This window comes from Rhineura floridana, chromosome 3 (assembly GCF_030035675.1).
Source record: "Rhineura floridana isolate rRhiFlo1 chromosome 3, rRhiFlo1.hap2, whole genome shotgun sequence".
Classification (NCBI taxonomy): Eukaryota; Metazoa; Chordata; class Lepidosauria; order Squamata; family Rhineuridae; genus Rhineura; species Rhineura floridana.
Window position 1 is genome coordinate 195,859,409 of NC_084482.1, and position 103,830 is coordinate 195,963,238.

A 103,830-nucleotide genomic window follows, 5' to 3' on the forward strand; every position below is an offset into this window, starting at 1 on the left:
TACCATATTTACACTATAAGCAGGAACATCACATTTTCCCACCCTTAAAACAACAGCAAAGTATTATACCTGCTCTAGGATTAATACGATGCGTTAACAATAAAAAACAAGTCTCTTTGGGGAAAATGTCTTTTTGCACCCACGTCTGGGTCACGTCACTGCAGTCCCGGCCACCTGCCTTGAAAGTCCATCGGCCAATACATTGTCCTTGCCTTTTATGAACTGGAAGTCCACCTGGTAATCTTGTAGAGCCCAGGACCACCTCTGCAGCATAGTGTTATGATTTTTCATAGTCTGTAACCATAACAATGCTCGATGATCCGTCGTCACTGTAAATCTTCGTCCCCACACGTATGGGCGCAACTTGCTCAGTCCCCACACGACCGCTAGGCTCTCCTTTTGGACCAACGAATAATTCTTCTCCCTCGATGTCAGCTTGCGACTAAGATACGCCACTGGATGTCTGGTGCCTCCTCTCTCTTGTAGCAAGACGACTCCCAGCGCTAGGTCCAACGCATCCGTAGCCATGATGAATGGTTGCTCGTAATCTGGTGCTATTAATACAGGCCCTTGGCACAAGGCTTGCTTCAGAAGGTCAAAAGCCTTTTGACATTCATCTGTCCACACCACATGCTCAGCACACTTTTTCCTTGTTAGCTCATGCAAGGGGGTTGCGATTTCCCCAAAATCTTTTACAAATTTACGGTAAAAAACAGCCACACCTAAAAATGCCCTAACTTGTTTCTTAGTTAAGGGGATGGGCCACGATTGTATTGCCTCAACTTTGCTCCATAAGGGGGTTATTTTCCCACTCCCCACCTTATGTCCTAAATAGATCACTTCATTCAACCCAAACTGGCATTTTTTGGCTTTTATTGTTAGCCCTGCTTTCTTAAATGCCTCTAATACTGCTGTCAGGTGTTGGACATGCTCAGGCACCGACTTGCTGAAAATGGCCACATCATCTATATAGGCCACTGCGAAATCTGACATGCCTCGCAACACAGTATTAATTAGTCTCTGAAAAGAACTTGGTGAGTTCCTTAGTCCCATGGGTAAAGTCACAAACTCATATAACCCATCTGGTGTACTGAAGGCAGTTTTGGCTCTGGATTGCTCGTCTAATTCCATCTGCCAAAATCCTTTACACAGATCTATCGTAGAGATAATGGTTGCTGCTCCCAATAGCTCTAACATTGCGTCCAACCTAGGCATAGGATACGCATCTGGGACAGTAATTTTATTGATTAAACAATAATCAATACAAAACCTTGTGGTTCCATCTTTGTTCGGAACCAGTACAATACTTGAGGCCCAGGGACTGATGGATTCCCTGATCACTCCTAGTTCCAACATGTCTTCAACTTCCTTTCTAATTTCATTCAAAACTTTCCCATTCACACGTTACGGAACAGATCTGATTGGGGCATGATTTCCAGTATCAATTGAATGTCTGGCTATACTGGTTCGGCCAGGTTTATTGCTGAAGAGATCCCCATAATTTTGTAAAACTCTTAGAATCTCTTTCTTGACTTCTTCCTTCACCTCCGACCATTCCAATTGATCTACCCCTCCTTTTGCTTTGCTTTCCTGTACCAAATCTGGAAGTTCAGGCCCACTTCCCTCAGGGAATAAGGTAACTTGCAACACCTTTGCATCCCTGGTGTGATAAGGTTTCAACATATTTACATGAACCACTTTATGCTTTTTTAATTGGTCTGTGGTTATCACATATGTCACTGTGTCAAGCTTTTCCCTTATGGTATATGGTCCCTCCCAGTTGGCCTGTAATTTATCGTGTTTCCTGGGTATGAATGCCATAACCATATCTCCCACATCATACACACGTTCTCTGGCTGTTCTGTCACACCGGTAACTTAGCTTCTGCTGAGCTTGACTTAAATTCTTTTGCACAACTTCCATCATTGATGCTAATTTGTTGCGGAAGTCTAATACAAAATTGACTACAGATGTTTTGTACTCTCCCAGGGTCCCTTCCCATGAATTTTTTAACAGTTCCAAACGTCCCCTCACTTTTCTAGCAAACATCAGTTCAAAGGGTGAGAAGTCTGTTGACTCCTGAGGGACTTCTCTGTGTGCAAATAAGAACCACCCCAAATGTTCATCCCAGTCTTGTGGGTGATCTTGAACATAACTTCTTATCATGCCCTTCAGAACCCCATTGAATCTCTCAGTTAACCCATTAGTTGCTGGATGGTAAGTAGTTGTCTTTAAATGTTTTAGACCACAACACTTCCACATACATTGCATCACTTCTTCCATGAATACACTGCCTTGATCCGTCAACACTTCATGAGGGAAACCCAGTCTCATAAAGATTTTTAATAAAGCCTCTGCCACTACAGGGGCTTCCACAGATCTTAGTGCTTCAGCGTCTGGGTATCTGGTGGCAAATCCACCACCACCAATAGATATTTCTTGCCATGCCTTGTGGGTTTGGAAAAAGGGCCCACCAAACCTATTCCCACTCCATAAAAGGGTTGTCCTATTATAGGAAGGGGCTTCAATGGTGCTTTTGTCTTTACTCCACTTTTCCCCACCTTTTGGCATATGTCACAAGATAAACAATATTGTTTTACGTCTTTAGAAATATTTGGCCAATAATAGTGTGCAGCCAATCTTATCTTGGTCTTCTTTATTCCAAGATGCCCTGCACATGGGACATCATGGGCTACCTCTAGCAATCTGGCTCTGTATTTGCTAGGTACCATCAATTGTTTCACTGGTTCACATTCATTCTCTCAGCAGGCATCCACAGTCTATATAAAATCCCATTCTCACACACAATTTGATTCTTCAGATTGTCAGTAAAGGGAATCTTTTGTGTAAGGGCTTGGTCCTTCATTTGCTTCAAACTTGCATCCTTATCCAGCTCTTCCCTGAACTGCTCTGCCTCTTCACTAGAGACCATTCGATACAGTTTGTCTCTTTTAGCAGGCCTGCCAGGGGTTGCTATGGCAACCTTAGGCTCGATAACAGGTTCCACCCTGTTTTCTTCAGCCTCTGTTAACATGGTTTCTGTTGCTTTGCCAAGTTGTTGTCTGGTCACCACATATTTTTCCTTGTGCCCCCATAACATCTCTTCCCAGTATCACTGGTTCTTGTTGTTGGGCATTAATACCTACTTTACATATTTCCTCCTTTCCTCTCCACTTTAATTTTATCAGGGCCATGGGTATGCTTTCTGGTTCACCCCTCACTCCTTGGATTGTCACCGTTTCCTGAGGTAATATTTCCTCAGATTTTATCAAATCTGGCCTCAGTAACGTCTGAGCGGCACCAGTATCAAGCAATGCCCAATAATTTGCCCCTTGCACACTCACTTCTTCCCTCAGACTCGAATCAAAGTCTTTTACATTTGTCCAGTTTATCTGGCAGAACTGAATCTTCTTCGTTTCTAACTCCCTTGGTTCTGTTTTCACTGCCCTTCCCTGAACAGGATTACCAATGGGGTTGGCAACCTCACATTGAAAACGTAGGTGCCCCATTCTACCACATTTATAACATAATTTCTCCTCCATTTTAGGGTACACAGATCCACTCTGGGGTGTCCTGTGCCCTTCAGACTTTATTGGAGGACTCACTCGCTGTGGTACCGCATCCTTTCTGTCACCATTATATGGTCTGGGTTTAAACTCTCTTGATGTTTTCCCCACCCAGCCAGTTCTATTGGAGGCAAAGTGAACTGCCAACTCTGCGGCCTCTTGAACAGATGTAGGGGAACGGTCTTTGACAAGGAGCCTTATTTCTGGTGGTAACTGATGGTATAATTGATCCAGTATCATGAGGCTTTTCACCTCTTCCACTGACTGAGCTTTGGCACTTCCCATCCACTTTCCAAATATGTCCATCAATTTTGCTCCCAGTTCAACAAAAGACCTCCCTGCTTGGATCTGAGGTGTTGAGGTAAATCTGTGGGTCTTGTCCAGGATCAAGCACCGCAAAATCTTTTGGTGTAACCTTTATTTTGGTTTCATTTCAGTCCTTTCTTGTTTCATCAAAATGAAACTTCTCTCTTTCAGATTTTAACTTTTCCACCTGTATCTCAGCATCCAATGCTCGTTGCTTCTCCCTCTCCTCAAACCCCATTCTCATCCTTTCAGTATCCATTCTCATTCTCTCAATTTCCGACTCCCGCTGTTTTTCCTTCTCTACACCTTCCATCCTCAATCTCTCAGTTTCCAACTTTAACTTCTCTCTCAAATACTCTATATAAGCGAGATTGCTTGAGTACCCTTCTGGGTTCTCTTCTCTGACAGGTTGTTCTTGTTGAACAGATGCGAATGCTATCAATGCTACTCGCAATTCATCTACCCCTTTACCCTCGTGAGGTAAATTGAATGTTATGCACTTCTCCACCAGCTCCTCTCTTTTCATCTGTATATATTCAGTCATGTTTTTAGGAGTTCACTTGCACTTTGCCACACACTCTTTGCCAGTCACTCTCACAAGTAATCTTTATTTGTTATTTCTTTTAGCCACACCACTTTTAGGGACTCTCTAGGGTTCGAATCCCACCGCTACAGCCACATGTGACGTCCTTCCCTGGTTCACCCTGTCAGGTTCCCACCTGCTTGTGGCTACTGCCTTTCATTAGGCACCACCAGGGATACCACCAGTCCGGACCGTCCTTTATATGGTTTCTCACTCCGCTCTAGCACAGATCTCACTAGATCCCCCTGCTAGGCAGCACCACCAGTCACGTCCTATAACCAATACTCCCAGAGACTTTGCCTGAGTCTCTCTCTAGCTGGTTACTTTTGTGACTGCGTGCTTATGCTGTTCCCAACCCCCTTGTATCTTTATAGATAACGCATACAACTCTGGGTTGCTCTGGATACTTGACTTGTTATTATTCCTCCCTTCACCGCTGCCACCATTACATACTGTTTCTGTTCAGACTTGGTAATTACCTTGCCCTCCCTTCTGGTATGTATATCCCCCAGCCAAGGATCAGGCCTTTGGTAAACCAAATAAGTATTTATTAAATATCAGAAATAACAAGATTAGTTTTAAAATGTTTCACAAGCGTATGGTTTCATCTATTCCTGTTTTGTACTTGACTTATTATTAATCAGAACTCCAACTCCCTCTTTCTCCACACACCTGACCTCCACCCTCAAACACCTCTTTCTCCACACTCCCAACATCCACCCAGATTCAACTGTCATTCTTCCATTTATACTCCCAGCCATTCAAACGCTCAGCCAATTATCCAGCATTCTACTGCTCATGTACTCCCCCCTCCTCTTTCACTCCACTTACCATATGTCTTCTATATAAACAGCACTTACCATATTTACACTATAAGCAGGAACATCACATTCTTTCCAATTCTTTCTTCTTTCCCTGCTATAATATTGTTAGAGATTAGACTCCATAAATGATAGCCAAGAATTTAAAACATTTAATTTAACAGTGAGTTTCAATTTTCAATTGTGGCAAATGTTCCTCCAAAGCTTATCTCAATGAACAGCTCAGTAAAGGACAGCAAACTTTGTGGTGGACCTTTGACAGTCTGCCCATCACTGCTGACCTTTAGCACATGAGCCTAATGGGCTTGAGCAACTCTTGGTAAGGCCGAACAGTGAACTGAGTGTGAAGCAGTGACCTGGAATGTGTCCCATAATCCTCTGCAAAAGACAGAATCCTTGGCAAACAGACTGATGCGGTAAGTGTTCCCTTAAGTTTGAAGCCACTGACTTATTAGAACTGAGATACACACAAGTGGGACCTACAACAAAACACTGCAGTGTGGAATACTCTAGTTCAGAATGCCAGCCATGTCCTCTTACAGGATATGCCACTCCATTTCTCCCTACCCATCCCCTCTCCATTTTAAGTTCCCACCTCATTAATCAGCATTATGTGGCCAATGAATACATCCAGTCCTTTTTGAGAACCAAGAGTAGGGATGTTGAATAATCAACAGGGGAACACACTGACTGACCGAGATGAAATAAAAGGAAGATGGAAGCAATGCACTGAAGAACTCTATAAAAGAGATGCCAGGATGACATTCATTCATGGAGGAACCATATGATGAAGAACCAGAAATTTTAGAATGTGAGGTAAAAGCTGCTCTTAAAATACTTGGAAGAAACAAATCACCAGGAACAGATGGCATACCAATAGAGTTGCTACAAGCTACTGAGACTGAATCTGTCCAAATTTTGACAAATATCTGTCAGGAAATATGGAAAACTAAACAATGGCCCACAGACTGAAAGCGTTCCATATACATCCCAATTCCAAAGAAAGGGGATCCCAGAGAATGCAGTAATCATCGAACTATTGCCTTAATATCCCATGCAAGTAAAGTAATGCTCAAGATTATACAACAAAAGCTCTTGCCATATCTGGAGCGAGAAATGCCAGAGGTCCAAGCTGGATTTAGAAAGGGAAGAGGCACCAGAGATCATAACGCAAACATACCTTGAATAATGGAACGGAGCAAGGAATTTCAGAAGAAAATCACCCTGCGCTTTATAGATTCCAGCAAAGCCTTTGACTGTGTAGATCATGAAAAGCTATGGAATGCTTTAAAAGAAATGGGGGTGCCACGGCATCTGATTGTCCTGATGCGCAACCTATACTCTGGACAAGAGGCTACTGTAAGGACAGTATATGGAGAAGCCGATCAGTTCCCCCATCAGAAAGGGTGTGAGACGGGTATATTTTATAACCCTATATGTTTAATCTGTACGCAGAAAATATATGGAAAGTGGGATTGGACCAAGATGAAGGAGATGTGAAAATTGGAGGGAGAAATATCAATAATTTAAGATATGCAGACGACACCATACTACTAGCAGAAACCAGTAATTGAAACAAATGCCGATGAAAGTTAAAGAGGAAAGCACAAAAGCAGGACTACAGCTGAACGTCAAAAAGACTAAAGTAATGACAACAATATTTATGTAACTTTAAAGTTGACAATGAGGACATTGAACTTGTCAAGGATTATCAGTACCTCGGCAAAGTCATTAACTAAAATGGAGACAATAGTCAAGAAATTAGAAGAAGGCTAGGATTAGGGAGGGCTGCTATGAGAGAACTCAAGTCCCCCAAGGATCGGTATTGGGACCTGTACTTTTCAACTTGTTCATTAATGACCTAGAATTAGGAGTGAGCAGTGAAGTGGCCAAGTTTGCTGACGACACTAAATTGTTCAGGGTTGTTAAAACAAAAAGGGATTGCGAAGAGCTCCAAAAAGACCTCTCCAAACTGAGTGAATGGGCGGAAAAATGGCAAATGCAATTCAATATAAACAAGTGTAAAATTATGCATATTGGAGCAAAAAATCTTAATTTCACATATATGCTCATGGGGTCTGAACTGGCGGTGACCGACCAGGAGAGAGACCTCGGGGTTGTAGTGGACAGCACGATGAAAATGTTGACCCAGTGTGCGGCAGCTGTGAAAAAGGCAAATTCCATGCTAGCGATAATTAGGAAAGGGATTGAAAATAAAACAGCCGATATCATAATGCCGTTGTATAAATCTATGGTGCGGCCGCATTTGGAATACTGTGTACAGTTCTGGTCGCCTCATCTCAAAAAGGATATTATAGAGTTGGAAAAGGTTCAGAAGAGGGCAACCAGAATGATCAAGGGGATGGAGCGACTCCCTTACGAGGAAAGGTTACAGCATTTGGGGCTTTTTAGTTTAGAGAAAAGGCGGGTCAGAGGAGACATGATAGAAGTGTATAAAATTATGCATGGCATTGAGAAAGTGGATAGAGAAAAGTTCTTCTCCCTCTCTCATAATACTAGAACTCATGGACATTCAAAGAAGCTGAATGTTGGAAGATTCAGGACAGACAAAAGGAAGTACTTCTTTACTCAGCGCATAGTTAAACTATGGAATTTGCTCCCACAAGATGCAGTAATGGCCACCAGCTTGGATGGCTTTAAAAGAAGATTAGACAAATTCATGGAGGACAGGGCTATCAATGGCTACTAGCCATGATGGCTGTGCTCTGCCGCCCTAGTCAGAGGCAGCATGCTTCTGAAAACCAGTTGCCGGAAGCCTCAGGAGGGGAGAGTGTTCTTGCACTCGGGTCCTGCTTGCGGGCTTTCCCCAGGCACCTGGTTGGCCACTGTGAGAACAGGATGCTGGACTAGATGGGCCACTGGCCTGATCCAGCAGGCTCTTCTTATGTTCTTATGTTTAACTAGAAAAGGTCCTCAAATGCAAAGATGTATCACTGAACACTAAAGTCAGGATCATTGTGACCATGGTATTCCTGATCTCTATGTATGGATGTGAAAGTTGGACAGTGAAAAAGGCAGATACGAGAAAAATCAACTCATTTGAAATGTGTTGGAGAACTTTGCGCATACCATAGACTGCAAAAAAGACAAATAATTGGGTGTTAGAACAAATTAACCCAGAACTGTCACTAGAAGCTAAAATGATGAAACTGAGGTTATCTTACTTTGGACACATCATGAGAAGACATGGTTTACTAGAATAGACCATAATGCTGGGAAAAACAGAAAGGAGTAGAAAAAGAGGAAGGCCAAACAAGAGATGGATTGATTCCATAAAGCCACAGACCTGAACTTACAAGATCTGAACAGGGTGGTTCATGACTGATGCTCTTGGAGGTCACTGATTCATAGGGTCGCCATAAGTCATAATCGACTTGAAGGCACATAACAAAACATTTTCTTACTTCTGCCAATTTTGGGGTTCTCCCATGTCTACTGAGAACTCCCCTCTTTTGTGCATGGATGCCATTTTGCCCACAAGGATCCACACTCAGAATGAGTTTGCTATTAGTATACAGCCCAAGCAGGGTCCTGCAACAAAACACGGTGGAGAGGGAGTGCCATTCCCAGTGTTCGAGTTCTCTGTTCTCAACGTCTGTCAGCAATCTGTGCCCAGCGAGCATTCTCAATCCTCATGGGCTGCTTTTACTCTACTCCAAGACAATTTGTTTTGGGGGGTATGAGTAGGGAGGATGGACACATGTATGCCTAATATGAGGTTTCTCCACTGAGCAGCACCCATTCTGCTCCTGGGGACATTTAAAAATGGGTTCTCATTGCAAACCAGGAAATAATCCGATGAGACAGTAAGGGGGTTCTCTGTCCTTTTTACATATGTGTGTGTCTTTTTTTACCATAAGAGCCTTGCATGATCAGGCCAAAGGTTCATCTAGTCCAGCATCCTGTCCTCAGTAGTTAAGCAGATGGCCTATACGGCAGGACCCAAATGCAACACCTCTCTTCTCCAGGCATGTTTTTTCTCTCAGCAAGCATTCATTAGCACTGTGTCTTCATTGGACTGCTTCTCTCTCCCCCCCCCAGCCTTTAGGGTCCCCCCCTACAATTTTTTTGTAACTAAGCCTTGGGCTTACCCCACTTTTGCCAACACCTCCTTAGGTGTGGATTTGGGCTCACTGGGTGACCTTGGGCCACTCACTGCCTCTCCGCCTCAGAGGACTGCAATGGTAAACCACCTCTGAATACCACTTATCATGAAAACCCTATTCATGGGGTCACCATAAGTTGGAATTGACTTGAAGGCAGTACATTTACATTTTAGAAATAGAGTAAATTCTGCTTATAACTGAATTCCCCACGACATAACAACTTCTGCTTTAGATATGAGATGTTAGGGACATGGCATTTAGGCCCAATATACCAGATCACACAGTTCAAGCAGCTGCCTCTAAGCTTCTGGTCTAGAGATGTGTAAAACTGGTTTATGGAAGCAGCCAAGTCCCACTGCTTCACGTTTTTCAAAGGACAACCAAGACATTGTCTTTCTAACAGCGATGAAAGCACACAGAATGTTTTTTGTGGGGTGGGAGGGAAAGCCCATCTAGCTCAAATTAGGCAGCTGAGTTCACCGAAAAGTTTGGCAAGCACATGGTAACTTGAGCAGCACCTTCTTCATAGTGGCAAGAATGCAGGGAAAGCCCAAGATGTTTTGTTGGCTGAGGTGGAACATAAATAGTTACCAGCACTACCCCAAAACTCATAGAAGTCAAGGCCAGTCAAGCTGCTTTGGTATGAGAGGCAGAAAATCCCACATGTGCCTCTATTCCCTGGCACTAAATAGCTAATAATTTGCTGCCCTTTCATGTTACCCAAGATATGCCCCTCAGCCTGCATCATGATGCAAGATCACCACAAAGCAATACACACCAACAGCACCTTCCTCCTTGAACAGGTGTCAAATGAAATGTGTATTGAAATGGGGGGGGATAATGATAGGAGGTAGCAGAGAACATCCCTTGTCACAACATTTTCCATATTTCTAATTCTTCAATTGCTTGGGCTCCTCTGACTTCAATCCCTCATTTCAGACTCCTGCACTGACATCCCACTGAGTTTCCAAGACAGTAGGTCAGGTATGGATAACCTTTGGCCCTCCAGATGTTTCTATAACTCCCATAATCCCCAGGCATTGCCATGCTTGCTAGACCTGATGGAAATTGTAGTTCCACAACAACTGAAAGCCCTACAGTAGCTGATCATCGCTCACATCTATATATCCGCTTCGTTCCTGACTCTTTAGGCCCAGCCTCTTAAGCACAGCAATTCTAACCTATTTCCTTAACTGTTTGGCAACTGCTAGGCACACAAATAGATTTTAGAAGATAGCAGAAATTAAGATGATTAACTGAAGTCAACATCTGTTGATTGGCAACATCACTGATGCTATCCTAAAGCAGGAGGGGAAAGGCTCCATGAGGTGAATGGTTGCCAGACACCCCCCCAAAATAGTTCCTCTTTGTTCAGTTAAATAGCATATCTCCTACTCACGTCAGAAAAAAATAGTTCAGAAGAAGGCAGAGAAGAAAAGTGGATTGCAGAGGTATTAGACACCATTAATAAATACTTCTGCAAGGCTGCTGTCTTCCTCTGCCTGTTCAGAGAAGAAAACTATATGGCATGTTGAGTAAGAAGAAGAAAGGAAAAAGCAATAGCTACAAGGATGACTAAACTGTGGACAGTATATTAACTAAAACCTGGTAGGAGCAAATGGTCTCCTGCATTTCAAAACAACACACATACACACGGTATAATTAGCATTTTTTTTAATAGGGGTCTCTTATGAGAAATGGCATGCGTACAATTCAGAGTGCCAACAGCACATTATAAAACTTAAGAGACCAAATTATGAGTCTTTTGTTTTAAAGAACACCACCACAACCACCATGCTTCTCCCATACGAGAGGCGACAGGAAATATTGAATACTGTAGCAAAGAAATGGGAAAGGGAGTGACAAGGAAATCAGATGTCTTTTTTTATCTTGTTTTTGGCTTTTAAATGCATTGTTTCAAATGTTCCCACAATTTGTGAGTGAGGTAAGGTCTGGAACAAAAGGGACAAATACATTCCAAACATATGGAGGAAGGTGCCGATTTAATATTCTGCATCGTTAGTTTTAGAGGAGATGTAGATATTCTAGAGTAGCTTTTCCCAACCTTGGGTCCCCAAATTATGTTGGACCACAATGCACTTCATCCCCAGCCAGCATGGCCAATGGTCAGGGATGATGGGAGTTGTAGCCCAACATCATCTGGGGGCCCAAGGTTGGGGAAGGCTTTTCTAGAACCCCAAAGGAACATCCTGAATTTTCAGATGAGGAAAAGACATGCATTCAAATATCCCCATCCCTGACAATAAATCTCCAACACACACCGATTTTGTAAACCAATTTTGGTTTTGAAACTCTAACTTTGTTTCTCTGTCCATGTGGCTCATGAGAAGAAGTCAGCATCTAGAATGACCTAGTGATGGTAGGAGGCCTAAAGAGGAATCCAATTCAGGAGACATTCCTAAATGACTCTTCCAGATCAATAGCATCCTTCCTGCTCACTCTAAAACTTCCCATGGGCCTGCTAACTAATGTTTTCTAGTAAAATAGGCACAACCCAACCACAGGCCTAGTTAACACAGAAGAGCACAACACACCCTAAAAACTGTTTCTGGACTGTACACTTCAGAACAGAAGAATGCTTCTTCCATAGAAGAAATTATGGCCAGCTTAGCCTTCTCCCTGGGAATTGTTGAACGCAGGGAAATTCAACAACACAACTGTCGTTTGCACCTCATCAATGCAGATCAGCCTTCCCAAGCCTGGTGCCCTCCAGATGCGTTGGACTACAACTTCTATCAGACCTAGACAGAATAGTTATGCTGTCTTGGGCTGATGGTAGTCCAAAACATCTGGAGAGCACCAGGCTAGGGAAGGTAGTGGTAAATTATTCTTGAAGGGGATGGGGAAGAGAGAGAACATGCCTGGATTCCAATTTCCTCCTAGTTTACCATACAAGAGCCACAATGGAGATTAGCAAGAAGGTTCCAGCAAGCTAGATTTAAAAAAAAAATCCCTATTAATACTTCCAGAAGCACCTTTTACCCTGGCAATGTGGTGAGTAGTAATTTAAAATCATGTTTAAAATAAAAACTAGACACTGAAGAACCTTGATAAAACTTGAGTTCCACTGAGAAGTCCTGCCTCCCTGATTTAAAAAGCAAAAAAGACAAGAATTAGGCCCTTCCCTTCCTAAAGGCTTCCTAGTTAGAAATATTAAGAAGCAGAAAGCGGCCAGGGGACAACCTCCCTTATTAAGGCTTAGGAGGGAGAAGCTTGTTTAAAAAAGACTCTTCAGCTTGAATGCATTGGATGGCCCATGACTGCAGAGCCAGATGTGCCAGGGACAAAGGCGTCCCCTTCACGGAATGGGGGGAGATAAAGGGCAGCGAACGCAGCTCCATTGTAGCCCTGGTGTTGTGGGGCCAGCTGGTGGTGGGCAGGACTGAGCCCAGGGGGCGGAGCTTGGCGTGAGCTATGAGTAAAGGGTGGCGGTAGGCCAGAGCCATCATATTCTTCCCGAGGGCTCGCTCCTAAGTTGCGTCTGCCCTTCTGACGACGATTGCAGAACCAGACACGGACAACCTACAAGGGTGTGGGCAAAACAGAAAGACATAAGTTACTGCCAAACCAACTCCCTCCATCTCAACACACACATGCCCACTCGCCATTTTATGCCTTACATTTCCCATCTACCCAGATAATATTGCAAACCCTTCTCTTGGACACTACACCAGTGGCAGATGAAAAGCACAAATTGGCCCTGTTTCTTTGAACTCCCACAATGGGTGGCCTCAGAAAGGCATACTCCTCAGCCTTAGCGCCCGTCTCTAAAGTGGGAATTCTGGGACTTGTATCAAGCATTTTGCATGTTAAATTTGGGAGCTGCTAATAATTTGAGGAGCGATGTAAAAAAATGACATTTTCATAAACAATTCCTAAACAATACAAACCTATTATGTATTAAATTCATATGTTCACATTCCCACTCTCTCTCAAGTGGGGGAACCCCAAGATTTGCAGAAACATATCCTGTACAAACCCAAATACTGCATGTGAAGCTAATGGGGTCTGGATTAGTTGCAACAATCCAGGAATACTCAGGGGAGGGATGTCAAGTTTGCTTGTATTCCTCTACCCCTCCCATCACTTTTTCCTTTTGCGTTATGCCTTTTTTGATAGTGGCTGTGTTGTTTTTATTGATTTGTAAGCTATTCTGGGAGCTTTTACAGATGAGAGTTGACATATAAATGCTTTGAATGAATGAATGAATGAGCATTCACATAAGAGGGACACGATGGAGGTTTATATATTATAAACTGCTTGGAATGAGTCATAAATATTACACCCTCCAAATACTAGAGATGGGGTTCAACCTATGAGATTGGCTGACAGTAGTTTCAGGACTGACAAATGGAATTATTTGCACAACCTTGTGGAATACAATCAAAATGGTGGCGGTGACCAGCTTTGTAAGCCATCATGGCTAAATGGAATCTTTAGATAAAGAGTATTTATATACCTCTGAATACCAGACACTGAAGACAAACATTGTGTGGGGAGGCTTCATGAGCATCTCAAGAGGCATTGGACTGGTTAGCGTTAGAACACTAGACCAGCATTACCCCTCTAGTGGCCATCAGCCCAGGGCAGCATGACAAATAGACAGGGATGGTAGGAGTTGGGAGACCAAAACATCTGGAGGGCACCAGGTTAGGGAAAGTCATGCTACACCTTTGGACTCATCCTATAAAGACAATTTATACAGGCAGGTTGCAACAATTTCAGAGCCAGAAGCATGAATTCAGTTTTCAGTACTTAATCTGGAAGTGATAATTAACTATCTGCTAACATTCATAGCCACAGGAGAATCAAACTATCTATAGCAGAGGTCTCCAAAGTGTGGTCAGCAGACCTTTGGTGGTCCATGAGCTGAATGTAGGTGGTCCACAGCGGCAACTCTACAGACCAGCAGAGCTACATGTGCATGAGGAATGTGGGTGTGGGACGGCAGAAGCAGGAACAGCTCTGTTGTTCTTAGAACCTAGCAGTCCTCCCAGAAGGTGAGCAGAATGGGGAGAGGCTCTAACTTCCTCAGAGGAATAAAGCCACAGCTGGCGGCAAGATAGGGGAAGGTCCAATGTGCGGAAAGAAGCTGACAAGGCATTTGAAAGGAGTGGAGAGTCAACACATAGGAAAGAAGGAAGCTGCAAGCAAGACGGGAAGAAGGGAAGAAAAAGTGCATGCAAGAGAAAGAGTGCGACTAAGAGTGGGAGTTGTCAGTTTATAAAAAACGTTAGTAGTAAACTTCTAAAGATGGATTTGTAGTTGAGTCATTAAGGGGCCTGCCAAGGCCCCCAGCGATTTTTCAAGTGGTCTGTGGGCAAAAACAGTTTGGGAACCACTGCTCTATAGTACATATAGTTTTACCATATAAAATGGCATGGTCACTTGATCATTCAAAAGCACACCATTCACCCCCCTCAAAAAAGTGGTTCACTGCAACAATGTGAAGCCCATCATGTGAAGATGTCAAACCTAGCTCATTTTGAGGGCAGAAGCTTTGCTGTCAGCAGTAGCGATGTGGCAGACACTTGGGAAGGTGGAGAAAGATGGGGGGGTCACTCACATCCCTCTCCAGGCTGAGGTCATCAGCAATCTGCCCGATCTCCTCCACGTTGGGCTTGGGGCAGCGCAGAAAATAAGACTCGAGTGTGCCCCGCACGCTGTTCTCAATGCTGGTACGTTTGCGTTTCCGAGCCTGGATCATGGCCGACTCCATGGAGCAGAGCTGCTGCACAAGGGAGAGCCGTATTTGGTGACGCTGCTTGGAGACCATAACCCACCCTACCATAAAATGACTGGGCACACTCTTCCATGCTCCTCCTGTATGCGCTCACTGACAAGAGCCACAAGGAGGCACTAGAAGCTCAATCACTCTCACACATTCTCCCAACGTATCAGGAGCCATTGTCTCAAATAACTCCAAAGTATATTCTCCAAGTTTGCCATTGATCTAGCCAACCAACATCACTACACCTCCCTGATCAACACCCATTCCAACAACCCCTGCAGCTCTCCTCTAGCTTTGATGTTCCACTAAAACCTTTTCCCGCCACTCCTCATCTTTCCCCCCAGGAACTTCCCTCCTTCAAAACTGAAGCTATTTGCCTCAGTCTCTCCATCTTCTTCACAGTTTCTGACTCTTCCTCCCCACACATCTGCTCCAGTTCCCTAATCCTTGTTCTCCTTCTAGCATCTCTTGATGCGATGGTCACTCTAACCCCTTCATATGCCCCCCTTTGACCCTATTCCCTTCTTACTCCCAATTACCGCCCCTCCACTATCATCCCTTCTACTTCCTCAAATCATCTCAAACGTGCCGCCGCTGTCTCCCCATTCCCTCAGATCCCCTCTCCCCGCTTCATCACTCTTCAAATTCTGAAATACTGGTCGGTCGGTCAGTCTTGCTACTACTTTTTTCCTGCAATCACTTTGAGTATGCTGGTCACTTGCTCCATCTTTATTTTCCCCTCCCCTCAATTCCATTCATCGCCCCCTACAATCTGGCTTCCATCCTCACTCTGCACTGGCTAAGGTCACAGTCATCTCACTGCCAAATTCAAAGATTCCAAGAATCTGTTCCCACATCTCACCTGCATCTGATTCAGTTGGTCGCTGTCTTACATGACTCCCTCCATGCCTTGGGTTTCTATAACTCTGCTCTTAGCGGATCCTCCTGCTACCTGTCAGAATGTCTTCTTCCACTTTCCCATTGAGAGAAGCTCCTCTTCTGCTTTTCTCTTTGACTCTGTTTTTGGTCTCCTTGCTATTCCTTCTCCATGTTCTCTTCTTGGGCCATCTTATCAAATCCCATCACCTATACCACTCAACCATACCCCCGGACTTCATCTCTGATCAGTTCCCTCATTTCTACCTGCCTTTCTAATATGGGCACTTGGGTGTGCCATCTGAACTGCAAGGAAGGCCTACCACAAAATGCTGCAGTTCATGTTCACTATTCTTGTCAAAACAGCCATGCCCTCCCCCATGGTATTCCATTCTCCATTCCCACGTTGGTTTTCTGTTTTCACACTCTCACCCCAGTCAATATTCTGTGGCCACTGAGCATGTTCAGTGAAGAGAGAAAACAATTCTCCCTCTCTCGTAACACCACAACTCTAGGCCATCCAATGAAGCTGAACATTGGAAGATTCAGGACAGACAAAAAGAAAGTACTTCTTCATGCAGGGCATAGTGAAACTATGGAATTTGCTCCAACAAGAGGCAGTGATGGCCACCAACTTGGATGTCTTTAAGAGAGGCCTATAGAAATACATGGATGATAAGGCTACTAGCCATGATGGCTATGCTCTCCCTGCACAGTCAAAGGCAGTATGCCTTTGTATACTAGGTGGTGGGAATCACAAGTGGGGAGAGTGGCACTTGCACTCAGGTCCTGCTTGTGGGCTTCCCATGGGGGCATGTGGTTGGCCACTGTGAGAACAGGATGCTGAACTAGATGGGCCACTGGCCTGATCCAGCAGGGCTCTTCTTCTGTTCTCAGTCCCCACTGGGCTGCTTTCGTAGTTGTTATCCTCCCCACTGCCTGTCTTCCCCACTCCCCAGTTTGTTGTTTTTTCCCTTTAAAAGGATTATACTTCTGCAAACCATGAGGATCCCCCAAACCTGTCTCATGTCCTCCTTATGGATGATGACATTCTGAGACATAAGGACCAGTGCTCAGAATTGGAGTCACTATTACTGTAAGATTAATAATTTGCCTTGAGTTTGAAAGTTGGGATATAAATGCCAAAATAAGATTTCCAAATTCAAAACTATTTTCTCCCAGCCTTCCTTTTTGAGCCTCCTCCACATCTGATGACATAATCACTATTCCCTTTGTTGATCAGTCTTGACTTCGTCTTCTCTCTCCATAACACCACACACTGTTACCAAATTGTACCCCTTCTTCTTGTGCAACACTGCAAGACTATATATACACACACACCCCTTGCAGCTAGAACTCTGATCAATGCTGCAGCCATCCTGAACTGAAGCAGGCCCCTTCTCCGTGGAGTTCCATGCTCAGACCTCAGTCCTCTGACCAGAACTCCATTCCAAAATTACTCACCTCTTCCATAACTCCACAACACACCTTTTCAGCTTCATCACTGGCTTCCCATCCCTGTCCATATCAACATAGGCTCCTTGCCTTCACTTCCCAATGTTTACCCACAACCTTGCTCCCACCCTTTCTTTTGGTCCTGCGCATGATCTTCACACCAACTCTACTATCCTTAGCTGACCAACTCCATACTTTGTTGGCTGCCCCCTGAACATTAAACTGCCCACTAAAAATATGGTGTCCCCTCTCCTCCCCACCCCTTCAAATCTCTCCTTGAAACCTACCTTTTCCTCATAGCCTTTGACATAGCCTTTTGACATAGCCTATTCCCAACTGCAACAAAACTTTATATAGCGTCTGCTCACACTGTTCCCCAGCTAACCTAATCTTCTCCCTCTGAAGTTACCACCACTCTCTATTTTTTGTTGCAGCATTTGTGCAATTGTCATTTCATTATTTTGATTTTGCTGAATTTGGTTTTAACCTGTATATCACTTTGACAGTCTCATTATTAAAGGTCTGCTTATAAATGTAATAAATGGATAAAAAAAATAATGTTTCAGATTGTAATCTCTTTTAGGCAGCAGAATAGACCAACCCATGTTACAGAGGCCTAACTGGCCTCTACTAGAAGTCAGGCACTTAGCGTTGCCAGGCCCATGCTGTGGAATTCTCTTCCAGCAGATTCAGCAGGCATCCTCAGTTGTGACTTTCAGTTGTCTCTTGAAGACTTTATGCCTAGCAGCCTATGCAGTTCGAAATTATATTGAGTAGCCATCCATTTCTGTGTTGCTTTTAAAGACTTTTTATGTTGCGGTACACCACCCTGATTTTTGCGAGAGGGCAGTATATAAATACTTCTTCCCCTCCGTCTCCTCCCCCCTGCATCCCCCCAATCTGATTGGGAACTTTCCCTACTCTTCAGAGCAGATTTTGGGACAGCAGGGGGAGGAAGGCAGACGTCCTATTGACCCACGGAACTTGCTCCGCGTGTGTAATGATTGAGTTGGATTCAAGACTGAACTCTTTGGGGCAGAGGCACATCTAAGTTGCCTATGCACCTTTGTACAGCACCGTGTAGGATGGCAATGCCTTAATAACTATTTAGCATCCTGAAAGAAGACTTCTCTGCAGTCACAGGGACCTGCCATCCATTCCCATCCTGGGGGCTCACCTCCTGCAAGTTCTCGTTGGTATCAGCCTCTTCCAGCCAGCGCTGGAGGAGGGGCTTCAGTTTGCACATATTCTTGAAGCTGAGCTGCAAGGCTTCAAAGCGGCAGATTGTGGTCTGGCTGAACATCTTCCCTGCAAGAGGGAGAAAAGGAAGGCAAAAATTAGGTTAGGGTTTGGGAGAGGAATGTGGCAGGTGGGTTAGAAAGCAGAAGTGGGTAGGAGACAAGAGTAAGTAACTTCAGTTCAACAAAATCATGAAGAGCATTGCCTAGAATCAGATCACATGGGATGTTGTTAATTTTGCAATCTTAAATTTATTCCGAACACTTTAATTATTGCTGTAAACCACTTTGGTTGATATATTGCCTGAAAAGCAATTTACAAAATTAGATACATAATTGAAGTAGTAATAATATCACTGGCTGAGAGAATGTGACTGAACTGTTTTTAATGATAATGAATGTTACTGATGTACTTGCTGCCTTGGGCTCCTTTGGGAGGAAGGGTGGGATATAAATTGAATAAATAAATTTTAAATAAAATAAGCTTGACTAAGCATTATTCAAATAATTTTAAACAACTAGGGTGACAACATTTAACTGATTAATTGGTTAGATCAGTTGATCAAAACACTAAGGCTGCAGTTCTATACACACACTTACTGAACTCAATGGAACTTACTTTTAAGTAGACATATATATGATTGCACTACATATAAATAATTATTAGTATTATACAGCCACAAGAATCCAGCATGAATTTTTCACATTCCGCCATGTTAAATTGAAAATATAGTCCATGCCATTCTGCTGCTTCCCATAAGCTCATTTCAAAACAAAATCTTACAAAACTTACAGTCCTGAACTCAAAAAATGCTAGCTTAACAACCCTCTAAGTTTTCATGGCGATACACAAAACAGAGAGAATTTAGAGTTCAAAGTGTAAAACAAGAAGAAGAAAATCCAGACCCCTGTTGGACTTTTTTCTGTCAGCAGTCTCATAATTTGTTGAAATTAATTAAAAATCAGCCATGTACAGAGTACCTATAATCTTAATACTAACAGTGCCCCATACTCTGACAGTCATCTTCCTCAATTTAAAAGTTAAAAAAATGCATGGCTGATTTTTAATTTAAGAAATTTAACATTGGAGCCTATGATAGCACAGGCATGCTCAGTAAGAACCAACTGTCAGCGTTCTAAAAGCCAGACTCACAGCTGTTTGGCTTGGTGAATCAGGTGGCCACACCCACCCCAGACATTTATTCCACTTTAAACAGTCATGGCTTCCCCCAAAGAATCCTAGGAAGTGTAGTTTATCAGGGCCGGCGTAACACGGTAAGCAAGGTAGGCATGGCAGGAGGGTGCAATGCTTGAGGGGTGCCGGAGGCGGGGCGCTTGTTCATCTGCCAGCTCTGCAAGCATGCAGCGCCCCTGGCACTTGGAGAGGAGAGGAGGCTTCGCTTTGCTGCTGCCGCCGCAGACTCCACACCTGCTTCACTCCTGGGGGGGGGGGGGGAGAGAGAAAATGTCGCCCGAGACACCTGTTGGGATTTTGCATTCCGAAGCCAAGGAAAAGTATCCCCAGCGTGCAATGAAGCGAGAGTTTGAGGTGGGTGTCCACTCCGTTGAGGTTGCGCCTGCAGGGGCGCCAGGGAGGGAAAAGAATGCTCAAGAGGGAGGGGGAGATGTGTGTTGCTGTCTGTGCCCCGCGAGGCATTCAAGGCCAGGCCTGCAAGATACCCTGGCTATCCACTTGCTAAGGAAGGTGCCTCTGAGCATGTGCAGTGGGCCCTCTACCCTGAATAGCTGTAACCTGTTTCCCCACAGACGTAAGATTAAGGAGCAAGAGTTTCTGGAAGTGGTTGGTGTCTCTCTGGCTGAGGACATGGGAAATGGCAGCCTGTCCAAAAGTGTTGTTCCTGGCTGACTTGCTCAGTGGTGCTGTGAAGGGCCTTGCCTATGTTCAGAGGCACCCTGTTAATTTCGCTGGTCTTCCTTGCGCAAAGGATCCTGTTGAGTGGCCTGTCGCAGGTGGTGTGATACTTTTGGAAGTGGGGTGCACAGGAGGGACTCTAGCGCCAATGACTGGGGTGATGGGAGTTCTAGTTCAGCAACACTTGGAGGGCCAAAGGTTCCCCACACTGAATGTAGAGGAAGGAAAGAAGACGGAGAGCTCTCCCCAAAGCTTTGTGGAATGCAGGCAGGTTGCACAGAAGAATTTTGAGCATCTGGGCTGTAACCGCCCTGCAAATCTAAATAGTATTCAGACATTGTTTTAGAAACCCGTATTTGGAAATACAGTATAGCACTATCAGTGTGTAGTGCACTGGGCAGAATAGCATAAGCCTGAAAGATTTTTCCTCTGCTGAGTGAGGCTTATAAGAATATCTTTGCAACTTTAAACTGGGATGCGTGAGTGGAAAAGGATGGCTGTTGGTTTTGGGAGAGGAAACAGGTGTTGCTTTTGCTGTGTTGAGAAGGCACCCTTGGAAGGATGGATCTGGCAGTCTCTTTTGAATATAGTCACATTTTATTTTATATATATTTTTAAAAATGTAAACCCTGCCCCATGGCTTCTGCATGGCTTGAAATATTACAACAATCATGAGTTGACAAAACAGCGGCAAATCACTAAACTCCAACCATCTGTTGGCATATAACACAGACCAGTTACTCAGATCACTCAAAAAGTCTGTCAAAAAAGCGAAAGGGTTGTATCTAGCTAAGTTCTACCTGGAGTAGAGCCCTTAAAATTGACAGACCTATATTAGTTGTGCCCATTAATTTCAATGAGTATATTTTTGTAGGACTAGTGTAGTGTAGTGGTTAGAGTGTTGGACTACGACCTGGGAGATCAGGGTTCGAATCCCCACACAGCCACAAAGCTCACTGGGTGACCTTGGGCCAATCACTGCCTCTCAGCCTCAGAGGAAGGCAATGGTAAACTCCTCTGAATACTGCTTACCATGAAAACCCTATTCGTAGGGTCGCCGTAAGTCGGAATCAATTTGAAGGCAGTCCATTTCCATTGTTGGATGCAAACTGAAGTCATCAGCTGGCATTGAAAACTTAACAACATCGGTGCCAACTGGATCTTTAGGGGCAGGGGCAGCGTAAAATGGTAAGCAAGGTAAGCATAGCAGGAGGGCGCAATGCTTGAGGGGTGCCAAAGGCGCCCCTAAACCTGGAAATCTTTTTTAAAACGTCCAGAACAATTAATAATAATTTACTAACATTTGAATTGAAAAATGAACAATTTTTTTTTATAAAAGGTAAGGGCGCCAATTTATAATTTTCAGGGGGGCACTGAACACACTAGCCCCAGCCCTGTAGTTTATGAAGGGTGCTGAGAGTTGTTAAGAGACCTTTATTTCCCTGACAGCTCCAGTGGCCAGAGGGGTTTAACAGTCAGCCCTTTTTCTAGTGACTGTAGCTCTGTGAGGGGATAGGGCATCTCCCATTGAACTCAATCCCATTGAACTCAATAAGCATGCTATAGTCCTATAGAAGGAAATGGTTCTTCTAAGATGATGCCTACTAAGGCTGTGTACACACCATACGTTTAAAGCACATGACTTCCTCCAGAGAATCCTGGAAACTGTAGTTTGTTAAAAGTGCTGGGAATTGTATCTCTGGGAGGTGTACCCAGGATTCTTTGGGGGAAGTCATGTGTTTTACATGTATGGTATGTACAAAGCCTAAGTCACATGGATGCATAATCTAAACAGGAGTGGGGAACCTGTGGTCTTCCAAATGTTGCTGGACTACAACTCCCATCAGTCCCAGCCACTGGAGTCTAACAACATATAGAGGTTTTCCCACACTGATCTGAAGAACGAATGGTTCTTACTTCAGAACCATCATTTTACTCATATGTAAATCTAATAAACTAACTTTTATTTGATCAATCAAACAGGATTCCTTTCAATTGACTGACAGCTGTTAACATCGGCACTTAGCATTTAAATAGCATTTTTAGAGTATTCATTGCACTTCACAGACATTATCTTGTTGCATCTCTCAGATGAAGCATCAAGAGCAAGGTAACTGTGATTTGTTTAAGGCAACCAATGAGGTTATGACAGAGGCGAGGACCTCCCGGTTTCATAACTCAGACTCTTAGCCATGCCACAGCACATCTTCTACCCCAAAATACAATTCAAGCTTAGTCGACTTTTCAAACTCAAATTAAGGACTGAGATTTTTTTTCAAGGGGAGATGGATTTTTGAAAATTAGTTTTAAGGACTACTGAAACAACTAAACCTTACTTAATATTTTTACAGATTTTTGCAAACATTGTAGCATATACCTTTAAAAAAAAGTGTTCAGAGGCAAGGGTAAACTAGTTCCACAATGGAGCTGTAAACAGTACTTGTGAGCATCTTCCAAGTAATTTTATTATCGACTCTACTGAGCTTTATATTTCTTATAGTATATGATGAGCAGGAAGAAAACATTTTAGTATATCAAGACAAGAATTTGTCAATCTGATGTTGCAAACGGATTAAAGTTAGGAAAGCATACATTCAAAGCAGTTTTGATTTAGGTCAATTTGCTGAAGAATACTTCAGACACCTATACCCAGAAGTACATATCTCCAATCCTTTTCCCACAAAAAAGGGAGGGGGGAAAGACAAGGAGTAGGATCTTATACTTTGCTTTATCTCCACTCCCCTACACAAACAAGACCAAAGATTGAATTAAGACTTCAGCCGACAGAGACCCTCTTTACATGATCACAGCTCATGAGGCAAAGCTTATCATTACTCCCTCACCTAATGAGAAAAAACAAACCTCCATGCGCCTCTTCAATAAAAAAACATTAGGCAGAGTGAGGCTGCCGCTTCAGTTAACTGATTTTAAGTGTCATGAAAGGGCAATAAGTTGTTATTCGGTTTATTATTGGTGTATTTGTACTGCTAGGGAGAAGAAAAAGGCCTAGGATTTTCTGCTCAGTGCTAAAATAACTTGGGACAGCACTGGATAATATGCACCTTGACTTCAGGCAGAGGGGAGAAGCGATTTGCTGCTCCACCTCAACCAACAAAATATCTTTGGCCAGACCTATTAAGTACTTCCACAAAAAAACACATCCCATTTCTGGAGACATAGAACAAGTTTCAAGTTGCTTCCAGACCTTTGTGGTATTATTATTTATTAATAATAGGTAACACCCACCATACAGCAGGCCCAGGGCCAGTCCCACATCTGCCTGAGTAAAACCCAGCGAGATCCTTTTGTGCTTCAGCACCTTGGCAAACTCTTCCAGTTCCTCCGAGGTAACAGGATCCTAGGGAAAGCAGAAAGAAAGATGGGCTTACAATAAGACCTCTTTTACTTCTTTAACAGAAACTTTGGTACCAGGATAGGAATAACATGGAAAGAACAGGGATAGGTTCCTACACCACAAAAAAAGAAGAGCAGTTCAACAAATTTCAGCAAACTTTTTATTCAGAAGTAACAATACGCGTGTCTGAAATGGAACAACCAGGTCAGGTAAGCCTTACATACAGACCATTTAAAGGCTTATTCCAAAATCCATCCAGGGATGCCTGCCTTGCCTTTTATCATGTAGCATCTTGCTATCGCAGGCAGGCAAGGGGCAACCACCACTCTGTGCTTAGTCCTGGTCTCTCTCTCTCCCCCCCCTCCCATCCTCCCCTACACTTGAGCAGATGTGTCTGCAGTAAACAGTACTTCCAGGGCACCCAAAGCACTGCTTACTGTGGAGGCGCCTGCACCACCTGGCCAGGAGCACCATTCCAGCCACGTGTGAGAGAGCTGCCTGCAGCAGCCACAATCCAATAGACAAGGAGCTACATTTTGACTGGTATATATGAACCTAAGAACAGCTGGCTGGATCAGGCCAATGGACCATCTAGTCCAGCATCCTGTTCTCACACTGGCCAATCAGATGCTTTTCAAGAAATAAAATAAGTCTAAATATATCTATTTCCAAGACACTTCTCAGTAATGATACCACAATCCACATCGCTGGAGTGCTATGGAATCATTTCTTGGTAGCTGGACCAGCTTTTCCACAGAAACAGACCAAAGCGCCCCTTCAGATATTGGATGTGTGTCTGAGAACACTTCCCAGGGTCTTCTGCAACATGCAGATAGTGTGACCAATGTGAGAAAGGATTCCCCCAAGGGTTCCTTTACTACAATTATTTTTGGGACACTAATGAGATCTTTCTCAGTCTAGTCTAATCAAGCAAAATTCATCTACAGTTTTTGATGTCTTCATCTTTGATAAGGAAAAGCAAACAAACTCACATCCTGAGCAAATACCAGAGAAATCCAAACACTACTGTTGTTTTGTTTTTAACTAAAAGGAGCTGATCTTCTCAGCCTTGGGCCAAATCGTCACCATTACATTGGCTATTAACCCAACTGGAATCAAATGATTGGTTGAGTGTGTCCTGATTGGATGGCCCATCACAGCTGATCACATCTTTCTCTAAACACACACACACACACACACACACACACACACGTGTGATGAGAACACAGGAAAACTCTATTGCAATTACATTGTTTACTTGTTTTAAAATCTTGCTTCTGAAAAGGAAAGAAAAAAGCCATAGTTGGGCAATACCTTTATTTAGACTAACAAAAGATGGCACAAAATAGGGCACTTTTAAGTGACACAAAGCCAGAAGGTGGAGAGGATGGGAAAAATACAAAAATAAGACTGGATGTTGTAGTGGTAAGACCAGCTTATAGATTCCAGATGGATACTGAAGGTTGGATAAGGCTGCTGTTTGGCCAGGCTTATTGAAAGAAATTATATGAACAGTTCAGGAATAGCTTTGCCTTCCAGTACTGTATTTGGGGGGGGGGGTATCCGTAGGCATAGGCTGCTTTCACACATGGGGCTAATAGCGCTAGTTTAATGGATTAAAAAGGTAGCGCTTCTGTCTCGATTTTTAAAACCCCTTTCACACTGCAATGCCTCTTGCGATAAGGAACAGTATTTTTTCAGCCGATATAGCGGCATTTCACGCAACTGTCTTTCACACAGCTTGTTTTCGTCCCTCACCCATGCACACTGTTTGCCACTGTATAGGAGGTCTAAGATCTTGTCCCGTCACCATGCAAGCCCTCTCCCTTTAGGATCTGACTTTTTAAATTGTTTTAGTTGTATCAAGACGTGTGTGAAATGCTGCTGCTATCTGTGCTGATGCCGGAATACCAGTACAACGTTCGTCAGGCAAAAAAACAACCTGCGCAACTAAAGGGCGGGAACGCACTGCATGCTGGGATGCCTATCACGTGAGCGGCAGCAGCTAGTGAAACACTTCCGCAATCTTCTGCGTTCCCAGCCTTGCTAATGGATTATTTCTGGTATCATTTATTGTGGAAATATGCTTGCGCTATACTAGCACTACATTCCACCAGAATTCCGGAGCTACCCACTATGTCGTGTGAAAGCTCAAATATAATGCGCAAATTACCAGGTAAGAAATCGTCAGAATAATGGAATAAAGTGCAGTGTGAAAGCACCCAAAGTGAGGCAGCTGTCTCAAACACTTGATTCTGGGTGCCTTGAGAAGACCGGAAATTGTTAACTTTAAAATTTATTTTATTGTATTCTTATTATCACAGAGACCCTGGCATTTGTGAGGTTTTCTCCCTCAGGTGCCCAAGTAACTTGGCCAGCCTTGGCTATTAGGCTCTCCACAAGTCAAGGCACAACGTGCTGTCCCACTTCAAGCAGCAAATGTCTTGAACCAGCCCAAGGAACAACAGAACAATCTGAGATGCTTCAGTGCTCAACTAGGAATGGAAAAATCCAGGGGAACTTAACATCTGATACCATACAACAGCTCTTCTTCCAAGCTGAGTTCACTCCGAAATCCTTAAGATGAAGGAATAAACCTTACTGTCTAAAAGCAGTGTGCAGATTAATTGAGCCCAAGTGCTACAAGGGTTCAATAACGCTTGGTAGTGCTGGCACAAAACATTCTGCCACAAAATGTTACTGCTGTTCACAAATGCTTAAGATGCAAGAGCAGTAGCCTTCAAACTTTTCAGAACTGAGACTCACCTTTAGCATGAACATGTATTATGGGACCCACTTTTTTTAGCCAAACATGTATATGGTGAATTAGGCTGCAATTCAAATACATGTTTACTCAAAAGTAAGCTCCACTGGGTTCAACGGGACTTACTTCCAGGTAAGTGTGTATTGGATTACAGCCTAAGTAACTAGAGTAATCCACCTTAGGTCAGCCTATGACCTAATTCTGGGTCCTGATCCACCAGCTCAAGACCAATGTGTTAAAGCACGCTTTGAAAAGCAAATTCCTACATCTTCCCTTTTTGCAAGGGAGTATGGGGAAATAATTGAAAGCAGTTTTACCCGATTCTTCAGCCAAAAGACTCTCAGAGCAGCTTGCAAAAGGTCAGTAAAAACTTACAGTCTAAAAGGAAAAAAGAGAAGCGATTTCTCCTCAGCCTGGAGAGAGAACAGAAAGCAAAAGGTGTCCTCACTGATGGAGCAGCACAGATTCCGTAAAGTTAAATCATTTCATTGCTGAAGTTACTCCCAAGACTTGAAAAGGTGCAAATTCTCCCTTAAGTGATGCAGTGTTCTTCATGGGGGCTCTTATGGGGGGGGGGACCTACCAGTATGTTAAAATCTTCAGTAGGAGGCATTCTGTGGGTGCTCCCCGCAATCTGAGGAAAGAGAGAAGGCCTTTTCAGTGGTGGCATCCCTGTTTATTAATCCTCTCCTCACAGAGATCTACCTCACACCTATTTTACCACCAGTCAAATACCTTTTTATTTCTACAGGCCTTTAAACTTCAGATGTATCCTTGCCAATTGTTTTACATGGCTAAGATCTTGTTGCCTTTTAAATATTTTGCATTTAATTATTCTTATCTATACTTTAATAGTAGGTTTGTATTTTATGTAAGCTGCCCTGATCATTTCTACTGAAGGGCAGTACAGAAATTTCTCTAACAAACCATTTTCACCCTTCAGGAAGTGCTACAGGGAAGCAAGTCACACATTTAAGACTTGTCCTAAAATTTCAGAATTCAGTATGTTTTCAACAGTTAACTGTTAATAACTGTAGAAAACTGTAGAAAAGAATGATCCCAGCTACTGTTGTATTAATTGAAAAGTTGACTGAAAGCTACAATCCTGAGGACAGCCTGAAAGGTTGAAGGGAAGGAACGGTTGAAGGAACTTGGCATGTTCAGTCTGGTGAAGAGAAGGCTGGGGGGTGACATGATTGCACTCTAAGTACCTGAAGGGCTGTCACATAAAGGAGGGTAGAGATTTGTTCTCTGCTGCCCCAGAGGGTAGGACTAGGTCTAATGGTTTTAAGTTGCAGGAGCGTAGATTCAGATTGGACATTAGAAGGAACTTCTTGACAGTAAGGGCGGTTCAGCAATGGAACCGACTGCCTAGGGAGGCGGTGGGATCCCCTTCGCTGGATGTCTTCAAGCAGAGTCTGGACAGCTATCTGCGGGAGATGCTCTAGCTGTGGATTTTCTGCTGTGAGCAGGGGGTTGGACTCGATGGCCTACAAGGCCCCTTCCAACTCTATGATTCTATGATTCTAAAACACCCACTTATTGCCACACAGGGTTATGACATCATGGTTTAGCATCCCCCTCCGCGCGCCCCCCCTCTGCAGCTACCACTGAAAGAGTTTGCAGCTACTGGACTGGGGGGTTCAAGCATACAGACATGTGCAACACTAAGTAGTACACACTCTGGAATCTAGGCAGTAATAATTGGGAATTGTGCCTAAGACTATCCAGTCTCCACTATTCCATTTCTGGGCAAGGTACTGGAGCATGTTGTGGTGTCTCAGCTACAGGGGTTTCTGCATGAGACAGATTATGGATCCCATTTCAATCTGGCTTTAGGACAGGCTATGGGACGGAGACGGTTTTGGTTCCCTTGGTGGATAACCTATGCCAGGACCTGGACAAGGGAAGTGTGTCCCTGTTGGTTCTGCTGGACCTCTCAGCGGTTTCCAATACCATCTACTGTGGTACCCTTCTGGACCTTCTCTAACAGGGATAGGACTTGGCGGCACTTTTTACGGTGGCTCCATTCCTTTCTGAAGGGGTAAGCCCAGAAGGTGGTACTGGGAGATTCTTGTTTGACTCCTTGGCTATTGGCCTGTGGAATCCCTCAGGGTTCCATTCTGGCCACCATGCTATTTAACATATACATGAAACCACTGAGAGAGGTTGTCTGGAGTTATGGGGTCTGGTGCTTCCAGTATGCTGACGACACCTAACTCTTTTTCTCCTTTGCACCTAAATCCATGGAAGGTGTTTCGGTTCTAAACCAGGGTCTGTCATCAGTAATGGATTGGATTAGAGTTAAACAAATTAAAGCTTAATCCACACAAGACAGAGATGCTCCTGGTGAGTTGAAAGGCAGATCAGGGAATAGGGATTCAACCTGGGCTGGACATGGTTACACTCCCGTGGAAGACACAGGTCCACAGTTTGAGTGTGCTCCTGGACTCAGCCCTGAGCCTGGGTGCTCAGTTTTCAGCAGCGACCATGATTGCATTTGCACAGTTAAAACTAGTGCACCAGCTGCACCCATTCCTGGAGATATCTGATCTGGCCATAGTGACCCATGCCTTAGTCACTTCCCGTTTGGATTACTGTAACACATTCTACCTGGGGTTGCCTTTGAAGAATGTTCGGAAACTTTAGCTGGTCCAAAGAGCTGCAGCCAGACTGTTAAATGGTGCTGGTTACAGGGAGCACATGACTCCTTTGTTACAACCGCTCCACTGGCTACCAGTCTGTTTCTGACCACAACCAAGCTATTTATAACTTATAAGGCCCTATACAGCTTGGGTCCAGGCTATCTGAAGGAGTGTATCTTCCTGTATGAGCCTGTCTGAGCTCTGAGATCATTGGGGAGGCCCTTCTCTCAGGTCCAACACACTCACAGGCACATTTGGTGCAAACACAGCAGAGGGCCTTCCCAGTGGCTGCTCCCAGACTCTGGAAGTCCCTCCCTAGGGAGGTTAGGCTGACACCCTCCCTGCTGTCCCTCCATTGGCAGGTGAAAACTTTGCTATTCCAACAGGCTTTTGGCAACTGACTTCAAGGGCTTTATTAGCGTGCTGTTTTACCTATTCTTTTTATTGATATGTTTTAAAAGTCTTAATTCTATAGATTGTTTGATTACATTTTAATAACTTTCTGTATGTTTTCACTGATATGTTTTTATCCCCATTTGTTTTAAAATTTGTAAGCCACCTTGAGTCCCAGTTCTGCAGAAAAGGCAGAATGAATAAATTAATAAAATAATAGTAAACGTAAGGGAAAGAAGAAGACGCTAAAAGCCTTTTCTTCATCACCATCAACTGCAGCTTCTAGGGTAGATGACACCTCAATTTTTAAATGTGGGGCAGGAGAGGGGGGAGGGAATGAAAGCACACACTGCCACAACTCTCACTGGTACCATTTTTTAGCCTGAACTGAAGTGCCCTAAGATGAGGATTGTGATCCCTCCTCTCAACTCCTGAAACAGCTAGGCAAGTGAAAAGAGCTTCAATATACGCTCCTGTCTTTTTCACATACCCACCAATCCGCCATTTCCCTCTAAAGCAAAGGAAACTATCAAGGCCCCAAAGAGGCATACATATCTTTTCACTCAAGATCTATCAGTTGCTCTGGATGCTGTTCTCTGCCTTCTGCTCTTCACCATTCTAACACACACCTGGCTGCTAAACTGCAGTCCCTACAGCAGGGATAGCCAGCACAGTATCCTCAGTTCCCATCAGCTCCAGCCAGCATGGCGGCTAACCAGCAGGGACAATGCAAGCTGTAGTCCAAAATATCTGGAGCGCACCACTTTGGCTACCCTTGCCCTAGAGAGTGGTATTTGGAAAGAGGGTTCCTTCAGGGCCCAATCTCCCATCCAGATAACGGCTGCAAGTTTTTCCATTGTCAAAGGCCTGGTGTGCCAAAGCCAGATTTTTATTCAAAGACGGATCTAGAATGACAGGAAATACGGGGGAGTCCAGCTTAGTAACAGAGGTATGGCACTTCCATTTTCCATCCACCTAGCACAGTTCAACTTTCTTATTTTAAAACGCCTGAGAGGATTTTGGGACCCAGCAAGTGACAGCAGGCCTATCAAAAAAGGCAAAAGAAAAGAGTGAAAAACCCAGCTAAAAAGGTCTAGATAAATCAGTAAAGGATGCTACATAGTCTGGTAGAGAAGAACCACAAAGGCATAATCCTGCCACCCAAACTGAGCTTTCAGTGAGCAACGTTTCCAGGCAAACTTTGCAAAGCAACTACTCTTGTTCTTCTCCCTGGTGAGTATGCAATTGATGTGATTATGGAAATGACACTGAATTCTGAGGGACCGACATGGGATTCTGAGCATTAGAAGGAATGTCAGTGCTCCCCCTTCAGAAACAGCAACAGTAGATACAAAGGGCCTTTTGTGTTCTGCCCTCCACCCCCTCTCCACCCCCCTCCACTGCTTCAGGGATTGTTCTTTGGGCAAAGAAATAGATACTGGATGGGCTCAAGTGCAGCTATCTCTGGGCAGGGTTCAGCTTCTCTTGTAGATAACATTAAAGGAATGGATGTTAAGCAACGCTTCTAGAAACTCAAAATCACACCTTTATCCTTTTTTTAAAATACCGGTATAAAATAACCTCTAGAGCAGGCCAGCTAGTTAACAGCTGCATAGCAGAGGCCCTCAGATCTCCTGGAGATCACAGGAGAAGATTTTAGCATAACAGTCAAGTGTACCTCCAATACTGTCTCAACATAAGGTTACGTCAAGCTTGAGCCTTTTAAAAGCAGGCTGGCATGCAAAACTTTTTCTGTACATCTTATTATATCTTAACTATTTCTAGCTGAACTTTTACAGAAACATGTTATGAACGGCATTTATACAGGCCCCCAAATAGCCTTGTTTTCTAGGCAGCTCACAAACATAAAATATATTTATTAAAAGACAATATAAAGTTGTCAGCAGAAAGAGATAAATCAGTTTCATAGCATGTCTAACAACAACATATAAACAGTGGGTTACAGTTCAAAGAAGATACCAGGAAAGCTTCTCTTTTCCACAACCGGGATACCACTACCCCTGAAGGCCCTCACTCAAGGCCAACCCAGCTTTCCATAGTTGTGTCAGAATTCAAAGCCAGTCTCTCAGGCCATGATACATAGGCTAGAACTAGCTCATAATCCATCAAGCCTTGCAACTAGGGTTGCCAGGTTCAATCCCTGAGACTGATCCTGTATCTTTAGGAGAAAAGAAAGTCAGCCAAGTGCAGGTGTTCTTGCAACCCTGTAATGGGAAAAACCACAAGGTGGAATTCTCCCTTCTCCCTGCACAACTTTTAAAGATACAGAAGACCTCTTGGAGGCCGGGCCTGGCAACCAAGAGGGCTTCTGTATCTTTAAAAGTTGTGGAGGGGGAAGGGAGAATTCCACCTTGTGGTTTTTCCTATTACAGGGTTGCCAGAACACCTGCACTTGTCTAACTTTCTCTTCTCCTAAAGATACAGGATCAGTCTCAGGGATTGAACCTGGCAACCCTACTTGCAACTGAGGTGAGGAAGACAACATTCTTGGTTTCTAGTTCAGCATCCAACCTAGTAGGCCTCAGTTCCAACTCAAGGCAACTGAGGCAAATAAGAATTAACCCTCTCTCATGAACACACCAAACATTGCTGTCTTCATATCTCCAACCCAGGGAGTTTGTATGCTTTTAAATACCTAAGAAGTGGCACAAGTTTGTATAGGCCCCACATCACCACTCAAAAACTGACAAGTTCTCTCACTTCAAGTATTTGGGGTAGGGGGTACATCACACAAAAGAATTGTAGCTGCTAGCAAGGACCATCATGATTTTGCTACAACCACTCTGTCTTTTTTTGGGAGGTGGGGAGAACCACAGTTCTCTCAAAAACAAAAACAAAAAGGAAGTTTGAGGGATTGCATTTTGGGAAAATTAAGAGGCTGGCCACAATCATGGCCACCAGAGGCCCATGAGACACCACTCTGCTGAGGCCTCCCTCAACAGTGGTACCAGTCTTGAGTGGGTAAGTTAAAAATAAAAAATAAAAACCGTGTCACCTACTAGGAGGGTCATCTCATTTTGTGGAGAAGTAACGTCTTAAGGCATAGCTTGTGAAGCCAGAAAATAACTTTTGTCTTTGCTACTACCTTTTTATCGGGCTGGGAACACTGCTGCCCACTCACAGCAATACTAAAAATCTTGGGTTTCTAATTCCACCCCTCCATGGGCAGCTCTGGAAGAGAAAAAAAAAGTCTGAAGGATGGGAATGTGTGGTCCTCCAGGTGTTTATTTAAGACATTTAATTACCAACAAAAAGCAATCATAATGCCAAAATACAATTTAAAAATCAGAAGAATCAGAAGAATATGAAGATCAAATAAAGAACATTTTTCAGGCTTTAAACTTAGTTGATAGAGAACCAGAAGAACTATGGATTTAGAAACCTTATCAGGGAAGAATACAAAAAGACAATACCTCTAGTTAAAAGCAGAGAAAGACCTCAATGGATGACTGAAGAACCTCTTAAAATGGTTAAAGAAAGAGGGAAAGCAAAAGCAAAAGGAGAGAAAAACACGGTCAGAACCCTAAATGTAATAATACACCGACTAGTACATAGGGACAAAGAAAACCATTGCAATAGTTATTGTATAGAAATAGAAGAGGACAACAAAAAAGGTAGAATAAGAGCCCTATTCCAAAAGATTACAGATATTAAAGGGAAATTTAAGCCAAGAGTAGTGAAGTGGAATAGTCAACAGGGGAATGCACTGACTGACTGAGATGAAATAAAAGGAAGATGGAAGCAATACACTGAAGAACTGTATAAAAGAGATGCCAGGATGACAGATTCATTCCCAGAGGAACCATATGATGAAGAACCAGAAATTTTAGAATGTGAGGTGAAAGCTGCTCTTAAAATACTTGGAAGAAACAAATCACCAGGAACAAATGGCATACCAGTAGAGTTGCTACAAGTTACTGAGACTAAATCTGCCCAAACTTTGACAAAAAGTTGTCAACAAATATGGAAAACTAAACAATGGCCCACAGACTGGAAGCATTCCATATATATCCCAATTCCAAAGAAAAGGAATGCAGTAATTATTGAACTATTGGCTTAATATCCCATGCAAGTAAAGTAATGCTCAAGATTCTACAACAAAGGCTCTTACAATATATGGAGTGAGAAATGCCAGACGTCCAAGCTGGATTTAGAAAAGAGGTACTAGAGATTATATTGCAAGCACACGTTGGATAATGGAACGGACCAAGGAGTTTCAGAAGAAAATCTCCCTGCGCTTTATATATTACAGCAAAGCCTTTGATTGTGTAGATCATGAAAAACTATGAAATGCTTTAAAAGAAATGGGGGTGCCATAGCATCCGATTGTCCTGATGCGCAACCTATACTCTGGACAAGAGGCTTAAGGACAGAATATGGAGAAACCGATTGGTTCCCCATCAGAAAGGGTGTGAGACAGGGGTGTATTTTATCACCCTATTTGTTTAATCTATACACAGAATATACGATACAGAAAGCGGGATTGGACCAAGATGAAGGAGGTGTGAAAACTGGAAAGAGAAATATCAATAATTTGAGATATGCAGACGATACCATACTACTAGCAGAAACCAGTAATGATTTGAAACTAATGCTGTTGAAAGTTAGAGGAAAGCACAAAAGCAGGACTACAGCTGACCGTCAAGAAGACTAAAGTAATGACGACAGAAGATTTATGTAACTTTAAAGTTGACAATGAGAACATTGAACTTGTCAAGGATTATCAATACGTGGCACAATCAAGAAATTAGAAGGCGGCTAGAACTAGGGAGGGCAGCTATGAGAGAACTAGAAAAGGTTCTCAAATCCAAAGATGTATCACTGAACACTAAAGTTGGGATCATTCAGACCATGGTATTCCCTATCTCTATGTGTAGATGTAAAAGTTGGACAGTGAAAAAAGTGGATAAGAAAAAAACAACTAATTTGAAATGTGGTGTTAGAGGAGAGCTTTGCAGATACCATGGACCGCGAAAAAGACCAATAATTGGGTGTTTGAACAAAGTAAACCAGAACTATTACTAGAAGCTAAAATGATGAAACTGGGGTTATCATAATCTGGACACATAATGAGAAGACATGATTCATTAGAAAAGACAATAATGCTGGGGAAAACAGAAGGGAGTAGAAAAACAGGAAGACCAAACAAAAGATGGATTGATTCCATAAAGTAAGACACAGACCTGAACTTACAATCTGAACAGGGTTGTTTATAATAGATGCTATTGGAGGTTGCCGATTCGTAGGGTAGCCATAAATCGTAATCGACTTGAGGGCATATAACAACAACATATGCCACTTAATCATTTGCATTTCTAAGTGGTGTTAAGACTACCATTCCAGTCATCCCTAGTCAGCACAGCCAATGTTTAGAGATGATGGGAGTTGTAAAAATGGAAATGGACTGCCTTCAACTCGATCCCTGACTTATGGCTACCCTATGAATAGGGTTTTCATGGTAAGCGGTATTCAGAGGGGGTTTACCATTGCCTCCCTCTGAGGTTAGTCCTCCCCAGCTGGCCAGGGTCTGCTCAGCTTGCCACAGCTGCACAAGCCAGCCCCTTCCTTGTCGCAACTGCCAGCGGGGGGGGGGGGGACAACTGGGCTCCTTGGGACTATGCAGCTTGCCCACGGCATACAACTTAATCATTTGCATTTCTAAGTGGTGTTAAGACTACCACTCCAGTCATCCCTAGTCAGCACAGCCAATGTTTAGAGATGATGGGAGTTGTAGTCTACCAAAATTCCCCATCCCTGGTCTAAAGGAAGAAGTCAGGCAGACAGCACAAGAATGGCACTTGAGCAATGGATTGGTAAGAGAATGGGGAAGGGGGGGAGATTTTTCTCCAAATTGCAGAAGAAGTGGTAGAATCCAGAGGCAACCATAGTGCCTCAGGAAACGATGTGAAAGTTTTCCAAAAGATGCTCAGTCTGCTGTTCCACATAAAACTTGTTTCAAAATCATTTATTCTTGGTAGCTTGTCTGCCTGTAGTTTGATCCCCATTGTCCTCTTTTGTGCCAAGGTAGCTATCTGACAGTCCTTCGCATTTGAAAAGACCATTCCAACAAAGTCTTTGTAGTCAGATTGCCTTTTCTTTAAGGTTTTTCCCCCTGGAATGCTTGGAAGACAAATCATCAACCTGTGGTTTATGTTTTAGTAGAAACTTAAAATCAGAGTCAGGGGCCAAGTATGGGGGGAGAGGAAGAAAAAAGGGTACATGGTACTTAGACATATGGGTCAGGGATGGGAGAAGAGGAAAGCCCAGGCTGTAACACCATTATCATGAGGGGGGAAACTGAGGATCTGTAATAGTCAATGCTTGAGGATTTTTATGGAAACTTGTATTCCCATACTTTTTGTCTACAAAAATGTGTGCTTCTACAATTAAACTAGGACATGTAGTTTGACAAATACTTGCACACCTGTGATATGGTCACTCAACAACTAACAGCCCAAGTTCCTTGTATATACAGCGGGGGGGGGGGAGAGAGAGCTGATACAAACGCACCATAATAATCAGCGATGTTGATCCCAAGGACAACAGGAGCCAGTGCTACTGATCTTTATTTTTACATTTATACCCAACTTTCCTCCAAGGAGCTTATAGTGGTATACATGGTTCTTCCCCTCCCCATTTTATCCTCAAAACAACCCTGTGAAGTAGGTCAGGCTAAGCAAATAGCCCAAGCCACCCAGTGAACTTCATATCCGAATGGGAATTTGAACCCTAATCTCCCGGGTCCTAGTCCAACACTCTTCAACACTGGCAGGCCTAAAATATGTGAGTAAGTATCTAGCTCGCTCTCACTTATGCAGAGTCACCATATTGCCATGTCTGGTTAGAAATACAAAATCAGGCAACCTTGTGAAACACTGCAAGTGAAATGCTACATCTGAAGGAAAAATAGTATTTAAGCCTTCTTTTGGTGAAAGAATGAACTACTCCACTTACCTTAATAAATGAGATTTACAAAGAAAAAACTGCAGGTAGTTTTGAGTGAAGTGTGCATAGCACTGCAGATTTTTGCACACCAATAATGACTGTGGCAGAAACTGAAGGAAGTTTTAGCAAGTGAGCACTCATTAAAAAACCTGAAGGCTTTTTTGCTATGGGGCAAGAATTGTTAAGCTACCTAGTTATTTTGTCAATCAAGTGTGAATTTACAAGAGAAACTGACTTTCAAGAGAATTCTGGAAAAAGCCCAGAAAAAAATTAAGCTTTAGTTGGTCTGTTTATAAAAACGTTTGCAGCTATATTGGTCCATTAGAATGTTTAAAAAACCAATAAAAACAGAGCAACAAGTTTATTAAGATCAACAAAAAGCTGATGACCAAAACAGCCAATCGAGCTCTGTAGGACTCTTCTTTGGACTGGATGTTTTGTTAAAAATAGTAAAAGTGTGGGGGGAGATGTTTAGGAGGATGGTTAAAAAGCTCTAATGCAGGCCATGGTATAATTTAGGAAATGTAGCAAATCTAATTTCAGAATTAAAACAGAAATTTATTTTATAACTCATTAAATTATAAACTAGGATGAGGGAAGCCCATTTGTATGGGGGGAGTGGCTTCCAAAATTATTCTTGGGACTTGATCAGTGTCAATTCAGTATCAATAGCCAACTCCCTTGTAAAGCCATAATTTCATGGCAGTGAATTCCATAAATTAGTTATACATTGTGGGAAGCAGATGGATTCCCTCATTGAGCAGGGGGTTGGACTCAATGGCCTTATGGACCCCTTCCAACTCTACTATTCTATTATTCCTTTTTGGAGGATAAGGCTACCAATGGCTGCTAGCCATGATGGCTATGTCCCACTTCTACTGTTGGAGGGAGCTTGCCTCTGAATATTAGTTGCTGGGAATCACAAGGGTGCTGTTGCATTCAAGTTCTACTTGTGGGCTTCTCATAGGCATCTGGTTGGCCACCGTGAAGATCCAGCAGGGCTCTTTATGTTTCATTTCCACTGCCAATCAATTGTGCTGGGTGACCAGAATTCTTGTGTCATGGAAGAAAAATCCCTCCCCCACCTTCACCATATTTAGTTTTATAAACTACTGGTCTGTACCGTCTTTACCATTCAGTAAGAGCAACTGAGAATATTTTGCTTAGTTCCTCACCTAGAAATTTAGAAAAGCCATCCCAAGATCTGAACAACTTTCGCCCAGTCTCAAATTTGCCATTCTTAGGCAAGGCGACTGAGCGGGTGGTGGCAAAACAGTTGCAAGCGCACTTGGAGGAAGCGGATTATCTGGATCCATTTCAATCGGGCTTCAGGCCTGGACATGGGACTGAAACAGCCTTGGTCACCTTGGTAGATGATATGAGGAGGGCGTGGGATAGGGGCGAATGCACCTTCCTTGTCCTCCTTGATCTCTCAGCGGCTTTCGATACCGTTGACCACGTTATCCTCCTGGACCGCCTGAAGAGGTTAGGCATGGGGGGCACTGTATTGCAGTGGTTCCATTCCTTCCTCTCTGGTAGGTACCAAAGAGTGGCATTGGAGGATGAGGTTTCGGATCCTTGGCCTCTCACTTGTGGGGTGCCATAGGGTTCCATCCTCTCCCCAATGCTGTTCAACATCTATATAAAGCCGCTGGGGGCAATCATCAGGAGATTTGGGCTGCAATGTCATCAGTATGCGGATGACACACAGCTCTATCTCTCATTTAAATCTTCACCGAGGTTGGCTGTAGAAACCCTGTCCAAGTGCCTGGAGTCGGTGAGTGGCTGGATGAGAAGGAATAAGCTGAAGCTGAACCCTGACAAAACCGAGGTACTGTTTGTGGGAGACAAGGGAAGGCTGGGGGATGTGGACCTGGTGCTCAATGGGGTACATTTGCCCCTGAAAGACCAGGTCCGCAGCCTGGGGGTCATTCTTGACTCCCAGCTGACCATGGAGGCTCAAGGCTCAAGGCTCGGCTGTGAGCCGGGCGGCGCAGTATCAACTCCATCTGATACGGAGGCTGCACCCCTACCTTCCCAACCATCTTCTCCCACTGGTAGTACATGCCCTGGTCACCTCTCGCCTAGACTACTGTAATGTGCTCTACGTGGGGTTACCCTTGAAAATGGTCCGGAAGCTGCAACTGGTACAGAATGCGGCGGCTCGTCTGATTAAAGGCAGCCGCCGGCAAGATCACATCACTCCAGTGCTGAAGGAGTTGCACTGGCTACCGGTTGTTTACCGGGCCCAATTCAAGGTGTTGGTTTTGACCTTTAAAACCCTATACGGTTTTAGCCCAGTCTATCTGAAGGAGCGCCTCCAGCATCGTCAGGGATGCCACTCAACAAGATCAGCCTCAGAAGACCTTCTCTCGATCCCACCGGTTAAAACAGCTAGACTGGTGAGGACTAGAGAGAGGGCTTTTTCAATAGTGGCCCCCACCCTGTGGAACTCTCTCCCAAATGATCTCCGCCATGCCGCTTCTATGATGAGCTTCCGCCAGGCCTTGAAGACCTGGCTCTTCAGGCAGGCTTTTGGGGTGGGTTAGGTTTCTTACTGTTATGGTTTTAAATTTTAATGTTTTAATGTATTGTTTTATCTTGTACGTCGCCCAGAGTGGCTGGACAACCAGCCAGATGGGTGACTAATAAATTAAATAAATAATAATAAATAATAATCATCCCTCACCTCAAGTAAGAGATGGAGCACTTGTGCTAAAATAAATTTAATACTCATTAAAATTGCACTAGTTTTTTTGCAGCCACATCAAAGGCTTCTTCAGGAGGAAAGAAAGGATATAAATTCAATAAATAATAACAATACTGCTGACTCGCATTCAGTTTACATCATAGACTATTTTTTTATTAAAGTATTTATAAGCCACATTTCTAAAAAAAGTACATCAAGGCAGCTTACAATACACAAAAACATAAAGTTAAAAACAATAATATTAAATAATATAATATAATTAATAAAAATATTGAAGACTATTAGGTCCAGGCCTCAGCACCCCAGTCAAAACCTCCTGCCAGTCTTATGCGGAACTTTTAAAGAGCAATCTTTGACTACAGTTTTTCTGTCATATGAATCCACTTGACAATGATACAATCCAGCCCAAATTCAACAGTTTGCTAACCATAATGTCATGGGAAATTCTGTCAACTGCTTTACTGAAATCAAGATAAATTACATCCAACAGCCATCCCCACAATCCAATCAAAACCTAGTGGGTGCCAGCATGGATATGTCAAGAATAAATCCGGCCAGACTAAATCACTCTATTGTTATCAAGATGCTTCTAATATCTTGTAGCATCTTCCCTGGTATTGAAGTTAAACTAAACAGGTCTCTAGTTTCATGGATCTCACCCACTTTAAAGATTAGACAATATTTACCTGCCTCCAGTACTATAGCATCTCATCTGTTCTAAAGATGTCACAGTAACATGGTTTTCTCTGGCCACCAACTCCAACAAGATTCAGCAGGCTCTATTCAATGTCCCCCAGTATTTGTACGTATGATGGTGGTAGTAGCAGTCTGATGAAACCATAAACTCATCCATACCCTCAATTAGTTTCTTCGCTCTTAAAGAACATTTGGGGGCAATGGAGGATTCCTAAGTACAGGAATTGTTCACAACACTGTTCTTCAAGCTTGGGTTCCCAGATGTTGTTGAATTACAACTCCCATCTTTCCTGGCAGTTGGCCAAGCTGGCTGAGGATGATGCGAGTTGTAGTCTAACCATATCTGGAGCCCTAAGGTTGAAGAAAATTGGCTTACATGATATCTCCATGTGGCTTCAACACACACACCCATACATACATACACTGATCCCACTACTTTCATCTGGACACTCCTCTCCACCGCCCCTAAAATGCTTGCTTCTCATCCACTGTGGGCAGCTAGTCACTTGTTCTGCTCTGCTGTTCTTTCCCCCCACCTCACCCCTGTTCAGAATCCCTAAGAGAAACTAGAAATCCTAAGAAGCTGGTGGTAGAACTCAAAGCCAGCCTGAAAGCCATGCCTCTTAGCCTAGAAACCATTTCCCTTAATACTGATATGCAAAGTGTGGACCAGAGCGAAGGAGGAAAATTCTGTACACACTCATAGAAAATAACATTCTGCACCTGCTCCTAAGTACTCTCTTCCTAATTGGCAACACAAAATCCATGAATATCCTAGTAGGGGGAGCAGGTTCCATAGCTAGGGAATCATGCGCTGTAACTCAATAGATTCACATCTGCTCCACATAGCTAAAAACACACCGATTGTGAGCTTTTCCAGAACAAACTTAGGTTAAGAGGATTGCTTTCGGTCCATCCTACAACAGAAATATAACAATGTATAGATCCTTTTTAAAAATGATGATCAGAAAGCTAGAAAAGGTACAGAAAAGGGGAATTGCATCTGATTAAGTAGACAGTTGTACCATAATTAATTTGATTGTCTTTAAAGTGCTACAGGACTCATATGTATTGCTACAACAAACCAACATGGAAGGGATTGCAGCATTTTTCCAAGAAGATTAAGGTGTCTGAAGCTTCTCAGTTAAGAAAAAGATGGAAGAAGTGTGACAAGAATATAACAAATGGCAAGGAAAAATTCCTGCTGGGAAGAAGGGTGGGATATAAATCAAATAATAAATAATAAAATAAATAAATAATTGGAAGAGACCATGTTTATTTTCGATTTATCCTCTCACAACACTTAGACCTCTAGGTCACTCTATAAAATTGAATGGACTGACAAAAAGAAAGTACTTCATATGAATCATTGTTACCTTTTGGAATTTCCCACTGCAGGACATGGGGAACAGCTACGGGCTTAGGGAACGTTGCAAGGGGGAATTAGATTAACTTAACGAGGATATAGCTATTAACCATGAGACCTAAGCAGAACCTCTATGTACAGGAGTAACCTATCACTGGATACCAGTTGCTGGGAACAAACAACAAGGGTTGCTGGCTTCCTGCCCTGCTTGTCTGCTTCCTAAAACCACCTACCTAGTTACTGTTGGCAAAAAAGACACTTAACTACATAGAAGAGCCCTGCTGGATCAGGTCTATGTAATAAATTCTAGAAGTAGTAGCAGGGAAAATTCAAAGCTTAATTTCTAAAAAGAAAACACTGGAGTTCAGACCTACCCAGGACCACCACATCTAGAAACCCTAGACAGAGACTCAAAAATACAGAACACGTCATCATCATGCCCCATCCGTGCAATTAAGCATAGCCCAGCCACCAAGTCACTTGAACTAGAGAGCAGATCAACCAGACTAGAGTTTTCAGACCTCTACCATAACAGTTCAAATCCCTGCAAAGCCCTAAGCTTAAAAGATGGTCTTGAGCAAGTTATTGAAATCTCAGCCCCAGTTTAGCTCTCTGCTAGTAGTTGCAAAAATGAATAGAGGTAGTTACTATCAAGGACTTTGCTCCTTTAAGACTGATATCGATCTGTGGCTTTAACACCAAACCGGGATTTTTCTCTCCTTTACCCCACTACCTGAAAATAAGAGAGATTCCCTTACTAACTGATATACTATGTGAACTAAGGGGTACCTGATTAAGTTAACGGACAAGACAAACCCAGCATAATGGAAACAAACATACATGCACATCTATCGCACCACTTACTTATTTCTCTAATTTTCACATTTCACATTGACAAACCACAGCCGACGATTTGAAGAAGGATTTGAAGTTGGATTCTATCCACAATACTACACTGGCTCCCTATGACTCTACAGAGTTCTTAATCGAAGCAAGCAAAGATTTAATCTAGAAGCCTATCCAAAGCCAATAGCATTTTCAACAGCATATCACAAACAGATCCAATTCATCATAGATTTTGTGCATGTATACCACAGAGGTGACATCTTCACTACATTCTCAGAGGATAGGAACATTTAGTGGCCATTAACTGTCACTAAATGAGAAAAAAAAGTTGAACTTGTCAAGGATTATCAATATCTTGGCACAATCATTAACCAACATGGAGTCAATAGTCAAGAAATCAGAAGAAGGCTAGGACTGGGGAGGGCAGCTGTGAGAGAACTAGGAAAGGTCCTCAAATGTAAAGATGTATCACTGAACACTAAAGTCAGGATCATTCAGACCATGGTATTTCCGATCTCTGTGTATGGATGTGAAAGTTGGACAGTGAAAAAAGCGGATAAGGGAAAAATCAACTCATTTGAAATGTGGTGTTGTAGACGTTCTTTGTGGATACCATGGATTGCAAAAAAGACAAATAATTGAGTGTTAGAACAAATTAAACCAGAACTATCACTAGAAGCTAAAATGATGAAACTGAGGATATACTTTGGACACATAATGAGAAGACATGATTCATTAGAAAAGACAATGATTTTTGGGAAAAACAGAAGGGAGTAGATAAAGAGGAAGGCCAAACAAGAGATGGCTTGATTCCATAAAGGAAGCCACAGACCTGAACTTACAAGATCTGAACAGGGTGGTTCATGACAGATGCTCTTGGAGGTCACTAATTCAAAGGGTCACCATAAGTTGTAGTCAACTTGGAGGCACATAACAAAAGTTACAAAATATTCCATTATAGTGGCCACTTGTAGGAGCAGGCTACTGTTACACTCTTTTGAGGAGCCTCAAGCATTTGAATAGACCCTGCCTGGGACAACTGGGTTAGGGACACAGCTCAGTGGCAGAGGATCTGTTTGCATGCAGAAGGCCCCAAGTTCAATCCCAGACATCGGACTAATAGGGCTGGGGGAGACCCGCATCTGACATCCTTACCTCATCTCCACTACCACCATCTTCCTTGACTTCTCCACAGGCCGCCTGCCCACCTGGACTGCTGCTACCATCACTGCTGGGACTGATGTCAGCACTGCCCATCTCCTCAACCTGGCTAGCTGGACTGCTGGAAGAATGAGGCTCACTGCCAGGTGAGGCAGCCTCCCTGCTATCACCAGGTGCGTTGCAGGCAGAGGTGGTAGGTGCAAGGCATCCTCCTGTCCAGGAGTGTGCATAGGAGGGCCCTGGCTGGTCAAAGTCAGGCTCCACCTTGATGTCAGGCTTTGGGCCTTGGCAGGGCTCCCCAGACTGAGGGATCCCATAAGGCCCCATCACAACCCCAGGGTGGTGACTCCAGGCATCCCCACCTGCAGGAAAAGTGTACCAAGTTCGGGGAGCTTCTCCACCAGGGTGGGACTCCATCATCCCTCCCTGGGGTCCATAATCAGGCTTGAACCCAAATCCCTGTCCAAAGGCTGCCCCGTTAAAGGCTTCAGGCAAGAAGCCTCCTGTAGCTTCATGGTGAGGGGCAGCAGGGAGATTGGTGAGGTGGAGGCCTTGGACAGGGAAAGGATATGGGCGACCTAATTCTCGGCCCAAGTGGCCAGCCATGGTTGACTTATTTTCAAAGAGTGATGTTAAAACCTCAAATGTCCAGCAGGAAGTATAGCTCTCCCTTCTAATTTGGAGACAGTCAACGGTACCTGAGAAAGAGGTGGGGAACTTAACTACTTCTCAAAACTGATGTAGTGATGCTAACCGAGGCACGATCCACACAGCCAAAAAAACCCCGCAGGCCCTAAATCTTTCTTCGCCACCACCCAAAGGTTCACCAAACCGAACTTCTCTTTTCTTCAGTTCTTGCAACCACTAAGAGGATCTTGCCACCAGCGACTCTAAACCGAAGCCAACTTTAGTACTACTCACAGTTCACAGTCGATTCTGTTTGGGATGAGAAAAGGGTGCGGGGGGGGGGTTATGATGGCAAAAAGCGGAGCCAGCTGACCAGCAGCTAGTTAAAAAGTGAGTAGGAGACACGCTGCATCCAGGATAAGAAGCGCCAGATTCTCACTACTGCAGGTTTCTTTTAAAAAAAAAAGTGAGGGGAGAAGAAATCCAAGTCAGCGGGGATAGAAAAGCCCAAGGAAAAGGCAAATGCAAGGTGGGGTGTGCAGAAAAGATGCCGAAAATATATTTAGTTGTATTCAAGGCGATATGGAAGAGCCTGCGAAGTTTCCCGGCTGAGAGATACCAGCCAGAAGTCAAGCAACCGAGTCCCAATAGCACCAAGTAATATGCGAGGCCCGCTCCTCCAGCAAAGGAAGAAGGAAAGCGCCTCCTCACACGCTCAAAGGGTTGGTGGCTTTGGAGCCATCCTAAAAACTAAGCCGCCCTCTGGTTTAAAGAGCCCCGTCGTGACCACTCCTCTTCTCCAGGTATTGGCCAAAGGGGGGAGGGAAGAGAGTAGAGACATTCAGGCCCCCACCCGCTCCACCTCTTGGGACAGAGAACCAGCTTCTCCCTCCTCCCTGCTCGTAGTTTCAAAGGGCCAGTACCACCACCAATGCCATGGCCCAACAGCTCAGCGGGCTGAAGTACCTGCCATTCTGCAGCCCATAGGGCCCATTCAGGCCTAGACAATAGAGCTCGGGCCTACCCTGGGGGAGGAAAAAGAGACTGGAGATTGTGGTGTGTGATGGCTGAGTGGGAGGGGAGAGGATTTGGGCGAGCGATGGAGTGCTTCAAAGCCAAAGGGGAAATGAGGGAGGAGATCAGAAGCCTGGCAAGAGGGAGCCAGGATGCCCTGGGTGGATGGGAAGGAGCGGGTGGGCTAGGTGCCAGCAAGCACATTTGGGGTTCCTGGGAGGTGAAGGGGAGCTGTTGGTTAGGGGTACAGAGGGCTGCATTTCTGAGTTATCTAGGAAGGGAGTGGATATTAATTCATTATGAGCAAGGGTCAACAGTATTCAGCAGTACTTAGCTTTGCTTTGAGTGTTCAGCACTCCTTTGTTTATCTTAGAAATGCCATCATTTCTTGGTCCTGTGGGAACAATGGTTGCCCCCTTTTCTTTCTTTCTGGCAGAGCCCTGTAGTTGCTGACTAGCAGGCAGATGTTCAACAGGTAAAAAGATGTCCATCTAGCTTGGGAGTGGGGAGCCTGTGACCTTCCTGATGATGCTGGTCCAAAAGTCCCATCCTCTCTAACTATTGGCCCTGCTGGCTGGGGCTGGTAGGAGCTGGAGTCCCAACAACCATCTGGAAGGCCACAGGTGCCCCTGATCTGGCTACACCTCCACTCTGGGGAAAAGGCTGCACCTATTTGGTGCCTGTCTGTCATGTAGCTGTTAAAGACACAGAAAAGCCTACCAGGAAAAAAAAGTGGCCAACCTATGTAGAAGGATAGTACAGTACAGGAGTAGGGGAGCAAATGCCAGGACACTTAGGTTCATTGAGAAGGAAGTGGTGCCTACAGGCCAGAGGTGGGGACACCAGGACAAAGCAAACTTCTTTAGTAATTTATGTATTTGAAGAGGTCAAGGCAGTATGCATGGTTTTCCCCATTTTATCCTTTTAATGATCCTATGGGGTAGCTTAGGCTAACAAATATGGATTGGCTCAGGGTCAGCCAGCGAGCTTCATGGCTGAGTGGGGATTTGAATCTTGGGCTTCTCAGGCCTAGCCCAACATTCTTAAGTGCTACACAGATGAGAGCTAGCTAGAACTATATATCAAATTTAACAGCCTTTATTTTATATGATTTATTTCCCTTAGGTACAAAATAAAATAGAAGATTAAAACGATAAATCATTTAAAAATGTCTACATCCTTAAATATTATACAATAAAGAATAGGATAAAATAATTACCCTTTTAACACGGTAATACACAACTTGCTGAATACAGCCAGGTTGTCTGAGAAATCCCATGTATTCTGCAGCTAAGATTTAAATTTTAAATCGTCGTCAGCCTATCCATTTTTGCTAAAGCTTCAGGTCTGTATTGATTCCAATGTGGATAAATGGGCTACATTGGTCTCCAATGGATTACATCTTCATTTTCATGAATATTAATAACAGTAATCTTATTCAAGAGCATTGTCCTTCACATTTTCAGCAGGCAAATTTTCTGTTCTCCATGCTTTTGCTAACAACTAGCGTGCCAGTGGCTATGGTGCAGTCCTATACATGCCTACTCAGAATTAGTCATTGAGTTAAATGAGGTGTACAGAATTGCAGCCTTAGTCTTTAGTGGATGTCTTTGGGATTGGATTGCATTACATTTCCCTTTCAAAATGGAGCCCAATGCAACTAGCAACAACATGCCAAAACAAATTCAATAATATCAAAAACAACAAATCAAACAATAAGAAAAAAAAGCTAACAAATGAATCAGTAACTCAAACAGTTTAGTACTCAAGGGGGGATTCGATTCAGCTCAATAAATAAGAGTACAAAATTCATAAACTTTAAATCAACAAATTCCTACAGTACACACATTTCTGCTGCATTTGTGAAGTCCAATCTTATGTATATTTACTCAGAAGTAACTCCAACTGAGATCAGTAACACTGAAGCTACAATCCTAAATTCATTTACCTGGGAGTGAATTCAGTGGAGCTTACTTCTGAGTAGATAAGGTTAAATTTGCAGCCTGAGTTCATTTCAGTGAATATGATCTTGCTTATAATGTTGAAATAGAGGAAATGTAATTTTCTAAAAAGGTGATGGGGGTGAGAGTAGACATGATAGAGGTTTATCAAATTATGCATGGGTGTGAAAACATTGGACAGAAGTAATTTTCTGTGTCCCATAATATTGGTGCTTGGGGTCTTGTTTCCAAACAACTCCTATAGAAAGAAATATTTACAGGTCAGTCCTATGCATGCAAGCTCAGAAATAGTTTAGATATAAAAACCCCATGGGATTTACTTTTTAGTGGATGTACTTGATTACACTGTTTCATCTCATTGCACTGTTACTCTCTGTTATTCTTTGTCCCTGTGATCACAACACATATATCAAATGTTCCATGAAGTCTAAACTAGGTAGTTTGTTGGTGTTGTACAAACTGTTGTACTATGTTTCTTCCCAACTTTGGGTGCAGTTTCTCCCCATTTTCTTCTAAAAACGTTTTGTAAAAGGTTCAACTCAGCAGTAGTAAAGTTGGTTGGACAACTAAAAGTCATGTAGCACAGTCCTACACGTATTTACTCGGAAGTATGTCCTACTGTATTTGGTGGGGCTTGCTCCTGGGTAAGTGTGCATGGGATCACAGTCTTAGAGATGATTCACACAACTGTAACAAGTTCTAGCTGCACTGTGAGTTACACTAAGGCTGAGGATATGGAAGCCTAATCCAGGAATTAGCCTCTGAATCTGAGACTAAAGCAATAGCGTAGTGGCAAATTCAGAAGTGCAGGGTCTCTTCATGTTAGTCACAGCCATGCCCCCCTTTTTTGCTTCTGGGTTAAGAATGAGACCTTTTTTAAACCTTCTCCCAGGTATCCCTAGGAGCCAATCAGCATGAAAGGGGAGTGTTTTAGCTGCTGAGAAGAGTCTTCTCAGTGGCTGACTCGCCTCTTTTCATTCTGATTGGCTCCAATCAGCAGGAAAGGACACATAAGCATGTTAGAAGACTTTTCTCAGTGACTAATGCACTCCCATTTCATGCTGATTATCTCATAAGATGCTAGAGATTAGGGACCCTGCTGAGACCCTGCTCTGAAAAAAGTAAAGAGTCTAAGGCCACCCCCCAAGACCCGGGATGACTACACCCCTGGAAAGATAAGTATGAATCTCTGAGCATGTATAGAGTATCTTAGCCCTTATTGTTCAGCAGCTACACCTTTCTTCGTTTATCTGGGTTTAGGGAATGTCCACATTACCAGATGTGACCACTAAACCAGCCTGAACCCTGGCATGTCTCCTTTGATATCCCACCCTTCCTCCAAGGAGCTTGGAACAGTGTACAATCGGGGGTTACTCCCATTTTTATTCTCATAACAACCCTGTGAGGTAAGTTAGGCTAATGGAGTAGCTGGCACTGGGATATTTATAGAAGGGCAAGTCAACAAATAAATAAATAAAATGTTAGAAATAGGTACAATAATGCTGGGAAAAACAGAAGGGAGTAGAAAAAGAGGAAGACCAAACAAGAGATGGATTGATTCCATAAAGGAAGCCACAGACCTGAACTTGCAAGATCTGAACAGGGTGGTTTATAACAGATGCTCTTGGAGGTCGTTGATTCATAGGGTCACCGTAAGTCCAAATTGACTTGAAGGCACATAACACACACACATTATATTATATCTTTCTGCACTGCAAAGTGGATATTTGTTTGCTTCTCACTTTTGAATACCACCCTTGCCTCTGTGAAACTCAGATCAGCATTTTGTCCTCACAGCCAGTGTGGTAGATTAGGCTGAGTATTAGTGAGAGCTTTACGGCTGAGGAGGGATTTGAATCCAGGGCTCACTACTCTACTGTAACCACAACTACACTCTCTCCCATTACACCCCTGCTGGTTTTTTTAAACTGCTCAACAAGGTAACTTTTTCCATCACTGATTTGTGACATGTCATCAAGGTGTAATGAACTCGCTACCTGTTCTCCTCTGGATTTTAGACATATTAACAACTGACCCCCAATTCTGGCAAAAAAACAAGAACCTCCCTCTCTTTCCTGGCTCTGGCCATAAATTAATATACCAGTATGCAATGCATTATTGTATCTCTAAAATGGTTTATTTTATTTATTTATTTATTTATTTATTATTTTATTTATACCCCGCCCTTCCTTCCAGCAGGAGCCCAGGGCAGTTTAGAGTTAATATGGTTTAGAACAGGGATGGGGAACCACAGGTCCAGGTGCCAAATGTGATAGATCTTTCTATCTGGTCCTTGGGACTCTCCCCAGACCATATACTATCCCAAGCCACAACCCTCCCCAGCCCCACTTTGCACCCTCCTAGAGTGTTTTCGCCTTGCTGGAAAGTGTCCTTGATCATTCTTCCATGTCTGGATGGAGGGTAGAGAGAGATGTGCAGGTATGTAGCCTACTCTACAAAGGTAATTCACCTTAATTGCCCACGTTTGCCTCTGGCCCTGCCCAGCACAGAGATGTGGCCCCTGGAAGATTCCCCAGAAGGGAATGTGGCCCTCAGGCTAACAAGGGTTCCCCAGCCTTGGTGTAGAATGTGTAATACTGACAGAGGCCCTGTTTCACATTTCCGGAGAAGAAAGATTTCATTAAGGGTTGGGAGCAAGATTCACAGCACCATTCATCTACCTGATTTATTTTTTATTTTTATTTTATTTTTTAAAAATTCTGTACTGCTCTTTGAGGGTAGTTTACAAAAAACTGCTTTGGCTGTATTTAAGATTCACAGAAGAAACCTGCATACATCTACTCAGAAGAAAGTCTTACTGAGTTCTATAGACAAGGGGTGAGGATCCTGTGATCCTTCAGGTGCTGTCAAACTCCTACTCCCATAAGGTAGCCCAATCCTATCAATGTTTTACTCAGAAACAAGTCTTATTTCGTTTCATGGTTTCTAGTAAGCATGCATATAATTGGTGCTCATCAGGAAAACTCTTCTGGTCTGCTAATGTCTCCAGAAAGAATCCCACAAACTAGTATATATGAAAGACACAGTAGAAATGATTACAGCTGCAGTTCTATATACACTTACCTGGGACTAAGTCCCAATGAACTTAGAGGGACTTGCTTCAAAAAAGACATGGGTAGGATTATGGTGTAAATCTTATATATCAAGGATTCAGCTTCCTGCGCCTGTTGCTGTGGATTGTTTGCTGTTGTGGTTATCTGCCTTCAAGTGGATTACGACTTACAGTGACCCTATGAATCAGCGATCTCCAATAGCATGTGTTATATACCACCCTGCTCAGATCTTGTAAGCTCAGGTCTGTGGCTTCCTTTATGGAATCAATCCATCTCTTGTTTGGTCTTCCTCTTTTTCTACTCCCTTCTGTTTTTCCCAGCATTATTGTCTTTTCTAGTGAATCATGTCTTCTCATTATGTGTCCAAAGTAAGTGTGTATGTAATTCATGCACACGTATGAAAATGAATGAAAGCACATTTTTATTAATCCTTTTATAGTATAATGTATTTGTATTTATGTTTTTGAATGTGTTGTAAGCCACATGGAGAACTTGGGTAACAAGTGACTAAGAAGTCTAATAAATCATCATAATCAAATTTAGCATTCATGGGTTTTTTAAAAAAAAAATGTTTTTGTTCCAGAAGAATACCTGTCTATGAATCAACTTATAATACTGATCTATTGGATTATCTACTGCAAAGGGGACAGGATCTGTGGCCCACTAGAAGCTGTTGGAGCCGATGGGGACTTGATCATCCCTGACCATTAGCCATGCTGGCTGGAGATGATGGTAGCTGAAGTCCAAGAACATCTGGAGGGCCCTTGGTTTACTGTATGGATAAGGGTCTGTTTTTAGTCCTTATTCCTGTTCCTTCCACCACTATGGCTGGAAATCATTGGAAGTTGTTAAATCCTTCCCAGAGGGCTCCAGAATTCTTATCTTAAGCAGTACCTCCCCAGACATACCAGGACTGCCTTGCTGGCGTTTAGTGCTCATCAAGGCCTATAAAGGGGAACAAAACTCAACTGATGGCCAAGAGATAAAACCACAGGAGTCAAGTTCTCTCCCTCCCCTCTCCGCCCCTCCCTCCCCTTGGCCCTAGAGGTGTCAATGCTGTGGAACCAGGACAATGTATCAAAGGGCCTTCAGTCCCTATTATCTTGCAAAGTGAGCTGTCAAGTTATCAATGGCTCTTGCCAAAGCTTTGATAGCTCTCCTGTTGGGTTGGTTTCCTGAACTCCTTATTCTCTCTGGTCTATGAGGGTTGCAGCCCCCCCACTGCCCACCTCCAAAAGGACCCATCGGCTTTCCTCCAACAATGAGGCATTCACACCTCCCTACAGTGTAAACAATCTCTTCCATCCCCTGCATTGGTGGAAATCAAGGTCATCTGTTTCCCCAACCAGAGCACATGTACATAGACCACTACCCAAACCCTACTGTACCTAGTTAACAAATAAAGTATCTGTTTGGTCTGTTTTTAATGTGAGCTGGTGCAGAATAGCACCTAAGTGACTGAGCTACAACATCAGAAAAATCCCCAATTCAAATCTCATTTCTGCCATGAACTCACTTAAATGGCCGTTCTCTCAGCCTTGGTCTTCCCATCTTCAACATGAGGGAATAATAATTATGAACTAACTTTACAGCAAAAAGAAAGGTAGCCATGTTGGTCCATAAGAAAAATTCCAAAAATCTTTATTGGGTTAACCAAAATGTCACAAAATTGTATACAGTATGCAGGTGAACATACTAAGTGTGTTTGCTGCATACTTCTTTGTAATATTTTGGTTGATCTAAAATAGGTATTGCCTTAATGTGGATTTTTTGGGGGGGGTGTTCTACTTTACAAGGTTGTTGTAAGGATTATAATTAGCTAATGCATGGGAAACACTTTATAAACAGTTGAAACAGTTGCTTTGATTTGGATTCCTGCATTGAGCAGGGGGTTGGACTCGATGGCCTTATAGGCCCCTTCCAGCTCTACTATTCTATGATTCTATGAAAGCACTGTGTCGTTGATCTTGTTTGTTGTTGTTCAGGTCACCAGTACGTACAGTAATTGTGCTTATGCTACATTTAGCCTTACATGTCAGCTATACTAGTTTGGATATTTATTTATTTAAAATATTTCTATCCCGCCCTTCTAGTCTATAATACAGCACTCAGGGTGGCTTACAATAAAATTGAACACGTACATAATAAAATTGTACACAATAAAAATCACAAAAACATTAAAATAAATTAAAATATATAAAATGCAATTAAAGTACATAAAAGTATATATATACATATACATACACACATATGCATATATAGGGAGTGGTACTGAAGGGACTACTGAGGTAAAAATTAACATAGAAGGCATAAAATCAGTGTCAGGCTCTACTTTCAGTCCCTCAATCTCGGATATCACAATGTATGTGCCTTTCTCAATTGCATTAATTTTGACATTCTAAAAAAATGTTTGTATGAAGATGGAGCAAGTTGTTAAATTACAAGCATAGGCTGCAGAGACGAGGAGGGGGAGTTGCTGTGGTCTACAGAACTTCCATTTCTGTTGCCAAGAAACCACTCTGTCTTGGAGCTGGCTGTGAAGGCCTGCATCTGGTGTTGGGCCAAGGAGACAGGAAACTAGGGTTGCTGCTGGTGTACCGTCCACCCTGCTGAGCTGGCAGAGCCCAGAACGATAGTGCTGGGTGATTTCAATGTCCATGCTGAGGCTGCCCCTAGTGTTCCGACTCGGGACTTTATGGCCTCCATGACGACCATGGGGCTGTCTCAAGTTGTCACTGGCCGGACACATGGAGCAGGGCACACCCTTGACTTGGTTTTTGTTCCAGATGGAAGAAGGGGTGATCTGGCGATGGGGGGTGGATGTCACCCCATTGTCGTGGTCAGACCACTTCCTAGTGAAGTTTAGACTTGTAGCTCAGATCCTTCCCTGCAGGGGTGGTGGACAGATTAAGATAGTCTGCCCCTGGAAACTAATGGAATCCACAGGATTCCTGAATGCCCTGGGGGAGTTCCCAGTAGATAGAGCAGGTGACCCTGTTGAAGCCCTTGTCACGCTGTGGAACAGCGAGGCACGTTGGACTCTTGACACAGTTGCCCCCAAGTTCCCTCTATGTCATTGTGGAGCCTGGTTTGCACCTTGGTACACCTGTGAGCTAAGGGCAATGAAACAGGCTGGAAAACGGCTAGAGCACAAGTGGCGAAAGATATGCTGTAAGGCTGATTGGGCATGAGTAAAACATCATAACTGTGCCTACTGTGTGGTGGTGAGGGTGGCGAAGAAGGCCCATTTCTCTGCCCCCATCGCATCCTCAAGTAGCCATCCGGTGGAGCTTTTCCATATTGTCAGGGGTCTGTTGACATCAACTCCAGGAAATGGAGTTTTGGACCCTTCGGAGGCCCACTGTGAATTGTTTGCAAGGCACTTTGAGGGTAAAGTTGCTCGCCTCCATAGCAGTCTTGATGCCTCATCCACATCTACTGTAGTCCCCAATGAGGTGTCCAGTGCAACGTCTGCTGCAACTTCTTGGGAACGGTTTCAGTTGATGCAGCCTGATGACGTGGACAAGGTGCTTGCGATGATGCGGCCAGCATCGTGTTCTCTCGACCCTTGCCCTTCTCGACTTATTAAAGCCTGCCGAGGGGGTTTGACTGAGTGGATCCAGAGTGTGGTCAGTGCATGCTTGCAGGAGGGAGTAGTTGCAGCCGCCTTGAAAAAGGCAGTGATCCAACTGCTCCTGAAAAAGCCCACTCTGGACCCATTGGTCTGCGACAATTACTGACCGGTCGCAAATACCCCCTTGTTAGGGAAAGCGATTGAGAGTGTTGTGGCGCAGCAATGGCAAGTACTCTTGGATGAAACAGATTATCTTGACCCATCCCAGTCTGGGTTCAGGCCTGGGTATGGGACTGAATTGGCTTTGATCGCCCTGATGCATGACCTCTATCAGGAGAAGGACAGGGGGAGTATGCCTCTGTTACTCTTACTTGATCTCTCAGCGGCTTTTGATACCATTTACCATGGTATCCTTCTGGGCCGACTTGCTGAGATGGGTATCGGAGGCACTGTTTTATGGTAGTTCCAATCCTATCTCCAGGATCGTTTTCAGAGAATAGCATTGGGTGACTATCTTTTGGCCCCCTGGGGTGTGCAGTGTGCAGTGGGGTGCCACAGGATACCATCTTGTCCCCCATGCTGTTTAATATCTATATGTAGCCCTTGGGAGTGGTCATCAGGAGATTTGGAGCAAGTTGTCAGCAGGACGCTGATGATACCCAGCTCTATTTCTCTGTAACATCTGAATTGGGAGAGGCCATGCAAGCCCTGGACCACTGCCTGGACTTGGTGGTGGGCTGGATGAGGGCCAATAAACTGAGTCTGAATCCTAGCAAGACAGAGGCGCTGTGAGTTGGTGGTTCCCGAGTTCAGATAACTGGTCAGTTGCCTGCTTTGGATGGGGTCATACTCCCTCTGAAAGAGCAGGTCCATAGTCTGGAGGTGTTCCTCGATTCATCTTTGTCACTAGAGGCCCAGGTGACCTCAGTGGCTAGGAGTGCCTTTTACCAGCTTCAGCTGGTAAGACAGCTGCGGCTGTTTCTGGACTGGGATAGCCTGGCCACTGTTGTCCATGTACTGGTAACGTCCGGACTGGATTCCTGTAATGCGGTCTATGTGGGGCTGCCCTTGAGGTTGGTCTGGAAGCTGCAGCTGGTGCAAAATGCAGTGTCTAGACTGCTCACTGTGGCAGGGTATCGCCAACATGTCACCCCGCTGCTGAAAGAATTGCACTGGCTGCCCATTTGCTACCGGGCCAAGTTCAAGGTTCTAGTTTTGGTGTACAAAGCCCTATACAGCTCTGGACCAAGATACCTGAAAGACCGTCTTACCCCTTATATACCCAGTCGATCACTGCGTTCTGCAGGTGAGGGCCTCCTGCAGATACCATCTTATCAGGAGGTCTGTTCCACACAACCATAGGAAACGGACCTTTAGTGTGGTGGCAGCTACCCTGTGGAACTCCCTACCCTTAAATATTAGACAGGCGCCATCTCTGTCATCTTTTTGGCGCCTATTGAAGACTTTCCTCTTTCAACAAGCCTTTTAAGTTGAGTCCTTATCCCAGTCTGCTTCTGTGTTGGAATTGCTTTTTAATATGCTTTTAAACCTTTTAAAAAAAATGTTTTTAACCTTTTTTAAAAAAAATCTTCAAAGCTTTTTAAAAGATTTTTAAAGTTGTTTTGTTTTAATGTATTTTAATGTCTGTTTTTATGATGTTTTAAAGTGTTTTTAGTGCTTTTGTTTGCTGCCCTGGGCTCCTGCTGGGAGGAAGGGTGGGATATAAATCAAATAATAAAATAAATAATAAAATAATAAATACAATGAGTAAGGATGAATTTACGACATCAGAATGTGGAAATGGCCCTCTGGGGTTGAAAGGAGAATGGGTGTGTGTCACATCTTTTATGTTTTCATTTATTCAGAAATGTATATCCAGCCCTTGTAATGCAAATGCTTTCCTTGTACTGTGCAAGATAGAGGGCTGCTATACATGTTTATCCATGGTGGCTTATCTGGGTGGGGTGTTTCCACCTACTCCACCGACCCCTGCCTTTGGAAGCCTTGTAAGAAGATGCTGCAGGAGTGGGTCTGCAAATGACATCATGGATGGGGTGTTTCTTGGAGCAATGTTGAAACTGTCTAATTCCCTTTTATTTTTGCTATATTGCCAGGAGTAATGTTGCCTGCTAACAGATGTAATGTCATTATACATTATATACCCAGTCAGTCACTGCACTCTACAGGTGAGGGCCTCCTGCAGATACCATCTTATCAAGAGGTCTGTTCCTCACAACATAAGAAGCGGACTTTGAGTGTAGAGTGGCACATATGCTTTGGAGTTCTGTCCCCTTAAATAGCCGTTGGATAATGGAACCGAGCAAGGAATTTCAGAAGAAAATCACCCTGCACTTTATAGATTACAGCAAAGTCTCTGACTGTGTAGATCATGGAAAACTATGGAATACTTTAAAAGAAATGGGGGTGCCACAGCACCTGATTGTCCTGATGTGCAACCTATACTCTGGACAGGAGGCTACTGTAAGGACAGAATATGGAGAAACCGATTGGTTCCCCATTGGAAAGGGTGTGAGGCGAGCGTATTTTATCACCCTATTTGTTTAATCTATATGCAGAACATATCATATAGAAAGCAGAATTGGACCAAGAGGAAGGAGATGTGAAAATTGGAGAAATATCAATAATTTAAGATATGCAGACAATACCATACTACTAGCAGAAACCAGTAATGATTTGAAACGAATGCTGATGAAAGTTAAAGAGGAAAGCACAAAAGCTGAACGTCAAAAAGACTAAAGTAATGTCAACAGAAAATTTATGTAACTTTATAGTTGACAATGAGGACATTGAACTTGTCAAGGATTATCAATACCTTGGGACAGTCATTAACCAAAATGGAGACAATAGTCAAGAAATCAGAAAAAGGCTAGGACTGGGTAGGGCAGCTGTGAGAGAACTAGAAAAGGTCCTCAAATGCAAAGATGTATCACTGAACACTAAAGTCAGGATCATTCAGACCATGGTATTCCTGACCTCTATGTATGGATGTGAAAGTTGGACAGTGAAAAAAGCAGATAAGAGAAAAATCCACTCATTTGAAATGTGGTGTTAGAGGAGAGCTTTGCGGATACCATGGACTGCAAAAAAGACAAATAATTGGGTGTCAGAACAAATTAAACCAGAACTATCACTAGTAGCTAAAATGATGAAACTGAGGTTATAATAGTTTGGACACATCCTGAGAAGGCATGATTCATTAGAAAAGACAATGATGCTTGGAAAAACAGAAGGGAATAGAAAAAGAGGAAGGCCAAACAAGAGATGGCTTGATTCCATAAAGGAAGCCACAGACCTGAACTTACAAGATCTGAACAGGGTGGTTCATGACAGAGGTTCTTGGCGGTCGCTGATTCATGGGGTCACCATAAGTTGTAGTCAACTTGGAGGCACATAACAACAACAACAAATATTAGACAGGCACCATCTCTGTTATCTTTTTGGCGCCTACTGAAGACCTTCCTCTTTCAGCAAGCCTTTTAAGTAGAGACCTTATCCCAGTCTGCATCTGTGTTGGAATTGCTTTTCAAGATGTTTTTTAAGCTTTCTTTTTAAATGATGTTTTTAATAATACTGTGTTTTAATGTGTTTTTAAATATGTTTTGTTTTAATGTGTTTTAAAGTCTTTTAAATATGTTTTAGAGTGTTTTTTAGTGTTTCTGTTTACCTCCCTGGGCTCCTTCTGGGAGGAAGGGTGGGATATAAACTTAATAAACAAAATATTTATAGTATTGAAAACAGTTTTGTGTTTGCTATGACATTTGCTGTTATGTTATGTTTTTTATTTTTGTTATTATGCAATTGTTTTTGTAATTGCTGTTCACTTTGTTGTAAGCCAGTTTTTGTGGAAAGGAGGCACACAAATAAAATGATGATGAAGACTTGCTTGTCTGGCTTGCTCCAGGCCATTAGAACATCATGCTAAGTTGTAATGTAACATTGCCTGAAAGACTGTTGACTAGGCCCCAAGGTTCAAATCCCCACTCAGCTGTGCAGCTCCCACTGGGTGACCATGAGCTAGTCACAATCTCTCAGCCTAATCTGCCACACAGGGATGCTGTGAGGAAAAAATGGAAAGGGAGGAGAAGCATGTACACCATCTAGAGCTCCTTGGAGGAAAGGTGGGATGTCAGTATAATAGTAAAAATAATAAAACTGATGTATGCATCTAACACACATTCAAACCTTTGGTCAATGAGTGCATCCCTCACTGCACCATTCAAACAAAGGAGCACTCAGTCAGCTCATGATAAGGTATATGAGAAGTGCCCTACTGGATCAGACCAAAGGCCCATTTATTTCACCATTCTGTTCCCAACAGTAGCCAGCTACTGTGGGTGCTCATGTGCAAAACCTGAAGATGACCTGCTGCCTTCTCCTGTTGTCTGGGTCCAGCATGCGGTGTTTGGAGACACTTTATTGTCTGTTCAGGATCCACCCAACCATTGGTAATATAACAGATTTATTAAACCCTGCAGCAGGTTATCTCCTAATGCAAGGGAAGAGAGGGAGGGACCAGTGTGGAGTCTGGACTGTATTTAAGCACCAATTCATAGTTAACTCACTGTGCCTCAATACAATACAGGTACACTGCCTCTATTATAGAGGCTCAATTTAGCTATCACGTTCCTTAAACGAGGTGGCAAAGCTCCCTCCTCCTCCCTTCTAAGCACCTGCCCACCATCATTTCATGAGCAGTTGCTTCCCCTTTTAATTTTTCCCTTCCAGTTAATTTTGGAGCCGCTTGCTTTCTCAAGCAGGGCAGCATACAACTCCCTTGAATCTTTCTTTCTTGGAAGCCTTGTTCATTCTACTGTGTTGGCTTTAGAGAAGGACTCTTCTATTGACATTTCACTGGATTATAATTCTGACATAGACTCTCATCCATGAAAGCTTATTCCAGGGATAGTTGTCCTCATGCCTTCCATATGTTATTGGACTACAGCTCCCATCAGCTCTAACCAACATGGCCAAATGGTCGTGGATAAAGTAGTTCAATATCTGGAGGGCACGAGCCAACATAGCTGATGGTAAGGGATGATGGGAATTGTAGTCCAACAGCATTTGGGCAGCTGCAACTTCCTCACTCCTGCGCTAGATACACCTCCTGCACCTTTAACAGTTATGTGCAGAAAGGTAAATGTTGGGAAAGGGCAGTTTCCATCCATAAGAGAATCCCCTCTTCTACTCAGCTATTAAAAGTGCAGGAGATCAGCTCACATTTGCATCTGAATACCTTAGGAGTAAGTAAGGAGACAGAAAAAGGTTGAAAACACCCCTAGAAATTAGAGCGCTGTTCAGATGTTTGTCTGAATGTGCCTAGAGAGTGAAGTGAGATTACACTCCCTTGCACCTACTCCCTATGCATGTTGAGCGGCAAGTCTGTGGTCACGTAAGCTCTTTCAGACCTCCTACTGCAAGTGCGCACAATCCCATTCCCCCACCCTTCTATGTTTGTTCAGGCAGAGCTATCATTTCTTGTGCCACCAATTTACTTGCTTGTAGAGCAGGTGCAAGGTACAGGTGGTCCTATTTATGCAGTAACCAAAGAGTCCGAGTCTGTTGCTAATGTCTCTGTGTCTGCTGCACTCATAGCAGAGTTCAGAATTTAACAGCAGGCCACCCTCTTCCTTAAAATGTCCCACTATTGGGGTTGTGGAGGGTTTCTACCTTTTTTTACCAGCCCCTGCTCCTGTGCCTTTAATAACAGACATTGGCAGGTGATCCAGCTTCACTTGCTGATCAAGTTGCTGTTAAAGGCACAGGAGCAGGAGCTGGTTAAAAAAGTTGGCAGCCCTAACACTTTTGATGGGGCATTTTAATCGAAGGCTGTAGCTCAGCGGATAGAGTACACAATTTGCATGCGAAGGATTCCAGGTCCCATACCAGGCATCCCCAGACAGGGCTGGTAAAGACTCCTTTCTGAAACCCTGGAGGCGCTACAGACAGTACTGAGCTAAATGGATTGAGTTAACCATGGTTTAAGCTTAGTAATGGACTGATGACCAGGCTCAGTGTAAGGCAGCTTCCTCAAGGCACAAGAGGCCAAGCTGGGTTTCTTTCTATCAGTTGGCAATCCTTAAAACAGCTCTGGAGAACGTTTGGCCCTCCAGTTTTGTTGTTGAACTACAACTCCCATCATCCCAGGCCATTGGCCATGCTTGCTGGGGCTGATGGGAGTTGTAGTTCAGCCTCATCTGGAGGATGTGCGGATAGACAGACATGTCCCTCATTTGCATTTCTCGTTGGCCCACCCAAATAATTTATTAACAATCTGGGGAGGAGCAATGGAAAGGGAAGAAAGGGGCTGGAGGAAGAAGGGGAAGATCATGGCTTCAAAGACAAGTGCTACAGTTACGCACACACAAACCTTTTTCCCCCCTAGCAAGGCTCTCAAGCTTTTAATAGCTGCAATAACAAGCAGAAATCAACAAGAATTTCATGGAAGCCATTCATAGAGGGAACCAATGGCAACTCTTAAAAGGGTTTTTTTTGTCATTTTTGCCTGTCTCCCTTCTGCCCCCTACAGGAGGATGTAAGAAACGTTGCAGACATTCCCAACCTTACCTGGGGGCATGCATTGCTGGGAATGTTACCCAGAGACAGTGATTTGCAGAGGGTTTTGATGCATACTTATAAGCACCCATACTAAATAAAGGCCAAGAGTGCCTGAGGCAGAATTCAGTTTCTCCTAACACTCACCAAACTTGGTTGATGTATATCAGACACAGGAAACACCGCTGATGTGTACTAAGTGGCATGGGTAAATGTGTGTCTGGGTGCTTGTGTGTGTGCATGTGCTCCTCCTCCTAAAGAAAGCGTGCCCTCAACATTTCACATCTGAAAAAAGGCATGCTTGTAATATCACCAATCCTAAGGACTGCTGTCCAACCCTGCCCCCCTTACATACTGCTGAAGGCTCTACTCCAAGACTCGTATTCTGTATCCATGCATTCTGCAATAACCTGCTCCCCAATTATTTAAAAGCAAAGCTTGGGCCAAGACATTTTTTAAATAATAGTTGTATGTCTAAAAGGACACTCAGTCCTAGCTTGTGGACCCCAAGTAGACACAAACAGACATATAAAATGTAATCAGTGAACCAAGAACACAAATTCAGATTGGAAGCCACTGAAACACTGACTAGAGGAATGACATTTTAGTGAAACTGAATAGAAACAGTAGAACATAGGGGCACATTACACAATAATTCTAAGGGTTATTTCAAACCACCAGGCTTTCTGAAAATACTTCTTAACAAAATATCTCTCTTTGTACGCTGTAATGTCTAGTTCGCTGATCTTTGCTCTTTTTTCCCCATAAGAATTTTACTACAGCAAGGTGTGTATCATAAGCAGCAGTTTTTAATTTTAATGTACTTTTTAATTCATGTATTTACTGGTGGGTGGGCAAGCTAGTAAGAATTTTTCTGGTAGTAAATTATGTAAATGTATTTGCAAGGCTGTATTCACTCCCTGTTTGTTCTGTTTTAGTTTGAACCACTTTTGCCTCAATCCAAATGTCAATGCACGCTATTTGAATATAAAAATGGATACCCAGTAACAATTCCTTTAAAAATACCCTGGATCAAACTCATGGTTTGTTTCCCCCAAGCAAACCACAAGCGGTACAAACAAGAACAAACACTGAGGCCAGGTTTGGATATAACACTAAGCCGGTTTAGTCCCAGGTATTGCAGCAGTACCAAGACTGGGAGAAGAGCTCAGCAGCTGCTGTCTTTGCTGTGGGAACCCAAATGTTTGCACTAAGTCAGGCCAGTCTGTTATCTCAGCAGATGCAGCATGCACAGTGACAGTCTATGTACTGCATGGTTAGTGTTCATGTACATATATTTGTAGAGATCAGGACTAAACATCCCTCATCCCCACCCCGCAGATATTTACCCTAATGTTGCTGAGGGGGGAGAGGTCAAATCTGTCCAGTAATGTTTGTGTAACAAAATTTTGATAAGGTATCCCCGCAAAGTGGAAGAAAAAAATGATGTGTGAAAAAATAATGAAGAGTCTTGTGGCACCTTGAAGACTAACAAATTTATTATGGTAAAAGCTTTTGTGGACTAGAGAGCCCACTTCATGAGGTACCAGAAAAGAGGAACAGGAGAAGCATATGAGAAGGTTGTACCCTGAGGCTGGGTTTTCTCCTTTATAGAGATGTGTATTGTTATATTGTGAGAAATGTGGGTGTTATCTTGTAAACTGCTCTGGGAGCCTCTTTTCCCCCATCTTTTTTTTGCTGAAGAGGAGGACAAAAAGACTTCAAACAAATAAATGTGTTGTGGGTGTTTGAAAATTTGAGGGTGCTTCCTTAACTATGCAGATTACTATTTTTGACATGGCCTCTTAGGATAGGTTTAGACCTGGTTCACACATTTCAGTAAGTCAAATGATGGCTTACTGCAAAGGAGCAAGCATGCTGGTAAATCATGTGTGTGTGTGTGTGTGTGGCTGCTTCACACCTCCCCCATTCCTCTTTCTGCTGCTATGCTATTGGGAGTTAACCATGGTTTAAGCTTAGTATTACATCTGAACCTAGGCTTGTTGTTTGTCTCTTTCCAAACCACCAGCTGTAAGCAAAGTTTGCTCTTGGTTTACCACTCATGGGAGAAACGAACCATGACCCTGGGTTCAAACGTAACATTAAACCATGGTTTAGCCCCTGATAGCACAGCAACAGCAGAAACAGAGAAGGAGCAAAGTGGCTGTGACATTTCCTCCCTGTGCCCCATAGCTTGGTTTACCAGGATGTGCAAACAGGGCCTTAGTCTACATTAACTTTCCATTCTCTTTGTTAGTACTTGTTAGCTATGGCAAAGTAGGAATCAGAAGAAGGTGTGCTTTGGAAGTCAGAGAAAGGCAAGGGGCTTCACAGGTAATTCAGCTGATGTACCAATGTGTTTATAATGCATCAATTTCCTGCTGAGCCTCACCATTTGTCTGTATGAAATGAATGTGCCTAGAACATATGCAGAGGATGACAGGCAGTGTTGAGCAGCAAGCCGTATTTTGAGAAGTTTGCCTGCCATAACTGATCTAGCTTCCAAAGCCAATTCCCCTGAAGACTGTTTGGAAACCACTGATACGTCATATTTTACAGTACTTGATTATTGTCATGCAATAAGATTTAATATTTGGCAGTATTTGGTAACTGAAAGTCAGGATTCTAGAAAGCCATAATCCATTTTTGGTCTTTCAGTGGACTAGCACATTAGAGGCCACTGTAGGAAGCATTTAAGCTATATACCAGTATGGATGGTGCCCTCACCAGACCCAGCTAGCACGGATTGGAGTTGTAGTCCAAAAATCTAGAGCAGTGATTCTCAAACGGTGTGCCCAGGCACACTGGTGCGCCCTAAGAGGTGGCTAGGTGTGCCTCAAATATTATGAAAGTATATTTTAAAAATGAGAAGAAACCCATTTGTATAGGGTAAGTAATAGTTTTCTATAGTTTATTTTTATTCATAGTTTAAAATATATTAAAATATTTTTAATTTTGTACATGAAGTGCGCCAGAAATTTTTTATATGTTTTACAGTGCGCCGCGAACCAAAAAAGCTTGAGAACCACTGATCTAGAGGGCACCAGGCTGGGGAAGGCTGACCAAGACTCCAGAAGCTAGAGCAGGTGTGGGGAAACTTTGGCCTTCCAGATGCTGCTGAACTACAACTCCCATCAGCCCCAGTAAACATGGCCAATGGCCAGGGATGATGGGAGTTGTAGTTCAGCAGCTGTAGTTTGGAGGGTCAAAGGTTCCCCACACCGGATCAAAGGCACACACAACAAAGAGCCTGATCTGTGAGCTGGAAACCTTTTGTTCAGATCCATGAAATCACTGGATGCTCTTAGGCAAGCTCCTTTCTCTGCTTCTGCCTTTGGGAAGCCACATCTGTAAAATGGGGATAATAATGCTGGACTGCATTGGAGGATTGTTGTAAAGGTTACCAAGAGGATGTACAAAGCTGAAGTGTTTTCAGTACCAAAGAAAAAGGGCTGCATAGAAATACTATGCATTGTTATTAGTTGTCAACACAACACCCTGCCAGTCCATTCTCCCTCAACCCACTCACCCAACCCAAGACCAAGCTGCCACAAACAGAGAGCAGCTGTGAACAAGCATCATTGTGGCAAGGTGGCTATGAGAGGCTCAAGCAAATGAGCCAAATCAAGTGCTGCAGAGAAAGTAATTGAACAACACATTTGACTGAGGCACATATACAGTACTATTATATACAGTGCATGGAGTGCAGCCCATGTGTGCTTCTGGCACACTGACAGCCCCAAGACTAGAATGTGGGAGATGCACGAGCAAGAGGCAATTCCAAGTCTTATATGGTGGGGGAAGGGAGTGCCATGCAAGCGTCTTACATGTGCAGATTCCACATAATAGACAGACATGGAATTAGATAGTTGTATAAACATGGGGGCGTACATGCACATACAGGGGAAACAGCTTGAATCTAGAATTCTGTAGCCCATATAGAGATGAGATCTAAGGAAAATTGGGGAATGGCATTTTCAGCAGTTGTACCACAGCTAGGGAATGGTCTCTCAATGAACATACACCAGATGACTTCTCCATATAGCCTTAGCTGTCAAAACCTAGTTTCTTTCACTTTTAATTTGTCCCATTGGTATGCTTGGCAGTTATCACGATTCTGATGCTGTTGCTTTAGGTTCCACTGAATGCAATATTTTAATACTGTACATCACTTTGGGTTGTGTAAAGAAAAAGCAATTATTACATTCTATAAAGAAATGAAATGAAGTCCATGGCCCATTTCAGCTGTCATTATATAGTCAGACATAACAACTGCTTGGAGAGGCATGCAAACTGCTTTTTGTATGAAAAGATGCATGCAGCCAATTTAACAGGGCCCAGATGGCCCAGATGTGAGTATTACATATCTAAGTGCACATCTACCCACATCAGCTATGCCCAAGGAAGGCTGCTTCTTCCTACAGAAGAGCATGTAAATACCAATGGAAATACACACCTGCATGCGCTTATGCAATGCATCCATATCAGATATGCATGAGAAAGGCTGCTTCTGGCCGCAGAGCTTTTCCTAGCTGAATTGGATAGGGTAAATACTTCTAGTTAGAGAACTGATAGAATCAATTAAAAAGGGATTTCTAACAAAGACAGAAATGCGAGGGACTCTAGATGTTGATCTGAAGCTGATATACAATTTAAAAAAAGAAATAGATCCTAATGACCAGCGTTCCCCTTTTAAACCATCTCCAGAAGATTAGCGTGGAATAATGGGGTGGTGGTGATAAAGGCAGTTCATCATACCTATGCTGTCTTCCCTCAAAGGAACAAGATAGACAAACCGCAACTAACGCGTGTAGGGCCTTTTGTGAATTTGAATCATCCCTATATTAATCCAGGAGAGGGAAATGTAGGCGAGAAAAGAAAAGAGAGAATGCAGTTAGGGAGGGCATCGATGTAGGGTGGAGGTATCGAAGAGAGGGTTGTGGATCTCCATCTCTCCACTCTGCAGAAAGAGAAGAGAAAAGGTTAATCAAAGCATTCTTAGAAAGGAAGATTTCCTGTGGCCAATCTACACAGCAGCCAGAGAATCAGAGGATGTATTTCCCCCCATGAATTAAACCACTTCAGGTTGCAGGTAGAGGAACTGTATGTTTGAATGTGCCGGTGTGAAAATGAAAAAAATCTCCTTACACGTATAAACACTAGCAGGATGAAAGGTTTGAGGTAAGGATTTTCCCTGACCCGCTAATTTCCGATGTGCATTTTCCCTTCATAAGAGATTGAGAATATCCACAGATGTAAAAAGGTTTCAGTTGATGATGTGGACAAGGTGCTTGCGATAATGCAGCCAGCAATATGTCCTCTCAATCCTTGCTCTTCTTGGCTTATTAAAGCTTGCCAAGCGGGTTTGACTGAGTGGATCCAGGGTGTGGTCAACGCATCATTATGGGAGGGAGTGGTTCCAGCCACCCTGAAAAAGGTGGTGATCCGACCGCTCCTGAAAAAGCCCACTCTGGACCCATTGGTTTGCAACAACTACTGCCTGGTCGCAAATGCCCCCTTTTTAGGGAAGGTGATTGAGAGGGTTGTCACGCAGCAGTGGCAAGTACTCTTGGATGAAACAGATTATCTTGACCCATCCCAGTCTGGGTTCAGGCCTGGTTATGGGACTGAATTGGCCTTGGTCGCCCTGATGGATGACCTTTATTGAGAGAAGGACAGGGGGAGTGTGCCTCTGTTACTCTTACTTGATCTCTCAGCGGCTTTTGATACCATTGACTATGGTATCCTGGGGTGACTTGGTGAGATGGGTATTGGAGGCATTGTTTTACGGTGGTTCCAATCCCATCTCCAAGGTCGTTTTCAGAGAATAGCATTGGGTGACTGTCTTTCAGCATCCTGGCAGTTGTGCTAGGGGCTGCCGCAGGGTACCATCTTGTCCCCCATGCTGTTTAACATCTGTATGAAGCCCTTGGGAGCAGTCATCAGGAGCTTTGGGGCGAGGTGTCAGCAGTATGCAGATGATACCCAGTTCTATTCCTCTGTAACATCTGAATCGGGAGAGGCCGTGCAAGCCCTGGACCGCTGCCTGTACTCAGTGGTGGGCTGGATGAGGGCCAATAAACTGAGTCTGAATCCTAGCAAGACAGAGGCGCTGTGAGTTGGTGGTTCCCGAGTTCAGATAACTGGTCAGTTGCCTGCTTTGGATGGGGTCATACTCCCTCTGAAAGAGCAGGTCCATAGTCTGGGGTGCTCCTCAATTCATCTTTGTCGCTAGAGGCCCAGGTGACCTCAGTGGCTAGGAGTGCCTTTTACCAGCTTCGGCTGGTAAGACACCTGCGGCTGTTTCTGGACCAGGATAGCCTGACCACTGTTGTCCATGCACTGGTAACCTCCAGGCTGGATTACTGTAATGTGCTCTGTGTGGAGCTACCCTTGCAGTTGGTCCGGAAGCTGCAGCTGGTGCAAAATGCCCACTGTGGCAGGGTATTGCCAACATGTCACTCCGCTGCTGATAGAATCGCACTGGCTACGTATTACCTACCGGACTAAATTCAAGGTTCTAGTTTTTGTGTGCAAAGCTCTATACAGCTTGGGACCAGTATTATTATTATTATTATTGTCTTGATTTTTACCCCGCCCTTTTTCCAAAATTGGAACTCAAGGCGGCTTACAGATAAAAGTGGATACATATAGTAAAAACATACAAACATCTGCATTAAGCTAAAATTAAACTGTTTGCAACATTAAAACATTAACACACACTCAAGATACTTAAAAACAATTTAAAAATAGTGCAATAATTTAAAAATACCCGAAAGACCGTCTTATCCCTTATATACCCTGTCGATCACCGCACTCTGCAGGTGAGGGCCTCCTGCAGATACCATCTTATCAGGAGGTCCGTTCCACACAACATAGGAAATGGACCTTTAGTGTAGTGGCACCTACCATGTGGAATTCCCTCCCCTTAAATATTAGACAGGCGCCATCTCTGTTATCTTTTCGGTGCCTACTGAAGACCTTCCTCTTTCAACAAGTCTTTTAAGTTGGGACCTTATCCCAGTCTGCATTGGAATTTATTTATTTATTTATTTATTTATTGCACTTGTATATCGCCCCATAGCCGAATCTCTCTGGGCGGTTTACAGCAATCAAAAACATTAAAACAAATATACAATTTAAAACACATATTTTAAAAACAATTTAAAACACAATTTTAAAATTTAAAACAAAATAAAAACAATTTAAAACAAATGCTAAAATGCCTGGGAGAAGAGGAAAGTCTTGACCTGGCGCCGAAAAGATAACAGTGTTGGCACCAGGCGCACCTCGTCATAACAATCATTCCATAATTTGGGAGCCACCACTGAGAAGGCCCTCTCCCTTGTTGCCATCCTCCGAGCTTCCCTTGGAGTAGGCACCCGGAGGAGGGCCTTTGATGTTGAGCGTAGTGTACGGGTGGGTTCGTATCGGAAGAGGCGTTCCATCAGGTTTTGTGGTCCCAAGCCGTGTAAGGCTTTATAGGTCAAAACCAGCACCTTGAATCGAGCTCGGAAACATACAGGCAGCTAATGCAAGCGGGCCAGAATCAGTTTTATATGTTCGGACAGTCTGGTCCCTGTTACCAATCTGGCTGCTGCATTTTGCACAAGCTGCAGTTTCTGCTTTTTAATTTGTTTTTAAACCTTTTTTTAAAAAAGATGTTTTTAAACCTTTTTAAAAATGTTTTTAAAGATGTTTTGTTTTAATATATTTTAAAGTCTGTTTTTATGATGTTTTAAAGTGTTTTTAGTGCTTTTGTTTGCCGATCTGAGTTCCTACTAGGAGGAAGGGCAGGATATAAATAAAATAATAAATAAATTCCCTGCCAGCAGTCTGAATGGTACAGTCCAAGGAAAATTTCTCCATGTGATTCTGCTGCATGTCTAGATTGGTTCTTACTCAGCCCTGTCTCTGCTATATAGTATCCCCAAGCAGACCAGTAGCCAGTTAAAGAAAAGAGTGAGGACAACTTGTCTTGCCAACCTGAAGGCTCTATCTGATCTGTAGCCTTAAAGAACTCAGGACTAGTGATATCTATGTGCAGCAACAACCCTGCCAGCCCAGTGCTCCAACACATCTGTCATAGTTGTTCAGAGGAGTAGCCAGAACTAGCAACAAGAACCACACTTTAGAATCACAGAAGAGTAGAGTTGGAAGGGGCCCATAAGGCCATCACGTCCAACCCCCAGCTCAATGCAGGAATCCAAAGTAAAACATACCCAACAGATTGCTGTCCAGCTGCCTCTTGAATGCCTCCAGTGTTGGAGAGCCAACCACCTCCCTAGGTAATTGGTTTCATTGTAATACCACTAACAGTTGGGAGGTTTTCCTGATATTCTGTCAAAATCTGGCGTCCTGTAACTTGAGCCCATTATTCTATGTCCTGCACTCTAGTATGATTGAGAAGATATCCTGGCTCTCCTCTGTGTGACAACCTTTCAAGTACTTGAAGAGTGCTATCATATCTCCCCTCAGTCTTCTCTTTTCAAGGCTAAACATGCCCAGTTCTCAATTCTTTCTGTCTCTCCTCACAGGGTCTTGTTTCAAGTTCACTAATCGTCCTTGTTGCCCTCTTCTGAACCTCTTCCAATTTGTCTGTATCCTCCTTAAATTGCAGTGTCCAGAACTGGAGTTCAAATCCCCAGTCAGCCATGAAGCTCACCAGGTGGCTGAGTGAATTACACATACATACTCTCTTCCTTGTCCTCTCTCTCTCTCTCTCTCTGACTAACCTACCTTACAGGATTGTTGTTAGGATAAAATGGGGAAACCATGTGTGCCACCTTGAAACCCGTGGAGGAAAAGCAGGATATAAGTGTAAATAGTGTTTAAGGTGTTGGACTACGACCTGGGAGACCAGAGTTCAAATCCCCACATAGCCATGAAGCTCACTGGGTGACCTTGGGCCAGTCACTGCCTCTCAGCCTCATGAAAACCCTATTCATAGGGTCACCATAAGTCGGAATCGACTTGAAGGCAGTACATTTACATTTAAATAAATATATATTTCCCCTTTGGTCCAGATCTAGTATCAGGGGTTGGCATCACTGGGCATGTGCAAAGGCCCACACCCCAGCGCCAAACCCCAAAACCCCCTGGCCCACTTGCTCCTCCAACTTGCTGTTACTGCCTTTTCACATGGCCTCTCTAAGCAATTGAGCAGAGAGAAGAATAACACTGCATCTTCAGGTGGTGAAGAGATTTTTACATGAAGACCCTGGAGTAATATTAGGACCCTCAGAGGCCTGCTGTGACAAATTTGCAAGGCATTTGGAGGATAATGTTGCGCATATTCGCTCTGACCTTGATGCTAGCATTTGTACAATATCTCTGAAGGTATCTAATACAAAGTCTAGTCTGTGTTTATGGGATCCATTTCAGTTGATCTGGCCTGAGGATGTAGAGAAGGTGCTTGGAGGTGTTTGGGTGACAGCTTGATCTTTCTTGCGCTTTCTCCATCTTGACTAATTACATCTAGCCAAAAGGGATTGGCTAGGTGGTTCCAGAAGGTAATAAATGCCTCTTTGAGAGAGGGAGTGGTCCTGGCCACCTTGAAAGAGGCAGTTGTGCAGCCACTCCTTAAGAAACCTTCTCTGAATTCAGAAGATTATAACAACAATCATCCAGTCGCAAAAATCCCCTTTTGGGGTGAAATGCTCAGGAAGATTGTGGCTGTCTAGCTGCAGGTGCTTTTGGAAGAGAAAAGATTAGTTAGACCCATACAATCCAGGTTCAGGCCATGGGGTGGCACTGGAATAGTCTTTACTGCCCTCATGGATGACCTCTGTCATTGGGAGAAAGATGGAAAATGTGTCCCCATTGGGTTTTTTTAAAAATCTCATATCAGAGACTTTTGAGACCACCAAACATGATATCCTACTGGATCTCTTATGTGGGTTGGGGCAGGGAAGCACAGTGATATACTGATGCTACTCCTACCTACAGGATCAGTTTCAGAAAGTAGCTTTGGGGGTTACTCCTCAATTTTATTTCACTTATGCTGTGGAATTCTGTAAGGTTTCATGTTATCCCCGTGCTCTTTAACATCTGTATTGGGGGAGAGAAGCCTGTGGCCCTCCAGATGTTGTTGGAGTCCAACTCCCATCAGCCCCAGCTAGCATGGCCAATGGACAGGGGTGATGGGAGTTGTTTTCCAAAAACACCGTAAGGCCACAGGCTCTCCAATCCTCATCTATGTGAAGTAAAGCGTAATCAGGATGCTGATGGCACTCAACTGTCAGGTGAGGCTGTGCAGCTGCTGGATTGATGTCTAGATTCAATAAACTGAAACTGAATTCTGACAACATAGAGGCACTGAGGGTAGGTTGCTCTCATGTCCGGGAGATTGGCATTCAATTAGTTCTGGATGGGATCATGCTCCCCTTGAAAGAGCAGGTACAGAGGTTGAGGATATTTCTTGACCCAGCTTCAGATATCTCAAGTAAGCAAGCCAAGCCACACACTACAGTCCAAAGAAGTTGATCTGGTCCCCTTAAATACAGTGTATGAAATTTAACCATATAAACCAGCCTTCGCCAGCCTGCTCTCCAGCTGTTTTGGACTACAACTCTCATCATTCCAGTCATGGCTCGGGCTCATGAGAGTTGTAGTCCAAAACAGCTGGAAGGCACCAGTTTGGCGAAAGATGATATGAACCAGCCTTTCCCAACTAGTGGGCCACCAGATGTTGTTGGACCACAATTCCCATCTTTCCTGACCATTGGCAATGCTGGCTGAGGCTGATGGGAGTTGTGGTCCAACAACATCTAGTGGCCCACTAGTTGGGAAAGGCTGATACAAACTATTCGATATTATGATCACTTAGGTCAGTGTTTCTCAAACTGTTCCACAGCAAAGCAGTCCAAGGGGCTCTGCAAAGAAAAAAGTTGTAGTGATGGACAAGAACACAAAAGATACGATTTCCAATGAGCTGCAGTCATGGGGATCAAGTGCACAACTCAGTCAACTGTCCGCGGCATCCCTTCCCCTTCCTTCCTTCCCTCATTGTGCTTTCCAAGGGTCAAATTTCAGTAATGGCAAGCTGCAGTGGCGGCTTTGCCTTGGCCAGATCCTTTAAAGTTTGGACTAAACCCCAGAGTGGATTCCACTGCCCACTGACATGGAGCTTCCACTGGCTGGTTGCTTACCTGGCTGGCTTCCCAAAGCCATGTGGCTGTTTACTGCGGGGGAGTGGCATGCTCCCCCTCTTGGTAACCCGGCAGGGCAGCAGTGTGTGACTTTGGGAAGCCAGGTAAGCAACGGCCTATGCCCACCCCACCCCACCCCACCCATGGGCCACATGTGCTGTTCAAGCACTTGTCAGCAGAATTCTTCATCCCCCTCCTGTTAGCACTTTCCAATGAGCTGCAGCCAGTGGCAAGGGTTAAATATACTGTTCCTTTAAGGCTGATGGAAAGGAAGGAACCTCTCTCTCTGATAAGAGTCCAAGCCTGAGAACAAAACAAAGGCTTTCCCCAACAGAGAGGATCCACAGCAAAGTTTTTCAACAACTCAAAAATTGCTTCTCTTAAAAGTTACCACTCTGGCTGGCTCTGCCACTATTTGCAATGTCATACCCCGTCTTTTAAAAAAAACTATTTAAAAAGATTTTACTGCAAGGGTTCCTCTGAAGGTTTGTGTAATGTGAACTTCAGCCATGTGCAAAATGTTTGAGAACCACTGACTAAGATGAATTCTTCCATCACCCTCCCCATAATATGACAGCTAAGTCATATTATGGTGCTGAACATACAACTTACCTTCATCAGCAGGCACAGGAGGGTTAGGGCCACAAGAGTTCTGATTCATTATCCTTATAGACAGATTTTTTAAAATTTTCACCTTTTTTGTGGAAAGGCATAAGAGTTTTTGAGAGAGGGGCTCACACATCAGTGCCAACACACAAACATGCCTCACGCAAAACTACACAAGAAGGTGCCTTGTACTGAGTCAGACCATTGGTCCATCTAGTCTAGTACTGGCAACACTGTCCCTCTCCCAGCCCTACTTGGGGATGCCAAGAAGTGAACCTGGGGCCATTTGCCTGCATGCTCTGCTACCAAGCTACAGCCCTTGCCACACATACCAGTGCCAGTCCAGGACACTCGTACACGGTGTAATCTCCATTTTCAGTCTCTGACTCTGTGGAGAGCTGCTCTGTAGGTTTCGGGGATTCTCTGCTGAAGGAGAAGACAACAGTGTGAGATGAAGGACCTCAGAAGATGCAACCCCATAGATTCCAATCTCCTTCCAAAAACACCCCCACCCCAACTCCTGCATTTACTCTGAATGTCTAGACCAACTACCGCCACCTCCCTAAAATGTACACCACTCTCCCCTTCCATCACTATTCATCCCCAAACCATGGGGAGAGGCTAAAGATGAAGGCAGAAATTGGTGTTTGAATGGTGTACAAGACGTTTAAAAATGTTGTTCATAGAAAGTTGGGCATTTGGTCTCTTCTTCAAAAGAAGCAAGATTTATTTATTCATAGGCTGTGCTATAACACAACTCTTTTATAATCAAAGGATAGCTGGTCATCTATGTCAGGGATGCTGTAATAGTGGGTTTCCTACATCAACGGGTTTGAACTAGATCAGGATGGGGAACCTGTGGTCTCCCAGATGTTGTTGGACTCCAACCCCCATCAGCCCTAGACAGCACAGCCAACGGTGTGGGATGATGGGAGTAGCAGTCCAGTAACATCTGGAGAGCCACAGGTTCTCCACTCCTGGACTTGATGACCTTTAAGGTTTCTTGCAAATTCCAGCTCTTTGATTCTATGGAGAAGGTCTCTGAGCTGCTCACAACACAAAGTAAAATATGCAAAAATACAATAACCAAATAAAAACCAAATAAAGGTGTGTGTGAAAGAGAGAAGAATAAAAACCAGCGAAGTTAAAACAGGGTTAAAAGCTACAACATAATTTAAAAGGCCCAGGAGAAAAAGGACTTAGCCTGATGTTGAAAAGACATTAGAGCAGCCTTCTCTAATCTGATCCCCATTTTGGATTGCAACTTCCCTCAGCCCCAGACAGCAAGACTGTGTTGTAGTCCAAAACATCTAGAGGATACTAAATTGGGGAAGGCAGGTCTACTCTGACAGGCAGTTGCTCTCAAGGGTCTAAGGCTGAAGCCTTTCACCAGAGATCTTTTAGCGTGAACTGCCAAGGACTGAGCCTGTGACCAAACATGTCCTGTGTGGCACTGACCTATGGCTCCTTCCCTACTAATGGTTGCTTCACACACAGAGATCTGGAAAACAGCACTTACTCTTCACTGGTGAGAAGTTTCTTCTGATGTTGATAGTGGTGGACTTGGCAAGATTGAGCTAGTCGAGAGTCCATGTACTAAGGGGGACCAGAGAGAACATAAGACCAACCTTGCTGGACCAGACCACAGGCATCCTGTTTCCCACAACAGCCAATCCCATGCCTCTGGGAAGCCCACAGCACACTGCCTCTGGTACTGGAGGTAATATATAGCTATCATGGCAGTGAGTTAGTTAGCAGCCATCACCTCATCCTTTGGCAGCAAATTCTATAGTTTAACTGAGTGTGGGGTGAAGAATTACACCTTTTTGTTTATCTGGAACCTCCCACCATTCAGCTTAATTGGATTACCCCAATGGGCTTGAGAATTATGATCTAACGATTGTCAGGGGTTTCCCAGCACTAACCCCCCCCCCCAACTAAGCATCAGCCAATGCCAAAGTCACATACTGCGCTGGGCTGATGGTATCGGTACTGGTTCCCCCGAGAGGCTGTGTATGCCATCTTCTGAGCCAAATGTACCTCTTTCTGTAGCCTGGAAATTAATCAGAGGATTTTTTTAAAAACAGATAACAAAACACCTCACCTTCTATCTGAATTTTGCACTTGTCTGCGGCACCACCAGCAGAAGCTCTTATGAACAGCCTCGCTGCAAAGTTGCTGATTCACCAATGTTTTAAATCTGAGGAGGCCACATTCCTTCCGTGAGCAGGTATGTGTGTGTGGGATACATTTCAATTGCAGTATATGACCTTTTTGAGACCAGATCAGCATAAGATGGTTAATAGAGTGCTATTGAGCATGTGCACAGTGAAAGATAAGGGCAGTATCTTTCACAGGGAAAAAAATTAAGAGTTCCAAATATGGTGTGATCCTCCCTGCCCCCTGACATGGTGTAATGGCTAGAGTGTTATCCTTTGACTAGGAAGACCATGAAGGTTACAGCATGACCTTGGGGCCAGTTACTGTCTCTCAGCTTAATCTACCTCACAGGGTCCTTGTTAGGATAAAATGGCGTGCAGGAGACAATGTATGCAACCCTGAGCTCCTTGTAGGAAGGATGGAGAATAAATATAATAAATAAAAATACTAGGAATTGTAGATCAAAAGGAAAGGTAATCTCCCTTCCTCTCCCTTTGGCCACTGCAGCCTTCCCCGTTCTGGCCTTCTGTTGTTGCATCTGGCTCCTCCAACCCCCATCCCAACCATCTCGTTGTTGACAACTGTGTGAGATCTTTACTTCTGTCCCTGAAACTGGAAAATAATAGGGAAGCTGCCTATCCCAAGTCAGACTGATAGTCCATCTAGCAAATTATTGCCTACTCTGACTGGCAGAATCTCTCTGGTGTCTCAAGCACAGTTCTTTTCCGTCACTTGCTACCTGATCTTTTTTTAATTGAAAACACCAAAGATTAAACGTAGGACTGCCCTCTTCAAAGGTCCGGTACAGCGTGTTTGTCCTTGCCTTTAAAGCCCTCCATAGCCTCACCATCACCACCAATTGTTTCTCTGCCCTCTTGATGTGTCTCAGCCTATGACTTTCAATCCCTGTGCTCCAAGATCCTCAGCTACCTGATGGTCTTCTGCAGAAGTGAATGGGGCAGTGCTGAACTGCCGGCCTCCCCACAGCAGTGTCGTTGTCACTTACCAGTATGGGGTAGGGCAGGGCAGTGGTGAGGTTGAGGGCTGTGCAGGCATGCCACCGGGAACACTGGATTGGGTCTGCTGGTGTGCCCACATTGTCCTGACTCACTGCCACCCTCCACCCTCCTGATAAGCAGCAGCACAGCGCCACCCCTTCACCCACTCCTGGTCTCCCACTTTCATAAACATTTCCTCCCATTCTCTCTTCCTGCCCTGTTCTTGAACACCCTCCCAGAACACCTACATCCTACCACCTCTCTCTTTCTTCCTTCAAAAAATAACTTCTATTTTAAAAAAAATGTTTAGGGGGCTGGCCGTCAGGGCTGGCCCTACCATTAGACAAAATGAGGCAACCCCCTCAGGTAGTAGATACTGGGAGACAGAAGCGACAGCCCCCCAGCCATTCCTGTCTGTCAGAGGACAGAACTGTGTATGCTACCCTGCCTGTACTGCCCCTCAAAGCATCCTGCTGCCTCAGCCACAATAGAGGACATTATCCTGAAGCCAGAAGGCCAAGCCGGTCAGTCGACTTCTGTATGTTGAATGGGAGGTGCGGAAGGGGAGCTTGTCTTTTGCCTCAGGCAACAAAATGCCTCAGGCCAGTCTTGGTAATCACGTTAGTCTGTTGCTGCAAAGATAACAAAGAGCCTAAGGGCACTTTAAATTTAAAAGTTATTTTTAGTCTTTAAAGTTGTTAACCTTTGTTGGTCTTTAAAGTCTTTATAGCAGCACAAAGGTTGTTTCATCTCTTCAATGGCATTTCAGATGTTTTGTCATCCCTTATTCAAACCAACCCTAAGTACATTTAATGTTATTTGCCCATGGTCGGTCCCTTTATTTCTACTGTTCGGACAGTGCTTATTAGCCGAAAGGGCACCACGTGTGTAAAAGAGGGGTGTATCAGCCCGCTTGGGTGAACCCCAAGAATTGCAGGAGTACAAAAAATATTTGAGGGGAAAAAACATAAGTGGGGGAGGGGAATTCCAAAAGCCTTCCTTACGAGGACCGTGCATGCTCAATAGGCACAAAATTCTGACTGAGGCTTTGTGACTGAGGCACCCAAAGAATCCTGGGAACTGTAGTTTACCCCTCCCAGAGCTACAATTCCCAGCACCTTTAACACACGACAGTTCCCAGAATTCTTTGGGAGAAGTCTTCTGCTTTAACTGTATGGTATGTACACAGCTTGACTGTTGGGGGAAAGAATATAAAATCATGGATGGGGAAATGGAACAGAGCATCTAGAATCCCAGACAGCAGCTCTCCATGCTGCAACATTTTATTGCAGCTCCCACTAGTTCCTTTATTCTATTTGTCCCTCTTTTAGTCTGCCCCCTCCCCCTGTCATCTCCTCCTCGTCTGAAATTTAGATTTTAATCTCATTGGGGCAATGGCCTTGTTGTTGTTCTGTGCCTTTAAGTCAATTTTGACTTAAGGCAACCCTATGAATTAGCGACTTCCAGTAGCATCTGTTATAAACTCCTCTGTTCAGATCTTGTAAGTTCAGGTCTGTAGCTTCCTTTACGGAATCAATCCATCTCTTGTTTGGCCTTCCTCTTTTTCTACTTCCTTTTGTTTTTCCCTGCATTCTCTTTTCTAGTGAATCATGTCTTCTCATTGTGTCCAAAGTATGATAACCCTCAGTTTCATCATTGTAGCTTCTAGCAATAGTTCTGGTTTAATTTGTTCTAACACCCAATTATTTGTCTATTCCTTTTTCCATGGTATCCGCAAAGCTCTCCTCCAACACCACATTTCAAATGAGTGGATTTTTCTCTTATCAGCTTTTTTCACTGTCCTACTTTCACATCCATACATCGAGATCGGGAATACCATGGTCTGAATTATCCTGACTTTAGTGTTCAGTGATACATTTTTGCATTTGAGGACCTTTTCTAGTTCTCTCACAGCTGCCCTTCCCAGTCCTAGCCTTCTTCTGATTTCTTGACTATTGTCTCCATTTTGGTGAATGACTGTGCCGAGGTATTGATAATCCTTGACAAGTTTAATATCCTCATTGTCAACTTTAAAGTTACATTAATCTTCTGTTGTCATTACTTTAGTCTTCTTGATGTTCAGCTGTAGGCCTACCTTTTGGCTAATGGAACTTTGTACAGTGCCAATAACATTGATGCCACTGTATAAATAACAACAGATATATAAAGGGGAATATACAGTTCTTACCTGTACCAGCAAATGGCAGCAACCACCAGTCCAGAGACCCCTGTCACTGTGCACATCACCACAAGAGCTGTAAGGAACACAATTAACCCTCTGAGTGTCAGATACAAATGGGCATGACAAGGTGCACACACCACATTCCCCTCTCCACGCACCCCAGCTCCCTTATTACCCCCTGTCCATAAGAGCATAGCTGGATCAGGCTAATGGCTCATCTAGTCCAGCATCGTGTTCTCACACTGGCCAATCAGATGCCTATGGGAAGCCCAAGAGTGCAAGAACACTCTTCCCTCCTGCAGTTTCTAGCAACTGGTATTCAGAAGCATATCACCTCCACCTACGGAAGCAGAGCATAACTATCATGGCTAATAGCCATTGACATCCTCCATTAATTTGTCTAATCCTCTTTCAAAGCCATCAGTGCCTCTTGGTGGGAGCAAATTCCATAGTATTACTCTGCGCTGTGTGAAGAAGTGCTTTTTTTTTGGTCTGTCCTGAATCTTCCAACATTCAGCTTCGTCGGACTTCTCCAAGTTCTAGTGTTATGAGAGAGGAAGAACAACTTTTCTCTACCCATTTTCTTCATGCCATGCATACTTTTACACAGTTCTGTCATGTCATGCCTTTTCTCTAAACCAAAAAGGTCCAAAAGCTGCAGACTTTCCTCATAGGGGTGTTGCTCCATCCCCCTGATTATTTTGGTTGCCCTTTTCTGAACCATCTTGGCTGAGCTACTCATACTCACTGAGGGACACAGCTTTGTTCAGACTAGTAGCTGGAGGTCGAGACCTTTGCTTGAAGTCCACTTTCACTCTCCTTGGGGGTATGGTGGCTGAGACTGGGGTATCTTCATACAACTCAGAAGAAGATGGGGCACTGCTCATAGAATAGGAGGCATTTGTGGGGAAAGTGGTGGGGAAGGAAGTGGAGAGGAAAGTGGGGGGATTGGGTGGCTCAACCCCCCCTGTGCTGCCTGAAAAGCAAAATAAACATATAAATAAGGGCTTCTCCAAGTGATCTGTTTATTGAGCATTCATCCTGGTTTGCTTGCACAATGCTTACACAGTGATTAGCCCACTGTTCTTCAACCTTGGCTGCCCAGATGTTTGTTTATTTTTATTTATTTTATTATTTGATTTATATCCCGCCCTTCCTCCCAGCAGGAGCCCAGGGCAGCAAACAAAAGCAATAAAAACACATAACATCGTAAAAACAGACCTTAAAATACATTAAAACAAAACAACTTTAAAAACTTTTTTTTAAAAAGCTTTAAAAACATCTTTAAAAAGGGTTAAAAAACATATTGTTTAAAATAATTTAAAAAAACATATTAAAAGCAATTCCAACACAGACACAGACTGGGATAGGTCTCAACTTACAAAGCTTGTTGAAAGAGGAACGTCTTCAAAAGGCGCCGAAAAGATAACAGAGATGTTGCCAGACTACAACTCCCATCGACTCCAGCCAGCTTAGCCAATGGCCAAGGGTGCTGGGAGTTGTAGTTCACAGCATTTGGAGATTGAAGGAGAGTGGCTTAGACTACATCTTTATTCAGCATTCATTCCAATTTGTTTATGGGGAAGATATGGGACAATGAACATTCATCCTGAATCCATCCTGAGTTGCTTGCATGGTGTTCATACCTCTTCCAAATAATAATTCATTCATTTCACACTTTTCAGTGCATTTCTCCATCACTTTCCTAACTGCAAAACATCTGGTGTATTTTTTTTAAGCAGATGTGTTACATTAGGGCGAAAGAGCTCCTTAATCCACTTTAATTGCATAAACCTAAATTTCTGGTGCGCACTTGAGAATTCCACCATCAAAACAGTGACAGTTCTGGAGACATCTTAAATTCAATTGAAGTATATCTCCCTGCATTATACCATCCCCTAGTGGAATATTGGGCCCAGCAATTTTCTTTAAGGGAAAACGCTCCCTGGTAACTCCCATAATGCAACACTTGGGTCTTTCAGTGTGGTAGAGAACATACTTGGCCTATCTGAGGCCACCTGGGGAGATTCCACTCCCACTCAACATTTCTATATAGCCACCAGCGCCCTGCTCATCAGTTTGGCATGCCACAATATCAGCGAGTTGAGCTGGGGATGGGAGGAGAGAGGAAGCCTTCCCAAGTTAGACTGTAATCCTGAGAGCTGGGGCTGCCTTGTTTCTTATACATCCTACATAAACCCCTCTGGCAGAGCCTTTTTGGCTGAAGAGCATGGTAAAAATGCTTTGAATAAATAAACAAGGAACAAATTATTAGGCCCAATATGCTTCCAATGAAGGTCTTCTTCAGGGAAATTTTTCATAACAGCCAATCATAATTTTTAATCTCCAGCAGAACACCTTCATCAAAGGTGGGGAGATGTGATCCTGAGAGCTATCAAAGGGACCTATTAATGCCACTGTGGAAAAGCATGCACAACTTACCAGTGGGATGGCCCCCTGAGCTGTCTTTGTGTTGTGTCTCCCCCACCCCCTTAAGTTGAAATAGCTATTTTTTTCTAGTTGTTTCTCTCTAACCCTAAGGACTAGAATAGGGGTAGCTAAACTGCGGCCCTCCAGATGTTAATGGTCTCCCACTCCCATCAGATCTAGCCAGCAGGGCCAATGGGTCAGGGATGATGGGAGCTGTAGGCCTATAACATCCAGAGAGCCAAAGATTCCCCATCCCAGCCCTTAGACAGTACTGAGCTGGACGGACCAATGGTCTCACTGGGTATAAGGCAGCTTCCTGCATCAAGCATATCAGCAGTGCCATCTTGGGGAAAGAGGAGCGTTTGTTGGTTTTGCATACCAGGCAAAGTGGTTTCCAGGGTTGATGGTCTCAGCCCCTTCTCATGCTTAGCCAGGAGGGAAATAATGAGACTGGGCAAGTCTTTGGGTTTCTTCTGGGTTTTTGTTTTGCTTTCTGAAAAAAAGAAAAGATTGAGAGAGAAAATGAAGCCCTTAGACACATCTTAGAGATCCCCCTCCCACTCCTCCCCACTATTCCCAGCCATTCAGCTTTACTTCTAAAGAACATAAAAAGAGCCTTGCTGGGCTAGATCAAATTAGGGCCGAAGCTCAATGGTGGAGCATCTGTTTTGCATGCTGGGTTCAATCCCCAGCATCAAAAGGTAAGGCTGAGAAGGTCCTCTGCCGGAAACCCCGGAGAGCTACTAGTAGTCAACGTAGACCAGGGGTTGAGGTATCAGTAACCCTCCACATGTCGCTAGACTACTACTGCCATCATCCCTGACAGTTGGCTATGCTGGCTAGGACTGATGGGGGCTGGAATCTAATGACATCTGGAGAGCCACAGGTTCCCCATCCCTGATGTAGACATTAAATGGACCAATGGTCTGATTCAGTATAAGGGAACTTTTTATGCTCCTGTCCATCTAGTCCAGCATGGAGCTTCCCATAGTGGACAAGCAGATGCCTCCAAGAACCCCAGAAGCAGAACATGAAGGCAATAGCCCTCTTCACCACCAGTCTCTAGATCCCTACAACTCACAATCAGTGGCATATTTCATCTGAATATGCAGTTCCATTTATCCAGAATATATTCCCATGGCAAACTGAGTGGGGATCCTTATGTGACCAAACTGACACCACACACACATGGACAAGAGGGAGATATTAGCAGGTTTGAGGAAACATCAGAGTTTAAACAAGTTAAACAAAATCTTTAGGGGAGAAAACCCTAAAGAGGGACAAAAATGAGAAAAATAGTCTCTGAGGACTCAGCTTGTTCACAGGGCACAAAATGCTGACTGACTGTTTGGGAGGGAGGCAGAAAACCAAGGGGAGGGGGAACGGAATGGAGTATTCTGGAAGAGGGCATGGCTGACTGCCTAGACACCTTAACAGGAGACCTGTTGAAGACCTGGCTCTTCAGGCAGGCTTTTGGGGTGGGTTAGGTTTCTTACTGTTATGGTTTTAAATTTTAATGTTTTAATGTATTGTTTTATCTTGTACGTCGCCCAGAGTGGCTGGACAACCAGCCAGATGGGTGACTAATAAATTAAATAATTAAATAAATAATAAATAAATAAATAACAGGAGCACTCATACTGCAACATTTTGTCCCATTTGACATATGGCTAATAGCCATTTATTTATTTATTTATTAAACACTGCTTATATTTTAGGGAAAAAATCTTAAGCAGCTTAGAACATAACATAAAACATCACATATAAAGATCAAATGCAAAAAAAGGAAAAAACATGTTATAAACCCCCACAATTAACTGCATATGGCATCCTCTTAAGCATCAAAGCAAATATTAGACTTGCAAATCAACTACAAAAATACAATTAAAATTCCACATTTTAGAACATGGTTAACAACTAAACAAAACATCCTCTAAACATCAGAACAAACTATTACAAATGAAAATCAACTGAAAAGTAAAAATTCCACATTTTAAATGACCTAATTGATAGCTAAGCAAAAGAAAAATAAACCCATTCTTTTCAAACCACCATGTGCTGAATTAATCATACAATTAAGCACATCTGTCCAAAGTCCAATTACATTCCCAGGCCCCATACAACTTCATCTAGCTACAGCTAAAAATACCTTCTGCTTAGTTCCACTCAAGCACACCCTTCCAAAATCTTTCACAACCATTAAGTGCATATACACTATAAACCAATATACTCAAACTTCAGTCTTCTAGCACACTCTCCAGTCACACCCTACACATTCTGCCACCACTCCCAAAATTCGATCTCACGTCTGCAATCAGCAGCCCACTCACTTATCTGCACCATGAGACTCGGGCAACGCTGGACAAATAGTACTGACATACAAAGCAAGTAACAATTCACACAAACACCCCCCCCCCCAGATAAAACATTCATCCAAAGCTCTGGACTTCGTTGCCACTTGATGCCCATTTGCAAGGTATATGGAGATGCAGAGGCACATGTCGGACATGTCACATACCTTCCTTCAGTTGTGGGATAGCGGGTAAGGCTTCCTGTTATTATTTTGCAAATGAAACCGCATGTAAAATTTCTATGCTTCGTCTCTTTTTAAGCCCACTAGCAGAAGAGGAGGCTGCTTTGGAGAGCAGCAACAAAGTAGAGGAAACTCTGTGAGAAAGGGTGACAGGAGCAGAAGAGCTAGAAGACACCCTTCACCACTTTCAACCACTCGAGGATGAGACTGGAGGACAGCCTGTGGTGGAAGAATTACAGGAGACTCCGTGTGACAATGAGCAAGAGGCTGAAGCTCAATCAAGCAGGGGCAATGAAACTACACCCTACAACAAGGAGAGAAGAGTACTAGTAGTGGGAGACTCCCTACTGCGTGGGATCGAAACCCAAGTATGCCGAGAAGATCCGTGGACTCGCCAGGTATGCTGTCTACCAGGAGGACAGATTAGAGGTGTGAAGGAAGGGTTGCCATCACTCATCAAGCCCACTGACAGGTATCCCTTTCTCCTCATCCATGTGGGAACAAATGATACTGCCAAACGGAGCTATGAAGAAATCACATCAGACTTTGAAGCTCTGGGAAGGAAACTCAAGGACTTTGGTGCCCAGATAGTTTTTTCATGCATCCTTCCAGTACTTAGAAGAGGAGTAGAAAGGGAAAGAAAAATACTCCGTGTGAATGAATGGCTACGAAGGTGATGCCGACATGAGAGATTTGGATTCTGAGACCACGGGCTATGCTTCCTGGAAGATGCTCTGCTGGCAAGTGATGGGCTGCATCTCACAAGGACTGGGAAGAATGTGTTTGGCCACAGCACGGAGAAGTTCATCAGGAGGGCTTTAAACTGAATCCTAAAGGGAAGGGAGACGTAAACTTGGTGGTAATGACTGATGAAGGCTTGTGCACAGTAACTGGAACAGAGAGATCGGCTCTAATAGAAATATAGTAAGGAAGCCAAGCCACAAATCACATGGTCTTCGATGTCTGTATACTAATAAGTACAGCATGGGAAACAAGCAGGACGAACTTGAACATTTAATACAGGAGGGTAATTACGACTTGATAGGTATAACTGAAACTTGGTGGGATGACTCCCATGACTGGAATACAGCAACTGAAGGATATAACTTGTTCAAAAAGAACAGAAGGAATAAAAAGGGAGGTGGAGTCGTGCTATATGTTAAAAATATATATCCCTGCATAGAAATACAGGAAGATGAGCTTGGTAGCTCCACCGAGAGTATCTGGATTAAAATTAATGGGGCAAGTAATAAAAAGAATATGGTGCTTGGAGTCTACTACCGACCACCCAATCAAGGAGAAGATGAGAATGTAACTTTTGAAAAGCAAATTGCCAATGTTTCGAGGAGGCATGATGTAATAGTAATGGGAGACTTCAATTATCCCAATATCTGTTGGGAGACAAATTGTGCCAAACACGGCCCCTCCAAGAAATTTCTGGCTTGTGTTGGAGAGAACTTTCTCCTACGGACAGTGGAGGAAGCAACCAGAGGTTCAGCTATCGTGGACTTGATTCTAACCAATAGAGATGATTGGGTGGATGAAGTGGCAGTTACGGGAACTCTGGGGGAAAGTGACCACACCATACTTGAATTCTTGATTTTAACAAAAGCAAAAGCTGAGAGTAGCCATATGTGCACTCTGGACTTCAGGAAAGCTGATTTTAATAAACTCAGAACAATGGTAAGTACCGTTCCACGGCAAGCAACTCTAATGAGAAAAGGAGTCCAAGATGGGTGGGAGTTTCTAAAAAACGAAATTCTAAAAGCGCAATGGCAAGCAATTCCAACAAGGAAAAAAGGGGGGAAACAGCAGAAGAAGCCAATGTGGCTTCACAAACTGCTTAGAGCTGACCTGAAAACAAAAAAGGACACATACAGCAAGTGGAAAGAAGGCCAGGCAATAAAGGAAGAGTACAGACAGATATCACAGAATTGCCAGGATGGGGTCAGGAAAGCTAAAGCTGAGAATGAGCTGAGGTTAGCGAGGGATGCTAAAAGCAACAAAAAAGCTTTCATCAGGTACATCCATAGTAAAAAACAGAGAAAGGAAATGGTGGCACAGCTATTCAGTGAGGATGGCAAAATGACAACAAAGAAAAGGCAGAAGTGCACAGTTTCTACTTTGGCTCAGTCTTCTCCCAAAAAAGGGTCTATGACCCTCCCGGGAAACATGAAGTAGAAGGGGCAGGATTGGAGTTTGAGATTATAAAGCAGTCAATCTGTAAGCACCTTGAAAACAATGCTGTGATTACTAGGAGCCAACATGGATTTATGAAGAACAAATCCTGCCAAACTAATCTTGTATCGTTTTTTGATCGGGTAACCTCCCTTCTAGACTATGGGAATGCTGTGGACATAATATATCTTGACTTCACCTTTTGACAAGGGCTCCATGATATTCTGATTAGCAAGGTAGCTAAATGTGGGCTGGATGGAACAACTATCAGGTGGATACACAGCTGGCTCCATAATTTTACTCAAAGGGTGCTTAGCAATGGTTCCTTCTCAAACTGGGCGGAAGTAACAAGTGGGGTACCACAGGGCTTGGTCCTGGGCCCAGTGCTCTTTAACATTTTTATTAACGACTTGGATGAGGAGGTACAGAGCATGCTTATCAAATTTGCAGATAATACAAAATTGGGGGGCACAGCTAATACCGTGGAAGACAGAAACAAAATTCAAAGGGACCTTGATAGGCTGCAGCATTGGGCTGAAAACAGAATTAAATTCAACAAGGATAAATGCAAAGTTCTACACTTAGGAAAGAGAAACCAAATGCACAGTTATAAGATGGGGGATATTTGGCTCAGCAATACGACATGTGAGAAGGTTCTTGGAATTGTCCTTGATCACAAGCTGAATATGAGCCAACAGTGCGATGTGGCTGCAAAAAAGGCAAATGCTCTATTAGGCTGCATTAACAGAAGTATAGTTTCCAAATCATGTGAAGTATTAGTTCCTCTCTATTCAGCACTGGTTAGGCCTCATCTTGAATACTGCGTCCAGTTCTGGTCTCTGCACTTCAAGAAGGATGCAGACAAACTGGAACAGGTTCAGAGGAGGGCAACAAGGATGATCAGCAGACTGGAAACCAAGTCCTACGAGGAGAGACTGAAAAAACTGGGCATGTTTAGCCTGGAGAAGACTGAGGGGAGATATGATAGCACTCTTCAAGTACATGAAAGGTTGTCACACAGAGGAGGGCCGGGATCTCTTCTTGATCGTTCCAGAGTGCAGGACATAGAATAATGGGCTCAAGTTACAGGAAAGTCAGATTTCAACTGGACATCAGGAAAAACTTTCTAACTGCTAGAGCCATACGACAATGGAACCAATTACTTAGAGAGGTAGTGGGCTCTCTGACACTGGAGGCATTCAAGAGGCAGCTGGACAGCCATCTGTCGGGAATGCTTTGATTTGGATTCCTGCATTGAGCAGGGGGTTGGACTCGATGGCCTTATAAGCCCCTTCCAACTCTACTATTCTATGATTCTATATGTCTGATGTCTCTGGTGGTCATATGTGTCAGGCGGTATTTATTTTATGTTTTTGTTTATAACTGTCTACTTGCTATCTCAAAACAATAGATATATATTTTTAAAAAACATTATTACCAAGTACTCTCCCTTACTACTTAGTTGGTGGTGTGGGCTGGAATCTATTAGTGAGGGAAGTTCGATTGAGCTGATTGGCTCTGGCTGCAGAGATAAAGGGACCCCGGAAGAGGGTCGCCTGCCAAAAAAGTAGCAGGACAGAGTCCCGGAGCATCCCCCCATGAATACACACCTGGGCTAGGGTTGCCAGGCTCAGGGCCTGAGACTGATCCTGTATCTTTAGGAGAAGAGAAAGTCAGCCAAGTGCAGGTGTTCTTGCAGCCCTGTACAGTAGGGCCCCACTCATATGGCAGGTTACGTTCAGGACCCCTGCTGTAAAGCGAAAACCGCTGTAAAGCGGAACACATTGAATAGAATGGGGCGCAATGCCCGAAAACTGCCGTAAAAGCGGAACAAGTGCTGTATGAGTAGGTCTTTAGTCTAATTGCGTCTAATTGAGACCGCTGTATTAGCAAATGGCTGTAAAGCGAGGTGCTGTAAAGCGGGGCCCTACTGTAATGGGAAAAACCACAAGGTGGAATTCTCCTTTTCCCCCGCACAACTTTTAAAGATACAGAAGACCTCTTGGTTGTCAGGCTTGGCCTCCAAAAGGTCTTCTGTATCTTTAAAAGTTGTGCAGGGGGAAGGGAGAATTCCACCTTGTGGCTTTGCCCATTACAGGTTCGTTCTGCACAATATAGGAAACGGACCTTTAGTGTGGCAGCACCTACCCTGTGGAATTCCCTCCCTTTGAATATTAGGCAGGCACCATCTCTGCTATCTTTTCAGCGCCTTTTGAAGACTTTCCCCTTTCAACAAGCCTTTTAGGCTGAGACCTATCACAGTCTGCGTCTGTGTTAGAATTGCTTAATATGGTTTTAATAATGTTTTTAACCCTTTTTAAAAGTTTTTTTTTAAAATGGTTTTAACGCTGTTTTGTTTTAATGTATTTTAAGATCTGTTTTTATGATGTTTTAAAGTGTGTTTTTAGCGCTTTGTGTGCCGCCCTGGGCTTCTGCTGGGAGGAAGGGCGGGATACAAATTAAATAATAAATAAATAAATTAAATAAATACAGTGTTGCAAGAACACCTGCACTTGGCTCACTTTCTCTTCTCCTAAAGATACAGGATCAGTCTCAGGCCCTGAGCCTGGCAACCCTAACCTGGGCACTCATTAAAAATTCACTCTATAGTTAACTTATAGTACAATGTATACATTTCTACTCTGAAGTAAGTCTTCATATTTAATAGGGCTTACTCCCAGGTAAATCAAATTACAGTAACCAGACCAGGCTAAGATTCTGTTGAAACTTTGAAACTGCAGTATACTGCTTTTTGGGGTGGGGGGACATAGGGTTTTACAGTACAAAAATGCATCATTCTCGTTAAAGTAAAAAATTATGTCTATTATACAAGGACTTAGGCTGCAATCCTAACCAGGTCAACTCAGAAGTTCCATAGAATTCAACGGCACAACAACCATATGAGGTAGGATAGGTTCAGAGTTAGTGGCTGACCCAAGGCAGTAAATGAGCAAAAAGAAATGATGGGTAAGTAAGTTTTACAAATGTGAAATTACACATGCTCAGTGTATTTTTGTTGCTGTTTATCAAGGCTTTGAGTGTTTTTTTATACAGTTGTACTTGTTCATTTTAAATACTGTATATTTTTAAATATGTTAAGTTGCCTAAATTGTGTTGTTTTTAGAGTTCTTTGCAAGGTTTAGGGTTGGCATTGGGGGAGAGCAGGGCTCTTGTGTCTTGAACAGCTGGGTGGCAGGCAGAAGTCTGGGGAAGCTTCACCTGTTGACATTCTGTCTGTTAGGTATATGATTATTATTGTCATATGGAGCTTCCTGCGCTGAGTGCTAAAGATGATGCATCACTGTATACTGGTGGAACACTTAAAACCAAAGTCCAAATGCCCTGTCATCAGTCAGGCTCTGTTCACCACTCTGAGTGGTTTACTTTTATCTCCTTCCTTTCATTTCCTTCAAAATTTGTTAAAAGTTGTTTATATTGCTATAACCTGCCCTGGGACCTTCTTGTGAAGGGCAGGAAATAAATATCATAATCACATTTGTTGTTATGATGAATAAGAGGGGACATTATTTAACGCTTCATTATGTATTTTTTCAATTAACAGACTAATATTACCATAGTTTTAGTCGCAATAATTTTTGAGGTTACAAAGGGGGTCCCATACTCATAAAGGTTGGGGACCACTGACTTATTTGTCTCATTCCTTTTCAAGCCTTCTAAGAGAGTGACCCATCACATGATTATCACCATGATCACCATCATTTATTACCTGCCCTTCACCCAAAGGTCCCAGGTGGGTTACAACATTTTAAAATACAACATTAAAAACCATTTAAAAAACAACAATGCCAAAATAGGGTGGGTCCTAAAAATACATGTCTCAGGTGTCAAAGACCAGGATAAAGAAGTGTGTCTTGTGGCAATGAGTTCCAGAAATTAATTAGGTGTTGTATTATAGAGTGCTTTCTTTTGTTGGCCTAGTATCTATTGCCAACCAATTTTATTGGACAACCACAACTTGCAGTATTATGAGAGATAGAAAAACCTCTCTCAGTCCTCTCCCTCCACACCATGCATGATTTTATAATAAATAAATATGTCTTCTAGGGCCATACTACTCTGAACACACTCAATCTCCTCTGATCTCTGAAGCTAAGCAGGGTCAGGCCTGGTTAGTACTTGGATGGGAGACCACCTGGGAATCCCGGGTGCAGTGGAGGAAGGCAATAGTAAACCACCTCTGAATTCCTCTTACCATGAAAACCCTATTAACATATATATATATATATATATATATATATGAAGATTCATAGGGTTGTCTAACAACAACAAAAATGTCTTTATAATGTCCTCCCCTCCCTCCCTCCCTCCCAGGAGCCACCTTTTCCCCTCCCCCAGAACTAAAAAGCCCCACCACTTTAGTTTTTTCCTAAATGCAGGGGTGTTGGACCTCAGGCCCTGGGACTGAATGCGACCCTCCTGGTTTCTCTGTCTGGCCCTCAAGACTCTCTGCAGGCCACACCCCCTCCTCCTCACAGGCCTTACCATGCTTAGGGGTTTTCTTCGGCACACAGTCACCAGTAGAGTCCTCCTCGTAATTGGGGAAGCAAGGGCCGCAGGTCGGTGCCCCTTCAGGGCCACAGCCCAGACGCCGACGGAGTAGGCAGTTGACTTTGTACTTGGCGGGGCAGAGGGGGTCTGCAAAAGAGATCATCAAAGCATTAGCATAGTAGGGAAAGCTTGCCTCAAGACAGAGGGAGAGATTCTCTGTCATTTGCAAATAATCTTCAGGAGTCCTGGCTTTTAAGGTCCAAATGACATGTTATGGGAGCAGATCTGCTCTTTACAAGCAAGTCTGCCCCATCCCCTTGTAAAACAGGTGTGTGCATGCGCGCATGTGTGTGTGCATGCATGCGCTCCTGTGAGTGCGATTCAATGGGCCAAAAGGGAAGGTATGAATCCTCCCCCTGCCATTCTTACCCCTGCAGTCCCCTGAGAGAAAAATGCCTGGAAAACGATGACACTTCCAGACTGTCACTATTTTCTGGTGTGATTCAATCATATACCTGCAAATTCAGGTTGTGAAATTAAAGCAGATTGGGAGCCCTTGTGAAACAAACTGACTTTCCAAAAAGGTCAGACTTTTTACAGTAAGAAAAGTGATGGGGAAATGCACAAGTCAAGAAATTCCTTGGTTCAAATCTCACCTCTGCCATGAATTCACCAGGTAGCCTTAGGCAAACCTCTCTATCAGCCACAGCCCCCCACCATCACAATAGGGGTGATAATATTAATACTAGCCTGTTATAGCAGGAGTGGGGGATTTTTTGCAGCCTGGGGACTGCATTCCCTTCTGGGCAACCTTCTGGGGGCCGTGTGCCACTGGTGGGCAAGGCCAGAGGCAAACGTGGGTAGAGCAATGAATGAAAATATTACCTCTGTTCATCAGGCTACCTTCTATACACACGCATACTTCTTTCTCTTTATCCTCCATCCATACAAGAAAAGAGGCGTTAGCAGAGTTCAAGGACATATTCCAACCAGACAAAAACTCTCAAGGAAAGTGGGAAGCATAGTCAGTGAGGCTGGGGAGGAAGTGTGCCTTGACAGACTAGAGGGCCAGATAGAGGCCTGAAGGGTCATATATTCAGACCCTGGATTTGAGATTCTCCACCCCTGCTTTCAGGGCGGGTGCCAGGCATGACTGGGCTGTTGGGCACCAGCCTGCCCCAGACCACCTGCTCCCAGCCCCCCCCCGACCATGCAGGACCACTCCACCTACCTCTTCTTTCTTTCTGTGAATGCCCTGCCTGTGCAGGTTGCTGCCATCAACCAAGATGGCGGTGGAGGCTTCTCCAAGGGGCTGATACCCCCTCCACCATCTTTGTTGAAGGCATGCGTGTGCGCTACATTGCATGTGCGCACATGCCTGCCATCAATCAAGATGGGAGTAGGGGCATCAACCCCTTAGAGAAGCCTTTGCTGCCATCTTGGTTGATGGCAGCTGCGCGCACAGCACGCAGGGCATTCACAGAGAGGAAGGAGAGGGAGGTGGAACGGAAAGGCGCCATGGTCCTGCACGGACTGGGGGGGCTGGGAGCTCCATCTCTGTGATCTGTGGCAGGGTTGGGAGTCGATCCTGCTGAGGCTTGCGGAAAGGGAGCGCTACCTCCATACCCTAAGGAGGGACCCTTCAGGAGCCCCTCTGGGCTGCAGAAGCCCTCGGCCAGGGCCCGACCTGGCTGCCCTTTGGTACTGGCTCTGCGTTCTTTACAGGATTGTTGTAAGGATCACAACTAGACAGTATATGAGAAGCATCTTGTACACTTGAAAGCATTACACAAATGTTAGGTAACATCATAATCATACACCTAAAAATGTGAAGCAAATACATGTTGCCATACTTATATTATTTATTTTATTTAACAAAATTTATATATCACTTGATTGTAAAAAAAACCTCTAAGCCCTTTTCAAAAGACATTAACATTATTGATAAAACAGTTAAAAACAAGTAATCAAACCATTTTTAAAACAATTAAAACAGCAACCGACTAAAAAAACCACACATCAGCATCTGAGTATCTCAATAGCTTTGCCTAAACAAAAAAGTTTTAAGCAGGTGCCGAAAAGAATACAGCAAAGGTGCTTGCCTGATGTCAATAGGCAGGGAGTTCCAAAGAGTAGGTGCTGCCACACTAAAAGAACAATTTCTTAGAAGTGTGGAGATATTATGTGGCAACTGTAATAGTGTCTGTTCCATAAATCAAAGTACTCTTCAGATGTGCAGGCTCTCTGTGGGTTGTACTTTAATACCTCAGTTAAGGAATCCTCCAGGAACCAAGCTCCTTTTAAAGGCTTTTTTAAAGGTGAAACTGATGAGCTTGATAAACTTTCAAGACTGTGCCTTTGCTTTAAGGTGAAAATAACCAGCCTGTGTCTTTGCTTTGCTGCAATAAACTGATAAGCCTGTGCCTTTGCTTTGCTAGGGTGAAACTGAGAAGCCTGTATGTTTGCTTTGAATTAAAGAGATCTCTTGCATTCTCCCAGGGCTGGAGAGGGAAGGATCCAATATGGTTCACTGGAAGAGAGGGAGGGGAGGGGAGTGGGAGGGTGCCAGGTAGGCACCCTTTAAAGCACCTGTTGAAGCTACCCCACCATCTATGAGCAGGAACCTATCCCTATTCTTTCCATGTTATTTCTACCTCTGCTACCTAATTTTCTGTTAAAGATGTGCCCAGTAACACATCTACTTTGTTAACCAAGGTGTAACTATATTCAGCTAAGTCCTACTCAGAGTAGACCTATTGGAATTAACAAAACCAAGTTAGTGCTGTTACCTTCAATGGGTTTGCTCTGAGTAGGGCTAGCATTGAATACCCCCCATGTTTTTAATATACAGGCATGTTAAGCCGGGGGAATCATGGCCACTGTAGTGTATTGGTCCTCCAGGCTTGCCATACCAAGAACTGCTGAGTCAGCCCCAGGCTGTGGCAGTTTCAGTTCCAGGCCTGCCTTACAAGCAGCACTATGCTGTGAGCCTTGTTCTCTGTATATGATTAGTTATAGTAAAGTTCTTGTTATTGTTTAGATCCTCTGTGTGGCCTCTTCCTTCATGATACTTTTCACTGGCGACGAGGATGGGATACTGAGGCACACAGAGTGTTTTCTTCATGCATTAGAGGCTGAAAGGGAGAGAACATTTCTCCCTAGACTGGATTAGGACATCAGCTTGGGCCTTGTGGAAACCACTGCAAAGCATGGAAACCACTGCAAAGCACTCCAGGTCAGTGTGTATCTTGTGGAATATGGCCAGCCAAGGGCATCTTGAAGAATTTGACCTTGCATGTCCCAGCAAGTGGGAAAATTATGCAGCCAGGCTAGAGTTTTACTTGGCAGCAAATGGCATTTCAGAGTTAGAGAAGAAGCCTGCTGTGTTACTCAGGGTCTGTGGGCCGGACACCTTTGACCTAGCCCAGGCCCTCGTAGCATCAGCAAAACTTGCTAATACATCTTATGAGGATATCCTGAATGCCTTACAAGGATATTTCTCTCCAAAACTGTCTGAAATAGCACAACGTATTTCTACAAACGAAATCAGGGCCCAACAGAGAGTGTGTCACTGTATGTTGCTGAAAACACCATCAAGGACACAAAGCAGTACCACACACACTGTACAGAATTTTTCCACATATGATAATGCAGAGGAGGTGATTAACCACATCAAGCCAGGGTTGCAGTACTCTGCCAATGTGAGGAAGGTGAAGGTGACAGTCACCATCCAGGGCACTCCATGCACCATGGAAGTTGATTCAGGCTCAGGTTATACTATCATCTCATCGGAAGCCTACCAGCAAATATTTCCTTGTGGGGCCCCACAAATTGTCCCTTTCCACCCCAACCTTACTGATTACCAGAAAAATCAGGTTCCAATAAACGGTGTCTGTGAAGTTGAGGTGCATTACCAAACTTTCCATGGAACTTTACAGTTATTGGTTGCTTAAGGACATCGCAGCAGTCTCCTTGGCTTAGACTGGTTTGAGCCATTGGGCATTGCTCTCATGGGGGTCCACCAGATTGGTGAATCATTATGGGATAGCATCATAAATTATTTCAAAGCTGTTTTTGATAAAGTTCTTGGGAAATATAAGGGGTTTCCTATTTCGTTGTTCTTGGATCCTACTGTGGCCCCCATCTGTATGAAACCCCATATGAAACCCCGTCATGTTCCGTTTGCACTGCGAGCAATGATTGATGCTGAACTTGACTGCCTCATACAGCAAGGCATCTTGGAGCCAGTGACACACCCTACATGGGAGACACCCATTGTCACTCCATTGGAGGCCAGTGGTGACATCCACATTTGTGGTGACTACAAGTGCGCTATCAATAAAGCCCTGCATCAGCATCCATATCCAATCCCAGTGGTGAGTCATCTTTTGGCATCACTTTCACAAGGAAAAGTTTTATTTTATTTACAACATTTATATACTGCTTTGTTGTAAAAAAATCTCAAAGTGGTTTATAGCAGGAATTAAAACAATAAAATTATTGGCAAAAACAGTTAAAGACAGGTATTTAAAAACATTCAAAATAATAAAACCAACAATGAGTTAAAAAGAGATAAAAAATAATCGCTTCTACATGGGTAGGGTTGCCTAAACAAAAATATTTTTAGAAGGTGCCGAAAAGAGTACAATGAGGGCACCTGCTAATGTCAGTAGACAGGGAGTTCCAAAGCGTAGGTGCTGCCACACTAAAGAATTGGTTTCTTATAAGAGCAGAACAAGTACTATGTGGCACCCGTAATATAGAAAGCACACCTTGAACTTGGCCTGGTAGCAAACCAGCAACCAGTACAGATTTCAGAGCAGAAGTATTATGTGCTGATAGGGTCTCACTCATGTCAGCAATTGTGCCATAGCATTCTGCACTATCTGCAGCCCCCGGGTCAGGTTGTGCTGCATGGGGATTTCTGTGACCTTGGCTGACTGGCTGCCAGGATTTTTTTAGTTTTGGTTTTTGGTTAGGGATCCTGACTGGTTGTGGGATGCTTAGTTTTCTGCCTTACTCATAGGAATCTTGTTGTGGTTGGTATGGTATTGCATTTAAGAAGTCATCACTGTCTTTTGTTTTTGTTTTTCTATTTGCATTTAATTTACCTTTATCCTCACTCCCTTACATCCATAGAAGCAACAAGAGTGGTTCCATGACTCCGCTCAACCTTCTTAAGCCCACTGATGATGCACCTTGTTGTTTGTTTCTTGCCCAATATTGGTAACAGAGAATTCACATACTGGGCAACGTGGCTGCAATTGTCGTTTCCAAGCTGCTGCCTATGAAGGTAGACCAAATCATGTGTGCTTTCTCTCTTGTCAGTTATAGTCACTGGCATTGGGTTGGCTGACGAAGTGAGTATATAGCAGCCCACAGGCAAGACAGAAAAAGGTAGAGAATCTTCTTACTCATTTCTGAGACCTCTTTCTGAAGCGAAGGGTCAAGTGTGCACAGAAATTTGGATGTTAAAAGGTAGGGGCAGGGCATTCCAGGCAGGGGATTGCCAACCATACTTGAATATGGATATCTTTGCAGAAGATCCCTAGTCAAGCTTTACCAACACAATCCAAACCATATCTACTGAGAAGTAAGTCCTGTTGAGTTCTATAGAGCTTAGTCCCTTAGTAAGTGTGCTTAGAATTGCAGCCTTCAGGGGCATTCATCTTTACACCTGAGTGCTCCCATCTAACATCTCCACAACGCTAGGCTCTTTCTTCCTACAATGGCCTTCTGGTGACTGACCTGGCCTGAGGGCACTTAAACCCTTCTTGCCAGAAGCGAGTTGGCTACCCAGGCTCCATCTTTTAGCTAAGATTTCTATCTTAATTTTGAATCAGAGAAATGTTTTTGTATGAATTGTATGCGCCAAGCAACTGTGGTTGATGCTTAATGTATCATGCTTAATGACGTTACTCAGGCCCGCCCCATGACATCACTCGGGGCCACCCCCAAAATCTCAGGGTTTGGGATGCTTCTGACCTGGCAACCCTAATGACTATAGGACCTTTCTTGTCCTCCTCGATCTCTCAGCGGCTTTTGATACTGTCGACCACAGTATCCTTCTGCTTCACCTGGAGGGATTGGGAATTGGAGGCACTGTATTACAGTGGTTCCATTCCTTTCTCTCCGACAGGTACCAACAGGTAGCGTTGGGGGAGGAGGTATCAGACCCTTGGCCTCTCAATTGTGGTGTGCCACAGGGCTCTATCCTCTCTCCCATGCTATTTAACATCTATATGAAGCCGCTGGGGGCAATCATCAGGAGATTTGGGCTGCAGTGTCATCAATATGCGGATGACACTCAGCTCTATCTCTCGTTTAAATCTTCACCAGAGTTGGCTGTGGAGACCTTGTCCAAGTGCCTGGAATCCGTGAGTGGATGGATGGGAAGGAACAAGCTGAAGTTGAACCCTGATAAGACCGAGGTACTACTTGTGGGGGACAAGAGAAGGTTGGGCGACATTGACCTGAAGTTCAACGGGGTGAGTCTACCCCTAAAGGACCAGGTCTGCAGCCTTGGGGTTGTGCTTGATTCCAGGCTGTCCATGGAGGCTCAGATTTCGGCAGTGAGCCGGGCAGCCTGGTACCAACTACACCTCATACGAAGGCTACAACCCTACCTTCCTGTTCACCAGCTCCCACTAGTGGTACACGCCCTGGTCACCTCTCGTTTGGACTACTGTAATGCGCTCTACGTGGGGATACCCTTGAAAACTGTCCGGAAATTACAACTGATACAAAATGCTGCGGCTCGACTACTTACGAATAGTCGCCGCCGAGATCACATTACACCAGTGTTGTTCGACCTACACTGGCTACCAGTTGTTTTCCGAGCCCAATTCAAGGTGTTGGTATTGACCTTTAAATCCCTACACGGTTCCGGCCCAGTTTATCTCACGGAGCGCCTTCAACGCCACCAATTATGCCGCCTGACAAGATCGGCCACACAGGGCCTTCTCTCAATCCCGCCAACAAAAACAGCCAGATTGGCGGGTACAAGAGAGAGGGCATTCTCAGTGGCGGCCCCCACTCCGGCACGCCTCTTCTTTAAATGTGTTTCGGAAAGCCTTAAAGACCTGGCTCTTTCAGCAGGCCTTCGGGGTATCTGGGGAGGGTTAATTGTTATAACTGAAATGCCTCCTGCCCAGTTTTAATATTGTTGCTGCAGATGTGTTGTTTTTATATTGTATTACTGTATTTTATCAATTGTATTTCAACAATTTTGTAAGTCGCCTAGAGTGGCCATTGGCCAGATAGGTGACGAAGAAATTAAATTTATTATTATTATTATTATTAGGAAGCCCACAAGCAGGACATGAGCACAACTGCATTCCTCTGTTGTGATCTCAGCAACTGGAATTCAGACATGCTGCCTCTGATACATGAGATATACAGCCATCGTGACTAATAGCCATTAATAGCCTTGTCCTCCATGTATTTGTCTAATCTTCTTTTAAAGCCATCCAAAGTGGTGGCCATCTCCACTTCTTCTTTACATTTTTTTTATTTAACATTTTTATTGAGTTTTCCAAGAATTGTCCAATCACATAATGGTACATGACAAATAAAGAGTAAAGAACGTAATACAACCATGATCCAAATGCCATAGTTTAACTATGTGCTGAGGGAAGTACTTCCTTTTGTCCATCCTGAATCTCCAAACACTCAGCTTCATTGAATGAACCCTAGTTCTAGTGTTATGAGAAAGGGAGTAAAACTTATATCTATCCATTTTCTCCACACCATGCATAATTTTATACCCTTCTCTCAAGTGTCTCTATATTGGGAAGTGCTGTGCCTGTTGAATGGTTGTCTGCCTGAAGAATTAGATAGGAGGAAGAAAAAAAAGAGAGGGAAGACTCATTCTTGCAAAGGGGTGGATTTCTAAAGCAGGGTTAACAGTTTTGGGAAACTGTACATAGTCATAGGGCTGGTGACCTGGACATCCTTGTCCTCTAACAACAGTGCATTAGTCACCAGTGAAGGTTGAAAACAAAACACCTTAAGTTATCTGACAAGGGGAAATGGTGTAATGGTTTTTTAAACCAGGGACCAGAATTCTGGGTGGAAAGTAGTCAGGCATTCATTTGAGCCAAGGCTTTGAAGCTAGGATTCACTTCTGGAGCATGCACAGCATAGCATATAGCAGTCAAGACAAGAGCATGTACAGAGTGCTCCCACATGCATCTCATGGAGGTGACGCAGAACCAAGCCCCCAACCGATTTGGAATTTAGCTAGAGGGGCTTCAGGTCAAAAGGGATGGATTATAAGCAGGCACCCCTTGGGCTAGGTCTAATAAGATTGTGGAGCAGAGAGGAGGAATGGATGGTGATGCCAAAGCTCATGGCTCCCCTAGGACCAGAGCTGGGGCAGACCCTAGGGGCTCATGTATTGTGTTTTCCCTTTGTCTCCCTGTATTTTCTTTCTTTCTTTCTTTCTTTCTTTCTTTCTTTCTTTCTTTCTTTCTTTCTTTCCATGCAGTCTGTTCCTCTGCCCCGATGAGCTGCATATTTCTCTCTCCTTTTTTGTTGTCTTCCCATCTTTCTTTCCCTCCTCTCTCTCGCACGTTTGCCTGTTTCCTTATTTTTCAGCTCTCACTCACGTCCTATTCTGCTTGCAGCCCCGGGCAAAACAACAACAGCAACCTTGTGAATCCTCACCAATTCTGCATTCTTCCCCAGCCCCTCCCCAACCAGGTGCCCCCCTCACCTGCTTCCCAGTTGGCCCCCGTAGCTATCAGGACAGCGAAGACCCCCAGCCATCGTGTCGCTTTGCCCAACATCTCCTTTCAAGAGGATGGATGAATTGGATGGGGGTGGGTAAGCAAGGCCCCCCCAGCTATCGCAGGGGGTTGTCCCCCTTTGCAGCTGCTGGCATGTAGCCAAATCTGTGAGAAGACCTGGTGCTGGCAGGGGGAGGGACTGCGGATCTTTATGAATGAACTAAGGATGGGAGGGTGTAAGGAGTGGGGGAGAGAGAGAGAGGAATGGAGAATTAGATACATGGAAGAAAAATGTTCCTCATACCTTTCAGTGCTTGCCAGAGTGGGGGAGGAATGGGGCAGACGGATGGATGGATGGATGGATAGATTGACAAGTTAATTGGATGGAGAGATGGAGGCTTGCATGGCAGATATAATGGATATGACTAAATGAATGTACACATGGAGAATTAGAGATACAGGTATGTACTAGACCTGCAGCAGGGGAGATGAGGGTGTTGTTTTGTTCCTTCGGTGGTGGTGTTTTGCTCCTGTTGTACATTTTTGTACACACACTATATAAAAATTGTAGAAATGCTGCCCAGTATCCCAAGACTCTTCTCCCCTATGTCTATGTTTTTGAAGAGTGATAACGTTGCATTTCTGGATCTAACATTTTGGGATAGTTCAGGGTCTATTGTACGCTTTGTTGCTTTTGTTCTTTGTGTTTAAAAAAACATAAAAGATTGCTGTCCTTTTTCTTTAAGGCGGAAGATGGTTTTTCATAAAGGCTTTGCACAAGAACATTGCTTTGAACACAAAACAAACTTGAAAGTGAAGGCAGATGCGCACACAGATACCACAGACACACAAACATGCAGGCACACCTGAGTGACTTGTCTATTGATTTGTCAGTGCCGTTTGATATGAAACATATTTGCATTTCTAGAACAAATGCTCAGGTAATGAGGTGTTTTTGTCCCATGAAGTTGCTGCTCCCAGAAGTGGCTGCATCTGAGTTCTGAGGCAGCAAAGGTCTGTGTACAAATTGTTGCCTTACAGCACGGTCCTATCCATGTCAGAACTCAGTTGGGCTTGCTCCTGGGAAAGTGTGTATAGGATTACAGTTTAACAGTGCAATTCTATACATGTCTACTCAGTTAATTTCATAGCATATCAACATTCTATGAAATGATTGCTTCTGATTCCAGGAGGAATCACTCAACATCCATTCACGTCTGCACAAATCATTCCTCCAGATTTGCCAAGTCTTCAGATGTCCCAGATCAGCTTCAATCTCTTGATTATCAGGAAGTCTTTGAAAACAAATAAAAAGCACTTTACATACAAAAAGTTGCTTTCCTTTATATAGCATAAGAGACAGGTCCCTGCCTCAAGGAGCTTCCTCTCTAAGGCGCTTGCACAGGTAGGAGAATAGAGGAAGGGAGGGGGGGGAGAGGGAGAGAGAGAATAGAAACAAGGAAAACAGAGAAAGAGAATGCAATTATTTCAATTACTGGTACTTGCGAACAGCCCATATGCTGAAAGCACATTATTTCTTTAAAAGAGTGATGAAAACTGTTGTTTGTTAAGGGTGCTGAGAACTGTAGCTCTGTAAAGGGAAAACTACAGTTTCCAGAATTGGTTGGGGAAAATAATGTCCTTTAAACGTATGGTGTTTATACAGCCTTATTAGGCTTAGTTATAGCCTGCTGTCTACTGTCCTGGGGGAAGAGTTCCAGGAGAGAAGGAGTGATGCAGGCAAACAAGACATCAGGCCTGTTTCGGGTGGACTGTCTCCTACTCACCTATCAACGACTGCCCTGTGGGAAGGATTCTGATAATCAATAATCTGATAATTTTAATAATCAACATTATGTTTGTTTTTTAAATGTAGTTTAATGTAACTTGTAAGCTGCCTTTGAAATATTTGTATCCCAAAAGGTGGGATTTAAATCATTTTAAGAAATAAATAAATAAAATTGGGTGTGGGGACTTAGCGGTGCTTGCTGTTTAACAGGCCACTCAAGGGTAAAACCACAGCCAAGTCATCAGGGATACATGTGTTTTCAGTCTCCATGGAGACATATCTGTCCACATTGAGCAGATGTAGTTACAGACGTTTGCTAGAAATGACCTTGTTTTCCATAAAGACCCCAGGAATCCTGGCTCCTCTCTTTAATCTAGGAAACACCTCTGGAAGAACTCATGAGTCCCCACTTTGTCTTGTCGCTTCTTTTCCAGTTGGCGTGTCTTGTTTTTCCACAACTTTGTGACAGGTAAAAATCCAACAGGTGCTCCACACCTCAACACAGAGTTGCACTGATGGGGGAAAGCTCCATCTATTGAATTTCTGATTTGTTATGCAAATGTTATGGCACAGGATCCCTGCCAGAAAAGGGAGAGGGAAAAGCGATGACACCCCTAGCCCTTTCTCTGGTTAGTGAGGCCTAGCGCAGCCATCTCATCTCTACTTCCACGCCAATGGTTGCTATAGTAACCATCTCTCCTGGTTGCCATACTGTAAATTCCTACAGCTTGGACTCTTGTGTTGTCATGGCAATGGAACGGCGGGGGGGGGGATCAGGCTTCCTCCTGATTTGGGTGGAGAGTGATGCAATCTATTGATGGAGTAAGAGAGGCAAAAAGCATGAATAAGTTTCGATAGAGAACAATTTACAATAACAATTACAGGTGCGTTTTCTGACCCATTGTCTATTTTCATCTGCATTTATATGAAGAATAACCTGACCCCAGCAACAACCTTATGGATGACATTAACAAAAAGTAAGATTTATTCCAGCAAAAACATAGCCATTTCAGACATATCACAAGAAGCACAAAATGGCATTCTAATCTCATGGTCAAGCTCTAGTTCCTCCTGGTCTCAAGTTGTGTAGAGCTTTGAACACCAATTCTAGCACCTTGAATTTAGCCATGGTAGCGAACAGGTAGCCAATGCAATTCTTTCAGCAACAGTGGGGTAACAACCCTTTTAAGTTAACACCTATCCCAGTCTGCATCTGTGTTGGAATTGCTTTTAATATGTTTTTTTTTTAAACTTTTTTGCCCTAAACAATATTTTTTTAACCCTTTTTATTTAAGATGTTTTTAAAGCTTTTTTATAGAATGTTTTTAAAGTTGTTTTGTTTTAATGTATTTTAAGGGCTGTTTTTATGATGTTTTAAGGTGCTTTTACTGCTTTTGTTTGCCGCCCTGAGCTCCTGCTGGGAGGAAGGGCAGGATATAAATTAAATAATAAATACATAAATAAAACATGATGGCAATAATCTACCCAAATGAGTAGATGAGCCGCTGCATTTTGCACCAGCTAAAGCTTCCGAATCAGCCTCAGGGACAGCCTCACATAGAGCGCATTGCAGCAGTCCAATCTGGAGATTCCCAGTGTGTGGACAACTGGTCAAATTATCCTGATCCAGGAACAGCTATAGCTTCACCTGGGCCTCTAGTGACAGAGAAATTTAAATAACAGCCAAATATATATTATATCACATGGTGTAGAAATATTGCTAGTTACAGTAAAAGTTTACATTTTAAAACAAGTATTGTTCTGAAATTCCTGGTATTTTTGGCAGTGGGAGGTGGCAAGAGAAATATTTATTATTTATTTATTACATTTACCCCATCTTTCTTTTCATGATAGAAACCCAAGGTGGCTTACATGTGGTTCCCAGGCAATTTCCCTTCCAGACACTGACCAGACCTGACCCTGCTTAGCTTCAGCAGGGTGCTGGCCTCGTGCCTTCAGACCATAGCCTGAATATTTATTTACTTATTTATTATTTGATTATATCCTGCCCTTCCTCCCAGCAGCGCATCAAACATAAACAAAACAATTTAACAAGTAAAAGAAAAACATTATTTTAAAAAAACATTAAAAACATTCCAAAACATAATTACAGTTAAAAACATTACTGTATTTCATCAGTGATCTTCAGGTTGCCAGGAATAATCCCCTTCAGCCACCAATTGCCTAGGTAAACAGAAATGTTTTCAAATTCCTCCTAAAATTCAATAGTGACGGAAACAGATGCATCTCACTGGGAAGGTCACTCCACAAATGGAGTCACCACTGAAAAGGCCCTGTCATGGGTTCAGCACCAAGCAGGCAGCACTTGGTGATATGGTACAACCATGAAGGCCTTGCCTGCCAATCATAGGGCCTGAGATGGTTGATACTGGGGAAGACACTGTTTTAGATACTTGAATCCCAAGCAATTTAGGTCTTTATATGCTAGTACTAATACATTGAATTGGGCCAGGTAGCTCACTGGATTACATGAGAGCAGGGCCGGCGCCAGGCATGCCAGGGCCCTTGGGTACCAGCCTGCCCCAGGCCCTGGCACCTGCAAGCAAGCATGCCCCACCTACCAACCTTTCCTTTGAAGTGAATGCTGCCCGCGCTGTGTGCGCATGCCTGCCATCAACCAAGATGGCCAAGGCTTCCCTAAGGGGCTGTTGCCTCCACCGCCATCTTGGTTGATGGCACGCACATACACGTGTGCTTACCTGCCATCAACCAAGATGGCAGTATGGGCATCAGCCCCTTAGGGAAACCTCGGCCGCTATCTTGGTTGATGGCAGGCTTGCACCCACAGCACAGCTAGCATTTACTTCAAGGGAGAGGTAGGTGGGACATGCAGGCGGGCATTGCAGGCCTGCTCCGTAGTAGGGGTTCCTAGGATCTCCCTCTCTGCAATTTGTGGCAGGGTTGGGAGCCAACGCTGCCGCAGATCGTGGAAGGGAGCTCTACCCCAGGGCCACCCTGGCTGCCCTCTGGTGCCAGCCCTGGATGAGAGACAAAGATGATGATGGTGAACAAAGGGGGAAAATTAATAATCTCCCCGTAGTAGAGAGTATAAAACGATCACACTGACAAACCCTGCACAAAACTGCAAATAGAAAAGAGAATTAAAACTTTCCTCATATGGAAATGAAAAAATGAAACATTAGTGGCAGGCTTCCATATCCTTTCCCTCTCCTTGCACTGTGTGTGAGCTGTTTACAGAGCAAGATGACTTCAATCTTCTCTTGCTGGTGTTCTGTTGATTTCTTGTAAAGCAGAGGCTTGGACTGCTCAGTCCTATGCACGTTCACTTGAGTAAGCCCTCTTGAACCTCTGCAACCACAGGTTTGGAGCCCTGGGCGAGTCAAAGTGACCAAATGCAGAGGAGGAAAAAGGTTCTGTAGCCTTAAGAACTGTGTGGAAAAGGAAATTTTAGACTCTTGTCTAGCAAGGGTGACAAAAACTGCACCTGCGAGAATTTATTTTGTATTTAAAATATTTTGTTTATTATTTTAATAATCTATGTATCGTCATTTCTAAGCGAGGTACAATACAGCATACGGTATAAAATCAGCTGAAGTTAATAGGTTGAGAAAAAATCACTTAAAATGCTTGCTGAAATTTTAAAAAGTCTTCACTAAGCACTGGACATTCAATAGGAGACTATGTACACATTACCGGCTAAAAACGCAGGTAGGTTGTTCTTCTCAATTCTGATCACAGCAGATTTGGGGAAAACTGCATCAAAAGACAGTATTTTCATAAGAAATGACAGGGCAGATACAGGATAGAAATGGATTGTGGCTAACATTGTGTGCACACTTCTCAGACCAGTGGTGGGAGCACACTGGATGCAGAGCAAATAGGAAGTGTGTACCAAGCCTTTTGCTTTTAAAAAGGACATGGGAAGATCTGATTGTGGATTTCTTGCATTACTCATAGTTTGGCTTTGAGAATTTTAGCAGGACGTACATGCCTTCGGTTCAGGGTTCTGTTAATATACAAATCAAATATATATTTTTTCAGTGCCTTTTAAATTATGCCTTATTCTGTGATATGCCTAGGATGTGACATAAGAAGAGCCTGCTGGATCAGGCCAGGGGCCCATCTAGTCCAGCATCCTGTTCTCACAGTGGCCAACCAGGTGCCTGGGGGAAGCCCGCAAGCAGGACCTGAGTGCAAGAACACTCTCCCCTCCTGAGGCTTCCGGCAACTGTTTTTCAGAAGCATGCTGCCTCTGACTAGGG

The 103,830-nt window shown here is 43.7% G+C and overlaps 2 protein-coding genes and 1 pseudogene across 5 annotated transcripts; 1 reads left to right on the forward strand and 2 right to left on the reverse strand.

Annotated features, from left to right (window-relative positions):
- Positions 1-11,062: 11,062 nt before the first annotated feature.
- Positions 11,063-45,040, reverse strand: POU5F1 (POU class 5 homeobox 1). 4 transcript variants are annotated; one of them, XM_061619261.1, is made up of 6 exons: positions 43,494-45,039; positions 27,300-27,350; positions 23,844-23,955; positions 18,664-18,794; positions 14,991-15,152; positions 11,063-12,946 (listed from the first exon to the last, which is right to left on the reverse strand). In XM_061619261.1, exons 1-6 carry the CDS (start codon positions 44,103-44,105, stop codon positions 12,656-12,658), a joined length of 1,359 nt encoding a protein of 452 aa, XP_061475245.1. In that variant the 5' UTR covers positions 44,106-45,039; the 3' UTR covers positions 11,063-12,655. The 4 variants fall into 4 exon arrangements, with proteins under 4 accessions (XP_061475245.1, XP_061475244.1, XP_061475248.1 ...); XM_061619260.1 differs by having other exon boundaries at positions 14,991-15,155; positions 43,494-45,037; XM_061619264.1 differs by lacking the exon at positions 14,991-15,152 and having other exon boundaries at positions 43,494-45,040.
- A 19,423-nt stretch (positions 45,041-64,463) lies between these two features.
- On the reverse strand, positions 64,464-97,857 carry LOC133378848 (neural proliferation differentiation and control protein 1-like). The gene is made up of 9 exons (XM_061613461.1): positions 97,785-97,857; positions 89,063-89,215; positions 80,228-80,341; positions 78,167-78,394; positions 77,425-77,491; positions 74,047-74,131; positions 73,598-73,674; positions 72,411-72,504; positions 64,464-65,282 (listed from the first exon to the last, which is right to left on the reverse strand). The coding sequence occupies exons 1-9, from the start codon at positions 97,855-97,857 to the stop codon at positions 65,217-65,219; spliced, it is 957 nt and encodes a 318-aa protein (XP_061469445.1). The 3' UTR covers positions 64,464-65,216.
- Positions 88,619-88,737, forward strand: LOC133382509 (5S ribosomal RNA; annotated as a pseudogene).
- Positions 97,858-103,830: the final 5,973 nt, after the last annotated feature.

What these genes read in the sequence shown, in the direction of transcription:
- POU5F1 (XM_061619260.1), bottom strand. Translation starts at nt 44,105, where the DNA reads ATGGCTGGCCACTTGGGCCGAGAATTAGGTCGCCCATATCCTTTCCCT. An exon ending in CTGAAGATTTTAACATACTG is followed by an intron (nt 23,956 to 27,299) that starts GTAGGTCCCCCC and finishes TGCTTTCCCTAG; the next exon opens with GATCCTGTTACCTCGGAGGA. An exon ending in GGCCCTGGGCCTGCTGTATG is followed by an intron (nt 18,795 to 23,843) that starts GTGGGTGTTACC and finishes TCCCTCTTGCAG; the next exon opens with GGAAGATGTTCAGCCAGACC.
- LOC133378848 (XM_061613461.1), bottom strand. Translation starts at nt 97,857, where the DNA reads ATGTTGGGCAAAGCGACACGATGGCTGGGGGTCTTCGCTGTCCTGATA. An exon ending in GAAGAAAACCCCTAAGCATG is followed by an intron (nt 80,342 to 89,062) that starts GTAAGGCCTGTG and finishes TCTTTTTTTCAG; the next exon opens with AAAGCAAAACAAAAACCCAG. An exon ending in AAACTTCTCACCAGTGAAGA is followed by an intron (nt 72,505 to 73,597) that starts GTAAGTGCTGTT and finishes CTTCTCCTTCAG; the next exon opens with CAGAGAATCCCCGAAACCTA.